At 42.6% G+C, this 144,179-nt stretch overlaps 4 protein-coding genes and 1 long non-coding RNA gene across 7 annotated transcripts in view; 1 reads left to right on the forward strand and 4 right to left on the reverse strand.

The window, feature by feature from the left end:
• Window positions 1–11,422: 11,422 nt before the first annotated feature.
• On the reverse strand, window positions 11,423–15,180 carry LOC138971647 (uncharacterized). The gene is made up of 3 exons (XR_011457324.1): window positions 14,802–15,180; window positions 13,495–13,674; window positions 11,423–13,063 (listed from the first exon to the last, which is right to left on the reverse strand). It is a non-coding gene; the product is annotated as an uncharacterized lncRNA (long non-coding RNA).
• A 970-nt stretch (window positions 15,181–16,150) lies between these two features.
• On the reverse strand, window positions 16,151–35,791 carry LOC138971651 (sodium- and chloride-dependent glycine transporter 2-like). The gene is made up of 14 exons (XM_070344425.1): window positions 34,452–35,791; window positions 31,648–31,779; window positions 26,919–27,215; window positions 26,396–26,459; window positions 24,838–24,970; window positions 24,292–24,426; window positions 23,402–23,505; window positions 22,638–22,762; window positions 21,884–21,996; window positions 21,420–21,551; window positions 21,143–21,242; window positions 20,357–20,457; window positions 16,968–17,135; window positions 16,151–16,647 (listed from the first exon to the last, which is right to left on the reverse strand). The coding sequence occupies exons 1-14, from the start codon at window positions 34,714–34,716 to the stop codon at window positions 16,522–16,524; spliced, it is 1,995 nt and encodes a 664-aa protein (XP_070200526.1). The 5' UTR covers window positions 34,717–35,791; the 3' UTR covers window positions 16,151–16,521.
• A 10,960-nt stretch (window positions 35,792–46,751) lies between these two features.
• LOC138971660 (CCR4-NOT transcription complex subunit 10-like) lies at window positions 46,752–87,917 on the forward strand. Of its 2 annotated transcripts, XM_070344433.1 has the most exons (18): window positions 46,752–46,882; window positions 48,377–48,671; window positions 50,626–50,776; window positions 55,482–55,502; window positions 57,054–57,115; window positions 60,309–60,470; window positions 61,115–61,201; window positions 61,538–61,790; window positions 62,109–62,296; window positions 62,939–63,054; window positions 63,595–63,726; window positions 64,392–64,469; window positions 65,208–65,321; window positions 75,163–75,299; window positions 84,167–84,226; window positions 85,830–85,951; window positions 86,642–86,714; window positions 87,262–87,917. In XM_070344433.1, exons 1-18 carry the CDS (start codon window positions 46,875–46,877, stop codon window positions 87,336–87,338), a joined length of 2,136 nt encoding a protein of 711 aa, XP_070200534.1. In that variant the 5' UTR covers window positions 46,752–46,874; the 3' UTR covers window positions 87,339–87,917. The 2 variants fall into 2 exon arrangements, with proteins under 2 accessions (XP_070200534.1, XP_070200539.1); XM_070344438.1 differs by lacking the exon at window positions 55,482–55,502.
• Window positions 87,918–88,082: 165 nt separating this feature from the next.
• Window positions 88,083–115,928, reverse strand: LOC138971677 (neuronal acetylcholine receptor subunit alpha-10-like). Of its 2 annotated transcripts, none has more exons than XM_070344451.1 (8): window positions 115,356–115,928; window positions 114,265–114,407; window positions 110,098–110,142; window positions 108,136–108,245; window positions 93,029–93,148; window positions 91,806–92,014; window positions 90,659–90,895; window positions 88,083–90,198 (listed from the first exon to the last, which is right to left on the reverse strand). In XM_070344451.1, the coding sequence occupies exons 1-8, from the start codon at window positions 115,414–115,416 to the stop codon at window positions 89,690–89,692; spliced, it is 1,434 nt and encodes a 477-aa protein (XP_070200552.1). In that variant the 5' UTR covers window positions 115,417–115,928; the 3' UTR covers window positions 88,083–89,689. The 2 variants fall into 2 exon arrangements, with proteins under 2 accessions (XP_070200552.1, XP_070200560.1); XM_070344459.1 differs by having other exon boundaries at window positions 91,839–92,014; window positions 115,356–115,927.
• A 23,786-nt stretch (window positions 115,929–139,714) lies between these two features.
• Window positions 139,715–144,179, reverse strand: part of LOC138971689 (carbohydrate sulfotransferase 1-like) — a gene marked incomplete at its 5' end in the record, with an annotated part of 9,338 nt that continues 4,873 nt past the window's right edge. The window contains 1 exon segment of the mRNA XM_070344468.1: window positions 139,715–141,525. Within this exon segment, the coding sequence (XP_070200569.1) occupies window positions 140,832–141,525 (694 nt within the window).

Below are 144,179 nucleotides of genomic sequence, written 5' to 3' on the forward strand. Positions count from 1 at the left end.
TGGATGTCTTTAGCTTCACGCTGATAACTAGCTAGTAATCTTGCGAAGAAGTTTAATATAGTGTTTGGTAGTTTTACTCTTTTTAGCTAGCCTTTAGGCCTAATTGGAGCAAACTAGGTTTGATAGAAATTGATCCAAAAATGAATACAGAAACATTCACAACTGGTCCTTATCAAGCGCCCATGCTCCTAATGTGGACCAGTAAAGAGGCTAATCACTGTAAAAAGGCTCCTATACTTCAAAATAGCATGATACTTTTTCTTCAGCATTCCAGAAATTCTGGTGACGTGTGAGCTCGTTTGCCCATTTGGGTTCCCCATAGTCAGCTTCACTCCGCTTTCGTTGGGTATAGGCATGCTGGGTATTTTCGTGTTTCCATAACCCACCGAACTCCGACATGGATTACAGGATCTGTTCCGTGCGCACTTGGTCTTGTGCTTGCGTGTACACACGAAGGGGGTTAAGTCACTAGCAGGTCTGCACATAAGTTGACATGGGAGATCAGAAAAATCTTCACTCTTAACTCACCAGGCGGCAGCGACCGAGATTCGAACTGACGACCCCCCGATTAGGAGGCCGACGTCTTACCACTGCGCCACTTCGCCCGAATGATACAACTTAGTGAGCAAGTCAGACTGATTAAAAAAGGCTTCACATTTATCTGTTTCGGTTCGACGAGAAAATTATTTGAAGCACAAGAGGACACTAAAGAAACATATCAAAATACAAAGAGAAAATAAAAGAAATGTCCGTCGGTCCGTCCGTCCTTCTGTGTGTGTGTGTGTGTGTGTGTGCCTCTCTCTCTCTCTCTTCCTCTCTCTCTCTTCCTCTCTGTCTGTCTGTCCGTATGTCTGTTTATCTCTCTCTCTCTCTCTCTCTCTCTCTCTCTCTCTCTCTCTCTCTCTCTCTCTCTCTCTCTCTCTCTCTCTCTCTCTCTCTCTCTATCTCTCTTCCTCTCTGTACATACTTAGCAAGAGATTGCCGGCGAAGGTTACCCGAAGTTGTCACTCAGCGCTTTTTCAAGAGGCAATTGTTAAAGCAAGCTTTGTCATGAAAGACTGATGGAAAGGGCTTTCAAGTCCATGAGGAGAGAGCAGCAGACACAACAATTGCATTCGGACTTGTAAAGGATCCTACTTCATAGGTCACACATTACGTCCGGTTTAGTTGGCCACCGTCGTCAGCTGGATAGTTTATGTTATTCTACATACGTGAGAGAGACACTCGTGATATAATAATCGTTCAAATCACACGTGTGTATATCATGTAAATGAGGTCATATCAAGCAAGTCTGGCAGGGACCTGTTTTCCACTGCTTATGATGCCAGAGTCACCGAGACGAACGTCATTATAGAAAAAAAATTGCGCTCGCTAATTACCCTCGATGAATTTTTAGAACTAACACCTCACGCCACACTTTCAGAGTGACGTTTCTTTACTTTGACGTAATATATTGCACGAGGCTTTAGAAGAGATCGAGGTTCCAAAACAAGCGTCTTCAATATAGCTGCCTCGACTGCAGGAAATGTTCAGTAAAATACACGTAAGTACAGTGTGTAGGATAAACAGAATACTACATGGCTTGCTGTGTCGTACCAGATTTACACTCGTTGCTTTTTTCAAATAATGAACAGCTCGCTTTCGCTCGCAGTTCAATATTTAAAAAAAAAACTCGTGTAAATTTGGTACGACACAGCAAGCCATGTAGTATTCTCTATGTCTCTGTGTTCCCGTCAAACCAACTGAGCTACACCCGTTTGTTCTTTTAAACAAAGGTGATTAATTTATATTCAGAAATCATTCTTATCATACTGACATAATACATTTCACTTTTGTTTTAATTTGCCAAGTTGTACCTGTTACTCATTTTCGTAAATGTTATGTCATAATGATAAGCGCACCAGCACATTGTGTGTAAAAAATGTTAGTGTCTCGGATGTTTAGTTTTTTGTCAATTTGAACTTGTTTAAGGGGTTACTTGTGTGTTCAAATCGCGTGAAAGAAACATTACACATTTTGTGCACAGGTTCCTCTAAGCAATATGGACACATCTGTGCAAAGAAAAAAGGTGGTCGACGTATTAACTTTTTACATTTAGTCAAGTTTTGACTAAATGTTTTAACGTAGAGGGGGGAATCGAGACGAGGGTCGTGGTGTATGTATGTGTGTGTGTGTGTGTGTGTGTGTGTGTGTGTGTGTGTGTGTGTGTGTGTGTGTGTCTGTCTGTGTGTGTGTGTAGAGCGATTCAGACTAAACTACTGGACCGATCTTTATGAAATTTGACATGAGAGTTCCTGGGTATGATATCCTCAGACGTTTTTTTCATTTTTTTGATAAATGTCTTTGATGACGTCATATCCGGCTTTTCGTGAAAGTTGAGGCGGCACTGTCACGCTCTCATTTTTCAACCAAATTGGTTGAAATTTTAGTCAAGTAATCTCCGACGAAGCGCGGACTTCGGTATTGCATTTCAGCTTGGTGGCTTAAAAATTAATTAATGACTTTGGTCATTAAAAATCTGAAAATTGTAAAAAAAAATAAAAATTTATAAAACGATCCAAATTTACGTTCATCTTATTCTCCATCATTTTCTGATTCCAAAAACATATAAATATGGTTATATTTGGATTAAAAACAAGCTCTGAAAATTAAAAATATAAAAATTATGATCAAAATTAAATTTTCGAAATCAATTTAAAAACACTTTCATCTTATTCCTTGTCGGTTCCTGATACCAAAAACATATAGATATGATATGTTTGGATTAAAAACACGCTCAGAAAGTTAAAACAAAGAGAGGTACAGAAAAGCGTGCTATCCTTCTCAGCGCAACTACTACCCCGCTCTTCTTGTCAATTTCACTGCCTTTGCCATGAGCGGTGGACTGGCGATGCTACGAGTATTGCTGCGTTGCATTGCGTTCAGTTTCATTCTGTGAGTTCGACAGCTACTTGACTAAATGTTGTATTTTCGCCTTACGCGACTTGTTTTTTAGAAATTTTTTACCGGGGGTTGTCAAGTACGATTTTGCGAAAAACACTGCGATTCTTAACATGATCCCAACCGATATATTTAGCTCTACAAATAATAAATGAAACATTAGTTTGTGTATATAAATGAATGGAGAGTATAACTTTATCATTAAATGGTACTTATAAACGTGCATTTTCAGAAAATGATCGAGGTTCTCGAGGGCGTTCACATAAAATTATCACTCCTTTAGTAGTAAAAACGTATTTAAAACAATTCGCGTGAAAGAAACATTACACATTTTCTGCACAGGTTCCTCCAAGCAATATGGACACATCTGTACAAAGAAAAGAGGTGGTCGACGTATTAACTTTTTTTTTAGAATTTTTTTACTGGGGGTTGTCAAGTACGATTTTGCGAAAAACACTGCGATTCTTAACATGATCCCAACCGATATATTTAGCTCTACAAATAATAAATGAAACATTAGTTTGTGTATATAAATGAATGGAGAGTATAACTTTATCATAAAATGGTACTTATCAACGTGCATTTTCAGAAAATGATCGAGGTTTCTCGAGGGCGTTCACATAAAATTATCACTCCTTTAGTAGTAAAAACGTATTTTAAAAAAATTCGCGTGAAAGAAACATTACACATTTTCTGCACAGGTTCCTCCAAGCAATATGGACACATCTGTACAAAGAAAAGAGGTGGTCGACGTATTAACTTTTTTTTGGAATTTTTTTACTGGGGGTTGTCAAGTACGATTTTGCGAAAAACACTGCGATTCTTAACATGTTCCCAACCGATATATTTAGCTCTACAAATAATAAATGAAACATTAGTTTGTGTATATAAATGAATGAAGAGTATAACTTTATCATAAAACGGTACTTATCAACGTGCATTTTCAGAAAATGATCGAGGTTTCTCGAGGGCGTTCATATAAAATTATCACTCCTTTAGTAGTAAAAACGTATTTTAAAAAAATTCGCGTGAAAGAAACATTACACATTTTGTGCACAGGTTCCTCCAAGCAATATGGACACATCTGTACAAAGAAAAGAGGTGGTCGACGTATTAACTTTTTTTTAGAATTTTTTTACTGGGGGTTGTCAAGTACGATTTTGCGAAAAACGCTGCGATTCTTAACATGATCCCAACTGACATATTTAGCTCTACAAATAATAAATGGAACATTAGTTTGTGTATATAAATGAATGGAGAGTATAACTTTATCATAAAACGGTACTTATCAACGTGCATTTTCAGAAAATGATCGAGGTTTCTCGAGGGCGTACACATAAAATTATCACTCCTTTAGTAGCCCACCTCCACCACCCGCCCACCCCACTAATCACAAATACACACACACACACACACACACACACACACACACACACACACACACACACACACACACACACACACACACCAGGGTGGATCAAACAGTTTGTAAGATGAGTGTCAGTATTTATAAATCAAGAGTGTACATCGAAAACGCGAAGAAAACCAGACTGTTTTAATTTAGTGGTAAAAACGTTATAACACAAAATGTCATCACAAATTATAACCACATTTGAATACAGATAAGTTCACTGTTCACAATACCTTTAAAAAAATTTTTTTTAACGCGTTTCCTTTTTTCTTACTCAAAAATGTTTCCCGCCCCACCCCATATCTTGGCTGAAAAAAGGTGAAGATACAAATCATTTGTGACCCTAGCAGGTCAGTTGGAAGAGCACTGACCCAAGTGTTTGAATGCGGGTGAAGGGTTGGGGGTCAGAAAACTTGTTTGCAAGGTTACATAAACATCTGTCCCGTAGTTTTGCCTGAATCGCACTACAAACAATTAGTGTCCTTAGTGCCCCGGCGCAATCCCAACCCACCAAACACTCCCCCTCCCCCGCCCGCCCTCGTCAACTTTTGATCACACACACACACACACACACACACACACACACACTTACACACACACACACACACACACACACATTGACACACACAAACTCGTGCGCGCTTTCAAGCGCACACACAAATTGAGTGAATCTTTGCTAGCCACTGCTTGTACTAAAACGCTGAAATCCACCTAACAATGAAAAATAGAAAAGAAAACACTTTTCTATAACGCAAGTCATGATTTACAGCTCAAACCGATTTACAATTCCAACAAGAAAATTGGTTGATTAAAATCAACATGGCCGAAGCAATGTTTTCATAAAAGAAGCGGTATTGTACGGGCACATGTTGAATTTGGGTTACATGTGTTGCAGAGTATTGAGAAAATCCGTAGCCATAAAAACATGCAAAGAAGAGTGATAGGTCCCTGTTGTGAATATAGTCAAGTGGATAAATTGATTACTTATGTTTCACGCTAGTTTTGCTGTTACAGCAGTCCCTCTCATGAACGGCCGTTTGCGCAGCGTTCCATTGTTGTGGCAGCAGCCCTTGGTTGGTACGGGAACGGGACAAAGAACGGTTGTGTTGACTTTTGACACCGACAAACTGAAGAATGAACAGATCTATGAGGTAACCGTCTCAATGGTCCAGGCTCAGGAAACAGAGTATATATGGCCTGGGGCGATTGTAGCTTCTCTTCTTCGTGTCCAGCTCTCTCTCTCTCTCTCTCTCTCTCTCTCTCTCTCTCTCTCTCTCTCTCTCTCTCTCTCTCTCTCTCTCTCTCTCTCCCCTCTCTCTCTCTCTCTCTCTCCCCCCCTCTCTCTCTCTCTTTTTCTGTCTGTCTGTCTGTCTGTCTCTCTCTCTCTCTCTCTCTCTCTCTCTCTCTCTCTCTCTCTCTCTCTCTCTCTCTCTCTCTTTGCGAATATGATTTTGAAGCGCATTACATATTAAAGTCGGTATCTGATATCTAAAGTATGCGGAGGAATTTTTCCTGGTGATGATCTGAGGTAACCAGGGCCGGACCAAATGAGTTGTAAGGCGGGGTTCCTCCTTTTTGGGGGGGGGGGCAAATCAGCGAAGTGGCGAAGCCACAAGCGCGCGTCTCCTGTCCGGGGGCATGCTCCCCCGGAAATTTTTTGAAAAACGGTTAAAATCTGTGCAATCTGGTGCATTCTGGGCCTTGTTTTGAGGGTTAAGAGCAGCATTGTGGGGGGGGGGGGGGGGGGGGGGCGGGTACCTTTTTCTCATCGGATTTCACATTGAATAAAATTTGTTAGAGACACACACAAAATTTATTAAAAAAAAATTAAAAAAAAAAACTCAAAGCAAGGTACATGCTTTTTCCAGGGGCGGGCTTCCGGAACCCCTGAAACCCCCCCCTGGGTCCGGCCCTGGTAACGGAATTGTTCATGCATTCTGAGGGAATTTGACAGGTATCGGGGGGTGTGTGTGAGTGGGGGGGGGGGGATTTGGTGTGGGGTAAATTATCAAAACGCTTGCACCCTAACACAGCTGACTTGTAATCTAGCCTGAACTACGAAAGCATACTCACAGAGGCACGCATGTTTGTGTGACGGTTTGCACGAATAAACATTGAAAATTAGTTTTGAGTTTTGATAAAAACAAGCGACATTTCCTTTTAGCATACAGGTGCTCAGCAAATGTGTATTAAAACTCGTTCAATTATCCCAACATGTCATAACGTTTGGCAAAATATTTATTTAACAACAACAAAAAGACTACAGGATTCCGTACATAAAAAAAAGTCAGGGGCTGTAACAACAATTCGCGGCATTGGACTGTGGGAGGTCGTACACAGCTAACACTGCGACGCGTATCCAAAAACTACGGACACACTTTTTATCAGTTGATGATTCGAACACACTTGCATATTGGGACACTACTAATTGTGTATTTCAGTTATAATGCATCACGTTACCTCAAACTCCGTCTCAAGTCGAAAATGTCCTCCCTGTCCAAAACCCCGCTCCTACCATCCACAGCAGGGAGGACATTTCCAACTGGAGACTGAGTTTCATGAAGATCTGTCCAGTAGGTGTCTCTGAATCACACTACACTCACACAAACACACAAACACACAGACAAGCACACAGACACACACACCTGGGCGAAGGTGGTTGATCTGTCATTCTTGTCCTTCGTAGTGCCCTCCTTTGCCAGAGTATCTGCGGCTTCGTTGCCTGGTATGTTGCAGTGAGAGGGGACCCATTGCAGCACGACTGAGTGGGCTCTGCACAGGGAGGTCAAGGCGGATGACAGGTCATTCAGTTCTTTGTCTCTGGCAGTGTCTAAGGCCTGCAGGACTGACTTTAAATTTGCGTCGCTGAAGAACACAACGTTGTTGGAGGAGAGTGGACTGTGCTCAATGTGGGCTGCACCTGTCTGGAGCGCTACTGCTTCAGCCTTGAAGTTGGTGGAGTAGAGGCCGGTAGCGAGGGAGATGTGTTCTTCTTCTCGACCTCCTGGGTACTTTATGTAGATTCCGGCACCACCACTTCTGACAGCCTGGTCGGCAGATCCGTCAGTGTATACATGAGTCCATTGGCGTTGGGGGTAGGAGTTGTGGATGTGTTCAATGTTTGTCTTATTACCGGCAAAACTGCTTAAGAACCCGTCTTTTTTGGCTTCTGAGCAGAAAGACACTTGCACCGTTCAGCACGCCATAGGGGAACAAAACTGACTGACCGTTTTCTGCAAACATTTGATAGTTCTTTCCAATATACACGTAGTATATATAGAATAGTTGTAATACGTATTTCATCTTCACTGCGTATTCTGTATTCTATTTAAACGATGAACACTTAAGAATAAGTTACTTATAAAAGAAGGATAACATGTGTGTGTTCTTGTGTATCTGTGATATATATTCTCCGTATTAATGTAGTCTGTGAAATGTGCAGAGATGGTTTTTGACTTAATATGTTTGTGCCTATGATTGGTTGAATGAGATGCAGGTATGTTATATTGCAAATTAGTCCATCTTTTATGAAGCAAAAAAACAAAAAGTCAAATATGTTTTTCTTATAATGTGGTTTGTGTGTGTGTGTGTGTGTGTGTGTGTGTGTGTGTGTCTGTGTGTGTGTGTGTGTGTGTGTGTGTGTGTGTGTGTGTCTGTGTGTGTGTGTCTGTGTGTGTTAAGAAGAACACAACTGCTATATTCAAATATGAAACTTTATTTGTTGAAGAAGTCACATGTGTATCGTAGAAAAAGACGAAAGAGGTAAATAAATGCACAAAATACTACTACCAAGGTTAATCAAATATAACGGCAAACATTCTGACACAGCTAGTTAATTATATATATATAGAGAGAGATACCATTTAAATATTGTAGCAGCCTCCTTTCGACATATATGTCATAACCGTGCGCTCTCAAATGCAGGATTTCTCTCGTTTCTTGCTTAGAAACTAAATCCCGAAGACCGAATCATTTACAAGTTTTAAAAGACAAACTATATCTCTATCACAGCTTAACAACAAAACAACACAGATAATCATCGAATGGTCTTCTACCGTTCAAAACAGAACAGGGGATTTCCCCTCCAAAAAAACTGCACGTCGTGCGGAAAAGATTGAGCATTAGAAGCCACGATTGGTGCGAAAATGTAATTACTGATTGAGCAAATAGGCCACTTCTTCACATTTATATAGAGAGAGAACAGAACTGCCTCTTACATTGAGAACGCAATGTGGAATATTGAGTATCAGGATGGACCTAGTGTATAAGAGCAGGTGTGTGTGTGTGTGGGGGGGGTCAAAAAATGAGGCAACGGGCACAGGGACGGAGTGGCGGTGGTGGAGGGAGGGGGAGTCAGGTGGGGCCTTGCCCCCAAGATGCTGTTGAAATTTAGCATCTTTAAAATGACATTTTGGGTCTCTCTTGAGAAATAGGTCAATTTGCCGGTTCAGGGGGAGGGTGGTTGTTTCTGGTCCCCTGGACCCCCCCCCCCCCCCCACACACCCCACACACAGACACACACACACACACTTTCCCTCTCCCTCCCCCAACTCCGTCTGATCCATCCCTTAGTATTTGAAAGATCAAATTGAAAGACATGGAAATCGCTGACGGAGCAAAGACTCCTTTATATATAGAAAACGTTACAGCGTAGTTGCTGATTTCTGCTGTTATACAGAAAAACTGCTTTGGTGAACCATCCTGTCGAGGGAGGCACATGTAGAGATTTCACATCTTTTACCTTTGATCCTCTGACGTGACAGTTGCATGATAAAAGCAGATTTTGTGTTGGACTCTGCCGACTAAATCCCACTGTGGTGAGAATTTCTGCGAGAGCCATCCAATGGGACTTTGAAAAACTCAAGCTTGCCAGATCAGAGTAAGGTAACACGAATATGAGTATTTTGGGCTCAAACTCGAGTTACGTCCCTTGCCATATGATGAATAGTCATCAGGTTCAGATAGGCATATTTTGTAATGTCGATGTGGAGATCGCGTGAACGTGTTCGAAATCTATCAATACGAGATACAAGAGTTGTGTTATTTTCCTGACTGACGGTGTTCAGCATCGGTCGAAATCAGTCGGGGCTTCTCGACACTATGTTTGTGTATAACAGATCTGCAACGTGAACATACATAAATATGAAAGCATTTAAAGGAAAAGTCCAAGGTTTTTAAATATGCCCAAAAACTTGAAAATCGAATGCCAAATGTTACAAACATCTCTGGAAAAATATTTTAAAAATTGAAAAAAAATTGTTGTTGTTGTAGTTGAAGATTTAGTGTTGCGGGGCTAACCAAGACAAGTTGCCTGGGGTCAAGTAGTGGTCACGTGGTTTTCGGTGCACTGTGACGTCGGTGCACTGTGACGTCACAAGTTATTGTGTTGATTCTACCACTAGTACCAGCTTGATTTTCACACAGAAAAGTCACCACTGTATGCCCGAAAAGAATGCCTCGGTGGAGAGCAGCCGCAAACTGCAACAACTCGTCAATGTCCCCAGGCATTTCATAGCACACTTTCCCTCATAAAACTCTGAGTCTCTTGTGGAAATGGAAGAGATGTGTGCAGCACAAGCGTGCAGATTTCAAAGTGTCGGGCACTTTCTGGACACAGATTTCGCCATTTTTCTGCAGCACAAAAGTTGGCGTTTCATCCCTGAAACAAATGTTTTGACCCCTGGCAGTGTCTTCCCTTCATAAAATTCCGGAGAGGGCAGTATTACGACGAGCCATCGAAACTCCGAGGCGACATACGAACAGCGGATTATCTCACAAGAAGGAATGCGTTGAAGGTCAGAGTACATGCTTTTATTTTCATGCATACCTAAACATTGTTTTGCTGCGCAGCGAATACGAATTGGTGCAGAACAGTGTGTCTGGGTCCAGCTGATATTCGCTGGAGTACAGATGCGCCACAGGCTAGATCTACAGAGTTACAACTTACAGAACGGTCTGAGCTGAACTGAGCTAAGAGTAAGAGTAAAAAGTAGTCAGGGTTGTGGACACGTAAGACAATGCGTGTGTCACGTTATCTATTCTATTCAGTCGCAAACTATCCCCTCATACAATTCATGAAATTGGCAGCGTTTGCTGGAATCATGGTTTAATGCTATTTTTACCAGATCTAAACTTTTGGTGGATGTGCAACCGGTAAGGTAAACAGACACCTGCATGCTAGAGACAAGAAGATTACGAATTGTGCAGGGAATTAATCTTGACTGAGAGACGCAAAACCAGTCTAATTGCTACAACATGGATACACATCTAGACGACTTCCAGAGGGTGTCTAAATGTTCAGTGTACTGTATAGATCAGAAGCATACTTTCGAATTGATTTATACTCACACTCATTTTCTCTCTTCTTTTACTTCCAGACCTTTCATCATCACTCACGGCCACTGGTCAGAACAGGTCACTAGACACTGACAACGTGACCATTCCAGATTTCCCGGTTCTCCGTGATCACAACGCAACTGTTGACCAGTCCTGTTCCTACCGTCCAGAATCACCACAGGAGAAAGCCAACGTGCCATTCATCGTAAGATTTTTGTTTTGTTTTGAAAATTAGTGTCTTATTCTAGCTTTGCAAAAAAACGAGAAAGTGTCTTTGACAGATACCATCCAAATAATACATTATGAAAACAAGTACAAGTTCATTTCTACTCATGTTAATCGTTTATGCTTTCTGTGCTGAGCGACATATGGATTGAATTTCTTTCGTAACTCACCTCCCGTCAACCTGCAAAACTATATCTGTCGAAGTAGTTTCAAATAAAGTTAGTATGCTTCCGAATAAAAAATATAAAAAAAGGGTATTTTCTGAAATTTTTAATTATAGACCAAAACAAAACATTCACGAGTATGTTGTTGACCTGATGGTCTTTATGGTAGACAGCAAGAGTTGCATGTTCAAGAAGTTTAAGCAGTACATTTGAAAGAGCAATACAAGGTAATTTAAGGTGGTATAATTTTAATGGTAGGTTCCACTGTATAAAGGCGACATGGAGGGTATCTTTGACGGACTCATTCAACATTCATACCCATGCACATTACCTCAAACACATAAGCTTTGTTCTTGAGTCAAATTTATTGGCTTCATAAATATTGTGAATTTGTGTCCGTTTGCAGATTGGCTTATCTATGAATTTTTTCGAAAATATCTTGCGATCTACGTACGCATAATGTAACACGTGAAGAAGAACATAAAAAGTTCGTCAAAAGGAATCTAATTTGCATTTTAACCCATTTGCCTTCCTTATTGTTAATTTTTTCTTCATAAAGACTACTTGAAATAAACAAAATGTTTAACCATTTCAAGGCCTCTGAACACGTATAAAAAAAAATGCAGGTCTTTGCTCACTATATCAGATCTGCCAAGGCTCAGTTTACACAGGAAAAATCATCTGTCGACTTGAACACATACCAATAATCAACAGCCTCACTGCTTCTTGGAGCTGGATTTTGTGTGTGGAATGAATTACACATGTGGCGTTTTAGAATATAATTCATAGAAGATGTACATTCGTGCAGAAAGGCTTTAATTTAATAATTAGGTCTTCGTGATGTTCTCTTAAAATAACTAACATGTGTTCCCTTTACCCTGAACCAGTTTTGTGAATATGCAGGTTAAACTCGTGCTTTTTCTGTGTTATCAGTGTATTTCTCATCCAGGCATGGATGCGTCCTCTTAAATGGACAGCCCTTCCCGTGTAAACGATTGAGTTCAAAATCTCAAATCTTACCAGGCTTTTACATGGGATATGGCCATCCTTCCGTTTTGAAAAATACCAGAACTGAACACTCTGTATGGGTACTCTCTTTGGGAATGTAGAATTTTATGAATTAATTTCTTTAACGCCACACGTGTAAAACATTCCCTAAAAAAATCCCGGCAGCTCCAAAAACCAGTCAGGATGTTTATTCCTGGTATATGTTCAAGTCAAGAGATTTTTTTTTCTGTAAAAGTCTTCGCAGATCTGTGTAGTGAGCAATCCTGTTTTGAAAAAGGACGTGCCTTTAAGCCTGTATAGACGGTTTGATTGTTGAGATACCTGGTGGCAATGACCGCACGGGTGGCAAGAGGTAGTAATGCACAGATGACAAAAAACCGACCTGCATTTAAAAAAAATTTAGGAGGCCTTGATAGGGGGAAACATTTTGTTAATTTTCAGAATCTTAATGAAGAAATAATGAACGAGAAGAAAGTCTGGCCTTGAAGTAAATGCAAATTAAACTATGTATACTTTTGACAAACTTTTTCTGTTCTTATTCACATGTTAAAATGTGTGCAGAGATCGTTAGTTACTTCAAAACAACCATGTTTCAGGCAACAGGCAAACGGACAATACTGGACACAGGCTATGCTGACCGGCTCATGGACTGACTACCTGATGCAGGAGTAGACCAACAGTGGAAAAAGTCTGGAACAAAATGTTGCAGAATGTGAACCATGTACCGGACCACGTGACAACCCAGTATCATCTTCAAACCATGCAGGAATCTGTTCAACACAGTCACACGATTTGTAAAAGTATATTTCAGCCTTCTGTAGCTCAGGGAGTTTGAACCCCACTCTTCATCCGTTTGGGAAAGTATTTCTGATTGTTTTGACTGCACAGGTTGGTAATGGTACTCTGATGCTTCTGCCGAGAAACCCCACTCGCTAGCGCACCAGCTGCCTGCTATGGGTAAGCGACGTGCCTGTATTTCCTGCAAAGCAAGACAGAATAAAACAGCAGCTTAGTTTGAGCTTTTAAGACATTCGTACCAGAGAAAACGTGTACGTGTTTGTTTGGAGAGGATGGATAGAATCATAAGACACGCTGTGTCTATGTGACGTAGAGCAGGTTTTCAAATTCATGCTGAAGCACTGTGTGATCGCTATTTTTGGGGGCATATATCTTACCTTGATTTCAGATAGACTGGGAACCGAAATGAGGATGTTTACATGAATAAACTATGCTGATATGTATGTGTTTAGAAATAAAGAATAGTTTTAATGATATATGATGGTGTTTTTTTTTTAACCCAATGTGATATTTTTGTATTTGAAAACAAATTGTACACTCTGTTGTCAATTTTACTTTGAGATAAATAAATCTATCATAATGGAAATCATCTGTTTGTGTTGTGTTACTTACCCATTTTGATCAATGTTGAGTCGTCCATATTCCTGTGTGTACGCATAGTAGGCTATGCAGTTTGAAGGTAGTAGATGTCCGAGCAAACATAGGAGGATGTGCTGTTAGGCTGTCTATCTCCTCATCCAGGTTTTCCAGATATTTGAATTTCGTTCCCTCTTGGAGTTTCTGCACTGACACCTGATAAGCAAAATACACGTATCACTCTGTGATCATGGCAACATGTATCATCTGTATGCCCCGTTCAAAAATTACCTTGAGATTCTAAGGTATACACAGAAATTGCACTGGATCACAAAAACAACACGAACAGTAGTACATGTAATGTATATATTCAGTTTAAAAATTCATGCAATGAGAGTCAATAACCCGATTTAACCCCAGGTCGATTCAGGGTCCCACTGACTGAATCTCATATGGTTGCTTTTCGGCACACACCACACATTTTTAATGGGACTGTGAGGTTTTGTTAATACAGTAAAATAATATAGTAGCAACGTACTGTCTGTTCGTGACGTTTGAGAATACCGATCTATGCACTAACGCATTGTCTTTTTGTAGTGTGACTGTCCGACATTGCGTACTCCTAAAAATCAATGATCAAAAAGTTTGAACTGCTGTAATCGTGTTTCAGCATATGTCTGACAGTGCTTATTTGCTTCCAAAACGGCTTGCGATATCACTAGCCATCAGCGTTTCGCCACTGCTCAGAAAATCTTATGATTTCAGATCTAGTTTGAGATCGGAAATCACGTGTGCTCGTTTAAAAAACTAAATTCATTTATTACTTCCCTTTGACCGTTTCGCAAGAAAAATGTCAGGATCACTATTAGTATTAGCACATGAAAGCAGCCCACCGCCATTTCAAAAAAGTTTCACTGTTTAGTGGTGTCGATGTCATGTAGTGTCTTACTGTCGCAAATAAAAATACCAGAATAATTGCAGTTTTGTCCGCAAGAAACAGATTTTGCGCAATGTTAACTTGCTGTCTACATGTTTTGTTGTGTGACTGAAAAATTACTCAGAATTCCAAGAGAAAATAAGGATAGTCGCGTGTGAACATCACTGTGGAAACATTTATTCTAAACTGGGCAGTTCAAGGACGAAATCCTTGATTAAAGATAGGAAAATAAACAACACCAGATGCCTGAAATAATAGCATAAATCAATGATCTTTACATGCTTACAGATCTGTGGAAGCACATCAACTGATCTGTGAAAAACACACCTGACTTCGATCTAGCATGCAAGAGGTAGCGACTACGGACTAGTCGTGTGTCAACATCACAACAAAGAGAATCACATACCATTTCGTATTGCTGCTTATGCTGGCTCTGTTTCAAGCAGTTCCTTGTGGCCTCGCCAGCATTTTGACGACGAAGAGGCTCAAACGGGCACGCTAAAACCTCAGGCTGGCTGAAAACCGGTCCGTATTCCACTTGTCTTCCTCACTGCTTGAGCCGGCCATGTTTGTTGTTCAAGGCTCGTGACGTAGCACACGTATGTGCACAAGGTCATGAGCCAAGACTGCGCGCGCGATGGAACGATTCAGAACAACCAAAAAACGAGTCAAAGTATACTTTTTGGATTTCTGTGTTCATTTTTACACACGCATTTGTGGTTGATGAATTAAGAGGGTCAACATATCAAAAGTGACCCTAAACCTTGGACTTTTCCTTTAATGCCAAAATATTGGTCCAAAACGAATGGACTGAGCAGAGAGATCTTTAAAATGTAGAAATGTCAAGCAAGATTATTCCTAAGATACGTACAGTTATACAAGAATTACGTTCGTCAATAATAACGTCAGCGGATGAAATCAAGCAAGATTATTCCTCAGATACGTACGGTAATACAAGAATTACTTTAGTCAATAATAAGTTACGTCAGCGGATGAAATCAAGCAAGTTTGTGCCTAATAAGATATGTACGGTTATCCCCGAGTAGGCTAGTACTAGGGCTCAGCAGACTTTAATTGTCTGTCTGTGTGTGTGTGTGTGTGTGTGTCGACTTAACAGCTTATTGCTGGGAAACTACTGGGCGCAGCTCGTTCAAAAGTTGATACACTAACTTGATAATACGTCCGATTCATCGTATTAAAACTTCATAATGTTACCTGGGACCTAAATGCGAAATAAACCACAAAAAAACGACTTGGCGGTGGGAGGAATTCGCGGTGCAACAGCCAGCCAGGCAGTCTGATAGAACGGTGCAAGGTCTCGGCCAACCAAGACTATGGCATACTCGTAGCAAAGCCGCCGAATGGTACCGTAACCCAAGAATAGTGACGTAATTACGTCACGGTCGAAAGTCTTTGACGTCAATGCCTCCCTGTAGTCTTTTTCTCTCGCGCGGTGTGTGTGTGTGTGTGTGTTCATTTTGTGCACATGTGTTAGTGTTACTGTTTGTGTGTGTGTGTGTTTGTGTTTGTGTGTGTGTGTGTGCGTGCGTGCGTGCATGAGTCTGTACTCGTGTGTGTGTGCGTGTGTGTGTGTGTGTGTGTGTGTGTGTGTGTGTGTGTGTGTGTGTGTGTGTGTGTGTGTGTAAGAAAGAAAGAGAGAGAGGGAGGGAGTGAGGGAGAGAGATTGTGTGTGTGTGTGTGTGTGTGTGTGTGTGTGTGTGTGTGTGTGTGTGTGTGTGTGTGTGAATGTCTGAAGAGTACTCGGGTCCAGCGCGAGCGTTTTTTTATACAAGAATTAAGTTGTACAATAATAACGTCAGCGGATGCCGTCAAGCAATGTTGTGCATTAGATATGTGTACGGTTATACAAGAATTGCTTTCGTCAATAATAACATAAGCGGATGCCTGACGTCAAGTAAGTTTGTGCCTAAGATATGTACGGTTATACAAGAATAACGTTCGTCAATGATAACGTCAGCGCATGACGTCAAGCAAGATTATGCATAAGATATGTACGGATATACGAGAACTACTTTCGTCAAAAATAACGTCAGCGGATAACGTGAAGAAGTTTTATGCCTGAAATATGTACGGTTATACAAGAATTACGTTCGTCAATAATGACGTTATCGGATGACGTCAAGCCAATGACGTCGAGGTGAGCGTTGCATCATTTCTTTGCGGTACAGCCGGCGTCTAGCAGGGTCAGATGGTCCCCAGTTCTCGTCTGGTGACGTCGTCTGCTTCAGCCTCTGGAAGAAAACAGCCAAAGAGCAATTTAAAGACATATTATATCGATTATAAAACCAAGCCGTCTCTGTATTTCAGCAATGACTTGGTGGATTGCTTTGAATTCAAAAGTTTACTCAAAGTACGTTTAGTATGTAGACAATATACTCTGAAAGTTTTAAAGCAATCCGGCACCAAGTCATTTTTCGTCGTTCATGGGCTGAAACTCTCACCCGTTTTACGTACATGCCCGTTTTGACCCCGCCATTTAGGCAGCCATACGCAGTTTGGGGGGGGAGCGTAGCAACCTGAATGTGAACAAGGAAACAAGCTACAGACCTACCTGCAGAAAGCTCCCCTTGGCTCTGATCAGTTGGTAGACCGCCATGGCCGGGATAGGGAGGAAGGAGCCTGTGGCGATCATCCAGCCAATCGTGTTGCCCCACGAGTCATACGTGTAGTCCCCGATACTGGGTGCCTCGTAGCGCATCAGTGTGAACACCAACAGAACCTGTGATGGATCATAGACATATGATAAAATGCCATGTTGTGTGTGTGTGTTTGTGGGGGGAGGGGTGTGTGTGCGTGTGTGTGTGTGTGTGTGTGTGTGTGTGTGTGTGTGTGTGTGTGTGTGAAGGGGGTGTTGGGGGAGCGAAGAGGGAGAGAGGGGCTGGAAGACAAAGAGAGACAGAGAGAGACACACGCAGAGAGACCGACACTGAGAGGGACAGAGACCGAGAACAGATGTGATGAGAGAGACATGGACAGAGAGAGATGAAAAGAGGGACAGGGGGAAAGAGTCATCAGTGGAAAGAGAGAGAGAGGGGGGGGGGGGGAGAGAGCTAAAAAAAAAAAAAAAGAGACAGAGGGAGGGAGAGAATAGGAAAGAGAAAAGAGAGTGAGAGGTGGAAAGAGAAAGACAGCCAATGAATTCAAATCGAATCAATTCTTACATTTGGAAGGTAATTGTCGTTTGGTTTAAACAGTATTTTATTCCGATAGAAATTTACAAAGCCATGGAATGTTTTTGATAAAGGAGCACAACAAGATAAACGTATGACTTGGAATGTAATACAGTACTCATACAAAGGTGTGGGTTCTTTTTTACATCCAGCCCTCGACCATGTAGGGATTATACATTATATTATCCATTGTATACATTGGTGAACAGTAAATGCAACAAACGAGAGGGAACAAAACGCGAAAACAAAGGGACACAACAAGAGAGGATGACAGACAGACAGACAGACAGAGAAACAGAGCAGGAAAGGAAAAAACAAGTCGCGTAATAATAATTAAGTAGATGTGCAACGCCAAGGCACTGCATACCCCAGCGAAAGACAAACCTCTCTCTCTCTCTCAAACACACACACGAACACACACACACACATACACACACACACACACACACACACACACACACACACACACACACACCCACACACACACACACACACGAGTACAGACTCATGCACGCGCGCACCCACACACACACACACTAACACTAACACGTGCACAAAATGAACACACACACACACACACACACACACACACACACACACACACACACACACACAGTCACACACACACACCGCGCGAGAGAAAAAGACTACAGGGAGGCATGAGGTCATGATGCATTAATTGACGTCAAAGACTTTTGACCGTGACGTAATCTTCTCACGCGAGCTTTATCCATAGTCTTGAACAACCACACACAAATAGACTTGGAAAGTACAGAATTTCTACCCGTCCAAAGCGGCCTTGGGTGGCGTTTGCTGAAAAAATGGGGGCGACTATTGCACCCACTGTATTTTTGTTAGTATGGTCCCAATTTTTGGTGAACTTCCATCTCCAACTGTAGCACGTAGCCGGGCACAACGAATCCTTCTTTATCATGTATTATTCGGTGTGCACATTTCTCAAATCGATTACAGTATAGCGTTCACGGGATACCTCCAGCTTCGCTGGGATAAATAATAATGGTGATTTCTATAGCGCTTTCGAACACACAAAGCGCTTTACAAAAGCAATAACAACATCATTACCAGAATGACGCCATTGACGGAATAGAACACAATCATTAACACTTTACAACAAAACCAAAAACAAAACATAAATGTTAAAAAAATCCAGAGGCTCTTACAGGAACGAACTCTCAGTATACACAACAATTATAATGCACACACACACACACACACACCCACACACACACACACACACACACACACACGCCCACCCACACATGCCCACACACACGCACACACACACACACACACACACACACACACACACACACACACACACCCACACATGCCCACACACACGCACACACACACACGCACACACACACACACACACACACACACACACACACAGTAAACATTGTTCATCCGAAAAGTGCACATTCACAGGGTCGCGACAACTACGTCATCAACATTAACCTTCTAGAATGCTTCTCTGAAGAGGTGAGTCTTGAGATTTGCCTTGAAAGAAGGCAGAGATGGACTGAGACGTAGAGACAAAGGGAGTTTGTTCCAGATATGATCAGCTGCGAAATTACCACATTTAGTCAAGCTGTGGAACTCACAGAATGAAACTGAACGCACTGCATTTTTTCACAATGACCGCAGTCCGCCGCTTGTGCAAAACGGAGTGAAACTGACGAGCCTGTTCAGTGCGGTAGTGGTTTCGCTGTGCTGCATAGCACGCTTTTCTGTACCTCTCTTCGTTTTAACTTTCTGAGCGTGTTTTTAATCCAAACATAACATATTTATATGTTTTTGGAATTAGGAAATGATGTAAAATAAGATGAACGTAAATTTGGATCGTTTTATATAAAAAAAAAATTATTACAATTTTCAGATTTTTAATGACCAAAGTCATTAATTAATTTTTAAGCCACCAAGCTGAAATGCAATACCAAAGTCCGGCCTTTGTCGAAGATTGCTTTACAAAAATTTCAATCAATTTGATTGAAAAATGAGGGTGTGACAGTGCCGCCTCAACCTTTACAAAAAGCCGGATATGACGTCATCAAAAGTATTTATCGAAAAAAAGAAAAAAACTTCCGGGGATATCATTCCCAGAAACTCTCATGTCAAATTTCATAAAGATCGGTCCAGTAGTTTGGTCTGAATCGCTCTACACACACAGACGCACAGACAGACACACACACGTACACCACGACCCTCGTCTCGATTCCCCCTCTATGTTAAAACATTTAGTCAAAACTTGACTAAATGTAAAAAGACGAGTAAAGTCTTACCACAACCGGGAAATGAATAAGGAAACACAAATAAAGCCTTACCATCAGCAGGAAAGAAACAAGGACACACAAGTAAAGCCTTACCATCAGCAGGAAAGAAACAAGGACACACAAGTAAAGCCTTACCATCAGCAGGAAAGAAACAAGGACACACAAGTAAAGCCTTACCATCAGCAGGAAAGAAACAAGGAAACAAAAGTAAAGCCTTACCATCAGCAGGAAAGAAACAAGGACACACAAGTAAAGCCTTACCATCAGCAGGAAAGAAACAAGGACACACAAGTAAAGCCTTACCATCAACAGGAAAGAAACAAGGACACACAAGTAAAGCCTTCAGCAGGAAAGAAACAAGGACACACAAGTAAAGCCTTACCCTCAGCAGGAAAGAAACAAGGAAACACGAATAAAGCCTTACAACCAGCAGAGAATGAATAAGGAAACAGAAAAAGAAAGAGAAAAAGCCTTACCACCAGCAAGGAAGGAATCAGGAAACACCAGATGATCTTGAAGATAAACAGCGGTTTCTTGCCAATCATCAGCTGGATGTCGTCACAAAAGCGGTCTGCCCCTGTGGTTGTACACAATGAACAGAGCTTCAGAGAACTGCTGAACCGCAAATATAAGGCCAATTTGAATTCAGGCCAAATTGGTTGGCGAAAGAACTTTGACTTTTCATCTTAAACCTAGCTGCCTGCATAAAGTAATTTGGGTTGCTATATTCAGTCGAGATGCTCAGGATCTGTTTTCATATTATCATATTGGATGATATTCTAATTCAAGACCACGATTGCACTCAGCACCTCTTCAATCCCCCCAAAACACACACACACACACACACACACACACACATACACACACACACACACACACACACACACACACACTAACACTAACACACACACTAACACACACACACTAACACAAACACACACATAAAAAACAGTTAAACACACACTTACAGACACTCACACACACACACACACTCAAACACTCAAACACGCACACACACACACACACGCACACACACACACACACATACACACACAAACACACACACACACACACACACACACACACGCACGCACGCGCGCACACACACACACACAGAGACACACACACACACACACACACACACACACACACACACGCACGCACGCACGCACACACACACACACGAACACACACGAACACACACACACACACACACACACACACACACACACACACACACACACACACAAACACACACGTACCGTAGACCCAGGCCAAAACGACACATTCGAGCAGCGCGACGACGGTGACAGTGTATGTGGCAATGAACCAGTCCACCAGTTGAAACACGTAGATACCACCCTGCAATCATCATCATCATTATCATCATCATCAATAATCATCATCATCAATAATCATCATCATCAATAATCATCATCATCATCATCATCATCATCATCATCATCATCAAGAACGTACGAGGTGAAAGGGGCTAAACAAACTTCAGTTTTAAGAAAAGGCTCATTGTGACGTCATTACCTGCGAGACGAGTCCGAATGACGTCAGCAAGGCCAGGACGCAGAAGGTGGCGGTGACCAGCATACGGTGACGGCCCAGGACACGCGGGAATTGGTCACACAGCACGGTCAGCACCGTCTCTCCCGTGGCAAGCTGCTCGCACCACCACATCAACAATATATCCATAAATCACCTTTCAAAAACTATAATCTTTCAACATAAACGTTACCCAAAAAAGGATAAGTAGGTTACGCTCCTCCTTCACGATAACTTGGACATTTTCCCCATTAGCAATTCGGGCAGGTGTAAAAAAAAGAGTTTCCCAGCCTCTGGGAATACCCGAAAATGGTCCTTATGAGAAACATATTCAAGTTATTTTGGAATCGGAGGTGTGTAGCCAGAATATACGTAGTATCTTGTTCAAAGTGTCTTGCAAATCGCTGTAGCTTGTCTACTGGTGTTCACATTCTGTAACGTTGACCTACCTGTGTGTCGATGACCAGCGTGACCACCATGAGGAAGAAGAGCACGGCCCACAGCTGGGGGAGGGGCATGAGGGAGATGGCCTCTGGGTACACGATGAACGCCAGGCCCGGACCTAGGGGTGGAACATCAACAACACAAAACCATGTTACCCGTAACAGGATGGATTCTTGACCCTTCATGTCAGAGAGATGGCCTCTGTGTACACGATGAACGTCAGGCCCGGACCTGGGGGTGGGAGGGGGAGGGCATCAAAAATACAAAACCATGTTACCAATACAGTGGAACCTTCCTTTTTAGACTTCCGAAAATCAGTCTTTAAATAGGGGTACATTTACAGAAACATACACTCTGAAAAAGCAAGCTCTCGAAATGGCAGAAGTCTGGAGGTCTTAAAAGGGGGGTTATACTTTACTGTAACATGATGGATTCTCGACCCTCATGTCATATCAACCCGAACAGGTTAAAATCTTTTTTTCGCTGTCTGTCTCTATGACTCTCTCTCTCTCTCTCTCTCTCTCTCTCTCTCTCTCTCTCTCTCTCTCTCTCTCTCTCTCTCTCTCTCTCTCTCTCTCTCTCTCTCTCTCTCTCTCTCTCTCTCTCTCTCTCTGTTTCTCTCTCTGTACTAAAATATACCTTCAGAAACAATGGCTTTCCATCGGAGAAGACACGCCAATTATTCAGCAAATCTGTCTATACGGTTTGTTACTAGAACACCCGAGAGGCACAGAACTGTATCATAGCGAATAGTTGTACCTGAAGACACCACGTCTTTGATAGCCACTCCTGACTTGAAGCCCATGTAACCCAGCACGGAGAAAATGGCAAAACCTCCAAATACACTCGTTCCCTCTCCAAGCAGCGACAAGCAGACTGCATCCCTGAAAAAGAGGCAAACAGTAATATTCATTTGAAAGAAAAAAAAGAGCTAAAAGTTGTCCTCTCAAACACGTATTACACAGAAGTAGCCTTGCATGAGCAGCAGCAATAGCAACACAGCTGGCGCCATCATTACATGTGCTATCATACTTTGACAGCAATTAGGCCTAATGCACCCATTTGTCCACAAAATTTCAGCCCAATCAATTTAAAGCCCAATCAGTTCACAGCTCAATCAGTTCCCAGCCCAATAAATTTCAAGCCTAATCAGTTCCTAGCCCAATCAGTTCCAAGCCCAATCAATTTCAAGCCTAATCAGTTCCGAGCCCAATCAGTTCCAAGCCCAATCAATTTCAAGCCCAATCAATTTCAGCCCAATCAATTTCAAGCCTAATCAATTCCAAGCCCAATGAGTTCCAAGCCCAATCAATTTCAAGCCCAATCAGTTCCAAGCCCAATCAATATCAAGCACAATCAATTTCAAGAACAACCAATTTCAAGCCCAATCAATTGCATAACAGTTTCCTTATCGCAATCTCCCGATCCGCATTGTCAAAAATCGAGGAATAATTACCATACACATAATTTCTTTGGACAAATACGTTCTCGTCAACACAATATCGTAAAAGTGAGCTGCCTACCTGAGGCAGTTGTTGTTGAAGTGGTTGTAGGAAGCCATGGTGATGATGCTGCCCCATGCCGGCCCCAGCGAGTAGAACACCTGTAGCGCCGCCTCCACCCACACCTGTCACAACCATAGGCAACTTAGCAAAGGCAAAGGGATCGAGCTCCGTGGCCTACAAGATAAAGCCATACGTGTATAAACCTAATGGGCAGAATATACCTGCGCAGTTTCAGCGGCACAGGCGACGCACTGCATGCGCGATAGAGATTATGACGAGTACCTGGCCTGTTTTCCTTTCATGCAACGTGTAGCGGGCTGGGATAATCTGCAGTGCGTCGTCTGTCCTGCTGAAGTTACATAGGTGAGCGCCGGGACTAACAATTAGTGGCAGCCCTACCTGTGCCCAACATGAAACCTATCTGGGGAAAACTCCAGCCAAACAGAAATCAGATTAAGATATAGAGAATATATACTACATGGCTTCCTGTGTGATACCAGTTTTACCCATGGTTGTTATGTGGGGTTTTTAATATTGAAATGGAAGCGAAAGCGAGCTTTTCGATATTTGAAGAAACGACGATGTTTCTAACAAACTCCAAATTGCACTGAGATATTAATCGAGGCTATGACTATGAAAGTAACAAACAAACGAAATAACTTAAAAACAGACTGACTGATCGAATAACTAACTAACTGAATAACTAACTAACTAACTCACTAACTAACAATATGTGATTAGTATAGCACATGATCAAACATCCTGGTGTGTGTTGCTGCAATATAGTTTTGCGTGTTATATTTTTGAACTGCACGAACTGAAAATGAAACGCTGGAAAAATTGCACACAGCCAAAGCGATGCATGCGTGATCAAACAGACTGAACTTGAGAAAACAATGTTGCATTACCTGGGGGTCTAGCAGACGGCTGAAGTCAGGGGTAAGGTAATACAGGATCCCGTCCTTTGCGCCTGGCAGAGTTGCTCCCCTTACCAGCAACACAGTCAGCAACAGGTAGGGCAATGTGGCCGTAACATACACCACCTGTACATCATCATTATCATCATCATCATCGTCATCATCATCATCATCATCATCGTCATCACATCATCATCATCATCATCATCTTCATCACCATCATCCGTTCACGACCTTTTATATAACTATAGCCAAAGTGTTTCTGCGTCAACAGCCTATCTCCTCGATCTCTTGTTTGTACGTTTGTTTGTTTGTTTGTTTGTTTGTTTGTTTGTTTGCTTGGTGATTGTTTTGGGTGTTGTTTCGTGTTGTTCTTTGACTATAGGCTACACACTTATTGCATGACGTGGGTGATTTTTTTCTAGTTTCTATTAAGGACAACCACAAGGATAAAACGACGAAAGCACTGGCTACAGAATGAATTTGTCAGTTTCAGATTGCAAGGGTCAATAAAGGCCAAGTAAGGCAGACTGAGACCTTTCCCGAGGACTTGACGCCTTTGATGAGAGCGAGAAAGATGATAAGGACCACAATGCACTGCGACACGGCCAGGTACCACACCACGTGACCCGTTTCATACAGCCCGCCAGACACCTGGAGCACGTTGTGTCTGAAAAAAATGTGAAACCAAAAAAATCAGAAAACATTCAAGATATCTCTTTTTGTGTCATATTTACACCTGCCCAAATGGATATGAAAGTACTTGATGATATCGAAATTGCTCTTCATTGAGATTCAAGATCTTAATTGAGAAAAAAAAAACAGAAAACTATGCGCAGAGTATAAGAGTATAAGAGTGGACGAAAACTGCCTGATAGTTTTGTTTTGTTTTTGTTACATTTAGTCCTGTTTTGACTAAATGTTTAAACATAGACTAAAAATCAAGGCGAGGATGGTGGTGTTTGTGTGAGTGTCTGTGTCCATGTGTACAGCGATTCAGAGAAAACTACTGGACCTTTCTTCGAGAAACATTCTCCCAAGTGATACCCCCATTTATTTTCATTTTTTTCGATAAATGTCTTTGATGACGTCATATCCGGCTTTTAGTGGAAGAAGAAGTGGCACTGTCACGACCGTGGACATTTTGGTCAAGCAATCTGCGACTCAGTCCGGACTATGGGATTGCATTTCAGCTTGGAAGCTTAATATTTAATTGATTATTTGCTCATTAAAGTTGTCATTAAAATCAAATTTTCACCAACAGATTTAAAAATGATTGCATTGTATTCCTCGTCTTCTCCTAAATCCATAAATATATGAATATGTCACATTTACTCACAGAAATAAAGAAAATCGGTGTATGCAAATCTGGTAGGCTACTACGTCGTACGTTCGCCGAGACGAGCGCAATTGCGTCTCGGTGTTCGAGTATAGGCTAGGCAAGCCTTACTACTTATAGTCTTGGTGATTACAGGGTTTCAGTGTTGATGTTTTAGTTGCAGATCGACTGATTGACTGAATGGTTTGATATATATTTCACGCGACTTGTTTGTTTTGTTTTTGTGTGTGTTGTGTGTGGGTGTGTGTTTTTGTATAATATATATTATATGTATACAAAATCAGACAAAGGAGTCAAGACTGTTTTTCTGTAGCACACGGCATCCCTTACTCAGCAAGTTCAGAAAGGTCGGCATTCGTCGTAAATTGGACCCTTGGATGGCCTTTCGAGTCATATAACTGGTTTTACTACGTACACTAAACGGCCAATCACGCAGATCTGCATTCAAACGCATCTGCCTAGTGGTGTTTTTTTTGACAGGTAGTATACATAAACCTATAGTCGTTCGAAAAAAAAAGCGTACAGGCGCTTAATGGCTTGATGAAAACTATGTGCACAAACCACCGTCCAGCCATTTTACTGTCAAAACTTAACTAACTTCAATTGTCGAATAAGTGACAAATAAAAAAATATGTTAAACATTTTCTAGGCTGTTTAGTTTTTTTTCTGGTTTTTTTAATCTTTTTTTTACACAAAGTAAGCATTATAATAATCTGTGTTGTGTGATGACATTAAATCGCACACAACACCACTCACTGCCAAAATTCTTCAGCCGCCGATACGGGTTTGGGTTGGACTGTGTCCGTGTCATTTGCCATGACTGAAAAGAACACATAATGGCATCAGCATCCAAAGTGCATGGCTTTATTGGGTACGGAGAATATGAACTATACTTACACAAAAGCTGCAGGTCAAATAACGGCTGGACGTAAGACAATGGTGGGTGACTTACGCAGAACCAATCTCCTGGTACCTTGGACAATAATTCATGATAAGAACCATTAAATAAACAAAGCTTCATCCTCTCAAGCGGAGATTTCTGGCAAACACTTATGCTGTCCATTCTCGAAAACAAAGAAGTTGTGCATACTCAGTCAGACAAAAAGTAATATCTGGGAAATTCTGAGATTTAATTTGTGGTTCTGATTTTACAGCTTTACATACAAGTACATAGCTTAAACAGAATATGACACAGATACTTTTACACTGTGGCAGATTCAGGATGAAAATTAGGTGCCCTAGTAAAAAGAAGGAAAGACAAACAGAAAGCGAGACGCACCTTCTGTTAAGTTGAGGTCACTTAAGGACACATTAAACCAGGATGACGTGTAGTTCATCTCGCCAATCGTATCATTTCCGGAAGTAGAAGAGGCATTTGCTGACGTCACATTTGCTGACGTCACATTGATGACGTCAGAGTAGTCAATGCAGCGTGGCGTGTTCCACCACTGGTCACAGCGTGACCAGGGGACGGTAGCGTGGAAGGACGACGCGATGTAGTAGAGTGTCCAGGCCAGGATGATGTTGAAGTACCAGAAGTTGACCGTGGATAGAATGCACATGGCGATACCCACACCTTCACAGGCAAAGAATACAAAGATGAATTATACCAGAACTTGCCCGTACAGGCAAAACATACAAAGATAAAGTACATTACAAGTTCACCGTGCATGCAACAACATATCAAGACAAAGCAACGGTTGACCGTGGAGAGAATGAACGTGGCAATAACTATGTTCGGAAATAACTCTGTCAAAGTTGTTGGGGTTGTGGAAGAGTTGTTTTCCTTGTTTCCATAGAAACACTGACTGGCAAGCCGGCAATGTCACGTGTAACTTGCCTCAATGTTTCTATCGAAAAGCAAGGAAAAACAATGGGAAGCAACTCTTTCACAATCCATTAAAACCCGACAGAGTTATTTCCGGAATTCTTCTATTCCTAAATCTGTACATGCAATAACAACAACAAAATACAAAGATAAAGTATGACAAGAGTTGACCGTAGACATAATGCACATGGCGGTACCCACATAATGATACTTAGCATTCCACAAGTTGAAACATGTGTAACATAGCATCATATAGCGCATGTAGGCCCTATAGACAAGAAAAGTACAGTTATGATGTCAATGAGAGATACACCTGCAAGAATTGTCTGTGTTATACCTTGTCACTGGCAAGAAAATAAATGTAAAGCAGGGACGGATCCAGGGGGGGGGGGGGGGTCCGGGCTAACCCCCCCCCCCCCCCCCCCCCCCACCCCCCCCCCCCCCCCCCGCTAGCCTAAAAATAAAAGAAGAAAAAGAATAAATAAATATATATTTGAAAATAAAGAAAAACTGATGGCTCAGATTGCATCAGATTGCTCCAGTTTCCTTGACTTTTATTAACATTTTCCGGGGGAGCATGCCCCCGGATGCCCCTAGGAGCCGGCCTTTGTCTTCTAAGTGACGGTTTTGGAAAGTAGTTGGGCAAATTGTTGGCTCGGGTTGCATTAGATTGGTCAATTGTCCTTTTCCTTGTTTTTATCAAAATTTTACGTAGGGGGGGGGGGGGGCGGGCATACCCCCGGCCCCCTCTAGGTCCGCTTCGCGTCGTCGAATTATCCCTAAAAGAAATTTGGAAACGCCACCTTAAAAATGATGTCACGATTTAGTGACATGGATCAAGAAAGTGTCACTCGGTGGGGTGCCTTCTCTTGGTCAATTGCGATAGAAAGCGCCTGTGCTTTCTGTCAACGGTTGTGGGTTTTGCTGACAGCGCAAAACGAACACGGGTATTTTGTGTTGCACGGATTTCACGGGGGTGATTTCTGCTGTCGAGGCAGAATTGTCGATAACTGAACTGGGGTATGTGACAGGGTTAGTCACGTGATTTCGTCAATGTTGTCTGTCTGAGACATGTTAACTGGACACTCGAAAACTCAGCGCTGGGGAGAACGGTCGGTGTCTTATATTTCCTGCTAGTTTGATGGATTTCATCGCTTTGAGTTCTGCATTGATATTCAACGCGCCGCTCTGCATATGTACAGGAGGGCTTCAGGAAACTTCAGTTTGAGAAAACTTTCTCTCCGTTCACATGCGGTCTGACGTTGACGGGTCGTCAAATTCTCTTCCCTGTGCGGGAAGGTAATTTCACCGCATAAAGTATTCAGCAAGAGGGCGAATGGGCTATCGCTGTTGACGAACAGGTGCCATTCAAAGGAGGAAGCGGTTTTCGCTTCAATGAGAGTGCTACCTACATAGGCTTTTGAGGTAATAAATCATTATTTAACGCTGTTGACGAGTCTGTGTTTGTGGAATGAAATACTCTCTGTTGTTCTTTCCAGGTTAGCGCATAATTTGCTCTTTGTGACGCTAAAATACTAATCTGTATATGGTTTTTGCAGATATGGAGAGAAGGAAGGAAAATAGCTGATTTGTTGTTGTAAAAGTCCGTTTGTGCAGGCCCACGTGCTCGATGAAATATGTCAGGGTGACATGTTTAAAGGTGGGGTGTGAGGGGTAGCATGACATGTCTAGTGCACCGAGGCTTTTTGTTGCAGCCTTTCTTCATTTCTACCTACAACTGTTGCTGGCTGTTTTTGCTGCCTATCCGCGGGACGCTGTTATCTGCGGACGCTGTAACCGGATCGTGTGATGTAACCAGCTAACCGGCTAACCAGCGACTGAGTGAGGCGCCTGATGTCTCCACTGTTCCCTGCTTCGTCGCCACGCCAACCAGCACTTCATTCGACGGAGCAGTTGTGGAGACTATGAACTAATTACGGGCCGCCCACTCAGTGGCACAACAAAGCTAAGTGCACCATGTCTTATGCACCCTTATTACCACCTAGTCATCTGTGATATTTATGATTATACTCGAGTGGTGACAGCGTGGGGTTTGTGACACCTGCATAAATTAGCACTTTTGGCAGATCAGCTATATATTTCTTAACTTTACACGGGATCAGCGTGTTACTATAATTTTCTACACTTAACTGGCATTTGTTGTCAGTGACCTCTTGGTATTTTACGTTTTGAACGTAAAAGAACATATTTTGAGTGAAGTCTCGAGGGAGGTGGCGAGTTATTACATAAACAGGCGTCTGAAACTTATACTTTTGTTGATTCTATTTAATTGTATGACTGCGAGAGTGGATCGTGGTGTGGTTAGTTAGTTAGAAGTAACTAACCGTTTCATAATCACCTTATGTGATATAGTGAAACGTGACAAATGATGTGATCCGCCCCTGTAAAGTGCAGGATAAAAGTACTATAATTATGACCCCAGGGTAGAAGTGGATGTCCCATTGAAAACTGTCACCAGAACTAATAGTTTCGGTAGATTCGTTTAAATCCTTAGAAGAGGCGTTGACAAATAAAATGCCAAAGGACAAATCCTCTTTAACCATCATCCATCATATTACCCCAATCCTGTCCTTAAGAGGCCCATGTAATAGCCTATAGGACATAACTATTCCTCTTTACTTCTCTTCCTCCTTAAACCGTAAAGTCCCGCTCCCTATCTTAACGGCTTGAAGCCAAGGGGTTTACGAAATGGGTTGCCCATATGTTGTGACTGTTGTGTATCAAAGAAAAAGAAAGGTTACATTTTTGGAACGTTTAATTCAGGACAAAACAAAACATTCTCAATAACCTTGACTAACAAGGGTTCGCTGGGTATGTGTGTATATATACATGTAGTGTGTATAGCATAATTATACGAATATTGTTGTGTGAACAGTACATGTGGTGCTTTTTGTCCGTCTGGTTATTTGTTTTATGTAGGATGTACATTTATATGTTCAATTCTGTACATGTTCTTTTGTAAAGGGCCTAGAGTCATAGGTTAGGCACTTAAAAATGTCCAGTAATTATTATTATCATTAATTAACAGCCTTTAAAGTGGACAAACAAGTGACACAACAGACACAAATAAAGAAATGTTGCTGCGACTTATCTCAAAATGTCCCCAAGATGGTCGTAGCACTAACAAGCTATCATCAATTACTCGCCTCAGACCCAAAATAACCATTTCAAATGCAAAATTTCAACACAGCCCCCACCCCCGACCTTCCGCCCGGCCAACCCCTGTGCCCCTGTCTCATTTCAGAACGCCATCCCACTCCAACGCTTGGCCCTGCCCTGTCATCACTTCTCGATAACAACCAAACTGCCAATTATGACCGACACGCTTTATTTTCAACATGCTTTACCTTTTCATACCGACCACCCGTCTCTATACAACGACCACTTTTGAGCATTCCCTTGGTCCCAATCGTATTATAAAACAAATCATGTCCAATATAGGGGGCCCGGTAGCTCCGTTGGTAGAGCACTGGCCTTGTGATCGGAAGGTCGCAGGTTCGAATTCGGGCCGGGACGGACACGGGTCAACTTTATGTGCAGACCCCGAGACGGAAGCCATGTCCCACCCCCGTGTCACCACAATGGCACGTAAAAGACCTCGGTCATTCTGCCATAAGTGCAGATGGCTGATACCACCTAAACACGCATACACTTGTGTATCTCGTCAAACGCCGTGAGAGCGTAATACTCGAATCATATAACCCATATCATATTTAACTCGTAGGACATAAAGCATTCTTTCTTTCCATAGGCATTTAAGACCTGACGGACAGTAAACCCCCACATTCAGTTTCATTCCCTAGGGTGGTCCCTAGCATCTCCGTTTGTAAGCCCTAATATCTCATTGAAAAAAAGCTGACTCCCAATAAGCAAAAAAAAAAATATATAAAAAAAAAAATAAAGCATTCTTTCTTTCCATAGGCATTAAAGACCTGACGGGCAGTAAACCCCCACATTCAGTTTCATTCCCTAGGGTGGTCCCTAGCATCTCCGTTTGTAAGCCCTAATATCTCATTGAAAAAAAGCTGATTCCCAAAAAGCAAAAGAAAAAAAAAAAAGCATTCTTTCTTTTCATAGGCATTTAAGACCTGACGGGCAGTAAAACCCCACATTCAGTTTCATTCCCTAGGGTGGTCGTTACCGACAGGTTGCACCGTACCTTTGACGAGGGGGCAGACCATCCAGGCGTGGTAGGAGCTCCTGCCGCTGAACTGGCCTAGCGCTGACTCCAGGAAGAAGAGAGGCAGCCCCACCAACACCAGGCACAGCAGGAAGGGCAACAGGAACGCTCCTGCAACAACAACAAAACATAAACAATTATGTGATAAAGAGATTTTATTTAGTTTACATTACTTTACTCGATACAGTCGAACCTGTCTAAAAAGACCACCCAAGGGATTGAGCAAAAGTGGTCTCTTTAGACAGGTGTTCTTTATGGACATATGATTTATAGAGTCGTAAAACCCGTCGGGGATCTTTTGGGGTGGTCTTCATGGGCAGGTGGTCTTCATGGGCAGGTGGTCTTCATGGGCAGGTGGTCTTCAGGGAGAGGTGGTCTCCGGGGCAGGCTCGGCTGTACTATCCCATTGCTGGGAAACTCGGGTCGCTTCCTCACACTTGAATTAAGCTAGCAGCAACAAGACTGAGCCGCGCTACCCAGCCGATGTGTGCATGTGGAGGTGTAATCAGCCACCTGGCTGCACTTATGGCAGAATGTCCGAGGTCTGTTACGTGCCACTGTGGTGACACGGGGGTGGGACATGGATACCGTCTCTGAGTCTTCTCATAAAGTTGATCCGTGTCCGTCCAGGCCTGGATTCGATCCCGTGACCCTAGGGTCATAAGTCAAGTGTTCTACCACCTGAGCTACCGGGCACAACATGCAGACCCACATACACCAGACACAACAGGAAACAAGGCAACAGGGACGCTCCTTGTGGCAGTAAAATCACACAGAAATAGAGAGTGAAGAGGCAGACCCACTTGCAATAGGCACAACAGGAAAGGCAACATGGATGCTCCCGTAGCAGTAAAAATCACACAGAAATAAAGAATGAAGAGGCAGACCCACTGACTTGCAATAAGCACAACTGGAAACGCAACAGGGACGCTCTTGCAAGAAGAACAAAACAGGAATATTTTATGAAGAGAAGAAGACTACAAACTCACGTGAATAATAACTGAAGAGAGGCTGACCCGCCAACACAAGACACAGCAAGAAAGTCAACAGGAACGCTCCTCACAGCAGTAAAGAGCAAAAATAACAAAAAACATACAACACGCACATGAATAATGAATGCTCAGAGGCAGTCCTACAAACACTTGGCACAACAGGAAAGGAACGTTCCCATAGCAGTAAAGACACACAGGAATAGGCGAGGAAGAGAGGCAGTCCCACCATGTACAACAAAAAAGGCAACAGGAAAGCTCCTATGTAAGAAGGACAAACCATGAATATGTAATGAGTGGCAGACCTCTTAACATCAGACACAGCAAGAAAGGCAACAGGAACGCTCTTGCAGTTATAAAAACACAGGAATGTGTGATGGGGAAAAGGCAGAACTGCCAACACCAGACACAACGTGTGTGTATACATATGTGTGTGTGTGTATGTGTGTGTGCCAGTGTGTGTTTATGTGTGTGTGCGTGCGTGCGTACGTGTGTGTGTGTGCGTGTGTGAGTCAGTGTGTGTGCATGTGCGTGTGTGTGGGGGGGCGGGGAGGGGGTAGGTGTGTGGGGTGTGTGTGTGTGTGTGTGTGTGTGTGTTGTTGTCTGTTAGTGATACGGTGTGTGTGTGTGTGTGCGTGTGCGTGCCGCGTACGTGTGTGTGCCGCGGTGTGCGTGCGTACCTGTGTGTGCGTGTGTGTGTGTGTGTGTGTGTGTGTGTGTACACGTGTGTGTGTGTGTGTGTACACTGTGTGTGTGTGTGTGTTTATGTGTGTGTGTGCGTGCGTGCGTACCTGTGTGTATGTATGTGTATGTATGTGTGTGTGTGTGTGTGTGGTTTTTTTTTTCATTCTTTAAATGCGTCGTTTGCTGTTTTGTCATTAAATCAATATGTCCGTACACGTGCATGTAACTGTCATTAATTTAAGGCGAACGTATGTGTTTTCGATCATGTCAAAGCGAACGTCAATACCTGCAGGACTTGCGTATGAGAGAAAGAGAGAATCTCGTTTAACTTGCAAGTATTGACGTTCTCTTTGGCCTTGACAAATCGTGGGAGAGAAAAGGAAAGGGAGAGAAAGAAACACACACAAGTATACACATATTTTTCATTTTTTCATTTTTTTTCTTTCATTTCATGAAAAAAAACACGAAATGAAAATAAAATCGTGTGGATGATTCAGGAAAAATGTTGAGAACCTGATCTAATTTTAGCCTACAAAAACGTCACGTTTTTTCGCTATTTTTGGAAAGACACATTAATTTGGAACAAGGGGGCTAAAGTTCGTCTGTTACGCCATTCTGACGGAAGAAAATGTCGGCAGCGATACAAAATCACGAAGAAGAATAAACACAAAGTGTCTGCCTTTACCGCAACAGCAGAATGAACAATGTAACAGTCTGCTTGATTTTATTCCAAACCTTAAGACTGCTGTAAAATGTTCAGTATCAGAATCGAACTATTTTGACGGAACTACATGCGGCCCTCGCATAAAAATCACTCACCTGAGCAGGAAGACTGTTGGAGACATTAGGATTTGATCAAATGTGAAACAAAAACATGTTTTTGTGTGTGAAAAAGAAACATACAAAAAGTGGAATAAATTGGTTACACACCTCATCTCAGTGGATATTAATAATATGGGTCTCAGCTCGCGGTCATAAAAAAGCACACTGAAGCTCGCTTTTTTCATGACCCACTATAGCTAACTTCGACCAATATTTGTAATATCCACTGAGATGAGGTGTGTAACCTCTACTTATATCACATTTTGAAAAATAAACTTGAAATCTCACCTCCTCCATTCCTGATGCAGATATAAGGGAAGCGCCACACGTTCCCAATTCCCACAATGTATCCCATCATGGAGAGAATGTATTCCCTCTTCTTGCTCCACGAGTGACGTGTATGTGTCCAGTACTCCTCGTCCCCTGCGTCAGTGTGACCATTTCTCTCCTCCTCCTTCGGGGTTCTTCCTCCTTCTGTCTTCTCTCCATCTTTTTCTTCATCCAGCAACACTTTCACACAATGGCTGTCTTGCATGAAGCTGGCAGCGGCCATTTCAACCTGGACTAAAAACGAAGAATGATTGCAGTAAGGCTCACACCTTTTTCTTCTGCTGAGAATGTGTCAGCCTTGAAAAAAAAACACCAGCAGAGTGAAATCTGGTACATGCAGTAGTGTTCAGTCTGTATGCACCGTTCGCGGCTTGTTTCAGTTACAGTCTAAACTCCGTATTCCTCTTCTGTGGTTGTGTTTAAGCCTTGCACACAATAAAGACCGACAGATAGCTGTTACACACAGAAATGTTCTATGCAACGTTCTAGCTTCAGCGACACAGGCTGTACGCAGTCCAACGCCGTATATTCTTCATCTGTGAACGTGTGCAGTCTTGCAAAAGAAGAGCCGACAGATAGCAGGTACACGTAGAAAGGTTCAAGACAACGTTCTGGCTTCAGTTACACAAGCTGTACGCAGTCCAACGCCGTATTCTTCTTCTGGGAACGTGTTCAGTCTTGCAAAAGAAGAGCCGACAGATAGCAGGTACATGTAGAACTAGAGGAATACCCGGCTTCGCCGGTTTTTATCCACCAGTTTGTGCCCGGGGTCCACCTGAATATGCCCACCAAATTTGATGCAGAATATTTACGATATCACAAACAGAACTCTACAATCCACAGGTGTTGCTTTGCGAGCTATAAAGAGCTATAAATATCTCACAACTTCTAAGGCGCACAACTCTGCAGAGTCTACTGTTAAGGGCGGCGGTAGTCTCCCTGTCACACCCACCCCCCCGTTTGAATGAACCGAACCATGGATCCTCCAAGCTTAGGTCCCTCCCAGATTCGTGGAATGGGAACAGCACAAAAATGATTCAGTGACCATGATGCCATTCATGATCATATCATGTCGAGTCCCATTCATGTTGACGACGCCGAATGTAATCGAGTGCCGAATCACCTTTGGAGGCGAAGTCCACTCACACAGGAATGAAACATTTAGAGCTTATCTCTAAGCCCTTTTTAGTCTGTTAAGGCTTCTCAGAGGAAGGTCAGAACATACTGACTCAGAAAAGAAGCCATACCACATCACAAACAGAACTCTACAGTCCACAGGTGTTTTCTACAGACACACACAAACACACACACACACACACACACACATATCTATATGTATATGTATAAATATATAGAGATAGATGACAGTGTATTTTTCGCGTGGCTATAAATTGATTCGACCTTTGCACTTTTACAGTGAGGACAACTTACGGGTCCAAGGAAAGCGTTCTGGACACTGCGGTGACCTTCTAAAAATAGTAACAGAACGCCGGGAATATCCGAAGATGCCCCTAATACCGTACTGCACCATACGAAGGAAGGGAGGTAAACGCTGAAAACATGGAGAAGATAAGGAAGAGTTATGGAAGTTGATCCCCCAAAAAACACCAAAATCGGTTTGCGCTGCGCGCTGAGAGCACGTATTGAAATATCTCATCGACCAGATTTTGTGCAGGGTGTATCTGAATATGGACACCAAATTTGAAGCAGATCCATCGAGAACTTTGGCCGTGCATGGCGATCAATCACACACACACAGACACACAGACACACAGACACACAGACAGACACAAGTCGTATATATATATACTAGAGGAATACCCGGCTTCGCCGGGGTGAATCGCGAGACAGAGACAGACAGCGTGGCGGTTCATCACAATCACCTCTGCAGGCGAAGTCCTGTCAAACGGGATTGAGAATTTTAGAGCTTATTTCTTAGCCCTATATTATCTGTTGTGGCTTCTCAAATGCCAGAACATACAGACAGACAAAAGCCGCTAGACCCCATCACAAACAGAACTCTACAATCCACAGGTTTTTGCCCACACACACACACACAAACACACACACAGAGAAGCCGTATATATATATATGTATATCTATATCTATAAACTAGAGGAATACCCGGCTTCGCCGGGGTGAATCGCGAGACAGAGACAGACAGCGTGGCGGTTCATCACAATCACCTCTGCAGGCGAAGTCCTGTCAAACGGGATTGAGAATTTTAGAGCTTATTTCTTAGCCCTATATTATCTGTTGTGGCTTCTCAAATGCCAGAACATACAGACAAAAGCCGCTAGACCCCATCACAAACAGAACTCTACAATCCACAGGTTTTTGCCCACACACACACACACAAACACACACACAGAGAAGCCGTATATATATGTATATCTATATCTATAAATATATAGAGATAGGTGAGAGTGTATTTTTCGCGTGGCTATAAATTGATTCGACCTTTTCACTTTGACAGTAAGAACAACTTACGGGTGCAAGGGAAGCGTTCTGGACAGCGCAGTGACATTCTAAAAATAGTTACTCAGAAACGGGAATTTGGGGTGAACGGCGCGAGACAGAGACAGACAGCGTGGCGGTTCACCACAATCACCTTTGAAGGCGAAGTCCTGTCAAACGGGATTGAGAATTTTAGAGCTTATTTCTTGGCCCTATATTATCTGCTGTGGCTTCTCACATGCCAGAACATACAGACAGACAAAAGCCGCTAGACCACATCACAAACAGAACTCTACAATACACAGGTTTTTGCCCACACACACACACAAACACCCACACACACAGAGAAGCCGTATATATATATATGCATATCTGTATCTATAAATATATAGAGATAGGTGAGAGTGTATTTTTCGCGTGGCTATAAATTGATTCGACCTTTTCACTTTGACAGTAAGAACAACTTACGGGTGCAAGGGAAGCGTTGTGGACAGCGCAGTGGACAGCGCAGTGACATTCTAAAAATAGTAATAGTAACTTAGAACTGAACGGGAAAGCCACACGAAGGAAGGGAGATAAACGCCAAACACTGGAGAAGATAAGGAAGAGTTACTTATAATGGTGAAATGAACACAAAAACGAAAATGAGTTCAGCGCTGCGCGCTGAGAGCACGTGTTGAAATATCTCATCGATGATATTGTGTCCGGGGTGTAGCTGAATACGGTGTCCAAATTTGAAAAAGATCCACCGAGAACTTTGGCGTTGTGATGTGGTGTAGCGGCTATGGTGTGTCGGTATGGGGGCCCGGGTAGCTGAGGTGGAACCAAAATAGCTGAGGTGGAACCAAAATCGGTTCCGCGCTGCGCGCTGAGAGCACGTGTTGAAATATCGACCAGGTTGTGTCGTGTCCCGGGTCTACCTGAATATGCCCACCAAATTTGAAGCAGATCCATCGAGAACTTTGGCCGTGCATGGCGATCAATCACACACACACAGACACACAGACACACAGACACACAGACAGACACAAGTCGTATATATATATATAGATAGAAGGTTCAAGGCGACGTTGTGGCTTCAGTTACACAAGTTGTACGCAGTCCAACGCCGTATCCCTGCTTCTTAGCTGGTACATGTATTTGTGTTCTGGCACAGTTCTCGCTTCATAACTATCAGTTACACAAGCTGTCTGTAGTCTAAACGCAGTACTCTTCTTCTTCTGTGAAGCTGCTCAGCCTTGTAAAAAAAAACATAGGGCTAGAAGAGGAGTCCCCACAGAGAGACAGCAATTCAAGCGGATCCCAGCGAGAACAAACTACAGAAAGAACAGCTTCCTCCCAAGAACAATCAGGGACTGGAACGAGACCCCTTCATCCCTCCTCCTCTCACACCCCCAGGCCCCAGACTCCTGCATTGCGCAGGAGTCGAGTTCCTGCATTGTGCAGGAACTCCCCAGCCCCCAGTAGATTCTAGCTAGGTTTTTTTTTTGTTGTTTTTTTTTCACTCTTTGGAATCTGCAACCCTCCACAATGTGACATAATGGTCAGCCTAAATGACCGTGGTCACAATATGGAAGAAGAAGAAGAAGAAAAGAAAGCCGAGAGAAATCTGGTACATGTAGTTATGTTCTGTGTCGCACAGTTCTTATAAATTTGCGTCAGTAATCAAAGCTGCAGTAGTCTGCCACTCTTAATACTGTCAATAATGTTATGACAGGTTAAAATCTGTTCTTGAATAATATCGCGTTGGTGACGTACTGGTTCTATAGGCCTGGAAGTACGGCCTTGTGCTTGCTTCACTCTACTGACGGTTCAGCTGCGGGAGAATTCTTAAAGCAACAAGACCCCTTAAGAAAGGTCATGACAAAGCACCGGATCATTAGCGCATTATATTTGTGTTTTTATTCTGTCGTTCAGCTTGTTGCAAAATCTGATCGTGACAATCGAGAGTGAATGAAATGGTGGGTTTTCTCAAAATCAGTGGACTGTTGAAGGCGCTTTTCTGATTGTTCGTGACCATTTTAATTATTCTAGCACCCATCTTTGATTCTGGGACATCTATGAAATCTTACAGAAAAGGAAACAAACGTTCATAAATGTAGTTGATTCTGTCTGCCTGCCTGCCTGCCTGCCTGCCTGCCTGCCTGCCTGCCTGCCTGCCTCTCTCTCTCTCTCTCTCTCTCTCTCTCTCTCTCTCTCTCTCTCTCTCTCTCTCTCTCAGTCTCTCTCTCTCTCTCTGACCTCCTTTTGTTGGTTAACTTTTTGAATTTGAAATTTTTAATTTTTTAATTATATAATTGTGTGTCTATGCGTCCCAAGGACAGATTGTAAGAAAAGGCGTTGCCTTAAATCTTAACCCTTGTTAAATAATGTTCAATTCAATTCTCTCTCTCTCTCTCTCTCTCTCTCTCTCTCTCTCTCTCTCTCTCTCTCTCTCTCTCTCTCTCTCTCTCTCTCTCTCTCTCTCTCTCTCTCTTCGAATAGGTAATAACTAGTGTGGTTACTTTAAAAATGTATGGTCCATTCTTTACACCTTCAATAGGACCCATATACCGTGACATCAAAACTATCAATCCATAGGTTTAATCATTCATTAACAACAACTCTTGCAAACAATACGGCTTCAGTACACTGATTGAGTCTCAATTCTTTACTTCACACAGGGCTCACACAAAAACGCAAATAATTATCTGTTCCATTAGTTCTCTAAACTGTGGTACTACTTTTTAATTAACTTTAGGCACAGTAAGCCTCCCGTTAACCATCACAGATACTGTCAGACTTTTACAAACAGTACAAGCACCCTTTCGTTTAAACACTCACCGCTTGAGAACATCCTAGGTGCCCTACGTAAAGAGCGAGCAATTTTCAAAGAATTAATTTTTGCGTGGCCAGCCGGATTGTTGATGCTAGACCTAACTTTTAAAATCTAAATAATAAATTGACAGCTTGTAACACAAACATTCTAAATCATTAAAAAATTCTTTTTTCGTCAAGACAAGATCAGTACAAATCGAAGTTTTGAAAGTTTGAAAAAAGAAAAGCCCGGAAAATGAAAAAAATCGATGATGTGATGCTACAATACCTAAGTTCAAAGTGTAAACAAAAGTTATATGATAATCTACTAATTAAGAGAAGAGATTTGTAATTTTGTGGAGAAACTCACCTCGCTTGTCCTGATCCCGCGGCTTTTAGTCGATGCAACCGATCCCGCGGCTTTCAGTCGGTGCAACCGTTTATACGGCGTGCCCAGTAGTCCTTGGGCGTGCCTTTTAAGCCCGGAGCATGATCGATATGTTTTGTGGTCTGTGTGTGTTTGTTTGTTTGCTTGTTTATCCTAGCAACAAGCAATAACTGTTCCTTTATCGGCGGGAAATATCGGTCAATCCATAGGTTTAATCATTCATTGACAACAACGCTCGCAATTGGATCTTTACTTTACACAGGGCTCACACAAAAGCGCGTTTTTCCATTAGTTCTAAAAACGTTTTGTGGTACTACTTTTTAAGCCCGGAGTACATGATTGAATGTTTTGTGGTTTGATGTGTTTGTTTGTGTGCTTGTTTTTCCTAGCAACAAGCAATAAGTGTTCCTTTTATCGGCAGGAAATAGCGGTGAAGTGCGTGTTAAGTGCTGTTCACCTGGCAGACCAACTTTCCACCAACTCTCAAGCGATTCTTGTTAGATTAAATCGGTTCAAAATCGCTGCCGATGTAAACAGCGCTGACGCTCAGGCTCAGGCTAGTTTTAGCAACGATTCTCAGCCGACTTGCACATTCGGGCTTCTCTGTATTCCTTGTTTTCCGACCATAGCTAACCAACCAAAAAACCGGCACGGCTGGCCTACTAGTGGTAAGGCGTCCGCCCCGTGATCGGGAGGTCGTGGGTTCGAACCCCGGCCGGGTCATACCTAAGACTTTAAAATTGGCAATCTAGTGGCTGCTCCGCCTGGCGTCTGGCATTATGGGGTCAGTTAGTGCTAGGACTGGTTGGTCCGGTGTCAGAATAATGTGACTGGGTGAGACATGAAGCCTGTGCTGCGACTTCTGTCTTGTGTGTGGCGCACGTTATATGTCAAAGCAGCACCGCCCTGATATGGCCCTTCGTGGTCACACACACAGTGACACACACACACACACACACACACACACACACACACACACACACACACACACACACACACACACACACACACACACACACACATACATACCGTCCTTTTGGAGCAACAAGTGTACATATCGAAATAAGCAGTTCTTGCAATATTCGCGCCAGACGATAAGCGTTTCAATGTCTTTCACCTGTCAAAATCTTCTTTTTCAGACTTAATTTGTTGAACATTTATTGAACAAAAACACTTGTGGCATTCAATTAATTTGGGCCCTTTTTTCTGGGCTACAACAGTTTATCTGCATTTTATGATTAAAAACTGAGCGGCGCTGTCAATTTCATTGCCCACAGGCTTTAGCTCCCATAGACTACCTTGACAAATGATAAGTATATAGCCCGTTTATTCCAAACAGCCTGTGCTTAATTGCAAGCGAAAAAAATGTGTGTAACGGCTTTTTAGCCAATTGTTGGTCGATCCCCATTTGCATCGCAAATTATACCTTTGTTGCTCGCCCATTTCCTTCTGTTATTGTCAAAAACAGTATGCAACACGTGTGCACTGAACAATTGCCGGATCCATGCTGTTGTTGCATGGCAAAAAAGTCGACACTGCCGCTTGATGATACGCAATTCACACGGGGGATAACCGGTCAAAGGCCGAACAGAAGCCGAAGGCCGCTCATGACACGTGTGAAGGCAAGTTTTGTCTGTTTTCTAGGTATTGTTTGATTTATGTCGGGATTTAAGGTAAGCTACTGATTCAGCGATGACTAATTTGTTTCTCGATGCATAAAAAGTCAGGGGGCGATTGATATTTGCCCGTAAATAGCCTTCAAAGCTGAAAATGTCCGCGATCGAGCACCGGAAATGGCTGTTCGATGGGTTTTGCAAGTAGAAATGTGCTTTATTTCACCAAATCAGCTCGTATTTGGTGTGGATACGGGATTCTAGAGGACAAAGGAGTCATAAGAGGTGCAAAGAAGTGCTATTTGGGAGTAGAATAAATCTTCCGAGACAGTAGACAAGAGAAGGTCATATTTGAGAGATGCGCGTAGGCCGATTGTCTTTCCGACAAGCGAATGATACAGCAGATTAATCATTCGTTTTGACCAGAAACCTAGTCTCTAGTTTTTATGAATGAGTTTTTTAATTAAAACAATCACGAGAACTCTCTCGCTTAGCCTAATGGCTGTTCGATGGGTTTCGCAAGTAGAAATGTGCTTTATTTCACCAAATCAGCTCGTATTTGACATCGGTTTGGTATATATATATATATATTCTAATCCTACCGCGAACTGGATAGCAGACGCGGCACGACTGTTGCACCACACTTTGAAGTAATCCCACACTTTGAAGTAAATTACTTCAAAGTGTGGGGATGTGCCCCACACTTTGAAGTAAACCCATTTTTTACTTCAAAGTGTGGGGGGATCTTCCCACACTTTGAAGTAAACTCAGTTTTTACTTCAAAGTGTGGGGGGATCTTCCCACACTTTGAAGTAACTTACTTCAAAGCGTGGGACTTTTGCATCGCCTGTTTGAGCCTGATGATTTTGTCCAAAAAAATGGCAAAGTCTTTTGGATGAGTGAACAGAAAAAGTGAGCGAGCCAAGAAACATAATGATGTTTGTTATCAGGCTTTAAGCAATGTCCCATTGTTGAGTGTGACGAAAACTCGTGATGACGATTTTAAAACATGTTGGGTCACGCATGGTCCAATCTTACATGGTCCAATTTTACATGGTCCAACCTTACATGGTCCGACCTTACATGGTCCAATCTTACATGGTCCAATCTTACATGGTCCAACCTTACATGGTCCAATCTTACATGGTCCAACCTTACATGGTCCAATCTTGCATGGTCCAACCTTGCAAGGTCCAACCTTGCATGGTCCAACCTTGCATGGTCCAACCTTACATGGTCCAACCTTACATGGTCCAATCTTACATGGTCCAATATAACATGGTCCAACCTTACATGGTCCAACCTTACATGGTCCAATCTTACATGGTCCAATCTTACATGGTCCAACCTTACATGGTCCAATCTTACATGGTCCAATCTTACATGGTCCAACCCTACATGGTCCAATCTTACATGGTCCAATATTACATGGTCCAACCTTACATGGTCCAACCTTACATGGTCCAACCTTACATGATCCAATCTTACATGGTCCAATCTTACATGGTCCAATCTTACATGGTCCAATAATATATATATGGACCATGTAAGATGGGACCATGTAAGGTTGGACCATGTAAGGTTGCACCATGTAAGGTTGGACCATGTAAGGTTGGACCATGTAAGGTTGGACCATGTAAGATTGGACCATGCGTGACCCAACATGTTTTAAAATCGTCACCACGAGTTTTCGTCACACTCAACAATGGGACATTGCTTAAAGCCTGATAACAAACATCATTATGTTTCTTGGCTCGCTCACTTTTTCTGTTCACTCATCCAAAAGACTTTGCCATTTTTTTGGACAAAATCATCAGGCTCAAACAGGCGATGCAAAAGTCCCACGCTTTGAAGTAAGTTACTTCAAAGTGTGGGAAGATCCCCCCACACTTTGAAGTAAAAACTGAGTTTACTTCAAAGTGTGGGAAGATCCCCCCCACACTTTGAAGTAAAAAATGGGTTTACTTCAAAGTGTGGGGCACATCCCCACACTTTGAAGTAATTTACTTCAAAGTGTGGGATTACTTCAAAGTGTGGTGCAACAGTCGTGCCGCGTCTGCTATCCAGTTCGCGGTAGGATTAGAAAATATATATATATATATACCAAACCGATGTCAAATACGAGCTGATTTGGTGAAATAAAGCACATTTCTACTTGCGAAACCCATCGAACAGCCATTAGGCTAAGCGAGAGAGTTCTCGTGATTGTTTTAATTAAAAAACTCATTCATAAAAACTAGAGACTAGGTTTCTGGTCAAAACGAATGATTAATCTGCTGTATCATTCGCTTGTCGGAAAGACAATCGGCCTACGCGCATCTCTCAAATATGACCTTCTCTTGTCTACTGTCTCGGAAGATTTATTCTACTCCCAAATAGCACTTCTTTGCACATCTTATGACTCCTTCGTCCTCTAGAATCCCGTACCCACACCAAATACGAGCTGATTTGGTGAAATAAAGCACATTTCTACTTGCAAAACCCATCGAACAGCGGCCATTTCCGGTGCTCGATCGCGGACATTTTCAGCTTTGAAGGCTATTTACGGGCAAATATCAATCGCCCCCTGACTTTTTATGCATCGAGAAACAAATTAGTCATCGCTGAATCAGTAGCTTACCTTAAATCCCGACATAAATCAAACAATACCTAGAAAACAGACAAAACTTGCCTTCACACGTGTCATGAGCGGCCTTCGGCTTCTGTTCGGCCTTTGACCGGTTATCCCCCGTGAATTCAGGCAACAATTCAGTGCCATACTCAAAATGATTTGACATGCCGGATAGGGAATCGAGACGAGGGTGGTGGTGGTGGTGGTGGTTGGTGGTGCCGGGTGGCGGTGGCACGGTGTGCTGTGTGTTTCAAGTTGTGTTTGTGTGTGTGTGTGTGTGTGTGTGTGTGTGTGTGTGTGTGTGTGTTTGTGTTTGTGTGGTTGTGTGTGTGTTTTCTGTGTATGTTTTTATGTCAGTGTGTGTGCGTGCCAGTGTGTCTGTGTGTGTGTGTGTGTGTGTGTGTGTGTGTGTCAGTGGTTTTTTGTGTGTGTTTGTGTGTCAGTGTGTGTGTGTGTGTGTGTGTGTGTGTGTGTGTGTGTTTGTGTCAGTGTGTCAGTGTGTCACAGTGTCTTTCACGGCCCGTGTGCATTCGTGTATGCGCGGCGCTCGTGTGTGTGCTTACGTGTGTGCTGCGTGCTTGTCAGTGTGTGCATGCGTGTGTGTGAGTGTATGTGTGTGTGTGTACGTGCAGCACTGAGTCAGGGTGTTGATTTTTGGTATGTGACCAAGTACAGAGGGATGGTCTTATTCTACGTAAAAAGCCTGGCCAGATCTGAGATGGTGAGCCCAACTGTCAGAGGAGTCAGTGTCACTTCAGTTGCAACCTAGGAGTGTCAGTTGCAACCTAGGAGTGTCAGTTGCAACCAGTACGGAAGCTGTACCTCAGCACACACACACACACTGACTGACACACACTGATACACACGCGCGCACACACACCGTGCTCACACACGGTACACACACACCGTGCACACACTGTGACACACCCACCGTGTGGCACACCGTCACACACTCACGCACACACACACACACTCAATCAATCAATCAATCAATGAGGCTTATATCGCGCATATTCCGTGGGTACAGTTCTAGGCGCTCAGCAGTGATGCCGTGTGAGATGAAATTTTATACGGCCAGTAATTGCAGCCATTTCGGCGCATATTTACCTTTATTCCAAGTCACACGGGTATAGGTAGACAATTATTAACTGTGCCAAAGCAATTTTGCCAGGAAAGACCCTTTTGTCAATCGTGGGATCTTTAACGTGCACACCCAATGTAGTGTACACGGGGGGGGGGGGGGGGGGGGGGGAGTTCGGACACCGAAGAGAGTCTGCACACAAAGTTGACTCTGAAATAAATTTCCGCCGAACCTGGGATCGAACTCACGCTGACAGCGGCCAACTGAATACAAATCCAGCGCGCTACCAACTGAGCTATATCCCCGCCCGTGACACACTGACACACTGACACACACACACCGGCACACGGGCAGTCACACACACTGCGAATCTGTCACAAATGTTCATCAGGTGACCTTGGGGACGAGTTCCATTATATTTTTGTATGTCCTTTTTTTACCAATTATAGAAAACAGTTGTTACGGTGCTATTATTATGCCCGCCCCAATTCAGTTAAATTCAAAGAGCTTTTTTCCACTACAAAAAAGAGTTTATTGCTAAAACTCGCAAAGTTCATGACACTTGTCATGGACTGTTTGAGAAGCGAGTAAAATTTAATTCTCTTTTAGCTTTATACTCCGTTATCTGTTTTGTGTTGTTGGTAATAGTATTTTTGTCCTGATGTTAACTCACCCTCCACCCCCCCCCCCTCCCCCTTCCCCCCATTTCCCATAGTAAAGAAATGTATGTAATCACTTTGCACTTGTAGTGTTTTATTATTATTATTATTATTATTATTATTATTATTATTATTATTATTATTAGTATTATTATTATTACTAATTATTATTATTATTGTTGAATTGTTTCTTGTATTGTTTTTGCTCTCCCTCACCCCTCAACTCCCTTTTCTGTACATAGTCTGATTTCTTTTTGTTTTAGTTCCTTTTATTTGGTGTTGAATGAAATGTGTTTTTACTGTGTTTTTTAATTTTCCATGTACCCTCACGGGGTTTTATTGGAATAAAACTTGCCTTGCCTTGCCTTGCCTTGCCTTGCCTTGCGGACTCGGACTGACCCGCACCGTCCTGCACTCACACTGCGGACACAGGGAACCGAGTCTGAGTATGCTTATGGCCGTCGTGAGTGTGTCGTGTCACGGTGTGTGTGTGTGTATGTGTGTGTGTGTGTGATTAAAAAGGTTAACGTCGATGGGAGTATTCCCATGACGGCTGGTGCTTTGACGTGCCGCCACGCGAGGCTCAGTTGAGGTTCACGGTTACCGACGGACCATGCGCTATCGGGGATCCTAAATGTTGTATCAAGAGTTAGTTCCCTTGTAAGCTTCAACTCTCATTTTCGTGAAGGTAGGAAAAGTTTACCAATGTAGACGATTGTCCCAGAAGTTGACTTTGTACGAGGAATAACTTTGTGTTCCCAGTCACACGCTGAAATATGAGCAAGTAAGTTCCGAATACTGAAACAGTTGTTTAAGTTGTTATGCCAGATATTCTGCACGAACGCATAAACAGCCTGAAACGCATGGAAGCTTGGAAAGAGTGTTGTTATTGGCAGTTCCGTTCAACTCAGCAGTCAGTTGTCTTGAAATGTTCACACTGTACACAAAGAGTCGTCAGAACTTTTCATGGTGTTTAAGTCAATCGGAGATCGTCGATCGTTTGTAACGTACTGAATTAACAAGAAAAATTAAACTGACAGCTTAATTATCACGTTCAGACTGAAAAAAGAGACGGTCAGTCAACTTTTAGAAAGAATACACTGATCTGAGATGGTCAGTAAACTTTTACAGTTTTAGAAAGAATACACTGATCATATTCATGGTATCATACTAAGTAACCAACAGTCCAACTCCAAGCCCAATGCATTCTTATCTTATCCTTAGCGGATGACTATCGAGGACTGTCGTTTAATATCATAATTCATGTGTATGGTCCACCCTTAGTGGGAAAATCAGTGGCGCATGGTTCATGACTGTAGTGTAGGATATAATGCTGTCCGTTAACTGTTAACATTGTCTTGGCCCTTTTTGTTAGCGCACCTCCCGACTATCTCTTTTGAATGCATACATGTATAAGGCTCAAGCATGTGCCTTTGCTGGCCAGGCCCCCATGTGACACTCAAAACTGGCTGTTCAGGTATTCGCAAATGACAGACATCGATACTCAAAACACTACATTCTTTTTATTGGACATTTTGACGTGCAGACAGCAACAACAGCAGACCTGTTTACCCTTACGATTTTGGCGTAATTTATTACGATTTTCTGCAAAAAATACGCCATTCCGCTATCCGTGTCAAAACTACGATTTTCATAAATAAAAAAAAGGTAAAAATATTTATTTTTTTTGAATTTTGAATTTTTTTTTTTAATTAATTCACATGTTTGGCATTGTTTTTTTCAATGGCAAAATGGGGTGAAAAAGCACAGGACTGACCAGAGATCATGTCTGTCTGATGAGACGCTGGAGAGCCTTCTAGTGGTGAAGTCTCGCCCTCACTCATTCGGCAAGTGCAAGTACAGTAGAGAAGCGCTTGACACACTGAAAAAGGCCTACTACGAGCAAAAGAAAAAGAATCAGTGATGCATGTGCTTTTGATGTGATCTTCTTTGAATTTATGATGACTACAAAAACTGACTGATGTGTTTTGTTTGTGAATGATGTGTGCATGATTGCGTTTCGCGTTTGTCATGTGCGTTGTAATTGGCGACGAATGCTGGATGATTACTATTTTTGTGCCAGGATTACTATTTTTGGGGCTGAGCATTACTCCAAAACACTTATGGGGGTAAACAGGTCTGCAACAGACACACAATATTGAATGCATTCTATTCACTCAGTGGACATTTTGATGTGCAAACAGCAACAACAGACACACAATATTGAATGCATTCTAATTTCTATTCACTCAGTGGACATTTTGAATTTGACGTGCAGACAGCAACAACAGACACAGATACAAAAGTCGGACAGCAGTGCCAGCAACACCGACAGCGCCAGCAGCAGCGGTATGCCAGCCGTGACGGAGCAGCACAAAGAGCTGGCCACCAGCGCCACGCAGGAGTTTGAAAAGGCCAACTACTCCCAGAGCGTGTCGTACATGGCGAAGCTGCACAGACAGCGAGGCGTGGACCCCAAGGTGGTGCACAACTACGCTGTGGCCGCCTTCTATCACAGCAACCAGTGCGCTGTGGAGGAGCTCAAGAATGGGCTCAACGCTGCCTGTCAGATGGTAATACTTTATAAGAATGATGGGGTCTATGTCGATCCAAAAGAGTGGGATTCCCTGTAGGTGGAGTTCCTGTAGGGGGATTCCTTGTATACAGGGAAGCCCACAGGGTGGAGTTTTTAAATAAAACTTGCAAACCATACTCGAATTTCTAAGAAAAATCAAAAAAGATTAAAAAACATCAAAATCTACGGATGTCGCTAAGCATCACATGACTTTCAGCGATATCAGCGAAACGCTACAGGAACTATACCCTGTGGTACCACCTACAGGAACTCCACCTACAGGGAATCCCACTCTTTTGGTCGACATAGACCCTATCGGCCATAATAAGAATGATATTTACAATAAATTGAATGATGCATAATATTTCTAGAGCGCAAAATTTATGTATATCTTCCAAAGGTTAAACCCTGCTCAGAGCACTGTACAAACTACAAATCATTGCGGGGGAGGGGGGGGGGGGGGGACATAATGTTATTTACAATACATTCACACAAATATAAATCAACACATTGCAGTATATATAGTGTAACCCTCTTTTTAAGAATCCCCCAATTTAAGAATCCCCCTTTTTAATACCTTGACTTTTCAGATTTTCTGTTTATATATCCTCTTTCAGTTTCAATTTACCCCCATTCCATTGTTAAGACTTTTTTTATGACTCCTTTTTTGAGGCCTGATTTGCTCAGATTCAATCAATCAATCAATCAATATGAGGCTTATATCGCGCGTATTCCGTGGGTACAGTTCTAAGCGCATGGATTTTTTTTTATGCAATTTATATCGCGCACATATTCAAGGCGCAGGGATTTATTTATGCCGTGTGAGATGGAATTTTTTTTACACAATACATCATGCATTCACATCGGCCAGCAAATCGCAGCCATTTCGGCGCATATCCTACTTTTCACGGCCTATTTATTATTCCAAGTCACACGGGTATTTTGGTGGACATTTTTATCTATGCCTATACAATTTTGCCAGGAAAGACCCTTTTGTCAATCGTGGGATCTTTAACGTGCACACCCCAATGTAGTGTACACTAAGGGACCTCGGTTTTTTGTCTCATCCGAAAGACTAGCACTTGAACCCACCACCTAGGTTAGGAAAGGGGGGAGAAAATTGCTAACGCCCTGACCCAGGGTCGAACTCGCAACCTCTCGCTTCCGAGCGCAAGTGCGTTACCACTCGGCCACCCAGATTCTTGTTGGTCTTAAAGGGGGGATTCACATACATGTACATGGTGACGTGTTCAATTTTACTTTTGTTTTGAAATACCAGACTTGTCTAAGTTGTAAAATTAACAAAATGTTGCTGACGCTTGCCTGTAGTTTTAAAAGGCTGCCATATTCGTAGCGTTCATTAATTAATTCATATTGTTTACATGTGCCAATAATGTTATAAAACTGTACCTAAGGGGATATATATATAATATATAATGATTGGCTGTAGCTTTCGAACACAGAAAAAATTATTTCAGTATTGCAAAGTGGTGTTGATAGTGTCGAATGTAAACAGAACAGTCTCAAACGCCATCTTTGGTTTACGAAACGTCACGAAGTGACGTCAACGGTCTAGAAATAACCCAAGTCCTGGAGAACTGTTGCTAAACAATGCAATAAAGAATTAATTATTTCTCGTAATTGGTAAGGACTTCAAACCTAAAACTTTGCAGGAAGCTTAATTTATACATCCCCGCAACGATGGGAAAAGCCCTGGAAGTAATTAAACTAATTAAATAGGACTATGTCAGCCTTTAACTCAAGCAAGCCCCTTTGGCAACAAGATCCTTGTTTTGTCATAATTTAATCATGTATACCAATAACTTACCATACTTGTTTTATTTTTTTATTCTTTCCTACTTGATTGATCAGTTCTGTGTGTTGCATACTTCTGTTTTGGGTGTGTGACTCATACTTGATTGATTGTGTCGCCGTTGTTGTGTGTGTCACAGGCCAAGAGTGGGGAAGACCCGCTGGATGGGATAGAGGACGTGGAGAACGCAGTGTTGTACTTCAATCAGGCCGTGCTCAACTTCTACCTCAAGCAGTACCGAGCCGCGCTGGGGGTGCTGGACCGCGGCTTCCAGTACATTGAACCGCCAGGTAGGCTGCTCTCGTGGTAACACATGACATTTATTAAATTTACAGTCCACCCCCGCCTCGTGGAATCAGGTTGCCCCACCGTCTCAGATCTTGCCAGGTGTTTTACATGGGAGAATACCATCTTTCTACTTGGTCGCATACCAAACATTAACATCCTGGATGCTCTCTGTGCACAGTAGTAGTAGTTTATTTTTTGAGAATTAGTTTTGTAAAAGGCACTTGTTCCATTTTCAGAAAATTGGTAATTAAAAAAAAAAACAACTCACCACAGCAAGCAGTCAGGGTGTTGATTTTTAGTATGTGACCAAGTGGAGGGATGGTCTTATTCCATGTTAAAGCCTGGTCAGATCTGAAACAATGAGACAAACTGTTTTCACGAGCCGGAGAGGGCCTTTTAGAGATTCTGTTTCTGTTGTTATGGTTGTTTGTCAGTGTTAAGCATGTAGACTGTCACTTCTCGATCTTAAAGCCACAGTAAGCCTCCCGTAAACCATCACAAATACTGTCAGGCTTTTACACACAGGGATGTCGTTAGGCGTCGGACATCGGACATAGACCGATTAAAAGGCTCAAATGTCCGATTCACTTAGCCGCATGGCGGTCAGATGTCCTATCGTTTTCAACTGAGCGCGGTCATTGTCCGATAAGAACTCCATTCCTTCGGACAGCGCGTTATTTGATAATTTTCCTTTTATGATAATAATCTTCAAAAAGTGACAAAGCGATCTCGCGTACAGGTGCACTGAAGTTGTGCAGTGCAGATCTTGCGTTTTACGAACCGTTTGCGGTATGAGCTGTTTGCGTACATCCGTCTACAGCACTAAAGTTAGGAGTACGGGAGACAACTCCAACTGACCAAGGCTCGCGTATGCTTTAATTTGCTTTCGGTTAGAGTTGAAGCGCACGGCACTGAATTATGCCACCGAAAAAAGCTAAAGCCTGCCAAACAAACAAAAAAGCTGAACACGTTTGGCGTTTCAACGCCATCGTGTGCTACATTAGGGCCAAGAAGAACATGGGAAAACACGTCTAGCAATAGCATAATTCCGGAAAATGACAGCGCCAATGACAGTGTCGCCGCTGAAACCTCCACAGTCACGGAAAGTAAAGTTTCGTGACTTGAAGATGTACGTGTCGGTACAACAGGACATTCGCACAGACAGTCTTTTAATAAGGTTAACTATTCATGGCTGACCCTGTTTAGTACTAGTTGGTTAGAATTCGACAGCAAAGAGACCATCTATATAGGTAAACTGTTTTGTCGAATATGTCAAGAAAAAGCTCTGTCAGAAAATCATGCAGTTTGTGTGCCAATCAAAGTAAGAGTGCTGAAGTTTTTGGTTGCTTTTTAGTTTGTTTGTTTCTTTTTTGTGTGTGTCCTGTTTGAAACAAAAGTAATAAAACAATATACGCACACAATGTTGGTGCATATATTGATATGTGTGTGTGTGTGTGTGTGATCATAATTTTGTGTTGTGCACAAAATTATAATGTCTTATTAAAATGTCTGAAAGCAGTCAAATGTCCTATTGATGCCGAAGAGCTCAGGACATTTGTCCTACAAGTATGAATTTGTGGCAACATACCTGTACACACAGTACAAACACCCTTTCGTTTACACATGCACTAACCACTTTTGAACATCCTATGTATTTCTCTGTAAAGAGCGAGAAAATTTCAAAGAATTTATTTTTGCGTGGTTTATCTTACCCCTGAGCCACCGCGAACCTGTGTGATCCAGTTTCCTTTTTTCACAATGTAGTCGTCAGTTTGTGATTTCAATGCGACTCGCTGTAAGCTTATCAGCAATACAGTGGTACCCCTCTATAACGACTTTGAAAATGTAACCGAAATTCGGTCGTTATATGGAGGGGTCGTAACATGGAGGATTGGTTTATGTCTGGGTCCATCAATGATCATGAATGACATGGGCGTTTTGATTGATGCCACCCACAAAGTAATGTTATTCTTCCCTTAAAACGGTTATGGTAAACAGTTTTCTATTCAATTATTTACCCACACATAGTTGTCTTGATTGTTTAATGAAGCCCCGTAACTACTCGTGGGTTAAGGGTTTGCAAATTAAAACACGCTGAGGTCGAACAAAAGTATGCGGTCCCAAAGCATGCACATCGATCTCGATACCAGATTCTAATCATAGTCATGCAGAGATTTGGTTAAAAACAAAGAAGTGTCCTAAACGCTTGTTTAAAAAACTTGTAAGCCTTTGCAGACGTTAAGCAGTGTGTTGAAACTGATGTAAAATTGTTGCGAAAAGCGTCAGTTTTCACGATAAAACTTTGACTCGCTCATTCACGGGACATAACTGCACTCCGGACTGTCCACAGTGTTGAGCAATTTAGGAGAGTACACTACTGACACCTTCAAACTTCACTGCCTGAGAAGAGTTTATTGATTCAAGCGAACGCGTGGTTCTATAACGCGTCACTCGGTCACGGATCGGGGAAAACAAAAAACCAGTTCCAGATTTCGAAACCATGTTCGTCAGCCATTGTTTTTAGCAAGACAGACCACATGTGCACGAGCTTCGCTGACGTACATCGCAAAATGTCATGACGTCACCACAACTTTCGGTTTTGGTTCGATCTGCGGATTGCTTTCATGACGTTTCTGTAACTTTGTCTGTTTATAAGGTAGGAATTTCTGCACAGTTCTTTGCAAAATGAAGCAGATATCTGGCAACTGACCTTTATCTAGTCAAAATAAAGTAATGACCTGGATTAGAAACGAAAAACCATGGCTTCAGCCATTTGCGTGCCGAAGTGATGTTGTACATGTACAGGATTTCAACACGTGTTTGTGTCCGTATTGCGTACTGACTCGACTGGAGATACAAGTTAGAGTTAACCAAACCCGTGATAATTTTGGGAAAAGTCGTTATAAGTCCACGTATGGACGGTCGTATCAGAGAGGTGGACGTAATATGGAGGTGAGAAATACCAAGACAAAGAAGGAGAAAAAATCCGTCAGAGAAAAGTTGGTCGTAATATTGAAGGACCCGTAAAAGAGAGGGGTCGTAAAGAGAAGTACCACTGTAGCACGTTATTGTGTACCTCTGAATCTAAACGCAACAAACGGCTGCGATTCACACGAACTAGAGCGATGACAGTTGACTGTTCAGAGGAACGGGCGCTAGGCAGAACCGTCGTCTGCTACGAGAAAGACGGTTTGCGTGACACGTTTCTGGGCTTTTCTTTTTTCAAACTTTCAAAACTTCGAATTGTACGTCTTGATAAAAAATGAATTCTTTTATGATTTAAGAATGTTTGTGACACAAGCTGTCAATTTATTATCTACATTTTAAAAGTTAGTTCTAGCGCCAAAACTTTTTTGATTTGCTGATCAGAGGGTCCACGAAAATAAATTCTTTGAAAATTGCTCGCTCTTTACGTAGGGCACCTAGGATGTTCTCAAGCGGTGAGTGTTTAAACGAAAGGGTGTTTGTACTGTGTGTAAAAGCCTGACAGTATCTCTGATGGTTTACGGGAGGCTTACTGTGCCTTTAACATGTTGTTGTTTTTGTGTTGTAGCAGTCTGCCTCATTTAGTTATCATTCTCGTCAAAGAGCACACTTGGTGATAGTACATTGTCTCAGCTGGTTGTTTAGACACGTCTCCAGGCAACGCTCCAGTCCTATAATCACCAGGGTCTTCCAACAGCCTGCAAAGACCTTAAATCGTACTGTTCAGCCATTTTAAAGTGTGTGTTCTAATGTTGTATTTTATTTGCACATAGTTTATGTAGTCAGTGAGATATATATACCTGTAGGTACTCATAGTAGTAATAATACCGAAGTCAGTTTGTGTTGCATGATTTGTAACTGTTTTCTTAATGCTAAAACTGCATTATTATGGCATTAAAGTCTTCAAACTCATTAGTGTTCAGTTCTTGCCATTACTGGCGAATAAGCTTCCTTTATTTATCTCACTTAGTTTTGAAAGCTTTATATGATAATATGTGACTTGTGATCGTATTGGGGATGAATAGTTACTTTAGTTGTTGCTCCTTCCGTTTAGCAGACGTTTGCTTTTTATTTGTTGTTCGTTGCTGAGGCTTTATTTATTTTTTGTTCACCTGTTTACTTTGGTTATATTTGTGTTTATCTTTTATGTTTTGGGTCATGTGATTGTGCTTTGTTTATGTCCCGCTTGGCTCAGTTTACTTCACCCCACTTCTTATGACTTGGTTTTAAGAAAGTGGTAAGATGCACACTCGGTGCGAATTGCTGCAGGATACCTAACTCAGTAACCGCTTGCCTTGATCACTGTCAACTGTCACAGTTGCTTTTCACCCCAGAGCTCTCTGTTGCATCTGTTTCTTTTAATGCATTAGTCTTTGGTTCAGTTTTTGTGTAATTGATACCTCAGAAGCTGTGTGGTTATACATTTAGAAGTTCTGTTGACAAAGCACTTCTTGTAAGCTTGGGTGCATAACTGAACCCTAATTTGAATACAATCGAACCCCGGGCACCTTCCAAGACCCACTAATTGAAGACTTCCCCCGTCTTAACACCTTGCTTTTTCAGGTTCTCTGTACATAACCTCTGTAAATTTACCCCCATTTTAAGACTCCCTCCTTTTTAAGACCTGATTTTCTCAGATTTTGTGGAGGTCTTAAAAGGGGGATTCCACTGTACATTTTCCTGACTGTAATATCAGAGGGTGTTTCTTTGTCCACAATGCAGCTCTTCAGCTACAATTGCAAGGTAATGTGAAAGGGTGGCATGGATTTCCCTCCAAGAGATTTTTCTCGATGCACAGACTGTTTTCAGTGCACAGTTTGGTCGTGTGAAAGTGTGGGAAGTAAAGATGCTAATCACAGACGTTAGCAGACCAGCTGCAGAGTGTAAAGTGTTCCACTTCCAGGCTAAAATTAACATCGTTAACTTTCTGTGTCAGTTTTTGTCTTCCACGTTTACCCCAAAACAGTGATTCCAACTGACAAAAGTATTTTCCTGGACAGATCTAGTGTGTGATGTCAAAGTTTGCAGAAGATGCTAGAATATCATGAGAGGATTAGACCAGTGAGTTGCTGAGCTAGTACATCACAGATTGTTCGTGCTAATACATGTATTAATATTAATCGAATCTATATATGCTTTTACATTTTTGGTTCTACACCTGTGCAGCTTCTTAACAGAACATAACAGTTGTGACCTACTAAACTGTAGACATTAATTCATGTGTTGGTGCATTCTCTCTGGTGTACAGTTTTGTAGCCAAGTAACACTTACGGTGCAGAAAATAATATAATCATATGTGGATCATCTTTTTAGATGAGGGTGTCTATGTTGCTTGGAGCACAGACTAAATCTTTTCTTGGAATGGTTTTATGATTTAGCATGTATGAGGTGATTGGATGTCATTGCAGTGGTTTGTACTGGGATCTTATTGATTAATTTATTTATTTATTCTTTTATTTTTAATTTGTATTCCTCTATTTAGTTATTCATTCCTCTATTTATCTATTTATGCATTTATCTATCTACATAATGTATTTATTTGTCTATTTATTTTGTCCTCTTATCTTTTGCTTGTTTTATTTGCCCTGTTTGTTTACCTTCTGTTTGCAAATTGAAAAATAAAACAGAAATAACTGGGAAGAATGACAAATGTGCTTTTATTAAAAGCTTCATCCCTGTAAATGTGTCAAGAAAGTTATGGTGAACTTTGTCATTTTTGTTGTTGTTGATGGTTTTTTTTTGGTCACAGCAGTCTAGACTAAGGTTTAGTTAATTAGTAAGGCTGCTTTCTCCCTGGAGAAAGCGAGCTGCCATACAGTATGGCGCTTCCCAGTTATCTTTCCTTTTATCCTGCATGTGTGTGTTGATGTTTTCCAAGCCTTGAGAGTGAGACTTTCGCTGTCAACTTGGGATCTTTGTCGTGTGCATGCATGCAATGAGACTCTTGGAATCAAATCCCCAGCTGAACCCTGGATTTGAACTCACACCAGTAGCAACAAACTGGTTTCAATGCCAGATCTGCTAATAAATTAGCTATCTCCTCCCGTAGTGTGGCAGAATGGGAAGGAAGTGGCAAGGGAGAGGACAATTTTAGAATTGCTTTTTTTGTTTGTTTTTTGTAACTCAGTTTTACCTTAAATAGATCTATGCCTTGATAACATGCTTTGTACAATTATGATTGCTATTTTGAGTGAGTGTTTTTTGTGAGTGTGAATCATAAAGATGTGTTTGCACTCTAATGTTTACATTATGTCAATGTGGTGAAGTTTGCTGAAGGAAAGTTGTTTGTTACAGACGAGGCGCTGGCCCAGAATGTCTTACTCCTGTGGACAGAGTTACACCTGTGTGTTGGACAGGTGAGTCCTTTCTTTAAACATTCACACCTGTGTGTTGGACAGGTAAGTCCTTTCTTTAACTCATTCGCTGCGCGTCGGACGTGGAAGTCCGACACCTGTGTTTAGCGTTGGCTGCGTGCCGGCACTTGAGATCCGACGGATATCACGAATTTTTAACGGTGTAAACGGTCCTGCTGACCAAGGGAAACAACCCATGCAATGAACTTCTGTCTGTCTACAGTGGAACCATTCACTGTAAACAGTTCCTTCCCTTCAATTGTTGGGATTAATTTAATTTTGTTGGCGGTGTGCGACCCACGTGTTTTGACTTTTCAAAGATGGCGGATCGTTCTGCTGAGACGTAGTAACTTGAAAAGAGTGCTAGAACTTGTTATTCAGTACGGTTATGATCTTGACCTTAGCGATGATGATAGTGGAGATGATATTTTAGATTCTGGTGACGAGTTTGTGCCAATGGACGATCATTTGGGTGATGATTCGGGCAATGAAAGTGTCGATCATGACATTGTGTATGATGAACCCATGACGTAACAAGTTTTTTTGTTTTGCTTCAAATTGGATATTTTGCCTGGATATGAAGACAACAAAAGGTATGTACTTTCAAATGTTTCATATATTTTCTAAAAAAGTAAGTTCCAAACTTTGCAAAACATAAAGGTATGTAAGGTTATTTTGTGTTGTTGATTTTTAATAATTTTTTCAAAATGGCTCTAAATCGCGCGCTGGCAGGGAACACAGGGGAAATTTAGACGCGCTTTGAATGAGTTAAACATTCACACCTGTGTGTTGGACAGGTAAGTCCTTTCTTTAAACATTTACACCTGTGTTTTGGACAGGTAAGTCCTTTCTTTAAACATTCACACCTGTGTGTTGGACAGGTAAGTCCTTTCTTAAACATTCACACCTGTGTGTTGGACAGGTAAGTCCTTTCTTTAAACATTCACACCTGTGTGTTGGACAGGTAAGTCCTTTCTTTAAACATTCACACCTGTGTGTTGGACAGGTAAGTCCTTTCTTTAAACATTCACACCTGTGTGTTGGACAGGTAAGTCCTTTCTTTAAACATTCACACCTGTGTGTTGGACAGGTAAGTCCTTTCTTTAACACTTTCGCGACGGGAGGTGGCTAAATTAGTAACATCGCTGACACGCCCACGGACGGGAAGTGACTATTTAAGTAACAGACATACAAGGTACACGACTCGTGATTGCTTCCCGGTTTTTGAAGCTTGCAATAAATTGAGTTGTTTCCCTTGATACACATGACTTGCTCTCCGCCATGTGCAAATTAGAGAAGATTTGAGTGGTTTTTTCGAACAAAACAAATGAATCGAAGGCGAGCCTTGTCACGGGAGGAGATTCTCCGGATGTTGGATCTTGAGGATCCTGTAGATCATGATTCCGACGTGTTGTTTTCGCCTCAAGAAAACGATAATAGCAGTGATATTGAGGAAGAAACAGTCCTGTTGTTGCTAGTATGAGTCGGCAAACTACACGTGGTAGGGTGGTACTGCATGAATCTTCGAATCGTGTAGTTGCAAGGGGGGCGTGGCAGCACTGATAACAATGGATGGCTGGAGCCTCCTAATCCTTTTGGAAATGTTCATAGGTGTACAGTTGGGACTTTGTTGTGAAAATGTGACTTATATTCAATATGGATTACCTAGACATCATTTGGTGAGTGTCACAGTTTTGTTTCATTTGAGTCAGGATGCTGTGAGTGAATGCGGGATTTGCTTGTTTTTTTCTTTGTACTGTCTCCTTATTTCTGTGTAGAATTTTAACAATATTTCAGCTAATTCATAGGTTTTACACCTTGTTTGGTTATAAAATTATTTATAATACTTTCTGTTAAAAAATAACTTTTAAAAAAGCAGTGGAAAAGAAAGCACACACAAAAAAACGTTAAAAAACACAAATTATCCCCCTTTCACACCCCCCCCCCCCCCCCCCCCTTTGCTAAAACAAATCGCGTGACAAACTTATAAATAGCACGACTGAACTGGGCATCCATTTTTTAATTAGTACACAAAATTTGGTGGTGATTGGACTTAATTCAAGCTTGCTAGACAGATTTCTTTACAGTTACTGTTTTTTGGGAAGTTTCTTGGTGGGAAGCTTGGGCAGGCAGGACGTTAACGCCGTGGCAATGCTAGTCACAATAGTGTTAAACATTCACACCTGTGTGTTGGACAGGTAAGTCCTTTCTTTAAACATTCACACCTGTGTGTTGGACAGGTAAGTCCTTTCTTTAAACATTCACACCTGTGTGTTGGACAGGTAAGTCCTTTCTTTAAACATTCACACCTGTGTGTTGGACAGGTAAGTCCTTTCTTTAAACATTCACACCTGTGTGTTGGACAGGTACGTCCTTTCTTTAAACGTTCACACCTGTGTGTTGGACAGGTAAGTCATTTCTTTAAAGCTGAACAGTAGCGATGAAACTAATTAGTTGGCTTTAGAAAAAAAAAGAGGGGACACAATGCAGCTACGATCCACCTTTTGCTACCCTGGATACTGTCCCCTGATGTGTGTATATCCCATCCGGCCTCCCCAAGTCTCCCTCGCATCCCCCTATTAAAAGCCCAAGCTGTTGTCACAATGTTCAGTCTGACTGCAAAGCTAGAACCTGTCGCTTCTCTCAAAAGCAAGCCAAGCTGAAAGATTCTTTCGTGCACTGTACGTGGCTGAAGTTAGACTGATACCTCACTGAACAGCTCAGGCCTTTTTACAGGGGTATGCGCCGACAACTTGGGTAGGACGAGTGGAAGACACATACACATCAGGGGACAGTATCCATGGTAGCAACATATGAATAGGAGCTGCATTGTGTCCCTTCTTTCTTTCATAAGCCATATAATTCGTTTTATCGCTACTGTTCCGCTTTAGACATTGACACCTGTGTGTTAAGACAGGTTAGACCTTGTGCAAGGGGATGAAATCACCTTCGTCGAAGAGGAAAAATGATGCTCTCTTAAGGCAGGCATGTAAATACGTTCTCAAAGATGCATGCACACATTTGCCTACATGCACCCACACACATCGATCGGCACGCACACACACACACACATGTACACACACACAAACTCACACGCACAGTGGTTGACAAACACAACTTCTCACAAGTTTCTCCCACTTCAACCCTCCCAGCTTTGTTTACTGTATGACTAACATCTTGAACACTTTTCTTACAGCCAGACAAAGCTCTGCGAGTGCTTGGTTACCTGGAGAAAGGCACGTCAAACGGCAAGAGTGGGGGGCAGGGCAGCGGCACACCTGAACGGGGGGAACAAGGGAAGGAAGGGTCCTCAGGCACCTCTGAGGGCAACGATGCTATCAAGGCCAAAATATGCTTGGTAAGTTTGTTCTGAGTACAGGGGAACCCCTTTTTTAAGACCTCAAAATGTCTGAAAAAATGAGGTCTTCATTAAAAGGGAAGGTTTCTTAAAACGAGGTCAAATTTACAGAGGTAATATACAATCAATCAATATGAGGCTTATATCGCGCGTATTCCGTGGGTACAGTTCTAAGCGCAGGGATTTTTATTTTTTTAAATTTTTATTTTATGCAATTTATATCGCGCACATATTCAAGCCGCAGGGATTTATTTATGCTGTGTGAGATGGAATTTTTTTACACAATACATCACGCATTCACATCGGCCAGCTGACACACAAAATGAAAAACCGCGGTCTTAAATGAGAAGTCTTAAAATGGGAGGTCTTGAAAGGGGGATTCCACTCTATTGCTTTGTTCTTTTAAGTGAGAGGGGGGGGGGGGGTTCTCTTCTTCATTTTTGATGGAGAATTAACTGCTGGTGTAAAATACCATCATTGTCAAGAAGCACCAATTTAGCTTTTGTTGCTCTCTCTCTTTCTTTCTTTCTCTCGCTCTCTCTCTCTCTTTTTTTTTTTTTTTTAATGTGTATTTACTGAATATGACATGTACCCTCTAAACATTTGTCATACCCCACAGTCATTTTGATTTTATGTGTTGGCAGTTCAAGACTCGGTGCCTGGCCATGATGAAGTCACTCAAGTCATGCAAACGAGAGATCAAGACACTGGTCAGCAGTCCCGGATTGGCTGTAAGTTAGAACACCTGTTATATCTTTCTGCCCTACCCCCACTCTCCTTCACCATCCTTCATCTGATACAGAATGATTTATTTATCTCATTTGTGTTTTTGATTTTCAAATAGAAAAAGTGTGGAAATAACTCTGTCGGGTGTGTATGGGTTGTGAGAGAGTGAATACTCTTGGTTATAGTGAGGCAAGTTTGGGTCCAAAATGTAAACTTACTGTTTTGGATAGCTAAGTAAACGGTCTCTTTATTATGTTTTGTTAGTTATTAAACTTAAAACCTGAAATTCTTAATCGGTCAGTTTCAGTACTCATTCTTTCGTTCACGGTATGCCAAAACAGGGGACGGCTGTGCAGTATGTACGTGCATACTTTGAGTATCTGCGCGGTAACAGCAAGAAGGCACAGAAAATCCTGACGTCAGCGCCCACCACTGGCATCCCCTCGGCAGGGCAGAGTCTGCAGCTCATGTTCCACAACAACATGGCGTGCATACACCTGCAGATGAGGCGACCGCACACAGGGGCTCACCATCTGCAGCGAGCCTGGCAGGAGAACGAGAAGGCCATGAAGGAGGTCAAGGCCACGTCAAAAGGTCAGTGCTTTGCAGGATGCTGTGATGTGAGTGTCACATTCATTTCAAACCTTTAGGCAAATGATTAAGTAATTTCTTGGAGTGTAATTTCTTTGAGAGGTGACGGAATCTTTCAACCCTGTCGTTAGCCATATATTTTTGCTCTCTTTTGAACCAGACACTGATGGGTGGATAAGAAGCTGGCATCCAATGCGAAAGGTAGAGTGGTCAAATCCGACCATTTTCTATTGAACACATAGCAGTAAATCCTTTGTATGATCAAACAATCCAGTTTGCTGCTAGAACACTGTATTTCATATGTATTTTGTGAACTTGCAGGCAAACCCATTCAGTATGTAGCCATCAGCCGTCACTACGAGCTGCTGTACAACATGGGCATACAGGCGCTGCACTGCTGCAAGCCCTCCCAGGCCTTCGACTGTCTGGTGGTGGCTAGTCAGGTGTATCAGGTCAACCCCCGACTCTGGTTACGCCTGGCTGAATGCTGCGTCATGCATCACAGAGAGGTGAGTGGCAGTACAACTCATTTTCCCCTTGGGTTTCTCAGGTGGAAGCTTGTTGATGATTGTTTTCTTTGGCCCAAATCTTTTGAGTTGGTACTACAGTCGACCAGCCAAGGGACCCACCAAACATGGTCATTATAGACAGGTGGTTGCTATGGAAAGGGGAATTATTTTTTTAAACACTCATAGGGGATTTGTAAAGGTGGTCGTTATGGGCAGGTGGCCGTTTTCAAGAGGTGGTCGCCAGAGCAGATAGGACAGAAGTACCAACAGTAGGGATCCATATGGTTGGCGTTTCATCTGACGTAGATAGTCTTATAGCTCTTTAGCACAAAGAAATCAATCCTTTGCTTTAGCTCCTTCTCTTTTTTCAAAGAGAAGGGGGGGGGGGGGGGGGGGGGGGGGGGGCACTTGAATAGTTGTGTTTTTCCGTATGTGTTTGACACAGAATGTTCTTCCTCTCTAGGGGTAGGGAGTTGAAGACGTAACAATTTTCTTTATTTTTGTGTGAAAACTTTATGATTTGATATCCCAGATATCAAGTGTAAAGTGGAGATTTCACTGAGTGTTAGCTGACAGTTCTTCTTTATTGTGATGTCTTAAGGTATCAGATAACATTAAATTTGCTCTATGTGTGTTGTTAAGAGCAACGACGACGACTCCAAGCTAGAGAAGCGACAGCAGGTGATCCAGGGCTCTGTGGGCAGTGGATACCACAGGAAACTCATCGTCGGCCCTGGTACCGGTCAGAACAAAACTAGGTGTGTATTTGTGCAAGCATAGTCTGTTGTATGTTAGTTTCAGTTAACACATTAGTGTACAATAATGCTGTCCTAATTTCAGCGGTTACCATGGAGAGCTTATCATTGGTCCTGGTACGGGGCAGAATAAAACAGTATGTGTCTTCTTCTTTCTTCTTCTTCTTCTCGTTCACTAAAACTGTATAATAATAATAATAAATGAGCATTTATATAGCACAACATCATAACTTTACAATTATGCTCTTTGCGCTTGACACATTTAAAATTCAAACACAGTTATGTGCAATACCTTATTTTTCGAATTTGTAATCATAGGTATTTGGCCATACTTTTTATTTTCAAATGCATTTATATTTCAGAGATTATGTTGTGTTTGTAATTTTACAAAGTTTGCCATCAAAGTTGACCGTGTATTGTTACATACTTTACTACTCATATGACTAGAGTGGGGTTAGGACTTGGAGCTGATGAAATGTATTAACATGGATGGAGATTTTTATTCACACATCCAGCAATAGTCCTTGTTTTTGTGTGTTACAGCAACAACCCAGCAGCAGCAGTGCCGGCACTGTCCATGGAGTTTGCGTCCATGTGTCTGAGTAACGCCCTCAACCTGCTGCCCCCTGACCCCCTGGACGTTGAGATCACTCCTGTTGAGGACAACGATACCACGTACGCCACACTTTTTTAGTTCTTTACACACAGGGGCCGGGTAGCTCTGTTGGTAGAGCACTGGACTTGTGATCCTAGGGTCACAGGTTCGAATCCACCTGGGAAGCGTGACTCTTGTTGCTGCTAGCTTTCCACTGGGAGGAAGCGACCCAAGTTTCCCAACAATGGGATAATAAAGTAAATGAAATAAAATCTTTCTCACTTTTATTCAGTGTCTGCATTTGAAAGTAGGGAGTATACACGTCTCATCAGAACCCTGAACCTCAGTGCATCTTATCCTTCAGATGCTGAAATCTGTCTTTTCATGAACAGTGGCAGTAGATAAGTCCACTGTAAATGAATGCGCCAAGTTTGTATTAATCACGTACGTGTGTTAAGTTTCATGATGACCTGTCGGTATTACCTCGACCCTGTGAATGTTTCAGTCAATCGTTCTGCTGTCGTATATATATAAGTATTAAGCTGATTATAATTCTTTCATGTGTTACGCTTGCATATCATGTTGATTTCAATGTAATGTCAGTCTCTTAACTCTATATCGAAGAGACCATAAACGTGGGGGAAAAAATATGTGAAAATGAATTTTGAAGAAAGTTTAAAGATTTTGCTTTAAATGAACAACGGAGTCTGTCTGAATACTACATGTGTTCATGTGTGCTTCACAGCAAAGCAGCAGCAGAGCCAGCCTTGGTACCAGCCCCACCTGCCAGCCCCATGAGACCCACGGAAGTCGCCAACCTCAGGTCTGGCTAGTTGGATGTGTCAGTTATAGGATGGTGCAAAAACTGTCTGAATTGTTGTCTCCTGTTGATCCTAGATAAGACCATAGATAACTCTTCTGATTGCAATGGGCCAGTTGTATTCTTGGTGTACAGCAGTATGTATATGTTATGGTGTAACAGCAGTGCAAATGAAAGGGATTATGAGGTAGGTTTGCAAAGAAAACCAGCGAAAGTACATTTAAAATTAATTTTAGTGATGGTTTTCATGCAAGAGCTTTTATGCGTGTGTGTGTGTGGGTGTGTGTGTGTGTGGGTGCGTCTGATTTTGTTGTATGTGTAAGAGGGCCCCAAAGGGTTTAAAATCGTGATCGTGATTGGCGTTTTTTGACCTTTCTGTGACCGTGATTGCCGAAATTTCCATTTCTGTGATTGTGATGGGACTTTGCCCGTGATTCTTGATGACAAAAAAATCAAGTCTCGTGATCGTGATCGTCATTTGTTTTCGTGATCGTGATGGGCATTATTGCAAAGCATTTTATTTTCAACGTACATTTTTCACAGCTGTATCACTCTATGATCCTCTGTTCGTCAAGGTGTTTGTGATCGTGAAAACAAAAATCAAGGTAACTGTGATCGTGAAAGCTAAAATTTCCCTTCCCGTGATCGTGATGATACCCCCCCTTTGGGGCCCTCGTGTAAGAGTGTGATTTTTTTGATTTTTGTGTGTGTGAGTAATAATTCTCTTTCCTGCTGTTACAGGTGTTCCATCCTGGCCGCCAGTGCCTACGTTGCCCTGTGTCTCAACGACTTCCGGGTAGCCCTCAAACACGCACAGAACCTGCTGAGACAGCCACGTCTGTCTGGGGCACAACGGTCAGTGAAAATACTTATGCTTGTACCCACAAACACCCATATTAGACTGAATTCTTCTTCTTCTTCTGCGTTCGATGTTATTAGACTGAATGATTGCCTGGTACTTCTCAAACACGCACACAACATGCAGAGACAGCCTCGTCCGTCTGGGGCATGACGGTTATTGAAAGGTCACTGAAAATTCTACCTTTTGTATCCATGCATGCGTGCATCCAGAGAGAATTAAGTATTCATTGACTGTCACGAAGTGGTTTGCATGTGAATTTAATGTACGTGTTCTGCCCTATTGCACTGTCTCTACCCTTTCACACCAAACACTTCAAAAACAGAATCTGGGAGGATGCAGGCTCATTATTTCCTCAACCAAGAAACAACATACTTCTTCACTTTAAATACATCAATACGAAACAACTTTTCGACACACAGTTCGCACAATCTTCCAGCTTTCACCCAAGGCATGTAAATACATATTATAACAATACTTTCTCAAATAATAGATTAACGCACACAAGAAGGTACCAACAGACACTCACGAGTTCGTATCACGGCTCACTGCATGTCGCCAGTTCACTTACTTGTCTCGCTGAATCCTCGTAGAATAATGAATTCAGATGCCAACACACAGAGATGCTAACACACCCCTTTCGCTGAAGATGCCAACACACACCTTTCACTGAAGAGGCCAACCCACACCTTTCACTGAAGATGCCAACACACCTCTCACTGAAGATGCCAACACACACCTTCCAGGTTTCTCCCCGAGAAACCCTTCCGCCCGTAGCGGAAACAACCGTCGTCAGCTACGACCGGTATCGATGAAGACTCCACTCGTCTAGTCATCTGCGCCGAGGTGGTCCCTTGCTTCCACCATCGTCCCGCGCTTCTCCCGTGTAAGGACCCTCCCTTATACGCCATGGAAATCCCTCATGGAAACTCCTAAAGAATTTAACCAAGTCTTAATACAACATTCTCTAAAACCATCTCTTCTTCCAAACGTTCATGTACCACTCATACATTCTCGTTCATTCCACTTTCACATTCCGTCCACATTCAATATCCAAACTAATACTTAATCTATGAATAACACTCCCCATACAAAGCATGACCGTCTTAAACATAACATGAATGCGTAGCAATTATGTTCAAGAAATTCCCCATGAAAAACCGTGATACAATTACATCAAGAATTCTCTCAACGCTTCACACTAAGATTTGGTGCACTTTATATGCACTAACCTTTACGCTCCAGCTATGTATTCCAACGTCACTAATATACAACATAGTAAATCATTTACCTTAAAGCCATATGTACTCGATGACTATACACGCTAATTGCTTTACCAACAGCTGGAGACAGACTAAATTAAGTTCCCTGCAAAATATTGTGGTCTAGGACCCCTTAAATGTTGAGATATTTGAATTTTCATTTTGATCTGGATCGTCCTATTTATAGATTTGGCAACACATGTAACGTTGATGCAAGGGAGAGAACACCGCGGCTTTGTTGACATCCTCACTTTTTCAGAGGCTAGAACAAGCTGTAATGCATGTATTATGGTCCGCGCATGGTGACGTATCGTCATTATATGGTCTTATGGTGCGTTTGACATCGATTGTGGGCAAACTACACTTTGTAAACACGGGAGTGCGTTAGTATGCCTTTAAGAGACCCGTCTCTTGAAAGAGTACTTGTTCCCAGAACAAGTCTGACACGCGCCCGACAACCTTCCCGGTTGAAAATCTCAAACGCTGTGTCGTTATTTACCCCTGACCAGCTACATGTCTCAAACACAGCTCATCTCAAGCTAAAGCCAGTTTTGCGTGAAACACCCGAAACACGTGAATTACGATCTCTAGTCTCTACGCCTTGCCTGTACAACATTTAGGGAGGTTAAAAACACGACGTGGTTTCACCTCACAAATATGCTACTCACATCTTTGTGACATTGACAAGCCCCATGCATCGATACGCTGAGACACACACACACACACACACACACACACACATACACACACACTCAGATGATCATATATTTACATGCACATTCACTCACAGGAAGGCATACAAATATAGAGCATTTGGAAGCATGGTGAGCTGTCTAAAAAGTCTACATGCTACAAAGCGAATTTCAGGTACAGGGTTCCGGGTTTTGAATTTAACCCAATGCCCCCTGACAAAAAAATGTATTTTTTACAAGTAAAATGACTATTTCTAAGAATACTCACCTCAATTTAACTAATAGGAGTTACCTTACTTACGAGTGCTAGACTGAGAAGCGTCCTATGTTACCAGTACTAGACTGTAAACAAGGTCGCTAACTCTAGATTTCCGTCGGTATACCATTTAGGGGAGTAGTCTCCCTTTGTCGGTAGTACCTCTCTGCGCATGTGCCAATGCCCATAATCCCCAGTTTCAATTCGAAGCTATTAAGTCAATAGCGGGGTTGGTGGGAGGGTCTCTGGTTAAATTGAGGTGAGTATTCTTAGAAATAGTCATTTTACTTGTAAAAAATACATATTTCTTTCGAATACATCACCTCAATTTAACTAATAGGAGAATAGATAACAGGCTGGAGGGTTGACTTTCGATCGGTAATCTAGTGTCACCTCACCCGACTCAGCCCATTTGTCCGGAATCCCCCCTGTAAAATCGGGGGAAGAAAAGGATAGATCATCGGACTGAGAAGCAAGAAATCCTGAGTCGGGCGAGTGGCAAGTTGCATTGTTGCCACTGTGTCAACTTGCTCCAGAAAGGGACAATCGAAAGAAAGTCCCACCTGTCAATGTAGAGCTGGTTTCTACTCGATGGTCGTTACTATTCCTCTGATCACTTGTCTTTATCAATGTTGGGTTATGGTTATGACTTGCCATTATGCGCCTTGAGCGACCCAACTCCCCAGCAACGTAAAGTTCTGCAGGCGGATCAGGTGAACGACCTAAAAGATGAGGAATGGTCAGAGATAACAATTCCTCTAATACCTTGAACTTATCACCAAGGTGCGTCTCTGCGACTGATCCTCCATTTAAGGGAGATTGACAGAGTTTCCAGAGATCCTGTAGAATTCTGGTCTGAGGCACCACTTTCCATGGCAAACAATTGTGCCAGTCGCATGAATGAATATATATATCCTCTCTGAATTTACCTCTCTAATGAGGATGGTAGGCACAGATACCAGTGTAAATTCAGGCTGACTTAGCTGTTCCTCCTGCGTGACAGGAAGTAAGCGCAAGTGCGCTCAGCAGTACGGTCACTGTCTGCACCTTACCTGTGCCTGTCTCAACGCATGTGGGGGGCTATAAGCCTACCCTTAATGGTTATAGGTACCATTTGTCCTAGAATAGCCAGTGAAAGACAGCCAGCTGTATTGCCTTTACCCAAGGGGAAAACCTGCTTCTTACTTTAAAATTCCACACTTATAGCGTGAGGGGGTCCCCAGTGACCATGGGCATCTCTGAGCCCTTATTGGCTGAATGACCGCTCTTGTCTTACTCAAGAGGGTGCCATGCCTGGCATGCAACTCACTGAGAGGTCCCATTTGTGATTTCAGCAGGACCGTTTTCTGGCTTGATCAGCCAGGTCCTTGATCTAGGTTTTCTGTAAACATGGTTGTAGGTGGCATCTGCTGGGTTGTCTGCCCAGCATAGGTTTTGTGGGTTCTGGGACACTCCAGATTTCTGTAGAGCTCACAAGTTCTTAGATGACTATGCAGTGATGTTCTCCGGCCTATGGCCGAAGGTGCACTATCTTGGGCTGATGCAAAGTTCTGCCCCCTGGTAGTTGAACTCACAAAGATGTCTATGTTGTGATCTCAGTAGTACTTCTGCCTAGATCACCCAAGTCCATATCTGGATTTTCAGTAGGCGTGGCTGTGGGCGGCAAGTGTTGCATTGTCTGACCAGCATAGCTTTGTGAGCTCTGGGGCACTTCAGCTGTTTGTGGAGCTGAGCTCTAGGGTGACTATGCAGAGTTGTTTTCAGGCCCCTGCCTGAGGCAGGAGGTGTACTCTCTTGGTCTGATGCATAGTTCTGACTTGACAAAGGTCTTAGTCAGCACCCGAGTTGCCACGTTTCTCGCCCAAAACGACGCGTAGCCGTAGACTGGGAGTGAGTGAGATAGGCTGGTGTGGTATTCCTGGCTCCAGCTAGGATCTCACTGTGTCTCTACCTCAGGCTCTTCGAGCGAGGGAGAAAAGGCTGGTGTGGTATTCCTGGCTCCAGCTAGGATCTCACTGTGTCTCTACCTCAAGCTCTTAGAGTGACACAACTTATACTCACCCAATAACCTTGTGTCACCGTAGACTGGGAGCGAGGGAGATAGCCTTGTGTGGTATTCCTAGCTCCTGCTAGGATCTCACTGTGTCTCTTTCCTCCAGCTCCTTTAGCTTTAGAGTCCAGGCATCTGAGAGTCTACATATGGATGGGATGGACACATTCACCCACTGTCAAAGGTATTGCCGCACTCATTATGCCTTTCGGGGAGGAATACCTCTAGGTCTTATCTCTGTGGTCCAGGGATCTTAGAGCGCCAGTTGTAAGAGGCAAACGAAGCTTGTCCAATTCAAGGTTCGGTTGGAAGGGGTGGCTGAGCCTTCCCAAATCCAAGTGTGTCTGTGGCCGTACCCAATACCCCTAAAGGTAGAGGAAGCTCTTCTTGTTCCAGGAAAATTTGACTCGATGATGGAGGGACGTATGGTTTACCCAGTCCAAGATGTCTGGCAGCACTAATCAATCCGCATGGGCTGAGAGGTCCTCCTTGATCTATGAAATCTGGCCCATGGATCTCATAGTGCGGATGGCTGGCCAGACCTCAGACTATCTCTCAGTGTCCTTCCTGGAAAGTCCATGGAAAAACGGGCGGGGTCACCTCGGGAGACATTCCCTCTTTAGTCAAGTCTGTCCGTCTCTGAAGCATGACGTAGGTTGAGTGCTGTCCCTGTTGAAGGGTTTTGCCTTGACTTGGTTTGTTTGTTTGCTTAACGCCCAGCCGACCACGAAGCGCCATATCAGGGCGGTTCTTGACTTGGTCCAAGGATGATAACCATGAGGTTTTGTAGCCTAAGGACTGCCTGACCCTGGGGTAGGTTGTCTTCCAAAAGCTGCTGATCATCTCAGGGGCACCTGCCCAGTGATCTTAAACGGCCCATCCCTTCTCTAGGACGTCTACTGTCGTCTCTCCTGTTGATGCTTCTGCCAGAGTTGTTACCATTATCAGTCGAGATGTGACCTGTTACAGGTGTCGGACATCCTCTGTTGAGTGTCGACTGTACAATCTGACATTTCTATCATCATCCCCTGGCTGATGCGGGTGTCAGATGACATTCAGGAAGAAGGGGCAACTCTTACAAGTTGTTACGCTGAGTCCGTCCACAGGTCATGAAAGCATTCTGTACTTGACGATCTCAGAGCACTTCTTCCCCCGTCTCTGCGTTATCTCCAACAGCTCCCCGCCTTGTGATGTAGCCTGAACATGCTCACCCGTGTTGCCCGACGCTTGTATGGCAAGATTCTTGGGCCTGTTACCCTGTTGAACAAGCTCCACTCCAAGTGTGAGTGATCTTCAGAGTCGTTTCCTCAGGCAAATGTCTTGAGACACTTTGATTCCTCTTATCTTGGTACGCAGTGTCTGTCTTGTAGCTGTATCCGAAGGAGACATCTAGAGGCCTCAAGAGCTTGCAGTATGCATGGAAACTGATGTGACTACTATACCCTGTTCAGTTGTCCACCGCTGTTTGACTGGTGATCTGTATGCAGATTGCAGGTGCCATCTTGTTACTGGTAGGGCGGCTCCCCGGTGTGAAGGTTGTAGCCTCTAACCATTAGCTCTCCATTCCAGGTGATGAAGATAACTAGGAGGCTCTAGGCATTCTCCTCACACTCCCAGACTTCTGTGTAGCCGGGCACTGCTGAATATGGTCAGGCGTGAAGTGTTGGTCTAGTTCCAAGAGCGTTAAACATTAGGTCTTCCTCAGTCCGTCAGGAGGTGGTAGACAGGCAATGGGGGGCGGGAGCTGTCCTTCCGGTGCTGAAGCATCGCTACAGGCAGTTTGCAGCACTGAATACTGGTAGTCAAAATGCATGAAGCCACCATCATGATGGGGAACCCTGGCAAAGATAGTGGTGGGAGGGGCCCAGTCCTGTCAACAGCCGTGTTTCGGGGTCACCTCAAGGGAGAGGTTGCAGACGAGGCTGTAGCTACCTCAGGGAGATTCTACTCATGTTACGCCCAGTGGACGTCTTGCCTGACAGCTGGAGGGTCTGTCATAAGCTGTCGCAACGATCCTGGGAGTTATCAGGGCGAAAAGGAAGCCTGTCTCTTCCTGTGCTTACTGGAGGTATTCCCCCAGAGCGCCCGACATTGTCTGTTTGGTAATGTCTACGTATATATAAATACATGTCAACATGACTTAATTCCCCCTCGTACTGATAACGGCATGGATGTGCCAAGAGTTTATCCAGTACCTTTCTCATGAGAGTAGCCGCTCTGTCTAGGAGGCATAGTTAATTGTGTGTTGTAACAACATCCGTTTAGCAAATATGTTATATTTTCCATAATATGAAATGATAAACATTGTATCCCTTGTATGAACCTGACTAGAGCCAGTGTTATTTAAGGGCGGCCTCTTATTGTTAGGTCCTGTTGTCTACTTCTGAGAACCTAGTCGTAGGATTAGGTGACAACAGTAGAGATGTGGCCTTGTTAAAGGTCAAGGCTTAGGTTTTGCCTACGAACCAGGAATAAGTAGAGGCATGACAACATTATAGGAAGCTCCCCTGTGAGTATTATTCAGAGCCTTGCTCGATCTTGCATGTTGTGAAAACTCAGCTGAGTGTAATACTCATGTGTTAACAACCAAGTTGATTCATGCCCCTAAGGCATGGTTTCAACTGTATATTATTCATAACATGTCATTCAAGTGTAATGCACATCAATTGTGCACTGGAACAGAACATAAGTATATATGTGTGCCTGTTCTAATTGAATTTGAAGAGCCGTCTCCTGGCACTGTGGTATCAACAGATTTTAGCTGAGTGTAAATCTCAAAGTGTAAACACTTGAGTTTATCCATAAGTTAAATCTTTTACCACTCAGATAGCTGATTTAAACACTCCATGAAAATGGAATTTGTAACATCAACTGACTTCTTTGATACCCTTTGCCAAGAAAAAAGGATTATATCCCAATAAAGATGTCCCATCTGTGTTTGCATACACTTTAATTCTTCCTTGTCAATTAAAAAAAAAAATTTTTTTAATTTTTTTTTTTTTTTTTTTTTTTTTTTAATATATATTTATATATATATAATGTGTATGTATGCACGCATACAAGTTTACAAGTTAATCAAGTTAAGTTGGCAAGGAAAGTATTCTTTATCCAATTTGAAGAAGTACCACCACGTGGTCTCTGTGAGTCCACCATGATCATCTGATAAAAATACCAAAACCATAATCTGCCAACCGCAGAAAACATCGTTTCCCAGAAACATAGGAGAGAGAATTACTTGCCTTTCTCTGAGAGTAAAGGAAGTTCCCTCCGTAATATTCCCGGAGGCGCATATCTCAATCTCAGTGTTTGGTTTTCTTTCCAAGCGGGCGAGGTTTGTTGTTGTTATTCTTCGATACAACCCGCTTTCAGTTCTAGATCAGCGTTCAAGCGTACTGCGGTCCGTATCTACGCTGCCCGCAAAAGTCATCGCAGTTTGTAATGACCGAAGTATTCATACGCCATATGTAACATTCGCGGGCGCTCTGTGCCTTCAGTTCAATCAGCGTTCAAGCGTACTGCGTTCCGTATCTACGCTGCCCGCAAGAGTCATCGCAGTTTGTAATGACAGAAGTATTCATACGCCGTATGTAACCTTCGCGGGCGCTCGGTACTTTGTACGCCTAAAAATTCGGATCAGAAATGCGCTTCCGGTCGGGATAACGCGCATGGTAAACCTCGCTGTAGTCGATAAAAAGCTGTTAAAACGCAAAAAACTTCCGGGTAATTTCGAAGTTGAAGGTCTTGTTCGTATTCCTACATTGATGTGTAGGGTGACCTGCCGTTGCTTTCCATTGAAAGCGGCAAGGTAAGTTATCGTTCGCGGAGTTCTATTGCGCCAATGAAACCGGTCCAACCGCTGTAAATATCTGTTCGACATTCGTAACGACTGAGTAAAGAATAGTTGTCGTTCAAATGCATGTTCACTAGTTAAAAAAGACAAGTAACGGAGCCTGTTAGGCTCTGTGTGTCAACAAGGTATCATTGATGATTGAAGTACCTTCTACTTATGACCAAGTAACTTTGTTACATTTTTAAGCCGTTTCACTTTCATTTTCACGGTTCGTTACGTTGTTCAACGTGATGAATCATTGAATGTATACGGGCGTAGTAATCGCCCTTAAAAAGGAAAGCCCAAACCGTGATTGAAGGTGAATGTTGTAGTTCCTGTGAAGGAAGTCTTCTTAGACAGGAAAGGTCTAAAAACACGTCTAGCTCCCCGTAGCAAGAAATTGAAACTGGGGATTATGGGCATTGGCACATGCGCAGAGAGGTACTACCGACAAAGGGAGACTACTCCCCTAAATGGTATACCGACGGAAATCTAGAGTTAGCGACCTTGTTTACAGTCTAGTACTGGTAACATAGGACGCTTCTCAGTCTAGCACTCGTAAGTAAGGTAACTCCTATTAGTTAAATTGAGGTGATGTATTCGAAAGAAATATGGCAGGCAGCCTTCTTAATCCTGAGCAAAGGGAAACTACTCCGCACAACATGCACACATACAAAACTAAACAATTAATGTAAAATCATAGAGTACTCACATTTATATAGAAGATGGCAGAATAACTCGAGAATAGACTATAGTTTCATATGCAAGTATGTTCTGTCCACTTCCGATGTAATACTCAACTCAACTCAACTCAACTCAACTCAAATTTTACTCAAAAAAACAATCCAGCAAGTGTTCTTCAAAAACGTCCAACGTGTCAGCCTTCAGTCCTCATTTACACCAATATATGTTGAAACTCCCAGAAAAATCCTCCCAAAAGTCCTGTTGTCGAATAACAACACCCAGATCGATGTCAGACTCATCCCCTTTCACCTCTTCAAGTAGAAAGCCTTCGAAAGGCGTGTCAGAATCGTCATCTGAGTTCCCCATGATTGAACACCATACTTCCAAACCTTCGTTCAACGCCATTATGTCGGACAAAAAAATCTCAAACTTTGAAAATTCACAGCTAACACACTATCGCATCGATTCAAACTCTGCAAACGCTAGAATGAAGCAGCCGGAAGGAAGTGCATTAATCACATCCGGTCGCAAGGCCTAATGGGTAAGGCTCAAAGCGAAAGTGAAAGTAGGTGACCTAGTGTTTAGCGGGCCATGTCGGGCGGTTCAGGGATTTCATAGGGCACTTCCAGCGGGCCATGACGGGAGGTTCAAGGGGCATTGGGTTAACATGGATGGCTTACTGTCAAATGAAGACGTCGATGCAGTCTTGAATTACTCACACCCATTTTCTTGGGTGGCTGAATTTACTTTCAAAGGGATTTTTTATATCGCCCTATTACCTTAAAGACATGTGATATAAATGTTCTCCTTTTAACCCTCTTTTTCGAAGGGAAATCTTTGACGTCAAAAGCCAAACTTCAAACGTCATAAAGTGAATAATGGTGTCACATAAAAACTTTGTCACTACTCTGCATGTCTTGGAGGATGTGACAAAGAATTTTTGAGAACAAAGTTTGTGTGACCTCAACATAGCAGTAGAAAATTAGTCGTTAGGACACCGTTAGGCTGTGCATGTATAGGTATTGTACATCATTAAATACATCAACTTGCATGCTGTGTTACAGATATGTAGGCAACATGTACATGGCAGAGGCCCTGGTGGCCACGGAGAGAATCGCAGACGCCATCGGTCATCTCAACCCGGACGCTCTCACCGCCGCTGATGTTAGCACCGTGCCGCCAGAAGGCAAGGCTGACCCAGGTAGGTCATAGACTGGCATTGTACTTGTTTTGCTGTCTCTTTGTACAGTGGACCCCCCCCCCCCCCCCCATTAAATTACATATCTTATCCCAACTCACATATAGCAATTAACCCTAGTTCAGTGCTGGTAACGCTGTATGCGTCCCCTTGGTAACAAGAGAGACAACTCTAAAATTAGAGTGACCAATACCCATACCGGTATCAAGGCCAGACCAATGCTGAGTCCGTCTTCCTTATGCGCGCGCATATGCCGCCATTTGTCTTCATTCCAACCCAGCGCTCAGACGAGTTGGTCGCTGTTTTGTACGCTCCTGCTGTTTTGACAGCTTTTGTTAGTGGGTCTTGGACTTGGTTTCATTCCCCTTGGTATCTTCTTCTTCGTCTTCGCAGCCTGTTGTGGTGAGGTCTTTCCTTATTTTACACGGTTTTCTGGCTACAATTGGCCTAAATTTGTACTTGTAAAATTTTTTGATAAAAGTTTTTTCGTGAGTTCATTTTGACATGGCCGATAGCGGCAGGAAGAAGCATCCTCCCAAGCAGGTACCTGCTGAGTCTTCTCCTAAGAAAACGCCTAGGAAACCTAGACATTCAGGCCAGGCTGTTGTTACTGTTGTAGAACCGTCTTCCAAAAAATGCATTGATGTTTTGGTCGATTTGCCGGCGACCTCCATTTTGCCGGTTAAGTCCTCGGACAAGCCTGTCAAGGACGATAAAGTTGTGAAAGAGCCTAGCTCTTCTGCTGGTTCAGGTTTGGTCGCTGCGGATGTAGCTTCCTTGCTTTTGTCACTTAGTTCGCAGGTTAGCTCTCTGGCTTCAGAAATTTCCTCTAAGAGAGCTGAGCTACGGGCTCTTCCTTCCGGTGTGGCGGATGTTGCTTCGCTGGCCAAGGTGCGCCCTTCCCCTTCCGCCACGGTCACCCATGCTAATGTTCACGCGACGCATGACGCCTTTGACGCTCACTCCCCCTTGGCGAGTGTCCGGTCTTCAGTTGTGCCTGTATCTTCTCAAGGTATGTCAGCTCCACGAGTAACCAGGTTTTCCGGCCAAAGTGGAGCGCGGTCTCAGAAGGAAGTAACCCCTTTCGTGGTGCGACGGGGTGAAAGTTCTCATCTCCGGGCTGGCCCGTGCCATTCAGTCGGTCGGTGGTGCGACGGGGTGAAAGTTCTCATCTCCGGGCTGGCCCGTGCCGTTCAGTCAGTCGGTGGTGCGACGGGGTGAAAGTTCTCATCTCCGGGCTGGCCCGTGCCGTTCAGTCGGTCGGTGGTGTGACGGGGTGAAAGTTCTCATCTCCGGGCTGGCCCGTGCCGTTCAGTCGGTCGCTCACTTTGGGGTAGGGACTCTGAGATTCGCACGGAAGATCTGTTTCTCCCGGACACGTCACAAGATGGTGTACTGGCAGATCAGCTTCCGCTTCCGCCCGGTGGGCAGGAAGAAGTCAGTAAGGGCGGCTTACGTTCGGTTGATTCACCACGTTCGCCTTCCCTTCCGGTTGACTCTCCTTTGGACTATGGTAGTCAATGTGGGGGTCAACTTCCGGATTGCATGGAAGTGCACGAAGGTTATACTGATGATGGTGCTTCCGCTGTGGAGGAAGGCACTGATTTCCGGTTGCCGCAGAGGCTGTCAACTGCTGTTGCGTTGGCAGCGGAAACGGCTTCCAGATATTTTGAGGAGGGAGTGGTCGAGTCGAAACTTCAGTACGCTCTTCCACCTTCTGCACTCAGTGATTTCCGTGGTCTCAAGGAGACTAAAGGCTCTTTCCGCTTCCGGGAATCTCCGTCTGTGGCTTTTGAGATGGCGAAAGTTTTGTCCAAATCACGCTCTCAAATGGGAGTTTCGGGTGTTGCAGTGCCTTTGTTGGCTCAACACAGTCCAGCTCCGGATTCGGCTAAGCCTTGGCTGGCTCAAGTGGATCAGCAAGCTTCTGCTTTTTCGGCCATCAATTGGAAGTTCAACTTGCACGCACCGCCCATCAATCTTGTTGAGGCTTTTGCGCTGCCACGCTCTTCTCTTCTGGTCACACCGGAACTGGCCACTTTGAGGGAGGACGGTTATAGTAAGGACAAGCCTGTCCCCTACACCGAAGCCTCTCTTAGGGCATTGGAAGAAACTGGACGTTCTTTGCTGGAGCTAGCTTCCGTTTCGGAATCTTTTCAGAGATCGTTGTCAAGGTCGATTGCAACGTCTCTTCATCCATTTGAGTTCCGGTTCGATGCCTCTTCGGTAGATGTGACTACCCTGTTGGCTACTTTAGCCAGGGTTTCACAAGAACAGCTGAGTTTGTCTGCCCGACTGTACACTCATGCGGTACATTCTCGTAGATCGGCCTTTCTTTTGGGATCTAAGATCAGAGATAAAGGAACGATTGAGAACTTGAAGGTCTCACCTTTCACGGAGGGGTCTCTGTTGGGTCGTCCTTCTCTGGATGCGTTGCAAAAGGAGACTCATGATGCGAGAGATCTTGCCATTGCTCGGATCGCGCACCAGGGTTTTCCGAAGGTGCAGAGCAAGCCTCAGGGTCAGCAAAAGGCTCAGTCCTCTTCTTCTGGGGGCGGCAAGGCACAGAGCCAGAGCTTTTCTTCTCGAGGTAGGGGCAGAGGCGCTCCATATCAGAAGAAAGGCCCTTCCTTTGGTGGTTCTAGGGGGTCGGGGCGTAATCCCCACCCCCAATGATGCCTTCCCGAACCTCTGATCCCTACAGCCTTCACCGTTGTGGTGGCGGGCGGCCCCTCACTTCCTGGTCGCGCTTGGTGGCCAGCGAGTAGGTGTTAGGGATAGTGCGTTTGGGATTCCGGCCTCTCTGGGCAGAGGAAAAGGAACCTCTGACCAGGGTACCTCCACCTTTCAAATTCCCAAGAGACCCGGAGGCCAAGTATGCAGTGCAGGGAGAGGTGGCCTCCCTTCTTTTGAAGGAAGCTGTCAAGGAGGTCCACGATCAAGGGTCTCTGGGGTTTTACGGCCGCCTGTTTGTGGTTCCCAAAGCTTCGGGAGCATGGCGACCGGTACTCGATCTGTCAACTCTGAACAGATATCTCCGGGTGGTGAAATTCACTATGGAGACCCCGTTCTCGGTGAGGGAGGCTCTCCGACCAGGAGACTGGGCCACATCGGTCGATTTGACAGATGCTTATTTTCACGTCCTGATGAATGCTTCCGATGGGGAGACAGAATTTTTCAATTCCGAGCTCTTCTGTTCGATCTGTCTCTCTCTCCTTGGATATTCACCATGACCGTTCGTCAGCTCTGTGGCCTGGTGAGGCAAGAAGGGGTACGATTGAGGGCCTATCTGGTCGACTGGCTCATTCTACATCAGGACCAGGACGTGCAGGACACACACACAGTTGGTCCTCAGGCAGGCTTGGCAACTAGGCTTCACAGAGAATCTGACAAAGTCGGAGTTGGAATCGTCCCAGAGTTTCACGTACTTGGGGATAGAGTTCTATACTCTAAACTGGACAGTCCGCCCTTCTCAAAGAAGGGTGAACAAGTTACAGGCACTGATTTGCTCTCTTTACGGAAAGAATCGATCCACAGCTCGGGAATTGTCCTCCCTGCTGGGTCAGATGGAATCTATGGCTTCGCTGGTTCCGCTTGGCAGAGTTCACAAAAGGCCGTTTCAGGCAGCTTTACAAGCAAGATGGAATCAAGCGATTCAGTGCTGGAACGTCCAGGTCGAGTTGGGGACTTGGTTCTGCCGGACCACGAGCATTTGGCTTCTCCCCTGGCTGTCGCAGGGAGTTCCCATTGCTCCCCCTTCTCCGGACAACGATCTGTTCACAGACGCCTCACGGACGGGTTGGGGAGCACATCTTTCAGAGCAGACGGCGTCAGGTCTTTGGGATGCCAGTCACAGCTCTTGGCACATAAACGCTCTGGAATTGGAAGCTGTGGCTCTGGGTCTTCAGGCGTTTCTGCCTCTGTTTACAGACAGTCATGTCAGGTTACATACGGACAACATGACCGTGGCGGCTTACATCAACCGTCAGGGTGGGAATCGGTCTCAGAGTCTGTCAGACAGTGCGTGTCGCATTCTGATTTGGTGCAGCAATCATCGCATCCTGCTTTCAGCAAAGTATCTGCAGGGCAGTCTCAATGTTTTGGCAGATGCCCTCAGACCCCCCGCGGGTTAGGGGGAAGAATTTACCCGATGCTCCCCAGCATGTCGTAAGAGGCGACTAACGGATTCTGTTTCTCCTTTTACCCTTGTTAAGTGTTTCTTGTATAGAATATAGTCAATGTTTGTAAACATTTTAGTCAAGCAGTATGCAAGAAATGTTAAGTCCTTTGTACTGGAAACTTGCATTCTCCCAGTAAGGTCATATATTGTACTACGTTGCAAGCCCCTGGATTTTTTTATTAGTGCTTTTGTGAACAAGAAACAATTAACAAGTGGCTCTATCCCATCTCCCCCCTTTCCCCGTCACGATATAACCTTGAACGGTTGAAAACGATGTTAAACACCAAATAAAGAAAGAATATATTGTACTACGTTGCGAGCCCCTGGAGCAAATTTTTGATTAGTGCTTTTGTGAACAAGAAACAATTGACAAGTGGCTCTATCCCCTCTCCCCCCTTTCCCCGTCGCGATATAACCTTCGTGGTTGAAAACGACGTTAAACATCAAATAAAGAAAGAAAGAAAGATGCCCTCAGCAGGGGAGACAAAGTCCTTCATTCGGAGTGGACACTGTCTCATCAGGCGTTGCATCGGCTCTGGGCTCAGGTGTACAAGCCGTCCATAGACTTGTTCGCGACAAGGTTTTCCACCAGACTACCCCTGTTTGTGTCCCCTTTTCGGACCCACAAGCATGGGGAGTGAATGCTCTCGAGATGGATTGGACAGGCCTAGTGGCCTATGCCTTCCCTCCCTTTTGCCTTCTGGGCAAAGTCGTAAGAAAGGTAGATCTCGAGAGACCAGCGTTAGTGCTGGTTGCCCCTCTCTGGCCCAGCCAACATTGGTACCCAGACTTACTCCGTCTTGCGGTTCGTCCACCGATTCCTCTCGGAGTAAGAAAGGGCGATCTGGTGCAACCTCAGTCAGGCGTGCCGCACGAAAATCCGCAAGCTCTGCAGCTTCACGGGTGGATTCTGTCCGAGTCTCTCTGCTCCGTGCAGGTGCCTCGGCCTCGACTTTGAAATTGGTGCAGCACTCTCACAGGGATTCGACCAGCTCCGTGTATTCTTCACACTGGTCGTCCTGGTCTAAATGGTGTTCTGATAACGGGGTTAATCCTTTGTCTCCTAGGTCAATGCATGTAGCCAATCACCTGTCTTGGTTATCTGATCAAGGAGGTTCTCCCTCTTCGCTTAAAGTTAGGAGATCAGCGATCTCTTCTACGCTCAGGCAGTTAGGGCATAAAATTAATCTTGGGGGCGTCATTGCTAGTGTTATCAAGGGCGCTTCTCTAGACACAGCTCGTGCTAGTTCTCAGCTCCCTGCTTGGGACCTGTTTTTGGTTTTGAGATTTCTTGCTTCTGGGGACTTTGAGCCTCTACGTACGGCCAGTTTGGCTAACGTGACGCGTAAGGCTTTGTTTCTTGTTTTGATTGCTACCGCTAGACGTGGTAGCGAAGTTTACGCTTTATCTGGACTCTCTAAGGATATTTCCTTCGAAAAAGATGGCTCTATTTCTCTTAAGTTTTGGCCAGATTTTATTGCTAAGAATCGGAAGCCTGGTCAAACATCCCCTCTTAGTCACATTCCCCCCTTGAGCAACGTTCTTGCTCCTGGAGACCCGGACTTATGTAATTTTCCTGTTAGGGTGCTCAGCAGGTACCTGTCTCGGACATTGCCTATTCGCTCAGAAACTCAAAAACTGCTATTTATCTCCCTCAACACGGCTCGGGGGAAAGATATTTCTCGAGTCACCCTGGATAAATGGGTGTCCACAACGATTAGGCAAGCCTACATTTGGTGACAAAGCCAGTCAGGGGACAATCGGCCAGAGCACATGAGGCTAGAGCCTGGGACTCTTCGCTAGCAGTCCTCCGTTCTGGGTGCCTATCAGAGGTCCTAGAGTCGGCTTACTGGCTCTCGGAGGACATTTTCATCAACTTTTATCTTAGAGATGTTGCTGGAACACGACAGGCTGGCAGTTCTGCCTTGCCAGCGTTGGTAGCGGCAGGACAGGTTCTTTATTCTTGATATGGTGAGTTCCCCCCACCTAATAGTAGCAATCTGCTATATGTGAGTTTGGATAAGATATGTAATTTAATCAAAAATTTTAGTAATAAATTTTCATTTGATTAATATACTTGCCCAACTCACATCATTTATTCCCTCCCGCCTCCCCGCTATTGGGGTTATATCTATCTAAAAAAAGAAGTGAGTTGCGCTTCGGTTAGAAATGAAGACAAATGGCGGCATATGCGCGCGCATAAGGAAGACGGACTCAGTATTGGTCTGGCCTTGATACCGGTATGGGTATTGGTCACTCTTTTTTAGAGTTGTCTCCCTTGTTACCAAGGGGACGCGTACAGCGTTACCAGCACTGAACTAGGGTTAATTGCTATATGTGACGGTCCACCACGAAACCAGTCTTAAGTCGCACCAGACGAAAGCGAGCTAGTTCGAGGAAAAGGCACTGAGGGTCTATCTGGGTGAAATTCACTTTTTTGCAGAAACGTGTTCTGTAGACCCCAAATTACATGACAACCAAACAAATATGCCAAAATCAATCGCTAAATAGTTAAATTATTGGATTCAAATGCAATACATTCATCAAAAAAGTCCAGCATGACATCAAAATGCCTCACTTTGACCGATAATTTGCTTAGTGTATCCCTGACAGGGCCCCAACAAGTTTGGTACCGTCGGAAAGCTTATTGCATCAGCTTTCCCGCCCTGCTGTGCAGTGGTTAAAAATACCCGTCCACTTCCTCCAAATAAGGAAATCGTGACGTAAACAAACTTTAAGATTGAACCAATCAGCTTTGTCTGCCTTCCAAAAAGGACTAGCAACGGCCTCCTCATTGGTCAAATCAGTCCAGGGGGAAGTAACACAGTATGATTTCCGTTCGCTGAACGAAACCAAAACAATGACTGACGTACGCCGATTGACAGCGCTTCTCAACTGCGATTCGCTTGAAAATAACCACGAACTCCAAGATTTGTTGTTGGATTTCTTTGCCGAAGACGTTGCTGGATTCAGTGACTCCGATTCTCATGCCGAAATATGTGACGCTTGCTGAATATGCGGACGAAGAGGAGACAGACCGTCCGCTCGTCAGTGTCAAAAACACCGTTGGCGTTTCTAATGGCACTGCATCAACTGCAAGAACACACGTAGTTGAGGCGAGTTGTAGAGGAGATGTGATGGAGGTGCATGCTGCAGTTCGTTAATTGCAACAGGGCTGTGATGTGCTCGAGAGAACTCGCCTTCGTTGCTGCAAAGCCAATGGAACTGGCTGCAAACAGATTAAAGTTCCCGACGCTGCACCCGGAAATACTCGTCGTGGATGTATCACCCAGTTTGATCCGGAGGAAATTGTAGCTCTACAGCTCTCAGTGCAAGACATGTATAAAGGTGAGGTTGGAGGTGGTGTCAACATTGATGTGCAAGAGCTTTTGTGGTGAACAGACTGTCACAGTGGAGGAGTTCCTGTGTTTGGGATCTACATTCTGATCTGTACGTATTCCTATTCGATGCCAACAAAGTGATTGATACAAGTAAGTTGATTTTGCTCAAGTGTTTGTCAAACTAATGGACAAAAACGTAGGTGAGATGCATGTAACCTCTTTATTCCTGATAATGACAGTGAAAATGTTTGCTGATGTGTATGACCTGTATTTGACCGTTTTCCTCCACATGTATGATGTAAACAAAGCCTTCAAAAATGGTGATAATTGTTCTTTTAACCCTTCGTTTTGCATTTAAATGATGCATGAAAGATCAAAGTACACTTGTGCAACATTTGGAAGGGTGAGGTTAATTTTCAACCCCCGTTGCTAAGGAAAATGTGAAGCTGGTGCCTTCCAAAACTTTCAAGCCCGATTTCTCAAAATGGCCGCCGGTCAACTTCTTTCATAAAAATGGCCGTAGTATCGTTATTTATTGACCTAGAGCTTTAATTTTATTTTTAAAACATCCAGGAAAGGCTAACAATTTCAAAATAATAACTAACTCAAATCATCCAAATTTCGACTTAAGACTGATTTTGTGATGGACTGTCACATATGTGAGTTGGGTAAGTATATTATTATTATTAATCAAATGAAAATTTATTACTAAAATTTTTGATTTAAGACCCCCCAATTTAAGACTTCCTCCCTTTTACGACCTTGCTTTTTCAGATTGTCTGTTCATAGTCTCTGTAAAGTTACCTCCACTTTAAGACTCCCTCCTTTTGAAGACCTGATTTTCTTCAGATACTTTGAGGTCTTAAAAGGGGGGTTCCACTGTACATATTTCAATTAATGTACTTTATGAATGCTCCCCAAAAACGGAGTATGACTGCCTGAATGGCGGGAGGGGGGGGGGGGGGGGGGGGGAGGGGGGAAACAGTCATAACCGTAAAAACCAACTCATGCAAAACATGAGTGTAAGTGCGAGTTGCAGCCCATGAAAGTAGAAGAATTTTGACTCCAGCTTATAAAGTCCTTTGATTACAGCTGCTTTTGAGCACTAATTCTATTTGTTTTACTTCAGATGTGATCAATAATCTGACAGAGCAGTTACTTCTCATGTGAAACTTTGATCACTTTGTTTTGGGCATTCAGCATTATTAGAAAAGGTTTCACCTGCTGGAATACATCAAGATCATGTGATTTTGTGTGCATTGACTGGTCCAAATGTTATATTTGCGTCCATATTGATGTACAGAATCAGACAAAAGTGTTGTCAACGTGACTTGATGTGTATGTTGCAGAGAAGATAGACAAAAACGACAAAGGGGAAAGGGATGCATCCGACAGTGCTGAAGACAAAGGTAAGTCTCTGCACAGTCAATAGCGCCATTCTGAGAATCTTTCTTCAAAGACATGTTCTTTTGTTGTGTCTGATATCGGCTACATGTGAACATGTAGGCCAAGACAAAATGTCATAAGATTTGCAGGTACAGTAGTCCCTTCCATTTCCGGCCCTTTCGTGGGCGTGAACCTACCCGGAGCGGCCAGCTTTCCCATGACTAATGAGTTTTCCTTCTATAATTGACTCTTAATGGCCGTTAACCTGTCTGACGCGGTCAACGGTCACTGATTTTTGCCCTAAGGTGCCCCTCTTACTCGACAGGAGCGGCCACTTAACGGCCACTTGTCACTTTCGCGGGCGAGCGCCTGTGGTGTGTGTGTGTGTTGTGTGCACAGACGGCACAGCACGAGCAGACGACATGAATACTTACGCATGCGCAAACTGTAAATACAGACATGCGCACACAATTACATGTACATTTACGGCAGTCACTTCCGGATCGATCACAGCTGATGTGAGTTTGAAACACTTGTTTATCTGACACTCAAATACATATATAATAATCCAAACAACACACATAGAAACATACGAAACAATAGCTTAGCCAGGACGATCGAGTTAAACACGCAAATAATTAAGATGTATAAACGAAAGCAAAACTAACAGAGACAATGAATCGGCGGCTCGTGGATGATCGCTTTCTTTTCTTCATGAAAACTTGATCGTGTTTTTTGGGTTTTTTTGGAGGAGGAGGGGGCCTGTAATGAACGGCCACCTGATATTTGCGGTCACCTTTGCAATGACTAATGGGTGACCGGATATGGCAGGTACTACTGTATTCAGTTTTACTTTTAGCAGACCTGGTGAAAAATGAGATAGTTTAGAAGTAGAATACTGTTATTGAACCAGACTTGCACAGGAGGTAATGTGGTAAGAAGTCTTTGACGCAGCACAGTAATTTTGTGCACAAGGGACGTTGATTTCCTATGGTTTTAGAGAAACTAAGGACATTCATATTGTCTGGTTACAGAAAGGCAAACTTTGAAGACCATGAACTAATGATTTGGCTTTCCATGAATCACCAGACTCGTGTTTCCAGTCAGAAATGCAAGGAGTAGAGAGGACATTGGTGGAGGGGACATTGGTGGAGGGGACATAAGGGTGCTCAAATGAGTCAGAAAGCTACAATTGATAATGTTTGGAAATAAGTTTTTATGGGTTGTGGAAAAGTTGATTTCCCTTGGTTTTCCTTGCTTTTCCTTGGAATCACTAAGTCAAGGTACATGTGACACTGTAGTCCAATCACTAGCGAATGGCATGTCTCTGGACTCGACGATGATCTGTGCAAGTGAAATCAAGTGAAAGAATGACATCCCAGTGAAGATTAGCTTTTTGGGGAGCGCACTTTTAGTTCAAAAGTATGCAAATCAGAGCTGACAATTGGCAATGCGGATTTGATCGCATCCCTCAGTGCACAGATCGAGCGACCATGTGTGGATACATCACATGTAGCTTGACTCAATGTTTACAATAAAAAGCAACTCTACCACAACCCATAAAATCCTGACCGAGTTATTTCCAGAATTTGTCTATTCATCATCAATGTTGTGCACTTTTTGCAGGGGCGCTGGTGGCGTGGATTCCGCGCGACGTCCAGAAAGCTAAAGCCTTCATGCAACACAACCTGGCTGTCTGCCATGCCACGCGCACAGAGTACGACAAGGCAAACAAGTTCCTGACAGAGGTGAGTGTAAGAAATACAGTTGAACCTGTCTATAACGCCACAGGCACGGAGTATGACAAGTAGGTGCTCGTTATTGAGAAATGGTCACCAGGTCAGGTTGATCAGTGCAGCAGAGCTGTCGAGGGTAGCATTGTGGAGTAAGGTATAATCAGCACTGAATACCACACGGCAAACAGAAACTTGACAGAGGTACATGTGTGATAAAGATCAACAACAACCTAGCAGATACAGTTCCGGGGTGTCGGCAAACACCTCCATTATTTGTCTACAAATAGTCAAGTGAAGCTCTCAGTTTGACATTTTAATTGCAAATGGTAAGAAAATACAAATGCACTTAAAGAAGTGTGTTTATTGATTCCGCTGACTGTAAAAAGTTGATCGAATCTTTAGGATAGTTAAGCATATAGACTCAGTGTCTACGACCCCATTTTGGAGACATTATCTGGCAAACTTTACCCCACGGCGGCTCGGTGGCATTTTCAGCAATACCCCCAGACACACACCCCCACCCCCCCACCCCTTAAAATTCTTCAGGATTGATGACATTTTTCAGTCCCACCCATTTCGAATCCTTACTGCCCCTAAAAATGATCACAATAATAATAATATTGTCTCATCTGTATGGCTTTGGTTTTGCAGTTCTTTGTACAAGAATTCAGTGTTGCATTGTGATTTGTTTGTTTTTTGCAGGGCTCACAAAACAACGGAACTCCTCTTCCAGCACAAATGTACTATCTCAAACTTTACCTCGACCTGATGGAAGGTGAGTGAGAGAGAGAGAGAGAGAGAGGGAGGAAGGGAGAGAGAGGGAGGAAAAGAGACTAAGAGAGTGAGAGCGAGTGAGAAACAGGGAAAGAGACAGACGGACAGAAAAAGGCAGAGGGATGGAGAGACAGATAGAGGAAAAGAGAGAGTGAGAAAGGGGGGTAGGGGTGGGGATGTTAAACTGCTACTAGACTGTAGATAGATTTGGATTTACTATGTGATTTTATTATAGTCTCTCTTTTGGCAACATTTCATTTGCTTGAAGGTGCTAGTTTCATCTTTGTGCTTGGAAGCTAACTGTTAGACAGTCGTCATTGTGGGCCGTCATAGTACAATGACCTGAATTTATACATCAGTCATAAAGCATTGTCTACACTTTATGCTGTGTGAAAGTCCTCCAATGACCTGTATTTATAAGTCGGTTATTGTCAACTCTGTGTCTAGCAATGAGAAGGCAAGAAGACCCATCGCTATTCTGATTGAACAGTGTTGTGTGTGTTGTCATTAGACTGAGTAGCTCATGCATTCTTTTCTTCATTCATCAGGTCGCAGGCAGGTGGCTCAGGCTGTCATCAAAGATCATTTTGGCCATGTGACCCCAAACCGCCCTCAGTCTCTCTGACCTTCATCCTGATTGGCCGTCTCCAGTCATTTGACATTCAGCTTGTCAAGTGATAAATTAAGAGTGTTAAGATAACTATTATGAATACCTGTACTTGATCCCATTGACAAATTCGCTGTCAGTTGCAGTCTTACCAGTTTTGTTTCTTGTGTTCAATTGTCATGAACACAGTGGAATTGTATTTCTCGGAGTCCAAACCCTGAGTCAGTTTAGAAAACAGGCAAGCCTCTTTTTGATACAGTAGAAACACCATAAACTTGCTGTACAAATATCACTCTGGTAGAGGAAGTATGAAACTCTTAGAAACAATGCAAAGCTTTCGTTGTGACAAATGTGTGCATTTCTAAGATTTGGACATTTCAAAGGATGCATGCGTTTTATTTGTGTTCTGCTCACTGACATTATGGCCAGTCAACAGCTTGAAGTTGTCATAATCCACAGTGGAATATTGGACTTGGCTTTCCACGTTTTGCTCTATCCTTTCAGTGTGTTTGGGGTGTGTTTGTTGAAGTGGATGATGGGCATGTTATGCAAGGTCTACATGTATGATATTGTACAAAATACAGATGTAAAAATGAAGATCTTGTGAAGGGCAGAATTTTGTGTGTGTGTAAGCGTGTGTGTGTGCGTGCGTCCATGTGTGTGCTTGTGTGTGAGAGCAAGATAGAGGGAAAGAAAGAGAGTGATTTAGTGAGTAAAAAAAGTGTGTGTAAGTTAATAAGAGAGTTATCAAGATTACAATGCATACATTTATTTTTTCATGGACTTTTCTAGGTTTTACATTATCACATTTCATCTTATATCACCAGGTGTTTTTAGAGTTCAGTTCTGGTTATGAACAATCCGAAACAATAAAAAAGAAATCATGAAACAATATAGTTACATATCACAATGAGAATTACAGTAGTTGTGCAGAAGTAAAGCAACATGCTTCTACAATATCACCGGGAGCCATTTCTGGTCAAAGTGCTTCAGAGTTTCACAGTTCCTCTGCTCGAAATGTGTCTGAAAAAAATCGGAAGGGTACCATAAAAAAAGTATGTGACAGACAAAGCAAACCAGTACATAACAAGCACATTATGCTCTAAGATGGAATATGGCAGCCTTTTTAGCGGAGTAGTACACTGCCATACACGTTCAAGTCATGTCATGACCTGAAAAATTTGAGTGTTCAAGGGGATATTTGGCCCACGAAAACAGGAGAAAACCAAGCAATATAATTCTCCGTTGTAAAATGTTTCAAAATCTTAAAGAACGAGAATGAGAATAGTGACGACATTGACGAGGAAAACAATAGTTAACACGCGAACACAGAAGAAAACCAAGCCGTATTCTCCGCTGTAAAATGTTTCAAAATCTTCAAGAACGAGAACGAGAATAGTGACCACATTGACGAGAAAAACAATAATGAACACTCGAACACAGAAGAAAACCAAGCCATATTCTCCGCTGTAAAATGTTTCAAAATCCTAAAGAACGAGAACGAGAATAGTGACGACATTGACGAGAAAAACAATAGTGAACACTCGAACACAGAAGAAAACCAAGCCTTATTCTCCGCTGTAAAATGTTTCCAAATCTTCAAGAACGAGAACGAGAATAGTGACCACATTGACGAGAAAAACAATAATGAACACTCGAACACAGAAGAAAACCAAGCCATATTCTCCGCTGTAAAATGTTTCAAAATCTTCAAGAACGAGAACGAGAATAGTGACCACATTGACGAGAAAAACAATAGTGAACACTCGAACACAGAAGAAAACCAAGCCGTATTCTCCGCTGTAAAATGTTTCAAAATCTTCAAGAACGAGAACGAGAATAGTGACCACATTGACGAGAAAAACAATAATGAACACTCGAACACAGAAGAAAACCAAGCCATATTCTCCGCTGTAAAATGTTTCAAAATCCTAAAGAACGAGAACGAGAATAGTGACGACATTGACGAGAAAAACAATAGTGAACACTCGAACACAGAAGAAAACCAAGCCGTATTCTCCGCTGTAAAATGTTTCAAAATCTTAAAGCATGAGAATAGTGACGACATTGACGAGGAAAACAATAGTGAACACTCAAACACAGAAGAAAAGCAAGCCGTATTCTCCGCTGTAAAATGTTTCCAAATCTTAAAGAACGAGAACAAGAATAATGACGACATTGACGAGAAAAACAATAGTGAACACTCAAACACAGAAGAAAAGCAAGCCGTATTCTCCGCTGTAAAATGTTTCCAAATCTTAAAGAACGAGAACAAGAATAATGACGACATTGACGAGAAAAACAATAGTGAACACTCGAACACAGAAGAAAACCAAGCCGTATTCTCTGCTGTAAAATGTTTCAAAATCTTAAAGAACGAGAACGAGAATAGTGACAACATTCACGAGGAAAACAATGGTGAACATGATGAGAAAAAGGATCCTGTCTCTCCGACCAATGGGAGCGCATGTCGGCCCCCCACCACCTCTCTGCTCTTCCTCCTGGTACAAAGATGGCCTGGCTTTCAGAACGCTCCCTCGAGAGTTCTGAGTATAAAACACCCTGGGCTCCATGTCGCTGATGCTTTCATTTTCCTCGTTGCTGTCCTGGTTATAGAATTGCGGAGACTTTTCTCTGAGCTGAGGATGATGCCGAAGAGAGAAATCCTTGGGGGAAGGACTGACGAGACTGAGGTAAAACATGCGTAGCTGTCTGCTGAGAAAGTTGCCGCTTTCTCCGTCGCCTTGCTTGGCTTCGTGGGACTTGTCTTTGCCGTGGTTGTCGGTGGTGCTGGTGGGCATGCGTGACATGCAGAGAGCAGCCACATTGACAATGACTGCGGTGAAACTGAGAAGGATCTGAAGACTGGCGTACAGCACTGAAACACAAAGATTGGAGTTGATATGAAAGAAGCGTAAAGAGTAGAGTCGATATGAAAGTAATGTAAAGAGTGGAGTGGATTTGAAAGTAGCGTAAAGAGTCTAGTTAATATGAAAGTAACGTAAAAAGTAGAGTTGATATAAAGTCACGTAAAGAGTACAGTTGGTCTGAGATCTTTGTTATGCTTCAAAAGTTGCGAGAACTACGATCTTCGGCCCTATCAACTCTTGCGAGATAGCCGTACAGCATGCTTTGCTATGCTGTGAGGTTTGCGAGAACTTGCGAGAACTTGGAATACCAATCGGGTCTGTAGAGGGTGACTCAACAAAATTGCTTATAACTTCTACATATGTTGGCAAGTTATTGGCATTTTTCAGGGTTGCATTTTTTTTTTTTTTTTTTTTGGGGGGGGGGGGGGGGGGTCACCTTATATTACCAACAAAATCCTCCCCACTGACCGTAGACGGACACGGAGTCAGCCACTCTGGGCATGGAGTCGGACAGCGACGCCATGAAGACCAGGTTGGCCAGAAGCACTGTCACAGACAGAGTTATCTTCTCCCCGCTGTCCGCCGGAACCAGCAGGGCCAGGGGAGACAACAGCGAGAAGGCAGCAAGGGGCAGCACCGTGCTGAGCAGGTAAAAGCTGTAGCGCCGTTCCAGGGTGAGGGTGAAGGTGCCTTGGGCGAGATATGCTGCCAAGAGAAGGTATAATATATTTCAGGCTAGTGTATGAGGGGGAGGGGCTTTCCAAAAGGCTGAGGCAGGGGTACCGTTGCTGGCCAGGCGAGGTGGGGGAGCGGGTCTGGGGGACCTTGCCCCCCATTTGCTGTGAACATTTAGCATTCTAAAGGATTATTTTGGGTCTCTCTTTCAAAGAAAAAGGTGCATTTGCCGGGAACTAACCACCCCCCCCCCCCCCTCCCCCCAGTTAATTTTGTGTTCTCTTGTATATGAATGAATGAACACTTTGAAAGTCGATTATCTCCTTGTTTCTACGATGTTGAGTGCCTAAGAGAGAGCTGAGCACTTTAGCCTGAAAAGCGGTGCGGTTGAGAAGTCAAGTGCGTGACACCAACACGTACGTCAAATGAACAACAGTGGCAACTGTGATATGAGGCTCCTCCGGATGAGAGAAGACACCGCTCAACAGGGGACACTTTCAAAATACGTCCCTCTGTACTTAACCTTAGCCGGTGGTCGTGGGTCCGTGTGGACCCAGAAGGGTGTTTAATTGCAAATATCTCTTAAATTAGTTGGAAATTTTTAATGAGCTTTTAAGAATGCCTCAGGCACCTAAAAAGCTCATGTCCTAAACATTTCAGCGAGAAGTAATTTTTAAAAAAAAAAGGTCAAATTTAGACTACAAACATCGTGGGTCCGTGCGAACCCATGTTTTTTAAAGAAGGAAAAGCGTGCATTTTTGAGAAGCATGGGTCCGCACGGACCCACGATGTCTTCCGTGTGTAGTCGATAACCCGGACTGGCGAAGGTAACAAAACAGATCGGTCATGAAACAATACCAATCCGAAGAGTATCCTTTTGTCAGAGGTACCACTGTAAGCACACTGCGGCTACTGCCTACAAAGTACTGTGAAAAGAGACCTGACGCGGATTGGATTGATGTGGGCAACGAACCGGAACTGAAAGTGACGTCAAACTGTGTCTGGAGAATACGTGTCCCGGTCAGCAGGAACTCGCCGTTGACCACTGCGGTGCCCGTGTCCAGGTAAAGGAATGTGACCTCCATGTACTGATTGGTGGTCATCCAAGGCAGGACGATCAGCGAGCACTGCTGGGTGTCAAACGGGTACCTGGCACGAGACATTTTTAGCGAAATACAGTCGAACTTGTCTAAAACGCACACCAAACGGACCGACCAATATAAGTCATTATACAGACAGGTTGTCGCCACAAAAAAGCAAATTACAGTTGAACCTGTTTATAACTACCACTAAACATACCGACCAAAAAGGGTCGTCATGGGCAGGTGGTCGCTATGAAAAGGTGAAATCGAACCTGTCTAAAACAACTCCACCAAACGTACCGACCAAATTAACGTGGTCGTCGTAGACAGGTGATCGCTATGGAAAAGTGAATTACAGTCAAACCTGTTACAACCACCATCAAACGGACCGACCAATGGGTCGCCATAGACAGGTGGTCGCTATTGAAAGGCGAATCACAGTCGAACCTGTCTAAAACGACCACCAAAAGGACCGATCAAATGTGGTCGTTATAGACAGGTGGTCGCAATGTAAAGGTGAATTATGTGGAAGAAAAGTCATCGGGGATTGTTTGAGGTGGTCGTAATAGGCAAGTTATCATTATCGATAGGTGGTCGCAAAGGCAGGTTTAACTGTATTGAAGGATAATGTCTCATATATATTCAAGACAGCTGAGACAGAATGCCAACTCTGCAGACTGAGGGAACCGTGGCAGTGTGGAGAAATCAAGGCAAAATATGATGAAAAGCGATTATCTGTACTTTGAAATTCAAAATGTATTTGTTACGTAAACTGAATATTCATAGCTACAGGGCGGACTGTTGACAGAGAAGTAATTGATTACACATTCTTGAATGTTACCGGCCCCGAATTCAGTTATAAAAGGCTATAGGTTTGGTGTGTGTATGTGCGTGTGCGTGTTTGTGTGTGTGTGTGTGTGTGTGTGTGTGTGTGTGTGTGTATGTGTGTGTGTGTGTGTATGTGTGTGTCACTGTGTGTGTGTGTATGTGTGCGTGCGTGCTTGTGTCTGTCTGTATGTATTTCTCTCTGTCTGTATGATGTATGTGCGTGCGAGGGGGCGTTTGTGTGTGTCGGACTTACTTGTAAATATCCACGCTGCAGCCAGTCTCTCTGACGAAGTCAGGCTGCCACGTTACTGTCCCGTCATGCCTTATGTTAAGAAGCGTGTCGTCGTTCCCAAAGTAGTTGAGACTAAGGACGCTGTAATCATTCACCAAGAAAGCATCTGAGTTCCATCACAGTGAAAATCCTCTTTGAATTAAGTACCCCCGGTGTTGTTGTTTTTAGACGACACCCCAGGACAATTGAATCAAGAAAACAACATTTTTTTCCCCCTTAAGTACCCCCGTTTTTGGACGACCCCTCAGAACCCTCAAGTCATTTACCAAGAAAACTGTATTCCAATACAGTGGAAGCCGGTTTTAAAATAAAAAACGCTCCCGCTGGACCCGAGTACTCTTCAGACTGGCTCGCTCAATAAATATAAATGTTTGGAATGTCTGTGGTGTGAATGTTGGTTTCTGACCAGAAATGCAGATCTATCTCTGGCCGATTCATAGATTCAACCTACAAACTGCGACCTCATCTGTGATCAGATAATTATGTTTCGACAAGCATTAAACGGATGAAATTAACCACATGCAGTTTATTCTTCAGAAAAATGCACACAAAAAATGGGTTGGGTTCGGTGCTTTGTATATAAACGTCTTCCTCGCGATAGATTCGCTGATTATTTTGTCTTATGAAGTTATTTTGTCTTATGAAGCCGTCATCAACACGAACACAATGATTGCAGAAGCAAACTCTGTACCTACACGACCGAGACACAAGATTGATTATTTCACAGCTGCAATGAGAATAGAGAACAAAGACGTTTTGGGTAAGCTTACTCACGTCAGGTCTTCACTGACAAGCTAGGAACAGACAAAAGTAAATGACGTCAAAGTCTCTTTCGCTTTGCGTGTAACTTTGTCATGACGTATTTTTGTGTGACGCGTTCGGCTGTTCTATCAGGTCAATGGCTGCGTGTTGCCCCGCCGGTGTGAACTCCTCCTACGGCCAAGTCGTTTTTGTGGTTTATTTCGCATTTAGGTCCCAGGTAACATTATGAAGTTTTAATACGATCAATCGGACCTATTATCAAGTTAGTGTATCAACTTTTTAACGAACTGCGCCCAGTAGTTTCCCAGCAATAAGCTGTTAAGTGGAGAAAGACAGACACACAGACACACAATTAAAGTTACTGAACTTGTCAAATCCAGGTGCACGGAGCCCCTGGGGCTTTTAGTCATACCTCAGGCAGCTATCCGTTAGAAGAACTACCAAGTTTCATTGACTTGCACCCAAAAAGTCAAGAACTGCGATTTTTTTACGAATTAATTTCGTACTCGGACCCGGCTGGTCTTGACCTATTTTTGGATCTAAATTTAGATCAGGTAGATCACCACATCATGTACAAAAAGACACGTCACTAGCAAACTATGTCAGACGTCATCATGAGTTTGTGTAAAACAAAATCGAGGCCGGAATCACTCAGTTGAATCGAACTCCGACCAAACACCACGTAATAACTAGGTTAATTTATGCACTCGCGTGAACAAGAAACTGTCGAGCTTCACAGATGTCGTCGTTGGGTAGTTTTGGGTTTGTTTTACTACCATATGTGGATTTTTGAACTGTAAATGCACTCAGCTGCAACAAAAACGCAAAACGAAGGCTGTGAGCTGCACTGTGCCTTTAAAGTCTGCTGAGCCCTTGTACTAGCGTACTCGGGGATAACTCCTACTTCTAATTTACCTCCGGTGTAATATTTTTTCTCTCTCTGCGTTTGTTCGTTTTGGACCAAACACTTGTAGTCGCAGTATTGAGCAAGACAATTAATATTGATTAAACAAAGGCTCATCTGATTGAAGTCAACACTTAAATGCAGAGTAACAAAATGTTGTCACGAGATACAACCGGAAGTCGGAATATATTAATCTATTTTTCCGGACTTGATCTTGATCTTGATCTTGATATGTTACGCCAACAGGTCCCAAGCTTGGGAATATACGTTGGCGGAATTTGGGGAGAGCACTTGGTGTTTTAGTCAGCGGTTGGCAGTTTTCCTCTGAATTCGTTGACCGTTGACGACTGGATCGTGTTGTCATCAAGGTTGTTCCAGTCAATAACTGTTCTTGTGAAAAAGGAGTACTTGTACACTGGTGTTTTAGTACACTCCACAGTAAAGCACTGGCTGTTGTTTCTTGTGATATTTCTGACTGTGGCTGATGATGTAAAGTCTTTGTTCACTCGTTGTTTCACTTGTCTTTTTGATTTTTGTTGCTGGATGAATTTCTCAGGGGGTACTGCGGGGACCAGCCCTCTGACCACTTTGAACAGAAATGTGAGTCTCTGTTGTTTCCGGCGTTCCTGGAGTGGGGGAAGCTGTAGTCTGCTGAGCATCTCTGAGACACATCCTGGGTTTCGGTCCCTGTAGTTTTGGGTAATGAATCTGGCTGCTCGTTTCTGTACATTTTCCAGGCTGTCTATATCGCCTTGTTTGTACGGATCCCGAGACAGCTGTACTCCAGGGTTGAGCGGATGAGGGACACATAGGCAGTACGTCTACAGCTTTGTGGGCAGAAACGGAGGTTTCTTCTAAGTAGGCCGAGGGTGGAATTTGCCTTTTTGACGATTTTGTTGATGTGTGTGGACTTGAATTAGAATGAAACCAATTATGGGCTCTTTAACAACCAATTCAACATCGTTATCAATCAATCAATCAATGAGTCTTATTTCGCGCATATTCCGTGGGTACAGTTCTAGGCGCTCTGCAGTGATGCCGTGTGAGATGTATAGTGTAATGTTGTTGGTGTTGAGTGCGAGAGAGTTTATACAGCAGCACAAGCACACGTGAACATGAGGCTGATCCAGTTCAACAGTGTAATATCAAACAAAGAAAGGCACAGATTTGTGGTGTGAAGTCGTTGGACCTCGTGCAGACATCGCATGTAAAGTTCCCGGATGTACATCTAAATCCTGCGCAAAGATGCGCAAAAGCCTAGGACACTACATCCCTCCTCACCTCTGAATAAAAACACATTTGTAAAACTCCGTTGAAAGCAAAGCTGAAAAATAAAACAAGTAATACATCTCTGACCGACACTTAGGTGAGATAGGATGAAGTGAAATTAAAATAAAAGAAACGCATGCAAACTTTAAATTTTAAAACTAACAAATGAAGCAAAAGTCATTTCGCAAAATTGAATCCGCAAAGGTCATTCATAGTCTTGCAAGTACTGTGGCAGACGCCGCACCCTGGACGACCTTCTGGGTAAGTCAGGCGGTGGCTCAGGTGACTCAGGTGGGCAGGTATCAAACTGTGGCACAGTGGGTTCTACATCTTCCGGCTCTGCATCAGGACTGACTTCGGGCGGCTCTGCATGAGGAGGCATTTGCAACGGGATCTTCTTGAAGAACGAGGAGTTGCGTGTGACCTTGCGACCCCCTCCATCAGCAGTGACCATGGACCCTTTGCGTGAGGTTACTTTCATGGGGGTTGGAGAGTAGTGAGGGCAGAGTTTGTTTTCTGGGCGCTGTCGGACGAGAACTGGGTCACCGACTTGAATGTCAGGTTCTGTAGCTCTGCGCTTCACATCAGCATATTCCTTCATCTTCTTTTTGTTGACTTCATCCTGAAGTCGGATCTTCTTGTCAAGCTTTGTAGGGGACGTCTTCTTGCTGATTTCAGGCAGCTTGATTTTCATCTTCCTGTTGAAGAGCGCTTCAGCGGGGCTCACCCCAGTCGTGCTGTGGGGAGTTGCACGATAGTTATGCAGAAAGCGATACAGTTCCTGCTTCCAGGCTTTCTTCTCCACTTGTGCTGCCTGGACGGTCTTCTTGATGGTGGACATGAAGCGTTCAACACCTCCGTTTGCTTGAGGCCACAGAGGTGTAACTTTGCGATGCTGAAATCCCAAGTAGTCTGCAAACTGTGCAAAGTCATGGCTGTTGAAAGGCGGACCATTGTCGGACTTGACAATGTCTGGGACGCCGTGGCGAGCAAATATTGCATCAAGTTTCGGGACTGTAGCCTTGGCGCTGGTCGAAGTGAGGATTTCAACCTCTGGAAACCTGGAATAAGCGTCAATAGCAACAAGGAGGTATTCTCCAGAGGGGAAAGGTCCACAAAAATCAATGCTGACTTCGGACCAGGGACGATCTGGAAGGGAGGTCATCTTGAGGGGTTCTGCGGGGTGATCTGGGGTTGTCGAGAGACAAGCAAGGCAGGACTGGACTTTCGTCTCGACAAGACGATCGATGTGAGGAAACCACACCTTTTCTCGTACGAGCTGCTTCGTTTTGACCATACCCTGATGGCCTTCGTGGGCAATATCGATTGCTCGTGACTGTAGGCTTCTAGGGATCACAATTCTACTCGAACGCAGGAGGACGTTGTGTTCGTCACTGAAGGAAAGTTCATCTCGGACAGTCTTGAAGATGTTGAACGAAGTGATGTCAATGTCAAAGTCATGCGGTGTGCACCACTGTCCGGACTTGAGAGCTCTAGTTACTGCTTTGAGCGTTGGGTCAGTTTTCGTTGCTTCAGTGATTTCTTGCAGAGTCATGGCCTTGGGGACAGTGTGACTCAACAGGAAGCTGATATATTCGTCTGCTACTTTAGACTCATGACGTGTAGTAGCGTTGGCGTTTTCAGTGGGATGACGACTGAGATAGTCAGCTGGGTTGTCACTCCCAGGTCGATACTTGAGAGTGAAGTCGTACGCTTGCAGTCGAAGACTCCATCGTTCAATGCGACTCGAGGTTCTTGATGTGGGCTTGTTGTAGATTCCCTCTAGTGGCTTGTGATCTGACAACACTGTGAAGTGATGACCGAAGAGGTAGAGATGATAGTGTTCGCACGCCCAGACGACTGCAAGGGCCTCTCGCTCCGTTTGAGAATATCTGGACTCCACGTCTGTCAGCGCACGGCTGGCGTAAGAGATGATGTGTGACATATGCTTGTCGCGTTGTGTAAGAACAGCTCCGATGCCGAAAGGACTGGCATCCACCAGGACCTCTGTTTCAAGGTTGGGGTTGAAGTAGAACATCGTTTTCACTCCTGTTAGTTCAGTCTTAAGGCGGTTGAAGGCGGCTTCTTGGTCTGGACCCCATGTCCATTCCACGTTGCTCTTGGTCAGATCTCTCAAAGGTTTTGTGATGTTGGCGTAGTCAGCGATGAAACGTGAGACGTAGTTGGTGAGACCGAGGAAGCTCCGGACTTCTTTGACGTTGGTTGGAGTCTTCATGTTTTGAATCGCTGTCACCTTCTTGGGGTCTGGGGAGACGCCCGTCTTGCCGAATATGAAGCCGTAGAACTCAATCTGATCCTTGTTGAATTCACACTTGCCTTTGTTCAAAGTGAGATTCTTCTCCAAGAGCCTGTCGAACACCCGTTTCAGCGCTTGATCATGTTCTTCTTGGCTCTTGCCGTAGATGAGGATGTCATCTGATGTGTTGAGAGAGCCAGAAATGTCTGTCAGCAGTTCAGCGATGTGATTTTGGAAAATCTCAGCTGCAGACGTGACACCAAAGTTCAGGCGTTTGTAGCGGCGAAGCCCTACATGTGTTGAGAACGTTGTTATGTTGCGCGATTCTTCATCCAACTCCAACTGATGATAGCCAGAGTTAAGGTCAAGCTTGGAGAAGACAGTGGCTTGGTTGAGCTTTGACAAGATGTCGTCAATCGTAGGCATGATGTGACGTGTTCTCTTGATGGCTTGATTCGGAAGGCGCATGTCGACGCAGATGCGAATCTCTTCTGGCTTCTTCGGCTTCGGTGCGACGACGATCGGAGACACCCAGGGCGTTGGGCCGTCTACCTTTTCAATGACATCAAGCTGCTCGAGTCGTTTGAGTTCAGCTTCAACTTTCTTCCTCAGGTGAAAAGGGATTCGACGATGAGGTTGCGCTGTGGGCTGAACTGACTCATCTACGTAGAATTTGACCTTGACATCTTTCAGCTTCCCCATCCCTTCAAAGAGTTGACGAGTGTCTTCGACAAGATGATCAGCGACCGTTTGGGGTGGTGCTGATGTTGATGTGGCAAACGTGTAGTGTAGGAGTTCAAGTTCTTGTGCTGTCTTTGCGCTGAGAAGATTTCCACATCTGGCGTGTGGTGTTGACTGAACAACAAAGAAGGTCGTGGTGACCCTGGTCTTCTTGTACGACACTGTCGTCTCGAAGGTTCCTCTGACCTTGAGCGGCTGGCTGGAGCCGTAGGCAAAGATGTTGGTGGAGGTTGGCTTTATTTTCAGTGCTGGGGCATTGATTTTCCGGAACACGTCGTCATCGAGGATGTTCACTGATGCCCCCGTGTCGATGAAGAAGGGAACAGACTCCCCGTACATTTGAAGGTTGACTTTGGGCGTCTTGCTAGTGACAGATGAGACCCCATAGGCATACTCTGACTCTGAGCGTTCTGAGTCTGACGAATGTTGACTGGGTGAATCTGCCCGTGTGTTGATCATGCGAGCGTCGTGCGATGCGTTGGAACGACCTTGAGGTTTCGAGCGACAGACCTTGGCAAAATGTCCCATCTTCGAACAAGATCTGCATTGTTTGTCGCGAGCGGGGCAGCTCGTTCTTGAGCGACAATGACCTCCACACCAAGCGCAAGGACGAGAACTGGTTGTGCCTCCGTGTTGGTGTGACCATGTCTGACCACGGTTTTCTTGAAACGGCTGCTGCTGACTCTGAGTGTTGCTTCTTCGTCCGCCTTGCTGGGGGTGCTTGTTTCTGTAGACTGCATTCACAGCCTCGTCAGCTTCCATTTCTGTTGCTTGTACGTCAGAAATTTCAAGTGATCTTGCTGTCTTGAGAAGATTCTCTAACTCCATTTCATCTCGCAGACCTCGGCGGCGCAGGCGTGTTGAGGTGCAGCCTTGCAAGATTTGACTCTTGAGTTCACGATCTGTGTTGGTGAAGTCACAAGTTGCAGCAAGAAGTCTGAGTCTTGTGCAAAAGTTGTCAACAGTTTCACCAGGTTCTTGTTTCATCTGACGAAATTTGAAAACCTCAAACTCAACATTCTTCTTTGGTTCAAAGTAGGTTGATAGAGATGTCTTGACTTTGGCGTATGAATCATCAGCATTGCCCTCATCTTCTCCCTTCTGTGCAGCCGAAAATGATTCAAAAATGTCAAAGACTTCCTCCCCAGCATAGTGGAGCAGTAGAGCTTGCTTTCTGGCACCATCAGTAATGTTCATTGCTGTGAGCAACACTTCGAATCGTTTCAGCCATTTCTTCCATCTTTGGCCTACTGTGTGTTCAGTGGAGGATGAAAAGACAACAAACTTGTCGAAAGTTGGAAGAGCAGTAGCCATGTCGACAGGTGCAGCAATATTTAAGTCTAGATTTACTGCCGCTTCGTCGTTGTAACTGAATGTTCGGCGTACCACAATGACAGCGTGACGTCACTTACCTGTGTGTCGATCTATTTTCACTGTTTTTCTCGCCGGAATGACTCGTCGCCAGTGTAATGTTGTTGGTGTTGAGTGCGAGAGAGTTTATACAGCAGCACAAGCACACGTGAACATGAGGCTGATCCAGTTCAACAGTGTAATATCAAACAAAGAAAGGCACAGATTTGTGGTGTGAAGTCGTTGGACCTCGTGCAGACATCGCATGTAAAGTTCCCGGATGTACATCTAGATCCTGCGCAAAGATGCGCAAAAGCCTAGGACACTACATATAGGTTACAACACGAGTGGTTTTTTATATGACTTGTATTTCAGTCAAGACCCAGCGGATGAATAGTAACGAGCCTCTGGCGAGTGGATCCCGATGATATTCCCGCTGGGTCTTGACTGAAATACAAGCCATATAAAAAAAAACCACGAGTGTTGTAAGCTGTATATCCCATGCGTACACCAAAGACAACGTGGACCACAACAAAGCACTGTAGTTATCTGTGGTGTGTAAAATAGGTGAGCCAGCGAGGTGTGTTCCTCTTCACTACCCCATGCTAAAGCCACGTCGCCGAAGAAATAAAGTGCAAACAAGTGCATCCGTAAATGTGTGTTAAATCTACATTCAAACCACTGTTCGATTTGCTTTTGAATGCATTTTAGTTTCAAGATAGAAAAGAAAGCACACGCAATGAAAGTTTTCATTGAATCAAAGACAGTTTCGATTTAGGTTCTGAGTCCGTCCAAGGTCACAGTGCCAGGCTACGATTGCCAAAACCGGTTTGGTTAACTCGGATCCCAATTCTAGTTTAATTTTTGTGTTGGAGTGTAGAATTACGAAAATAAACTAACATTTTACTGAATAACTTTCTTTAGATTTAACCAGTAATTTCATGTACGTGAAATATATCTCTGAGTTAATTTGTTCGATCGTGCTTGCGTTAATCAACCCATACTGGTAGCGTCAATTCTGTCTAAAACGGTGTAATGGCCGCTCCTTGAAACTGCGTGTTGAATACCGTTTGGACTGATTTTACTCCATCAGGATGAAATACACGTTTGCTGAGCTCTTGGATACTTTCATATAACCATGAACTTACGTCAGTGTAAAGCAAAATAGTTGGACATGCTCGAAAAATGGATGAAACAGCCTGTGCTGGATGACGAAGCGAACCGGCCAACGAAAAAGGTACACTCGTAACACTAGGGAGATTTAAAAGACAGCACGTTTCGTTTTGCAGCTCGTTTCGTTTGGTGAATGAGTCACCCCGCGAAAGGGAACGTGAAACGAGACGGCATAGGCCGCAGACAAGATTTAGATGTATTCACGTTTCGTTTCGGAATGAAAGGCCGGGCATGGCAGGATAACTGGGCATGGCATAATTTCAACTCCACAAGTCAATAAAGGATTGACATACTCGCATTGCACACACAAGAGCTTCACATTTTTCAATTCATGCACCTGCTCATCATCAATTGTATTTCACAAAAATTAGATCATTCATGTTGAATTCCAAGATTTACTCATTCGAACTCATTATTTTTTTTATCCATTTCACGCATCTCAATTTTTACAACTGGTAACAGCCTATGGCAAAGAGCTCTACTGAACCATGTAGGCAATTATACCCTGAGTATTCCCCATTCTCAGAAAACGGCCCTGTGCACACGCCTGTGCCGATTTAGAAGCCTTTCCCCAACTAGGGGTTGTTTTGTACTTGTCACGTCTGTCCTCGATCAGAATGGAAAAAAAACAACCTAGGAGGTGGTCCAGAATCGGGCATACTTTGATTATTTTCAGTCCAAATAAATCACACAGACTTTGTTTATACAAAATCACATACGAAGCCAGAATAAAAATTCGATGCGATGACCTACTTCTGCTTCGCCATTTGCTTTCTCACCATGAAGTTGGATAAATGTACCAGGATCAGCACCCTTCAAAATATTTCAGTTCACAACAGTTGTCTACCTCCAATGAACACATTCTCAGCGCTGAAAGACTGTGAAAGGGTTGATGAATCTAGCAATGCATAAAATGGCCAACAAATAAAACTGTTAGTGTGCAAAAATACTCACAAAAGTTGACGAAATATTGTTCGTTTTTTTGGGGTGGAAAACGTGACTGCGTTTTGACGTTCCACGTTCCGTTTCAGTTGACCTTCACCTTTCCAGCGAGAGACCCCCGAAATGATGACGTTTACCACAACTTCAAAACGAAACGTCCCGACGTTTCGTTTTTTAAATCTCCCTACTGACGCAGTGCATCTTTGCTTGTTGAACACACAGAGAGACACGAACACACACAGACACCCACCCGTACGCAAACACACACAGACACACGCGCGTGCGCGCGAGTGAATTGCTTAGGTGGGATGTCAAATTAAAAAGATCTGAAACAACTTATTTGATTCTGAGCATACATCATGTGTTTACATTTTTGACTCACATGCGAAGCAAAAGTGAGTCTATGTACTCACCCGAGTCGTCCGTCCGTCCGTCCGTCCGTCCGTCCGGAAAACTTTAACGTTGGATATTTCTTGGACACTATTCAGTCTATCAGTACCAAATTTGGCAAGATGGTGTATGATGACAAGGCCCCAAAAAACATACATAGCATCTTGACCTTGCTTCAAGGTCAAGGTCACAGGGGCCATAAATGTTGCCTAAAAAACAGCTATTTTTCAAATTTTCTCTGAAGTTTTTGAGATTCAATACCTCACCTATATATGATATATAGGGCAAAGTAAGCCCCATCTTTTGATACCAGTTTGGTTTACCTTGCTTCAAGGTCAAGGTCACAGGAGCTCTTCAAAGTTGGATTGTATACATATTTTGAAGTGACCTTGACCCTGAACTATGGAAGATAACTGTTTCAAACTTAAAAATTATGTGGGGCACATGTTATGCTTTCATCATGAGACACATTTGGTCACATATGATCAAGGTCAAGGTCACTTTGACCCTTATGAAATGTGACCAAAATAAGGTAGTGAACCACTAAAAGTGACCATATCTCATTGTAGAAAGAGCCAATAAGCACCATTGTACTTCCTATGTCTTGAATTAACAGCTTTGTGTTGCATGACCTTGAATGACCTTGACCTTGGGTCAAGGTCACATGTATTTTGGTAGGAAAAATGTGTAAAGCATGTGAGTCGTATGGGCTTTGCCCTTCTTGTTAACTTTGCAGAAGTTAGTCTCAGTGTTCTGGCTGCAGATGTAAAGTCTGATCAAGCTTCAAGGTAATCCGGTCAAGCTAGGGTTCTTCCCCTTTGTCTTTGGGTAACACCGACAGTGCCCGTGCCATTGAACGCTCAGAAACTATGATAACTTGCACACACACACACACACCTTTTGGGAGGTTGGGGAATCTGTGTTGAATAATGGTAAGCTTACTCTGTCTGCTGTTGATTGTAGCTGTGGAGCTTGCTTGTGTGGAAAAGATATTGATGCTGTATAGTTGGATAGTGGGCCTTACAAAGAAAAACGGAATGGAAGTGCTTGCTGCAGACTTCTTGAGTTCTGCACTGAGATTGTTGCACTAGTGTACTGAGATGGGTGAATCATGATTGAATGTTTGAACCATGTTGTTTGTTTACATGGTTCAATCATTGTTTAATTGAGTGTCACTGAATTTACCGAAGGTTGCAATGTAGATTTAGAATACGTGCTGTTGACATATTTGTATGAGTGCGTTTTAACTGCAGACGCTGCTCGCTACACAAGGAAAGCTTATTTACCTTATAATTGTACTGGTTGACTCACATGCGAAGCAAAAGTGAGTCTATGTACTCACCCGAGTCGTCCGTCCGTCCGGACGTCCGGAAAACTTTAACGTTGGATATTTCTTGGACACTATTCAGTCTATCAGTACCAAATTTGGCAAGATGGTGTATGATGACAAGGCCCCAAAAAACATACATAGCATCTTGACCTTGCTTCAAGGTCAAGGTCGCAGGGGCCATAAATGTTGTCTAAAAAACAGCTATTTTTCACATTTTTCCCATTTTCTCTGACGTTTTTGAGATTGAATACCTCACCTATATATGATATATAGGGCAAAGTAAGCCCCATCTTTTGATACCAGTTTGGTTTACCTTGCTTCAAGGTCAAGGTCACAGGAGCTCTTCAAATTTGGATTGTATACATATTTTGAAGTGACCTTGACCCTGAACTATGGAAGATAACTGTTTCAAACTTAAAAATTATGTGGGGCACATGTTATGCTTTCATCATGAGACACATTTGGTCACATATGATCAAGGTCAAGGTCACTTTGACCCTTATGAAATGTGACCAAGATAAGGTAGTGAACCACTAAAAGTGACCATATCTCATGGTAGAAAGAGCCAATAAGCACCATTGTACTTCCTATGTCTTGAATTAACAGCTTTGTGTTGCATGACCTTGGATGACCTTGACCTTGGGTCAAGGTCACATGTATTTTGGTAGGAAAAATGTGTAAAGCAGTTCTTAGTGTATGATGTCATTGCTAGGTTTAGTTATTTGACCTTGACCTTCCTTGACCCTGAAGGTCAAGGTCATGTAAAGGTCAAGGTCAAGCATGTGAGTCGTATGGGCTTTGCCCTTCTTGTTTTGTCTGTCGATCATCGTGCTTCTGTTCAAACTGAACTTTGTGTGTCGCCAGTAAGGTTAGATGAAACTGTGCTTGGAGAACTCGACCCGCTGTGCAGTTAAGAGTATCCACTTCATGTTCAGTCTTGCATAGTGTTGATTCACTTAGTGTCAGTGCAACGTGCCATTTAATTTTTGTTTTGTTAGATCAGCGGTGCATTTTTAGATCAGCGGTGCAGTGTTCGGGGAAGGGAGGTTACTCTAGCTTCACCTCAAATGAACAGCGCGGTTCGTTTGCTGTCACTATCAGTTGATTCTTCGCTTTTGTTATTTTTTTCACTCGACCTGCACCCAAAGTGTAAAGATAAACGCTTTGTTTACTGAATCAACATTCACATGTTGTGTTTTCTTTTGTTTAGCCATATGTGAGCAATGCTCTTCATCAATCCACTGAAACATGTTCGGTGAAGGGTCAAGGGTAGGCAGAAGTATAGTTCCTCGGCCAAACCGGAATCGGTACTATGATATATTGTTTTGAGCCCATTATGTATTTATTGAAGCCGAAAAATACAACATATATACCCATAGTTGCATTACAGAAACAAAGAAGCAGCTCATGGGATATGAAATTTTATACGGCCAGTAGATTGCAGCCATTTCGGCGCATATTTACCTTTCACGGCCTATTATTCCAAGTCACACGGGTATAGGTAGACAATTATTAACTGTGCCTGAGCAATTTTGCCAGGAAAGACCCTTTTGTCAATCGTGGGATCTTTAACGTGCACACCCAATGTAGTGTACATTATGCCGATAATCAGCAGAGAGAAAAAAACTCGTTGAATGCTGTTTAAACAGGTAAGAGGAACACAGACGTCAATCAGTTGTCTTGTGTGATCAAACTATACCTGACAATGCGAAAGCGAGATGACATGAATGGGTTTTTTTCTGTAAACACGAATAAAGGGCTCAACGCTTGCAGCGTAAACGATTAGTTAAGGGCAGAATATATCTGCGCAGTTTCAGCGGCACAGACGACGCACTGCATATTAATTATTATTCTAGGGTTGATGCTGCGGTAGGGATTATGACGAGTACTTGGCCTGTTTTCCTTTCACACAACGTGCAGCGGGCTGGGGTAATCTGCAGTGGCAGTGCGTCGTCTGTCCTGCTGAAGTTACATAGGTGAGCGCCGGTGTCCCGGGCCTTATCATTTTTGCCCACAGTGACGGTGGCTTTGTAGACAGAACGAAGCTGGCTTGTTGTCACGCGGTCGTTGTCCGGAGAAACCAAACACAATTTCATTGTCGGGCAAGTGATGGCAGTCACACTAATCACACTATGTTTGAACTGCAAATTGTCACTTAGTGGTGTTTGCTTCGCAAACTCTGGTGATGTTCGACCGGACTGACCATTTGAAACTAATGCCCACAGTTACAGTAACCTATCCCCCCCCCCCCCCCTACCCCACCGATTAAAGACTCTCTCCCTTTCTAAGACCTTTTTCACTCAGATTTGTTGTTCATAACCTCTGTAGATTAACCTCAATTTTCAGACTCGATCCCTCCTTTCTAAGACCTGATTTTCTTAGATTTTTGGAGGTCTTAAAAGAAGGAGGGGGGAGGGAGGGGGGGTCGACAGTATAAAAGGACATGATGGGGTAATGCGCTAAAAAAAAAATCCGAACATCGTGACGTGGTGGAAATACCAAGTAGCTTGCTGTTGAGTCACACTGGGGGCGTTCAGCCGGACTCCGTTAGGAAGATCGATAGTACCGTGGTGGTATAGTCAAGTGTTATACGCAACTGAGTCAAAGCTTATAATATATATATATGGCCTTCCAGCCGCGAGACCATTACCACAGGCAATAAAACTAGGCGAGTTAACGGTCCGCACGTGGTATGATTAGTTGTCAACGACCCTCGCTCTTTGCCCGCGCTTTATTGTGAAATGTCAGATATGGCTTGCGGTTACGTTAGCGTTAACCACAAGTGATTTAACGTCCGTACTGTAAGCTGCATTATTCGATTTGCGAAATGACTCGGTTGATCCACATCAAACAATTAGAACGACGAAGGGTGTGGGTGTGGTGTCATTAGCGTGCAGAGGAATTAACGGTGGCTATTAAAAAAGAGAACACGATGAACAAACACTGCCGGTGGCAAGATTATCTTGCTAGTAGGTTGCCATGAAATACATGTTGTTGTGTTGACATATTAAACAAAATGTTTCAAAATCAAGATAAAAATAGAAATAAACGTGTGTTAAAACTTTTTTCTTTACCAAAACTGAGCACTGTTTATACGACACTTTTATCACGAACATGTGATCTGTACAGCGCCCCCTCTGTTACTGTTGCGTTACTGCAAAAGAAAACTCTAGTGCCAATGTTCGTAGCGTTAGTGCCAGCGCCCTTAAATGTGTTGAACGTTAAAGGCACCATCTCAGAACTTGCAAGGCTTTTTCATGGGATAAGACCATTGCTTCACACATACCAAAAAGGAAGAGAGCCTGGGTGCTCTGTGCACAGTGGGACCTATTTAATTTATTTATTTCGAATAAAACACTGGTGGCTTTTTAAAAACTTAATTCATCCCAAAAAAAACGCGGGTTAGGGGGAAAAATGTACCCGGCGATGCTCCCCAGCATGTCGTAAGAGGCGACTAACGGATTCTGTTTCTCCTTTTACCCTTGTTAAGTGTTTCTTGTATAGAATATAGTCAATTTTTGTAAAGATTTTAGTCAAGCAGTATGTAAGAAATGTTAAGTCCTTTGTACTGGAAACTTGCATTCTCCCAGTAAGGTAATATATTGTACTACGTTGCAAGCCCCTGGAGCAAATTTTTAATTAGTGCTTTTGTGAACAAGAAACAATTGACAAGTGGCTCTATCCCATCTCCCCCCTTTCCCAGTCGCGATATAACCTTGAATGGTTGAAAACGACGTTAAACACCAAAGAAAGAAAGAAAGAAAGAATTCATCAAAAAGAATTCCAACTCACCGCAGCAAGCTAGCAAGGGTGTCAATTGATTTTTGGTAAATGTCTAAGTGGAGGGGTGGTCTAAACCATGTGAAAGCCTGGCCAGATCTGAGACAGTGAGGCGAACGGTTTTCATGGGAAGGAGTGGGCCTTTAAGATCCTGTGCGGATGCTACTTACTCGTTGGAGAAGACGAGGTCAGGCAGCCACAGTCTGCTCTGCGGTAGGAGGATTGTCGTGATGTTGGCATAGTCTTCAGGCCGCCACACCATGTACTGGTCCACCCACATCTGGACACACACACACACCTAGCAAAAATCCTTCAACGGATCATACCTGAGAAGACGGGCGCAGTGGCGTGATGGTAAGACGTCGGCCTCCTAATCGGGAGGTCGTGAGTTCGAATCCCGGTCGCTGCCGCCTGGTGGGTTAAGAGTGGAGATTTGTCCGATCTCCCAGGTCAACTTATGTGCATACCTGCTAGTGACTTAACCCCCTTCGTGTGTAGCCTACACGCAAGCGCAAGACCAAGTGCGCACGGAAAAGATCATGTAATCCATTTCAGAGTTCGGTGGGTTATAGAAACACGAAAATACCCAGCATATGCCTCCCTCGAAATCGGCTGATGCTGCCTGAATGGCGGGGTAAAAACGGTCATACACGTAAAAATCAACTCGTGCCACAGGCGGAAGGTATCGTCCACTGGACTACTACTATCACAGAAAGACTACAAGGTACGTCACTCACCTTCGAGTCTTCTGTGTTCTTGGAGTCGCTTCCTGGAGAAAAATATTGTTCAAGACGGTTTGCCTCTTCCTACAGTCTGTGTAAGGTCAAATAAATACAGTTGAATGATTGTTTGAACTGTATGTACCTTTACTTTTCAGCTTCCGTCCGCTGCAGGTTGTTTTTAACCATCATTTGGACGGATCTTCGTTTGCGAGCCGCTAAGTCCCACCTTGCGTCAAATCATGCAGTCCGCACCGAATATGCATTCCAGCGCTCATTGGTTAATAACAGGATATTCGATGATTATTTTCCCGTGGGTAGCTTCCCTTTCCTGCACAATATTTACATATGTTTTAGACCAATGAGCGCTGGTATGCATATTCGGTGCGGACTGCATGATTTGACGCAAGGTGGGACTTAGCGGCTCGCAAACGAAGATTCGTCCAAATGATGGTTAAAAACAACCTGCAGCGGACGGAAGCTGAAAAGTAAAGGTACATACAGTTCAAACAATCATTCAACTGTATTTATTTTACCTTACACAGTAACACAGACTATAGGAAGAGGCAAAGAGTCTTGAACAATATTTTTCATCAGGAAGCGACTCCAAGAACACAGAAGACTCGAAGGTGAGTGACGTACCTTGTAGTCTTTCTGTGATAGTAGTAGTCCAGTGGACGATACCTTCGCCTGTGCTCGTGCTAAAAACATGAGTGAACGTGGGGTTCTAAGCCCATGACCGATCGAAGAAGGAGAAGAAAAAATACCTGAGAAAAAAGGCCCTCAGATCGCTTCCAAAGTTATACCAAAAGATTTTACTTTTCAAATTATGCTACCACGCAGGACGCCTTCACTTTGAAATTTAAGAAAGTGTTTTAAAAGTTTAAATTTAAAGTCGTTAAATAGGCAAAGAAAGAACACTCTTTGGGATGGTTAGTTGGGTTGTTGGCCTGAGTTACTTCCCGTGATAAACGTTAGCCGGGGGCCACGTCAAAGATGGCGCTCCCGTCTTTCCTGACTACTTCAAGTTTTAATTCCAACACCCGAGAGAGGCAGCGCCCTGAAGTGCATGCGCTCACTTTGATTTCATTATTTACCATATTTGTCGTGCGCTTTCGAGCGAATCGTGGCGTGTGCGTCAAGGTTTAGGTACAGCCTATTCAGAAGATTCTGCAGATTCGTCAAATTTGCCAGAATGTGGGTGTGTTCTGCTTTGATGAGTTTGTAACTTACGACTATGTTTACCAGTTTAACTAAACAGTTCCTACACTGCCCAGGAAGCAGCCAGGCTGTTGATGTTTCATTTATGTCCCAGTATGCATTAGCCTACTAATTCAATATACACAGAAAGACTAAATACTAACACACAGACCATCGCACAGACAGACAGACAGACAAACAAATATAACTTACAATATCCATGAATCCAGAGCTCTTGAGAGTCTGTGCCTTCAGATCCTGAGGACAACAGTGACAGTGCACAGATTGTGCACGTGAACATCGAGATATTAGTGTGCAATGGTGTTTTTAGTCAAGTTTTGACTCAATGTTTTAACATAGAGGGGGAATCGAGACGAGGGTCGTGGTGTATGTGTGTGTGTGTGTGTGTGTGTGTGTGTGTGTCTGTCTGTGTGTGTGTCTGTGTCTGTGTGTCTGTCTGTGTTTCTGTCTGTCTGTCTGTGCGTGTGTGTGTGTGTAGAGCGATTCAGACTAAACTACTGGCCCGATCTTTATGAAATTTGACATGAGATTTCCTGGGAATGATATCCCCGGACGTGTTTTTTTCATATTTTTTGATAAATTCCTTTGATGACGTCATATCCGGCTTTTTGTAAAAGTTGAGGCGGCACTGTCACACCCTCATTTTTCAATCAAATTGATTGAAATTTTGGCAAAGCAATCTTCGACAAAGGCCGGACTTTGGTATTGCATTTGAGCTTGGTGGCTTAAAAACTAATGAATGAGTTTGGTCATTAAAAATCGGAAACTTGTCATTAAAATTATTTTTGTATCAAACGATCCAAAAAAAATTCATCTTTTTTTTCGTCATTTTCTGATTCCAAAAACATATACATATGTTATATTTGGATTACAAACAAGCTCTGAAAATTAAAAATATGAAAATTATTATTAACATTATTTGTCCGAAATCGATTTAAAAACAATTTCATCTTATTCCATGTCGGTCCCTGATTCCAAATACATATAGATATGATATGTTTGGATTAAAAACAAACTCAGTAAGCTAAACAGAATAGACATACAGAAAAGCGTGTTATCCTGCTCAGCGCGACCACTATACCGCACTATTAATATTTGCATGGCTTGTCGATTTCACTGCCTTTGCCACGAGCGGTGGACTGACAAAACTACGAGTATGTGGTCTTGGTGAAAAAAGCAGTGCGTTCAGTTTCATTCTGTGAGTTCGACAGCTTGACTAAATGTTGTTATTTCGCCTTACGCGACTTGTTTACATTTGGTTAAGTTTTGACTAAATGTTTTAACATAGAGGGGGAATCGAGACGAGGGTCGTGGTGTATGTGTGTCTGTGTGTGTGTGTGTGTGTGTCTGTCTGTCTGTCTGTGTGTGTGTCTGTCTGTCTGTCTGGCAAGGGTCATTCTGTTAGTTCGACAGCTTGACTAAATGTTGTTATTTCGCCTTACGCGACTTGTTAATGTTGTTTTTGTCAAAAACGGCTTCACCAATTATTTCAAACATCTGCTTACTAAGCTGCATAAAAGGAATCTTAAACGAAATGATGAAGAGCGTTGTTTAGAGATCAAATAACCAAAGGCAAGTAAGCACTCTATATGCAAACGACATGTGTAATGGAGTAAGCGAGAGTTATACGGAACCTTTCTGACGGCATCGGAGAGAATAACAAGCATTGAAATGGACAAGCGACTTTCGGATGAATTACTTAATTTCTCGCATAATTAAATCCCTTTGGTTATTTGACCTGCATAAAAGAGTAAACGGGCGAACACGAAATTTAACACAAAATCCTCTCCTTTATAAAAAACAAACAAACAAAAAAAAACACCCGAACGTTTACGGACAAAGCGTTAGACAATGTTTCATGTGTGCATCTCCCCACCGCTCCCCCACCCCCCCCCCCCACCCCCCCCCCCCCCCCCCCACTTACCCGTCTCCCCATTCCCCCATCCCTTCAGACGCACGTAATTATTTAGTTCAATCCTGAATGTGTCTGAGCACGGCTTTGCATCACTAAGCTATCGTTTAACTTAATGACAAGCAGACACGTCAAAATAACATTGAAAGTAATCAACCTGATTTTCGAGATTTTCTTCTTTTTTTTCCCCCTTTTTACATTTAGTCAAATGTTGACTAAGTGGGGAATCGAGACGAGGGTAGTGGTGTGTGTCTGTGTGTGTGTGTGTGTGTGTGTGTGTGTGTGTGTGTGTGTGTGTGTGTGTGTGTGTGTGTGTGTGTGTGTGTGTGTGTGTACGTACGTGTGTGTGAGTGAACAGTAATTCCAGGAAAACTACCGAACTGATCTTTATGAAACTTTGCATCGAAGTTTTCCCAGATGATATCCCCGCACGTTTTTTTTTTCCTTTTTTCGATAAATGTTTTTAATGACGTCATATCCGGCTTTTTTGCAAAAGTTGATGCCGCACTGTGGTGACGTCATTTTTTACTTAAATTTATTGACATTTAAGTCAATCAATCTTTGACGAAGCCTGGGCTATGGTATTGCATTTCAGCGTGGAAGCTTAATAATTAATCAATGAGTTTGATCATAAAAATCGCAAAATTCGATTAAAAATTAAAATTTCATCTTATTCTTTATCATTTCCTGATTCCAAAAACATATATATATATTTATGCTATGAGTTTGGATTAAAAACAAGCTCAAAACGTTAAAAAGAATGCAAAAAAGCGCGCTTTCCTGCTTAGCGCAAACGCTACTGCGTTATACTGGCTTGTCAATGTCACTGCGTTTTCCACGTGATAAGTGTTAGTGATTTGCTTGCCGCGGGAATTGACGAAGCTGTAGTGTCTTTGTTAAAGAAAATGCAGTGCGTTCAGTTTCATTCTGTGAGTTCGACAGATTGACTAAATGTAGTAATTTCGCCTTACGCGACTTGTAGTAGCTCTGTTGGTCTGGCACTGGGTTTGTGATCCTCGAGTTAAATGGTCAAAACGAACAAGTCGCGTAAGGCGAAATTACTACATTTAGTTTAAGCTGTCGAACTCACAGAATGAAACTGAACGCACTGTATTTTTTCACAATGACCGTAGTCCGCCGCTTGTGCATAACGGAGTGAAACTGACGAGCCTGTTCAGCGCGGTAGTGGTTTCGCTGTGCTGCATAGCATGCTTTTCTGTACCTCTCTTCGTTTAAACTTTCTGAGCGTGTTTTTAATCCAAACATATCATATCTATATGTTTTTGGAATCAGGAACCGACAAGGAATAAAGTGAAATTGTTTTTAAATCGATTTCGGAAATTTAATTTTGATAATAATTTTTATATTTTTAATTTTCAGAGCTTGTTTTTAATCCAAATATAACATATTTATATGTTTTTGGAATCAGAAAATGATGTAGAATAAGATGAACGTAAATTTGGATCGTTTTATATAAAAAAAAATTATTAAAATTTTCAGATTTTTAGAGACCAAAGTCATTAATTAATTTTTAAGCCACCAAGCTGAAATGCAATACCGAAGTCCGGCCTTCGTCGAAGATTGCTTTGCAAATTTCAATCAATTTGATTGAAAAATGAGGGTGTGACAGTGCCGCCTCAACTTTTACAAAAAGCCGGATATGACGTCATCAAAAGTATTTATCGAAAAAAAGAAAAACAAATCCGGGGATATCATTCCCAGGAACTCTCATGTCAAATTTCATAAAGATCGGTCCAGTAGTTTGGTCTGAATCGCTCTACACACACACACGCACAGACACACACACACACACACACACACACACACTCACACACACACACACACACACACACACACACACACTCACACACACACACATACACCACGACCCTACGGTCTCGATTCCCCCTCTATGTTAAAACATTTAGTCAAAACTTGACTAAATGTAAAAATGAAATATTCAGAAAGGAAAGCATAACTCACGTGAAATCATACGTTATTTGTATTTTTGACCAAAATATGACATTTTACACAGATCGAGAACTGGAGACAGTCTGTGTTTCTCCAGGACCGCGCCAGCTGTCGAGATGAACATTGACTGTCGTCGAGATATATATATGTGAAATGTCATATTTTGGTCAAAAACACAAATAACATTTATGTATCGATCGATTTTGGTCAAAATTCCCTTTTTTTTTTCTTTCTTTTTTTTTACGTTTGAACTCATACAAACATGCAGTCGTATGTAGTCTCGGCTACTCGGCTAAATATGACCTTTTTGTCGGACTCTGACGTCACAGGGCTCAAGGAAGGGAAAGCCAATGTTCAATCTTTACTAATAAACTTTTGCTTGAGTCCATGTCCCGACTTTTCATTCCCGTTACTACTGTAGATATCATTTACTTGAATAAAATTTTTAAAACAAAGGAACGCATATTTGAACTGACCAGGTCCATTACGAAGAGGAGAGACATGGAGACGTTGATGTGCACCACATCCTTTTCCGTCATCACGGGGCGCACGTACACGCTGTAGTTGCCTAGCAACCGCTCATGTAGCGCGTGCATCTCGGGGGAGCAGGCCCCGAAATCTGGATTATCAGCATGACAGGTTAGAATGACATCTTCGGTGACGACCCGTAGAAAATGACACGTTTTATAGACTTAGGTGTCAGGTGCACTTTTTCTGTGATTATCTGTTTGCAATCCATTATAATAGTAATGTTATGTCCGAAATCATACATCGTTCTAAAATTGTATTGCCTGTCTACGTCTGTCTCCCTGTCTCTGTCTGTCTCTGTCTGTCTGTCTGTCTGCCCCTCTCTCTCTCTCTCTCTCTCTCTCTCTCTCTCTCTCTCTCTCTCTCTCTCTCTCAAAGACAAATTGTAAGAAAAGACCAAGACGTACATATTTGTCCATGTCAAAGTTTTCATCGACTAATGTAATGTTTTGTAATATCCTTTGTCAACATGCACGGTTTTTTTCTCCACAATCAAAACAAAAATATCGACAACTACACAAGTGCCATCACAAATGTTGGAAAGAAAAGAAAGAAAAATAGTAACACATGGAAAAGGAAAAGGAAAATACGTTCAGGATCTGAGTGGTTAATTACTGTCAAATACCGTTTTCATCAAAAAAGATATCTTGTGTCTTTTTAAACTTTTTTTTAACCCTCGGTTGAATTAGAGGTTTTAGTCATTCGGAAGGATTGGGGGAGGAAATGGTCTAGCGGAGTGGAACGATTGACATGATGTAGCTTTGATAACATATTCTCACAGAAATAAAAGTAAAATGGGAACAAGAAAATATAAACTCCCAAAGCAATCAATGTTTGATTCGTATTGACGAGGACACAATAACAAGAGCACGACTAGCAAACCCATTTATAAACGTCGTGCTCACAATAAGATCAAAGATCAAAAATATAAAACATGAAAAATAAAAGAGAGAGGGAGAGAGAGACAGCTCTAGATATATTATTCTGCGTGAATGCTTTCCTTGTAAACAAAAATGGAGAGGAAAAAAACATCACTTACCTGCGGATGTCAAAAGTAGCACAACAGCAGCATCAAATAAAACCTTTCTTGAAAAGAACATGTTGAGATGACAATCTTAAACTGCTGATGTCAAACTGTTCTGTGGTGGTTTCTTCACTTAAAAACGACCGCCGGGGGCCTGGCGACAGTCTACCAATGCGTCGGGGGTTTGTCCACTGAGCCGTAATGCAATGCAGTCTGTAGGTCTAACGGTGGTTCTGTTCGTCCGTGTGATTTGTACAGCAAGAATTATAGGCTGACTCGTAATATTGTGATTACTGTTTTTTACCTGTCTCTTGGTATGCTTACGAATAAATTAACATTAGAACCTGCAGTGTAATAAAACAAGAATTTTCTATCGGCGTTCGGTTAAATTTCATTTTAGTTGATTTTGATAGTGATTCATTCGTGAATTTCTTTCAGTGGAATCACGTTCAAAATCGTAAAGCTTTAGTAAATATTTCGTGTATTTATCTCCTCCCGTTTGTCATCCATTTTTCATTTGGATCCTTCAACAAGTTCTTGCAAGAGCTACAATTTTGAGATTTAACAATTGTAATCTACCGTAGCTTATAAACACAGCCTTCTTCATTGCACTAGAACCATTTTCTCAAAAGGTTGCCACCACGCCGAGCATTTTTTACTTCACTTGTGGGAGTGTCTGCACACCAGTATCCGCTGCACAGCAGTATCTGTGCCTCCCTCTTCCACGGTGTGTCAACTGCACTGATTACGGCTATATGGTTCGCACGCCGGATGTTTCCGTTCATACAGCCTCATTTTCGTTACTTGGTCAAGGAAACACGTTGTGGTAAGTTGTGTGGGCAGCACACTTTCGTGATATTGCAAGAATAAGGTTGGAGTATGTGTACAATAATTAACAAAGTGCTAGTCGACCTCATGAGTACACACGGACGGACTCTTATTTTGTCAAAATCAGTACGAACGTAAACAAAACTGTTCTAATGCAAATTCAATACATTTTAGAGTCCCTATAGGTCCAACATCACTCGTGTGCGTACTTTGTGTTGTCTGGCATCCATTGAAACAGAAATTACGTGGACTAGGGGGCTGTTTACTCCAGGTTTTGAGAATGTGTACGAACTGAATCACGATTTGAACGAATGGAAACAGGTTCTTTTGTATGAGCTGAATCAAGGCGTACGAACGGAATCGGCATGTTTTCAGAAAAAAACGTTACATGGATTTCTATTGACTTCTGTTCAAGCGAAATGTCGTAACAGGTTATGTTTTTGGTGCTCATGTGCAAATCAGGGGTCAGTTTTGAATACATAGCGAGAAAAACAAGAACATGTAGAACTATAAGGTAATGTTGCCACCTTTGGCCCGCTTGTGTAAACATGAGGTCGACTAGCTAGCATCTTTGTAATTATTGTACACATAGCCCAAACAATTTGCTACCTTGCCCTTGCAATATCGCAAAAGTGCGCTGCCCACACGATTTACCGCAACGTGTTTCCTCGATCAAGTGCCGAAAATAAAGCTGTATGAACGGAACCATTCGGTGTACGAACGATATAGCCGGAATCAGTTGACACACCGTGTCTTCTGTCTTTTGGTATTAAATATTGCTTGTGTCTGAATCCGCATGTGGGTGACTATTTGCCCACTCGCGCACTCGCGTTGCGCTGGAAACAGCGCTCTGGGAATTAACCAGGATGGAATAAGCACCAAAACAACCCAACAGCGTTTACATGTCGTCAGCTTGAACCGTCTAGCACCAGCATTGGCAAGTATGAGAGATCATCAGTTAGAGCTCAAAGAATTGTTTTCTTTTCAACACAGAAAAACACCACTTTCACATTTCAAACCTAATTTGATCTCATTTGTTGACGAGCTTCTACGGCATTTTGTGTCACTCCCAGCCATGATATAACAAGAGATTAGATTGCCTGTAAGGTCTTTTCAATGTAGAAGTGCATCAATTTTCAAACCCGCAACGCTCGATTTGGATTCATGTTTGTTAAGCTTCTGCATTATCTTGACATCCCGATCTGGAAGCAAACAATTGAAACTTATCCGCATTCGATAATCATTCTTTTATGACTGTTTTGTATTTGTGGTTTTTATTTGTTTGTATTTTACTAAACATTCCGTGAATCAACCTGTACTGAGTTTGAGCCTGGATAAGCCTTACATTCAGCTGATCACGTCTGCTGCTTGGGCCGCACGCACACACAATCACACACAAGCGCACACAAGCGCATGCACGCACATACAAACACACACACGCACGCACGCACGCACGCACGCACGCACGCACGCACACACACACACACACACACACACACACACACACACACACAAACACACACTCGTTAGCGGATACAGTTCTGGGATGTCGGCAAACACCTCCATTATTTGTCTACAAATAGTCAAGTGAAGCTCTCAGTTCGACATTTTAATTGCAAATGGTAAGAAAATACAGGTGCACTTAAAGAAGTGTGTTTATTGATTCCGCTGACTGTAAAAAGTTGATAGAATGTTTAGGATAGTTAAGCATATAGACTCAGTGTCTACGACCCCATTTTGGAGACATTATCTGGCAAACTTTACCCCACGGCGTCTCAGTGGCATTCTCTGTTCAGTAACTGAGACGTCCATGCAATAATTTACTCGCAAATTGTTTGAACCAATACTTATCAATTTAAGGAATGTGATAAGGAGAACCATCTTATTTTTAGAATCCTGAGGGCGAACAAACATGAAACAAATACACCGCGGCCTCAGTTGTCATCAGTGGACACTGAAAATCCTGGCCTTGCACGAGACAGTCTGAAATCGAACTTGGACTCGAAAATCTGTTCAACAAAGCATGTTGACATGAGGTCTACTAGGACCTTATATAAACATAACCAGCGTTTTCATCTGTAACGAGTTCTTAGATAGCAAATAACCTATGCTAGTCCCTGATATGGTTCACCCTGTGGGACAAGAACCATCGATCATCTCGTCGAAACGAGTTATTAAAGTGTAACTAAACAGACATTTTGAAGTGTCAGCTTTACTGAATTGCTTTATGTTTTGTCCAAGTATAGACCTGTAGAAGCGATACTGGACGATTTTTCCAACGTTTACTGTGTTTTCTGATTTACTACGATTTTTTAAAAGTGTTGAACCCATTTCAGATTTACCTGCTTATCTGTTCTTGATTTGATACTTCCAAAGAACAAGTGGTACTTTGAGTTCCGGTTTTATGTTTTAACCAATCAAAATTTGGTTCCTAAATAAAATCGTCTGCTGCCTGTCCCAGCAGAGTCGGCAACAAGCACTGCTTGCCACATGTGTGATGTTACCAACAGAAATAGCCATAAATTGGGCAAGGTAGCAATGTAAATGAATTGGATCTAACTAATGTGCTTGTACTGCATCTCTGGCCTTTGAATTCACTCCAAATGTACTGGCTCAGCGTGAGAGGCAACATCCTGTCGAAGTCGTAAGCACGAGGCTGACTGGGAGATTATTATTCGAAGAGCATGCTGAAACGGATTGTAAGTACAATATTTTACATGTTCTCGACATTTCTGTTGATCTTTCCTTAACTTTAATTGTTTCCTTGATTTAAAACCCTAGGGCTTGTATTTTTAGTTGTGACACTAAGCACGTATCTTTACCACAGTATCTGATCACTTCACACTTGAATTTTGGAATGATGAAGTGGAATTATTTCTGGATCTAATTTATTCCTTGTTCCCCCCCTCTCGATTCCTTTTTTCGCCACATATGTATTGTTGTGTAAGGGGGTAGATGCGTGTAGACTACTGGCTGATTTTTTTATTTTTTTACTTCGGTCAGATACAGATGATTGGAAAAAAAACTTGTCAAGGATTTCAGAATTTAATAGATCTGTTCGAAGTTTTTACGGGATGGGTCCTGTTACAATACAGACTGAATGTGCGCAAGATGAACTTTTGATTAAACATACACACACAAATGAATCTCTTGATTTTGTTATACGGCGAATGTCCAGTTTCCACCACCACGTCTGTGGTATGTTTTTATACTGTTTGATTGAATAGACTGACGTGCATTCTCTCGCAAATGTGCGCGCGTGTGTGTTTGTCTGTGCCTCAGACTTATTAATCAAAGATGATGTTGCACATTGCAGATCTATGCGACAGGAGCAAGTGGACAAGACAGCTACATTTGTCTGAGCGAAGATCCAACGGTAAGCTCTTTTAGCCGAAGACAGCGAGCCTGGCTGCATGCATGCAAGCTTCTATCATGTTCGTGTGAGTGCTGCAGGGCTATTTGACGACTTTTCATTATTCTTGATTTGGAGATCCATGCAGGGTATTAGAAAGTGCAGAATATACACGTTTGAACAAATACGATGTGTGTTTGCTCTGAAAAAAAGGAAAAACGCAACAAACAAACATTGTATTTGTTTAAAGTATCACAAATATTTATTACCTGTATCTGCATGTTTTGATAATGATGAAGGGTAAATTACTTTGACGTGTGCTTTTTTTTTTTTAACCACACTGATAACGAATGATAGAAACACAGACACACTTAATAACATATCCACAAACATTGTAACAATAAATGTAAGCTGAACAATGCCTGCAACACATTTCAGGCCTCAGAAGGAAGTAATTATGAGATTCAGACAGAGAGAGAAAGCCCAACACGAAACCAGTTGTGACATTTTTTATTTCATTATGTAATATTAAAAACACGACAACAACGTATTTCCTGTACTTAGTTTCGTGCAATTATGGATTGCAAAGTATGTCTAATTGAGTGGCATAAAGAGGCACAGTTGCATGAAAAACCAACTCGGATCTTGACTAGGATCAGGATTTTACATGGACACAACCTAGAATTTAACATCCTGGGGGGAGGGGGGGGTACTGCGCCTTTCACATCAAGATGTAAAGATCTATTTTAAATCATACTTATTAGAAGGGAACAAAATCAAACAAACTACAACAATCGTTCTGAGGGGAGAGAATTACCTCTTCCGAAGAAATTACCTCCCTTGCTTTTCTTGTCGTGACTTATGTAGAGTAAAGTGAATAGAAAGTGAATCAGTCAGTAACAAAAAAAACCACAACATTTCTTACGATCAATGAGGAGTCTTGAAGTATATCAATATGTCAATGTTAATCTTGTATGCATAACAAACACTATATTACGGATTGATAATTAAAGAAAATCGTCTCTTCTACAGGGTTGACCCCCCTAAAAAGGACACCCACAACCATGCAAATTACTTCTGCATCTGTTGAACCAATTATTTTATATATGGTATTCATTAACTTCAGTTTATGTTCTGCCTTTCCAGTAAGTGGCAATTTTGTAAATTGAATGGTCTGACTTTTGTGCAATTTTATTTTTTTTCTCCAAATTCGGGGGTCGACTAAACAGAACGAGTTTTGACATTGAGCGGTAGCCATTTTTACCTAATTTAAACCCTTCAGGCTTTTACCTTTTTGATTATTTTGAATGTCTGAGTATGTAAAAACATCCCCTTCAACCCCCAGACTATCGATGACCCGAAGAAAGCATGCAGTTACAGCTAGGTTCAGGGCAATCCTCAGACACGAAAGCGTTGGTGTCATTGGTGATGCAAAAGTTAGATAATTTAACCTACAAATTTGCCACTTTGTGAACTGCACATGCATAAAATCAAGTTTAAGTATGCTGAATATGAAGTGATCCAGTCAATTGGTGTAGAAGTTATAGCATTTCTGTCAGTTAACAGTATTTAAAATCTCTAAAGTAAAATCTGACATATTCGAAAGTTTTGCATAAACACCCAGACAATTTTTACGATATTCTCCTAAGCTTCTCCACTTCTCAGCCCTGTCTTGGAAATGAATTCGAATAAGGCAGTCAAAATAACTTAGTTTGGAGCACCCATCAATCAGAATAAGCATTAACTTTTGACACAGGAAATATCTTCTACCGAAAGCTCTCCTGGTTTTATTCTACATTATTCCTGCATAATGGTAACAAATTTAATGATAAATCTAAACAACGAAGTGACTGTGGTAAGATGAACAAAATTAAAAAACAAAGGATTACTTAAATGGTTTACGAATCGAAATCTAAACAAGTTTTAATGATAAGTAAAATGATAAAAAAAATAAAATAAAAAAAGCTAACGTCCTCGCATTTGTCCAGAATTATTCCATGTTTAACATGGGAACAGAGGGATAATTGGTCTAAAGAATTTTTAAAAAGGAGGGTTAGGGTAACCCTAACCCTCTTTGGACTATCTGTATGCAATGCCCGCATCACTTTTGTGGAAGCCATGGAAGAATGCATCGCTGTTGTGCTGGTTCAGCTTGAGGTCCTGTCCTAGCGAATATCCTGCACACACAAAAACACGACTTTTTAAGCCACTTATGTTGCATTCCGTGACATAGCTTTGTTAAAACCGTGTGCCTGATAATAATGACAGATTTTGTTGATATACATTTTTTTTAAGACACCCCATATAATATTGTTTGACAATCTCTTTCAACATAGTTTACGAATCACCAATGTGTATACAAACGCAAATAACCCACAGGTCAATAAATTACTTTCCAGAGAGAGAGAGAGAGAGAGAGAGAGAGAGAGAGAGAGAGAGAGAGAGAGAGAGAGAGAGAGAGAGAGAGAGAGAGAGAGAGAGAGAGAGAGAGAGAGAGAGAGAGAGAGAGAGAGAGAGAGAGAGAGAGAGAGAGAGAGAGAGAGAGAGAGAGAGAGAGAGAGAGAGAGAGAGAGAGAGAGAGAGAGAGAGAGAGAGAGAGAGAGAGAAGGAGGAGAGAGAGATTAAAACTAGAAAATGTGTGCTATATAAAACAAGGATAATCACTGTCAAATCTTTGCTTGTACCTGCATGGTGTTTACTGCGCTATATACACAACCTGTTTTATTTCATTTATTTTTTTTTGTTTTTTTTGGGGGGGGATGTTTTGTGATGAGGGTTTTTTCAAAGCCTTTACTGCTTTAGTCATTGAATCCACCCGACTTCGATTTATTGTTCAGTGATGGGTAATTGTGTGACCAACTATGTAAGTTAGTGAATGTTCTGGCTTCATACAATGACATTGCATTAATTTTATAAGTGTATGTGTGTGTGTTTCAGGCAAAAGCTGATATTACAGTCCTAGTTGTATGCAGTACCTCTGCTTCTTCGTTCAGGAATCAAAGTATATACAGTAGTCCCTTCCATTTCCGGCCCTTTCGTGGGCGTGAACCTACCCGGAGCGGCCAGCTTTCCCATGACTAATGAGTTTTCCTTCTATAACTGACTCTTAATGGCCGTTAACCTGTCTGACGCGGTCAACGGTCACTGATTTTTGCCCTAAGGTGCCCCTCTTACTCGACAGGAGCGGCCACTTAACGGCCACTTGTCACTTTCGCGGGCGAGCGCCTGTGGTGTGTGTGTGTGTGTGTGTGGGTGTGTGTGTGTGGGTGTGTGTTGTGTGCACAGACGGCACAGCACGAGCAGACGACATGAATACTTACGCATGCGCAAACTGTAAATACAGACATGCGCATACATGTACATTTACGGCAGTCACTTCCGGATCGATCACAGCTGATGTGAGTTTGAAACACTTGTTTATCTGACACTCAAATATATATAATAATCCAAACAACACACATAGAAACATACGAAACAATAGCTTAGCCAGGACGATCGAGTTAAACACGCAAATAATTAAGATGTATAAACGAAAGCAAAACTAACAGAGACAATGAATCGGCGGCTCGTGGATCATGATCGCTTTCTTTTCTTCATGAAAACTTGATCGTGTTTTGGGGTTTTTTTTTGGAGGAGGAGGGGGCCTGTCATGAACGGCCACCTGATATTTGCGGTCACCTTTGCAATGACTAATGGGTGACCGGATATGGCAGGTACTACTGTAATCTAAACCGATTATTTTGTTCAATAATGTTCAGCTTACCATCCCGAAGAAGGCAGAAACGTGCCGAGATATTGATTATAGATATTAACGTACCTAACCTGGTTACTGGTGTGTTTTCTTTTTATTTCAATAATGTAAATGTGTGACAACTTGCAGGGTACTTGATGTTCAGAGCAATTTTTCTGGCAAAAGACCTTTTATGGATCAAATAAAACTTTTGTCGTGGTGCACAAGTCAATCAATTTGGTTGATAAATAATTTGTGCTGCATTTTCCCTGGTTCCAAAACGTAGTATGTATTACCACATGTACTTACCTGTCATTGGCATCACATGATTCTCTGCAAGCAGTCTTTTGTGGAAATACGTCATTTAACACTTGCACTTATAGTAGGGCTGGTGGGGTCTATGTCGACCAAAAGAGTGGGATTCTCTGTAGGTCGAGTTCCTGTAGGTGGATTCCCTGTATACCTAAGACTTTAAAATTGGCAATCTAGTATACAGGGAATCCCACGGGGTGCAGTTTTTCAATAAAACTTGCAAACCATACTCGAATTTCTAAGAAATATAAACAAGAAGGGCAAAGCCCATACGACTCACATGCTTTACACATTTTTCCTACCAAAATACATGTGACCTTGACCCAAGGTCAAGGTCATCCAAGGTCATGCAACACAAAGCTGTTAATTCAAGACATAGGAAGTACAATGGTGCTTATTGGCTCTTTCTACCATGAGATATGGTCACTTTTAGTGGTTCACTACCTTATTTTGGTCACATTTTATAAGGGTCAAAGTGACCTTGACCTTGATCATATGTGACCAAATGTGTCTCATGATGAAAGCATAACATGTGCCCCACATAATTTTTAAGTTTGAAACAGTTATCTTCCATAGTTCAGGGTCAAGGTCACTTCAAAATATGTATACAATCCAACTTTGAAGAGCTCCTGTGACCTTGACCTTGAAGCAAGGTAAACCAAACTGGTATCAAAAGATGGGGCTTACTTTGCCCTATATATCATATATAGGTGAGGTATTGAATCTCAAAAACTTCAGAGAAAATGGGAAAAATGTGAAAAATAGCTGTTTTTTAGGCAACATTTATGGCCCCTGCGACCTTGACCTTGAAGCAAGGTCAAGATGCTATGTATGTTTTTTGGGGCCTTGTCATCATACACCATCTTGCCAAATTTGGTACTGATAGACTGAATAGTGTCCAAGAAATATCCAACGTTAAAGTTTTCCGGACGGACGGACGTCCGGACGGACGTCCGGACGGACGTCCGGACGGACGGACGGACGGACGACTCGGGTGAGTACATAGACTCACTTTTGCTTCGCATGTGAGTCAAAAAAAGATCGAAAAACATCAAATTCTAACGATGTCGCTAAGCATCACGTGACTTTCATTGATATTAGCAAAACGCTACAGGAACTACACCCTGTGGTATTCCCTGTATACAAGATTGCCAATTTTAAAGTCTTAGGTATACAGAGAATCCACCTACAGGAACTCGACCTACAGTGAATCCCATTCTTTTGGTCGACATAGACCCCATCAGCTATAGTAGGTGGCTGTGGAACGGTAGACATGCAACGACAACGAACAACAAAAGACAAAGTGTGGAGTACACTCATTTTTCTTAACATACGCTAAGTTTCTTTGAGAATGCTCCAAGTGAAAATCAGGGGTTCCTAGGCCTGATATCACAATTAAACAGCTTCTTCTCAGAATCAGGAGGGAAAAAACGAGATGTCGTGACAAGAACAGACAGCAGCAGCAGCAACAACATTGCTAAATCGTCGCTTTAACAAAATTTCATATTTAGTATCGCAGACAAAGCACGGCTACTGATCCGACCAAAGCCACACTTCATGCACGATGGGCACATTGTTATGGCCAGCTTGTTAACGTGAGCATTGTGTATGTTTTACATAGAATTGAATGTGTTTGTCGTTGTGTCTGTCATCTATCCTAGTCGTTTGATTTAGAATAAAGCAAACTTATTACAATGACGATTTTCTTCGGTTTTTGATGAAGGATTGGCATCAAGACTTTTCCTATTTTCCAACTCTGCCACCATACACTGGCCGTTCAGGTCTGCATGTCGACCACATGGTGTGTGATCAGATTTTTCGGACATGTTCACAATGCTCACATGACCACCAAATGGAAAATCAGTTGGTATTTGTTATGTTTTTGTGTAAGCACAATCTTCATACAAGTAAACAGAAACAGTTTTGTTGCAAACAGAGCCTTCATAAGAAAAAATGCTTCTAAGTCAAAATACATACCCCCTTTTTCGTATTGCGTAAAATATACCCATAAATTCTGGACATCATATTTTTATTTTTTTTCACAACAATGAAACCAAACTTTGGCATATGTTTTAGCAATGTATTCACAATAAAACCTATGAGTTTGAAGGCTGCATCTTGTTTTGTTTATTTTTGAGTATTTTTTTGCAAACCCATGCAAATGGCCAGTTTCTGGGGAGAGACTGGGGAGATAATGGCCAGTATAGAAAGAGTTAATAAGTAAACTAATGTCAGAAGTAGGTATTTACCTTGTTTGCCTTCGCGTTCTTGATAGGCCGCTGCAGCATTTGTATCACTTCCCTTGACATTCAAAACGCCAATGTATTTCTGAAAGAAAAATAAAGATATTGACCGAAACATCACACAAGTGGTATATCATGCTAGGTTTTGTTCACAGTGCCTGTTCTAGGACCACATCTGATTGTAATTTAAATAAAGAAAAACTGTATCCATTTATTACTTTTCTATTTGTGTGTGTTTGTGTGTGTGCAGGGGCGGATCACATCATTTTTAAGGGGGAGTTTCCACATTTTCGTTTAGTTGAAGACGCGAAGCGTTCAACCTCCTTGGGGGGGGGGGGGGGGGGGGGGGGGGGGAGGGGGGTCCGACAAATGTTGATAAAAACAAGGAAAATGGATCAATCTGAGCCAAGAAACATCCCCTAATACTCCTTCCCAAAAAGTAAATATATTAAGAAGAAAAATTTGAATCACAACAAGGACAATTGATCGATCTGGCGCAACCTGAGCAAACTAATTAGCCAACTTCTTTCCAAAATCGTCACTTAGAATACAAAGGCCGGCTCCTAAGTGGTCCGGAAACCCCGGAACCCTCCGGATCCGCCCAGTGTGTGTGTGTGTGTGTGACCGATGACCTTCTCTAAATTCTAATCGTTGCGTTTGCATGGTAATAAAGTTTTAATACTGGATATGCCCATGAAAAAATATCATTTCTTGTTCATGTCATTGTGTGTGTGTGTGGCCAGGACCGTGACTTCTGCTTGCCTCGACGTCTTCAGAAAAGACACAAAATGCCAGCAGGCGTATGTTCTTGGAGCACTCAGTATGCCGTGATCTGCAAACAAATAAATACAAATTATTCAATTGTGTAAATAAAGAACAATCATTTTAATATTACAACAAAAAATTCATATAACTGTAGTCTTCACCAGAGACATCCACTACACTATCTTTAAATAAAACTGCCGTAAAAAATTGAAATACAATAAAACTTACCCCCACTCAGATCTATTTGGGATTATTCAAGTTTCAACCATGAAACGATGCCGGTTTGGACAGATCTGCTAGTTTGCCGCTGAAACTGAAATCAAAGGCGATCTTCAGAACTATTTCTAATCTTGTATTTGTGATTAATATAAAATACTGATCTTCCCAATAGAAGCTGATGTGTATACACATGACCAGGACAAGGTATTTTGTTACAGGGCATTTACGCAGACGTCGCAGTTCAAAATATCGTTTTAGATCTGATTTTGTACAGCAGCCTGTGTGATTCAGAATCGTCTGTCCTTTTTCGGTTTAACATTTTATGGACGATTCCTATGAGACTGCTCAATCATAACTGATGACAAATTCAGAAACAGATGATGGTTTCAAGTAGGCTACAGTAATGATTCGTTAAAAATGTCAAGCCACTCGTCGATCATTCACACTCAAAGAACCCAAGCCAAATCTGCTCTGGTTCCGAGCAGCTTTTTCCAACTGAGACCCTAATTGTTACGCATCTGCCGCGAAAAGATAGACCACAAACATGCGGCACTGTACCATGCTTTCGTTTATGTTGCTAAACAGATTAAATGTGCATTGTAAATGTGCTTACAGCAAAGAAATGCATCCTTACTTACCACAAAAATACTGGTGCCACATTCATCGCACTTGTGTCTTCTTACCAAAACCTATTGATATGTTTGTTTACGATATATTGGTAATTACTAACCGTTAACTATTTTTCAAAAATCTGAAATGACTTTTAAGAATCAAAGAAAGATTCACTAAAACGGTTGACTTCAGAAAATAAGCAATATTTTTCTGAACCATGAAATAAAAATCGAAAACTCCGTTTGATCTTTTATTTTGGTAGATTGATGACAACAGCCGGAACTGAAAGTACCAGAACCAAAAATTAAGGGCATTAATCAGGAAAACTAAGAAGATTGTCGTTCCTGGCGCGCACTTCACATGTCCGTCAAACAGTGTCCGAGTGAGAGAAAAAAATTTTTTTTTTTCGCAGTTCGACAGTATATGAGGCCCTTCTTCATATCAAAGTGTAAAGGTTGCTGAACGATGTTTTTTCTTTTTGCTTGTTTAGTTACACTTTAAGCTTCAGCGCTCATTTCATCAAAAGCTTGCCGCCCGTCGACACAAGCCGCAGCGTCTATATTATAAAACCCACTCACGTCACAATTGCACCGAGTGCATCAGTAGAAGGTGCAGACAATTACCGTGAATATCACTTGACTCGTTGGTGCGGGCTCTCCGTGTGAAGAATCTCTTGAATATTGATACTCGATTTGTACTCGTGCGGGCAATTTTTCGCGCAGGTGAGAGATCTGGGCCTGTATGCTAGAGTCCACTTTAAAGACTTTAGTACATGATAAACTGCATTGAGGGTAAAGTTTATACCGGATTAAAGTCCCTAACCTCTATTCTTGCATACCGGCCCAGACGCCCTGCTGTTGTCTCATTGGGTTGTCTCTCGTGACCACGCCATAGCATATCCGTTCCAAGCATCACAGGTCACGACTAGTACTTCGTCAACAGATTTTTCCTACACACGTGAAACAAGCTTGGGCCGTCAGTAATTAGATCGATATAGAGGTCATTGTTACAGAACGTTTCGTAATAAATTACCGTCCCCCAGACAGTGAAAACAATTTGTTTCTTCGCAAAATGCGCGCTTGAGTAAAGATTACGTCACGGTCAAAAGTCTGACGTCTTTTTCTCTCGCGCGGTGTGTGTGTGTGTGTGTTCATTTTGTGCACATGACATGTGTTAGTGTTACTGTTTGTGTGTGTGTGTGTGTGTGTGTGTGTGTGTGTGTGTGTGTTTGTGTGTGTGTGTGTGTGTGTGTGAGTGTTTTTGTGTGTGTGTGTGTGTGTGTGTGTGTGTGTGTGTGCGCGCGTGCATGAGTCTGTACTCGTGTGTGTGTGTAAGAAAGAGAGAGAGAGAGAGGGAGAGAGAGAGAGAGGGAGTGAGGGAGAGAGTGTGTGTGTGTGTGTGAATGTGTGTGTGCATTTTCACTGTGATCAAATAAAAGAGAAAGGCCAGTCACCACGCACATCCTCGTCTCGCATGCAATGTATTTATATAGCAAAGGGAATGCCTGTAATTCACACAGATCAATCACTTGGTCTTAAACGTGCACAAGACAAAAACGTTCATACTGGGGGAGCGAGCCAGTCTGAAGAGTACTCGGGTCCAGCGCGTGCGTTTTTTTATTTGTTTTGCCTAAGGATACGCGACTGCCTCAAATCGTTTGTAACCGATCATTTTAGAACTAATGTGTAAACCTCAGATATGACATCTTTTCTCGAATGTGAGAACTTTCATGACGATTACAGTACTGATAGTGTCGAGGCACAGGAATTTTAAATGATTTTAATTTTTTAGCGTTGATGTGATTCAAATGGAGACGAGGCTGATATGTATAAGTTACAGCTCCGTCCATCCATGGTATCGCCTGATATTTTGTCGAGACTGGGTCAATGAATATGATGACGTCACTCGAGGCTCTGCCGAGAGTGACGTCATTATATTCTTTCACCCCGTCAAGACAAAATATCACGCGATACCATGGATGGACGGAGCTGTAACGTATATATGGCATGACCAAAGTAAAGAGAATTTGTCATGGGATGTGGAAACAAATCATTGGAAATTCACCATGGGCAATCAACCCAAGCCTAGAAGTTGTAGAACTATATTTTGTTTCAGTCTTGGCAAGGCCAGTTTTGTCCAGTTCCGGAAAAGACATCATGAATTCATTCACCCTGCCGAGACGAAAAAAACAATTCCATGGATGAAAACGTATAAGCTTATTATCCCGTGACGCATCAAAGCTAAATTTTGTTTTGAAATGTCATTACAACGTACAGATAACTTATAATCGCCTTCACAAGACAGGAAAAACGCACACTTTGTTTTTCGTCTGCTAAAAATCTAGTCTTGTTGGTTGACGGAGAGAATAAAGCTTCAATCGTACCTTCATCAACAGGAATAAATGCTCAATCCGCTGTCAGTTCGCAACTGAACCTTGTTTTTTTCTTTAACTTTTTGGTTAACATTGAAACGGCAATCCAAAAGAGTGTTTCAGCTGTTTCAAGACACAGGCTTAGCTCCTTCTTTTGAGTTGCTTTTCAGTATAACATGACACCGGAAGCGAACACATTGTCGCGTATACTGTCGTCACAAAAAGACGTCATGACAAAGTTACACGCAAAGCGAAAGAGACTTTGACGTCATTTACTTTTGTTTGGAATTTTCCGTCTGTTCCTAGCTTGTCAGTGAAGACCTGACGTGAGTAAGCTTACCCTTTGCAGCTGTGAAATAATCAGTCTTGTGTCTCGGTCGTGTAGGTACAGAGTTTGCTTCTGCAATCATTGTGTTCGTGTTGATGACGGCTTCATAAGATTTCCATTTTCTTGTTTCTGCGGCTGCGCAAGTTATTTTGCCTAGGTCATGGCCGAACTTTAGGCCTACGGAGAAATATCGCTGGATATTTTCTCCCTAGATTAACAGAGACAAAGAAGGGAAGTCATGCTGTATTATATTAACAGTGACTGCAATAGATGTAGCAAAGCATTTTCTCACATTTTTAAAGAAAAGGGTTTAAGTTATCACTTGTTCGCCACGTCTTGTTATCAGAATGTGTATTGATTATCAGTTTTAGAACGTGTCCATGAGCAGTCTGCTTGTTAACGTTCTTAATGTTGTTACTATTTAAAGCGTGTATAAAAGAAAATTAATAAAAACACGCTTAAACCAAATGGAGACGAGGATCTAGGACGGTTGGTCGAATTCAGCTGAATATGCACATGTTCAATTCCATTCAATACAACTTTACAATCTGAATGGGGTACATACAGACATTCGTCTTTTGGCTCTTTCACAAAGATAACATCACGAACAAATCACAGCGTAGTCCTCTCACACCAGCACTAAATAAATCTTACCACGCACTCAATAGTATGAGTTATTTCTAATATGCTGACTGTAAGCAAATGATAAGACATGTCGAGAAAAAAGATATCAAGCATGAGCCTTTTAGGCTTTTCAGTATTTTTTACATAAAGAGAGTATTATCTGAGAGCATTTGAAGTGTCATTCTTCAGAAAAAAAATCACGCTGATATTGTTGATTTAAATTTTTACTTTGTCTTGTTAATTTTTAGCTTGATAAGGCCTAAAAAAAAATAGGTGTGGTTACGGTAACCCGACCTACCCTATTTTTAGGGGCCGACCCTATAACTTTTTATTACATTTGTCAAAACAAAACAAAAACAACAAAAAACGAGTGCAGAAAACGCAATGAAAGCGAAAGCGCTCGAGTCGCACACTTATTTCCCTGTCAAGTAGGTTTAATATGTACACATTAGAAAAAAAAGTTTAAAAAAAAAAGTGATTGTCTACCTTCCTACCCTATTTTTTGTTGTTGCTATGTTACCTTAACCACACCTTTTTTTTTTTTTGCCTAAACAAAAAAGGGTCCCTGCCTGAACGTTATAACATTTAGAGGGTCACTTAGAATCCGTCCTGATTCGTCAAAAATCCATATGGGGCACTGAATTGGTAATAAAACAAAATAATATAACAGAAAAATCACAAATTCAGACCACTTTCCAACGGGTGATGGCGGCATGCGTAGATCCATAAGAAAGAATGGCAGTGGTCGGTACGAAAAACACCGTCTGTTTAAAGCTACTGTCCTCCTGGTGTAAGACATCGAGCGTACTACAACAGATGTGTTTACATGTGATCAGAGCATCCTTCAAATTGAACACATATCAAAACTCAACAACGTGGCTGCCTCCTGTGCAGGGCGGGATTTTTTTTGTTGTATTTTTTTGTTTTGTATAGATAATTCAGTAACTGATACCAGTGTCAATATGCGAAATTAATTCAGCAACATTAAACACAACCCCGAAATATCCTCATTTGCACAACAAAAAAAAAGTCAGCTCGTTGATTTGTGGTACATGGACAAGGGGAAGGGTGCTCTTATACTGCTTTACAGTCTGGGCAGATCTGCGCTGACTGGCTGTCTGCTGTCTATGGTTGTCCAAAGAAACTATAGCAGAAAGGTTAGGCACTATCATAAGCTGTTTGGTGGCTTGTTGACAGACCAGCTTTTTTGTTGGTCCGAGGGGAGCATATCGTCTTCTGTTTTTTCTTTATTGACCGAAGTTGCAAATTGACCATGAGTCGCCGCGGTTATTATCCACATTGGTTGGGTTTTGGAGAGTGAATGCTTAGTCGTTGCTCGGAAACACGAATCCAAACCCGCGATGGTTAAAACCATCAGATAAAGAGCCTGATTGGCTTTTACACCTGTTGTTGTTGTTGTTGTTGTTGTTGTTGTTGTTGTTGTTGTTGTTGTTGTTGTTGTTGGTGTTGGCCAATAAAAAAAACACCTGCCTTCCGCTGTTTAATGCCATATACATATGAGTTGATCCCTGCAAGCTTTAACCGCTGTCTAATCTATAATTATATCCGGGTCTATTTTCAGCACGGACGAGTAAACTAGACTGTTTAGCTCGTAAAAGCTTTCCCGTTATCATTAATCACTGTTAAAAAGCCATCAATTAAGGCTGTATGTGGTCGCCATGGTAACGTCATCGTCGCGTGCCCGGACATTGCGACAGTGGAGGGAACTGACGCTGCATGACATCATGTACATGAAATAGTAAGGATCGTATGCAAATCAGGAGGGAACAAGTACAATGTTGTGGACTGTTTCCTTTTTACATTTAGTCAAGTTTTGACTAAATGTTTTAACATAGAGGGGAAATCGAGACGAGGGTCGTGGTGTATATATATATGTGTGTGTGTGTGTGTGTGTGTGTGTGTGTGTGTGTGTGTGTGTGTGTGTGTGTGTGTGTGTGTGTGTGTGTGTGTGTGTGTGTGTGTGTAGAGCGATTCAGAGTAAACTACTGGACCGATCTTTATGCAATTTTACATGAGAGTTCCTGGGTATGAAATCCCCAGAACTTTTTTTTCATTTTTTGGATAAATGTCTTTGATGACGTCATATCCGGCTTTTTGTAAAAGTTGAGGCGGCACTGTCACACCCTCATTTTTCAATCAAATTGATTGACATTTTGGTAAAGCATACTTCGACGAAGGCAGGACTTTGGTATTGCATTTGAGCTTGGTGGCTTAAAAATTGATTAATGACTTTGGTCATTAAAAATCTGAAAATTGTAATTAATTTTTTTGTTTGTATAAAACGATCTAAATGTACGTTCATCTTATTCTTCATTATTTTCTGATTCCAAATACATATAAACATGTTATATTTGGATTAAAAACAAGCTCTGAAAATTAAAAATATAAAAATTATGATTAAAATCAAATTTCCGAAATCGATTTAAAAACAATTTCATCTTATTCCTTGTCCGTTCCTGATTCCAAAAACATATAGTTATGATATGTTTTGATTAAAAACACGCTCAGAAAGTTAAAACGAAGAGAGGTACAGAAAAGCGTGCTAAGCAGCACAGCGAAACCACTACCGCGCTAAACAGACTCGTCAGTTTCACTGCGTTTTGCACGAGCGGCGGACTACGGTCATTGTGAAAAAATGCAGTGCGTTCAGTTTCATTCTGTGAGTTCCACAGCTTGACTAAATGTAGTAATTTCGCCTTACGCGACTTGTTCTTTCATTTTGTTTTCATCTTTGTTTCTTATTCTTCTTTTGTTTGTCCGTTCAGCCGCGTTTTTCATTCGTCGCTGCTTCTTTTCTTTCTGCAACGTTTAACATAGACTATACTGCCACAGCTTTTTTTCCCTTTAATTCGTCTTTGTATTTATAAACATTTATTGACTTCGAAAACAATCTTTCATGTGGAAGGTCAACACGACCTCAAAATACTTAATTCGGGTTTAAAAACAGAAAACTGTTAGAGACACAAAGGTAAACCCAGCTAAACGTAAGTTACCTCAGTGCGCCTGGCTTTGACTTACAAACGAGTGCGTAGCGAGTGCGGTTCGAACCTCAGGTCTGGCGTGTGTTGTTAAAGGTCCAGTCTGCCTCAAATGGTTTACAGAACGATTTAAATCTTCTCACGAAAAAAGCAGTTCTAACCTTATGGAACACACTTGCAATAGCATTTAACAGCATTAAATGACACGTACTAGCTTGCGTAAACCACACACCATATTTCGTGTTATATTTTACCCCTTAGGCATCATGGGCCCGTGTCGCACACTTTCCTTTTTTTCACAATTTCGTCGTCAGTTTGTGATTTCAATGCGACTCGCTGTATCTGCAATAGCACGTTATTGTGTACCTCTGAATCTAAAATGCAACACTGAACGACTGCGAGTCACACGAACTTATCGGCGGCGGTTGGCTTCAAAGAAGCAAGCGATACGCACAAAATTCGTCTGCTTGGGGAAACACGACCTTGCGTGACCTTCCGGGCTCCCTTTTTTCAAACTTTCAAAACTTCGAATTGTACTGATCTTGTCTTGATGAAAAAAGAAATCTTTTATGACTTAAGAATACTTGTGTTACAAGCTGTCAATTTATTATTTAGATTTTAAAACTTAGTTCTAGCGCCAAAACGAGGCGTCCGATTGTGGTACCAGACAATCCGGCTGGCCACGCAAAAATAAATTCTTTGAAAAATGCTCGATCTTTACGGAGGGCACCTAGGATAATTATTTTTTCAAGCGGTGAGTGTTTAAACGAAAGGGTGTTTGTACTGTGTGTAAAAGCCTGACAGTGTCTGGGACCAGAAACTGATGGTTTACGTGAAGCTGAGTGTGCCTTTAAGCCTCAGAGTTAATTTTCCGTGCCTGTCTATCGCCAACATTTAAAATGATGCCGTTCTGTAGACAGTGTGTGCCTTTTTTTACACCCCCGGTATAGGGGTGTGATTCGGTCGATGTGTTTGTTTGTTTGTTTGTTTGTTTGTTTGTGTTCGCATATAGATCTCAAGAATGAACGGACCGATCGTCACCAAACTTGGTGAACAAGTTCTATACATTCCTGAGACGGTCCTTACAAAAATTGGGACCAGTCAAACACACGGTTAGGGAGTTATTGGTGGATTAAGATTCTACAAGGACTTATAGAGGGACATATTAATGGTCAAAGGGAAATAACCTCAGTTTGTGGCAGTGAGAATGGTTATTTCCCTTTGACCAACGGGGGTGTTTTTCCTACCTCGGAGGAATTTCTTGTTATGACAGTGTGTGTGGAGTGAAGGGCTGGGTGTGTAAGTCGGGGTTTGAGGGAATAGCGAAGGCGCAGGGAATATCTGTGTACACATGACGTTGTATCCTACATAATTATGCATTCTGTTTGATCTGGAAGTTTGTCAGACAATACGATGCTTACCTGAAAAGCGACAATGCGATGCACGCCTTGTATGTGAATGTGAATGTGTGTGCGTGTGTGTGTGTTTCTGTATTTGTTTGTGTATGTGTGTGTGTGTGTGTGTGTGTGTGTGTGTGTGTGTGTGTGTGTTTATGTGTGTGTGTGTGTGTGTGTGTGTACGTGTGTGTGTTTGTGATTGTGTGTGTGTGCATGTGTGCGTGCGTGCGTGTGTGTGTGTGTGTGTGTGTGTGTGGGGGGGGGGGGGTATGTGTACGCGCATGCGTGTGATCGATACCAGATTTATGTTGATAAAAGCTAAAAATGGAATGCCAGTCGGAGAGGGAATTGCACACGCGCACACACAAAAACAATCGCGCAAGCAAACACAAATGAATCAGTGAAACATCGAATAACCACAGGTGAATATTACATCTGATTTATTTACACACACACACACACACACACACACACACAGAGAACTGAAATGAATGAACAACGGGAAAGTTATTTTGCTATTAGGTACGTGCAGTTATTGATATGTTTGGACAAAAATATCACATCGTGAAAATAATGTTTTGTTTCCTCGTTTGAAACTGATTGCGACATTCAACAAACAAAAAAATGTCTCCTCCTCCTCCTCCTCTCTCTCTCTCTCTCTCTCTCTCTCTCTCTCTCTCTCTCTCTCTCTCTCTCTCTCTCTCTCTCTCTCTCTCTCTCTCTCTCTCTCTCTCTCTCTTTTTGTGGTTATGCTTGTGTGTGTGTGTGTGTGTGGGGGGGGGGGTGCCTGTCTGTCTGTCTGTACTGTGTGTGTGTGTGTGTGTGTGTGTGTGTGTGTGTGTGTGTGTGTGTGTGTGTGTGTGTGTGTGTGTGTGTATGCATGTCTGTGTGAATACGTGAATCCGTGCATGTGTGTGTTTGTGTGCGTCCGTACGTTCGTGCGTGTGTTTAATATCTGTTACGCACGTGTCAGTGCATGTTTGCTACGTTTTAACGAGGGCTGGCGCACGTGCTAATAGAGACACAAGAAGCAGGCTGTTCTGAAAACAAATACAACAAGCTTTCCAGACAACGAACCAACTTGAAAGAGTTCAGCGGGAGGGAGGTGGGGGTGGGGTGGGGATGGCGGTGGTGGCCTGGATGAAAGATATATACAGAAGAACTACTCTATTCAGATTAAAAAAAATAAATGCACCCCCTCCCCCCCCCCCAACACACACTCATCCCCAGCATCGCCCTCCGTTTTGAGACATTCCTTTTTTAGTTTAGGATTTACGGATGTTCCCCTGTGCATACAAGAGATTGTTCTGATACTAGCAGCAGACAGGAAGTAGGTCAATCTCATTAGCTGAAATCAAGCAGATAAGGCAGTACAGTCTACCGGTGTTTGACTGCAGACAAAAACGACACGTCAGATGTGAGATTTCACTGAAACTTGCACAACACCGATTATTTCTTCATTTTGAGCATATTTTCAATTTAAAACACACAAAACTGTATACATTTAATGATTTAGAAAATTAAAAAGAATAAAACAAAACACCGTTTTGTGAAACTTGTTTGTGACGAAAATAAAGTGTAATTTGAGACATGAATGAACAAACAAAAAACATTTAAGTAGTGAATTTCTGGATGGGGAAAACAATGAAAATAAGTTACAAGGCCGGAGTCGTAAATATATACACTGATCAACCACGCACACAAGTTCGCAGAGAACTGTTGATATCAAATAGTATTGAGACAGTGCCCTCACGCCAAACACACAGACGATGTGTAAAATAATGAGCAAGAGACCGGTGTAACGAACTTAGTTTTCGCCCGCATCCAGCGTTCGCATTCGGTCTTGTTGATCTCGTATAAACTCCATACTGAATATCCCCCCTCCCTTCCTAAGTATCGACGAAAAATCACAAAATAGACACACTTATTCTACTTTTACATACGAGAAGACAGTCAAATCAAGTATCTACCCAGAACATGTTTTGTAAAAAAGTAAATTTTAAGGGGCTTATTGTCCGTCAGGTCTTAATTGCCTATATTGAACATGAATTGGTTTATACGATTCGAGTTTTACGCCCTCACGGCTTTTGATGTATGCGTGTTTAGGTGGTATTAGCCATCTGCACTTATGGTAGAATGACCAAGATCTTTAACGTGCCATTGTGGTGACACGGGGGTGGGCGATGGATACCGTCTCTGGGTCTGCACATAAAGTTGACCCGTGTCCGTCCCGGCCCGGATTCGAACCAGCGACCTTTCGATCACAAGTCCAGTGCTCTACCACCTGAGCTACACCTGTTTTGTTCAGCTAGCTTGCGTATTTCGTGTGCTATGCTATTCCTAATGATGCAGGTGTCGATCGCATGAGCGGTCAAAAACGGGAGCTTTTGCGTTAATTTTGAAGGGTATCACGACAAAAAGCGCTGTACTTCAGCAATAACTTGGCAGGGCTCCGCAAAGTGCGCGTCCCTACGTCCTATACGCACTTGAAGACAAAAACACGCTTTTAAAATGCTTTAATTTTCTCCCTCAAATGTATTTAATTTGACCGTGATGCAACATATCTCGGGTACATATCGAATGTGAAAGCTGGTCGCGGCATGCAAACTCTTTGCTCGTTACACCGGCAGTCACAGAGCCAATAACAATGTCCCTGGATCAACACAAATATCAAATAGGCTAAATATCAGCAGTTGTGAACACGGTCCCATAGAAATTACACAATGTTCTATTTTTAACTCACATTGGGAATCCCGAGAGACTTTCTTAATTTAGTGGGGCACTTAAGACCCCCTCAGTGCTCCACTCATCGAAGAATGTCGCGAGGGATTCCCAACGCGAGTTACACGTTTTAACTAACCTACACTCTTTTTATATTTAGTCAAGTTTTGACTAAATATTTTAACATCGAGGGGGAATCGAAACGAGGGTCGTGGTGTATGTGCGTATGTGTGTGCGTGCGTGTGTGTGTGTGTGTGTGTGTGTAGAGCGATTCAGACTAAACTACTGGACCGATCTTCATGAAATTTGACATGAGAGTTCCTGGGTATGAAATCCCCGAACGTTTTTTTCATTTTTTTGATAAATGTCTTTGATGACGTCATATCCGGCTTTTCGTGAAAGTTGAGGCGGCACTGTCACGCCCTCATTTTTCAACCAAATTGGTTGAAATTTTGGTCAAGTACTCTTCGACGAAGCCCGGGGTTCGGTATTGCATTTCAGCTTGGTGGCTTAAAAATTAATTAATGACTTTGGTCATTAAAAATCGGAAAATTGTAAAAAAAAATAAAAATTTATAAAACGATCCAAATTTACGTTTATCTTATTCTCCATCATTTGCTGATTCCAAAAACATATAAATATGTTATATTCGGATTAAAAACAAGCTCTGAAAATTAAATATATAAAAATTATTATCAAAATTAAATTGTCCAAATCAATTTAAAAACACTTTCATCTTATTCCTTGTCGGTTCCTGATTCCAAAAACATATAGATATGATATGTTTGGATTAAAAACACGCTCAGAAAGTTAAAACAAAGAGAGGTACAGAAAAGCGTGCTATCCTTCTTAGCGCAACTACTACCCCGCTCTTCTTGTCAATTTCACTGCCTTTGCCATGAGCGGTGGCCTGACGATGCTACGAGTAAAATGGCATTGCGTTTCATTCTGTGAGTTCGACAGCTACTTGACTAAATATTGTATTTTCGCCTTACGCGACTTGTTTTTTTTGCGGTTAGGAATGGGTTGTTGTTTTTTGGACTGAATTTTGCGTCTACTTACATCCCATACAGGGCCCCAGGAAGTGTGTTCACAATGTGAACTTTCGGTCAGGCCGCGCTTGAAAGTAGTTCGATCGTCCCACTGCATATTTCTAAGCTTCTATCTTAATCTGTGCATTGGGTTCAAATCACAACAATCTGGAGAAACAGCACATCACTCCAACATGACGTATTTATAAGAAGAAAAAAATGCAGTTTGTTTTGGAACATTTGACTTCACTAACTCCAAGGTCGCTCTCTTCAGTGACGTTCACATCTGATGAAAGTATGCGGTGAACCTGGTGTCAAGTAAAAAGAAACGATCTTGCAACACATACAGAGAAGGTAAAAATTAAGTGCCTGATTAGGAATTCTCTTCATTGTGCAAAATCACCGTCACCCGTCGCTGTCAGCCTGTTCTCACGACCCAAGTAGGCCACTGTGTGCACCTTGTTCGATGCAGACGACAGAACACTAGCGTTCAAGGTTTCTCTTTTGAGTGTATTTCAGTTGCAAACGAGCATAATGCACGAAATATCATTTTCTCCAAGACCATGACAACGAATACAGATGGTGTGGGAACATTCTCATGTGGTGGTACTGGAAAATTCGGTTCGAACCGTTGAATAGTCTTCTTTTGTTTGGGGTCCATTTTTACATTTAGTCAAGTTTTGACTAAATGTTTTAACATAGAGGGGGAATCCAGACGAGGGTCGTGGTGTATGTGTGTCTGTCTGTCTGTCTGTCTGTGTAGAGCGATTCAGACTGAACTACTGGACCGATCTTTATGAAATTTGACATGAGAGTATTCCTGGGTATGATATCCTCAGACATTTTTTTCATTTTGTTGATAAATGTCTTTGATGACGTCATATCCGGCTTTTCGTGAAAGTTGAGACGGCACTGTCACGCTCTCATTTTTCAACCAAATTGGTTGAAATTTTGGTCAAGTAATCTCCGACGAAGCCCGGACTTCGGTATTGCATTTCAGCTTGGTGGCTTAAAAATTAATTAATGACTTTGGTCATTAAAAATCTGAAAATTGTAAAAAAAATATTTTTTTTATAAAACGATCCTAATTTACGTTCATCTTATTCTTCATCATCTTCTGATTCCAAAAACATATAAATATGTTATATTTGGATTAAAAGCAAGCTCTGAAAATTAAAAATATAAAAATTATGATCAAAATTAAATTTTCGAAATCAATTTAAAAACACTTTCATCTTATTCCTTGTCGGTTCCTGATTCCAAAAACATATAGATATGATATGTTTGGATTGAAAACACGCTCAGAAAGTTAAAACGAAGAGAGGTACAGAAAAGCGTGCTATCCTTCTCAGCGCAACTACTCACCCCGCTCTTCTTGTCAATTTCACTGCCTTTGCCATGAGCGGTGGACTGACGATGCTACGAGTATACGGTCTTGCTGCGTTGCATTGCGTTCAGTTTCATTCTGTGAGTTCCACAGCTTGACTAAATGTAGTAATTTCGCCTTACGCGACTTGTTATATCTACACCACAGTTGGTCATTGAAGATTCCTGAGCAGCTAATAAATAAAATGTTAAGTAAATTTTGCCGACTTTTGACAAGTGCGCATGCTCAGATAATTAATTACATCATGGTTAAAGCCTGTCCTTAAATGGGCGAAGTCGAGTACGCAAATTATACTTCGCGAAGCTGGTCGCACGGAGCTCTAGCGCTGAGTTTTCGGTAAAACAAAATTTAATAAAACTTTCCCAAGTCTTCGCGAAGTCGACTTCGGGCTTAAGTAAGGACCGCTCTCCAAAGTGCTTGCTTAGAAAGTTACAGCATGGTTTTCCCAGTTTTCCCAAAACGTTATACATGTACCCCTTTTTACCTAGTATGCAAATTAAAACTGACCTGTTTGACCATAATAACGAACATAAATTGCAGCCCAAAAATGTTCTAAAAAGCGTTACTCTCTATCATAGAAAAGGCAGCTCCCCGCGAGATTCCACGAGAGAAATAGTCAAGTTCCTCAGCACAGACTCCTTGGAAGCGTTCCTGTACCCAAGCAACTTGTAAGCATTTCCACACACTTGCTCACTCGCAATAACATCACCGTACGGAATCTTCGTCCGCCATTTTCCCGCCGCTTTCTTCGAATCCGAGCGAAAGGAAGTGTAGGCGCTTTCCGCCTTTTGTGGCGCTGACGTCATTTCCTTGATGCTTTGTACAACATGTGACGTCATCTCCAATCCTAACGCGTTGTAGAGACGCCTGGTCCACTCCATGGGGTCACTGGAGATGTCTTCGTAACGCACCGCCACCGCACGGTCAGGAAACGTGTCCTGCAGTAGCCGCATGTGATGGACATCGTCCACTACCATGCTGCAGAAGTCTCCGACCAAGGGGGCGTGGCCAAAGAGTTTTTTCTGCGACACGAGGATAGCGCGAGGGTCTCGCACGAGGTACACCACCTTCAGGTCGGGGAACTGTCTCATGAGAGGGAAGAGAGATCGGATGGGCAGACGGATGACTTTGAAGATGCGGAGGGGGGCTCGCTGGCAGGAGTAGAAGAAGTGGAGGAGACACTGCAGGTAGTTGGACAGGTGGAGGTAGGAGGCGTTGACCATGCCCCACAGACAGTTGGCAACCTTCGCCACGTCCCCGTGAAGTCTGCACACACAACAAGGGAGGTATGTAACACACAGTGAACAAGGGAGGTAAGTAACACACAGTGAACAAGGGAGATAAGTAACACACAGTGAACAAGGGAGGTAACAGGTGGAGGTAGGAGGCGTTGACAAGCCCCACAGACAGTTGGCAACCTTCGCCACGTCCCCATGAAGTCTGCACACACAGTGAACAAGGGAGATAAGTAACACACAGTGAACAAGGGAGGTAACAGGTGGAGGTAGGAGGCGTTGACAAGCCCCACAGACAGTTGGCAACCTTCGCCACGTCCCCATGAAGTCAGCACACACAACAAGGGAGGTAAGTAACACACAGTGAACAAGAGAGGTAAATAACACACAGTGAACAAGGGAGGTAACATACATGTACTTCGAAAGGCAGATGCAAGTTACAGTGATTACCTCAGTAATCAACGTCTCATAAAATTTCTTCTTTTTACATTTACTCAAGTTTTGACTAAATGTTTTAACGTAGAGGGGGGAATCGAGACGAGGGTTGTGGTGTATGTGTGTGTGTGTGTGTGTAGAGCGATTCAGACCAAACTACTGGACCGATCTTTATGAAATTTGACATGAGAGTTCCTGGGAATGATATCCCCGGACTTTTTTTCTTTTTTTCGATAAATACCTTTGATGACGTCATATCCCGCTTTTTCTAAAAGTTGAGGCGGCACTGTCACACCCTCATTTTTTAATCAAATTGATTGAAATTTTGGCCCAGCAATCTTCGACAAAGGCCGGACTTCGGTATTGCATTTCAGCTTGGTGGCTTAAAAATTAATTAATGACTTTGGTCATTAAAAATCTAAAAATTGTAAAAAAAAAAAAAAAAATTTAAAAACGATCCAAATTTACGTTTATCTTATTTTTCATCATTTTCTGATTCCAAAAACATATAAATATGTTATATTCGGATAAAAAACAAGCTCTGAAAATTAAAAATATAAAAATTATTATTAAAATAAAATTTCCGAAATCGATTTAAAAACAATTTCATCTTATTCCTTGTGGGTTCCTGATTCCAAAAACATATAGATGTGATATGTTTGGATTAAAAACACACTCAGAAAGTTAAAAAGAATAGAGATAAAGAAAAGCGTGCTATCCTTCTCAGCGCAACTACTACCCCGCTCTTCTTGTCAATTTCACTGCCTTTGTCACGAGCGGTGGACTGACGATGCGACTTGTTACATTTAGTCAAGTTTTGACTAAATGTTTTAACATAGAGCCCTGGGGAAATCGAGACGAGGGTCGTGGTGTATGTGTGTCTGTCTGTCTGTGTGTGTGTGTGTGTGTGTGTAGAGCGATTCAGACTGGACTGATCTTCATGAAACTTCATATGAGAGTTCCTGGGTATGATATCCCCAGACGTTTTTTTCATTTTCTTGATAAACATCTTTGATGACGTCATATCCGGATTTTAGTGGAAGTTGAGGCGGCACTGTCACGCTCTCATTTTTCAACCAAATTGGTTGAAATTTTGGTCAAGTAATCTCCGACGAAGCCCGGACTTCGGTATTGCATTTCAGCTTGGTGGCTTAAAAATTAATTAATGACTTTGGTCATTACAAATCTGAAAATTGTAAAAAAAAAAAACCTTTTTATAAAACAATCCAAATTTACGTTCATCTTATTCTCCCTCAATTTCTGATTCTTCTTCTTCTTCTTCTTCAGCGTTCCAGAATATTGTCTGGTTACGTGTGAGCTCGTTTGCCCATTTGGGTTCCCCACACTATACTCTGAGAGCATAGTCAGCTTCACTCCGCTTTCGTTGAGTAGGCATGCTGGGTATTTTCGTGTTTCTTTAACCCACCGAACTCTGGCATGGATTACAGGATCTTTTCCGTGCGCACTTGGTCTTGAGCTTGCGTGTACACACGAAGGGGGTTAAGTCACTAGCAGGTCTGCACATAAGTTGACCTTGGAGATCGGAGGCCGACGTCTTACCACCACGCCACTGCGCCCGTCAATTTCTGATTCCAAAAACATATAAATATGTTATATTTGGATTAAAAACAAGCTCTGAAAATTAAAAATATAAAAATTATGATCAAAATTAAATTTTCGAAATCAATTTAAAAACACTTTCATCTTATTCCTTGTCGGTTCCTGATTCCAAAAACATATAGATATGATATGTTTGCATTGAAAACACGCTCAGAAAGTTAAAACGAAGAGAGGTACAGAAAAGCGTGCTATCCTTCTCAGCGCAACTACTACCCCGCTCTTCTTGTCAATTTCACTGCCTTTGTCACGAGCAGTGGACTGACGATGCTACGAGTATACGGTCTTGCTGAAAAATTGCATTGCGTTCAGTTTCATTCTGTGAGTTCGACAGCTTGACTAAATGTTGTATTTTCGCCTTACGCGACTTGTTTTGTATCCCATTGCTGAAATGTTTTAGTTGCTTCCTTCCAGTGGAAAGCTAGCAGCAACAAAAGTCCCGCTACCCAGGTGTGCGCGTGTTTAGGTGTAATCAGCGAATTGCACTCATGGCAGAAGGACATAGGTCGTTTACGTGCCACTGTGGTGGCAAGGCGGTGGCACATTGATGCCGTCTCTGATTATGAGTCTACAAATAAAGTTGATTTTTGTCCGTCCCGTCCTGGATTCGAACCTTTATCCCTAGGAGCACAA

The sequence above is a fragment of the Littorina saxatilis genome, linkage group LG1 (genome assembly GCF_037325665.1).
Source record: "Littorina saxatilis isolate snail1 linkage group LG1, US_GU_Lsax_2.0, whole genome shotgun sequence".
NCBI classification, from domain to species: Eukaryota; Metazoa; Mollusca; class Gastropoda; order Littorinimorpha; family Littorinidae; genus Littorina; species Littorina saxatilis.

Coding starts and splice junctions, on each gene's coding strand:
- LOC138971651 (XM_070344425.1), bottom strand. CDS start 34,716: ATGGCCGCTGCCAGCTTCATGCAAGACAGCCATTGTGTGAAAGTGTTG. Junction 24,427..24,837: donor GCGTCAAGTCCTCGGGAAAG/GTCTCAGTCTGC, acceptor GATGATGTACAG/GTGGTGTATGTTACGGCCAC. Junction 21,552..21,883: donor CGCTGGTCATCGACACACAG/GTAGGTCAACGT, acceptor TGGTGCGAGCAG/CTTGCCACGGGAGAGACGGT.
- LOC138971660 (XM_070344433.1), top strand. Junction 61,791..62,108: donor GGTCAAGGCCACGTCAAAAG/GTCAGTGCTTTG, acceptor GTGAACTTGCAG/GCAAACCCATTCAGTATGTA. Junction 63,055..63,594: donor ACCGGTCAGAACAAAACTAG/GTGTGTATTTGT, acceptor TGTGTGTTACAG/CAACAACCCAGCAGCAGCAG.
- LOC138971677 (XM_070344451.1), bottom strand. CDS start 115,416: ATGTTCTTTTCAAGAAAGGTTTTATTTGATGCTGCTGTTGTGCTACTT. Junction 108,246..110,097: donor GCTCTGGATTCATGGATATT/GTAAGTTATATT, acceptor GTGTGTGTCCAG/ATGTGGGTGGACCAGTACAT. Junction 92,015..93,028: donor TGCAGCGTGGATATTTACAA/GTAAGTCCGACA, acceptor GTCTCGTGCCAG/GTACCCGTTTGACACCCAGC.